Here is a 107,500-nt window from a genome sequence, read left to right on the forward strand (position 1 = left end):
TTTGTTTGTTTTTCAATTGAATTGTACAGGTTATAGGTCACATTAACGGTGGGAAAAGTTTTGAAATGATTTATTGTGGTCTAATTTTTTTATATCACAAAAACCTGACATTTTAACAGGGGTGTTTGCAATTTATATATCCACTGTATATCTGTCTATATATATATATATGTGTGTGTGTGTGTGTGTGTGTGTGTGTGTGTGTGTGTGTGTGTGTGTGTGTGTGTGTGTGTGTGTGTGAGTATATATATATATATATATATATATATAGGTATGCATGGATTTGGTCATAAGGCCAGTTGTCAACGCACCATCTCGAACTGCAGAATGCCAGTACGGCATAATTGTGAATGCAATTATGTCGAAATGCCAAACATTCCTCCCTTTTTGACCCATAGTAGTGCTTGTTTAGGTGGTAGAGCAGTCGGAAATGTCAAATGTGGAATTTTATATGACATTCCGACCGTTCGACATCTAAAGTTTCGACATTTAAGTTCAGAGAACACCCTGTTTGACAATTGGCAGTACGACCAAATCCATGTAAACTATATATATATATATATATATATATATATATATGTATAAAGAGAGAGAGAGATGTAGATATATAAATATATGTGTGTGAGTGTACATATTTGTATGTCTCCGAGTGTATATGAGTGTGTTTGTGTTCGATTACATAAATAATGACATGCTAGCTTTGAGGATTTTGGCCTTGATCAATAAAGGTTTCTGTTTTTCTAGCCTTGAAACTGTAGGTCACCTCTGCTTTGGCTTATTTTGCTGTGCATCTGAAATATTTGTAATTAAGTGCCCTGAGCTGAAGTATTCAAATAATAACCTGATTTCTATAGATCATTAAATGCAAAAGTCAAAGTCTTCAGTGTCAAACTAACACAGGTTATTGTCAGAATAGTTTAACTGACTGCAGTGTTTTTTCTGTTATATGAGTAAAAATAGAATAGTTTAACTGACTGCAGTGTTTTTTCTGTTATATGAGTACAAATCTAAAGCAATGAAAAGGCATTAGTCAGCAATACATGTTGAAATTATTAAGCAAAAAACATAACACTGAATAATGCTGTACTAATCCAAGAAAGAACATTTTAGAATAACAGTTAGAAAAGAATCTTTCACTAAACCTCACTTTTGCAGTTTAAGGGAAAAAATGAACGGAATTTTACAATCACATCTTAATAATGTGGTGGGATGTAATGTTTCACTGACCCTCATTTCACTGATTTTTAAGTGATTAAACTAGGATGATTCTGTCATCTGACTGTGACAGCAACCAACATTTGCATGAGTCTACTATCCCTACTTTCCTGGAATATACCCAGAAATAGACATCATTTTTTTTCATTTCCTAATGATAACTTTGCCGGAAAGAGGCAGCCTATGCCAAGTGATAAGATTCCCATTACCGTCACTTTGGGCTTTTTCTTTTTTTGCAATTACCATGTACTAGATTTTAACATCTGTCCAACAAGAAATAGCGTATATATATATATATATATATATATATGCAATCTCACTTGCTCCCATTTCAGAACTTAAATATCTCATATTTCATGGAGTAAAACTGTTAGAATGGTGGATGACTAGTAAAATGTAATGCACAATTAAAGCAATAAGCTGCAAATAACTGCATAGTGCAGACTTGCATATGAATCCCATATTCTTAGCATATATTTTATCACCTTAACATGACCATAGGAGACAGTAAACCTATATAGTCTGCCCTTTAAGCAGATTTAACATTCTTACCTCCCTTCCATCTCTATGTTTCTTCTCACACCTTTTCCACCTGTACCAAAACTTAACAAATACCTCTGTGGACTTTCTCTTCATGGCCCATTCCATGGATGCACATTCCTCATGAGGAAGAAGTATTTTCACAGATCCCAAAAGACTTTAGTCTCTACAGATTGCTTGCCTATACTGCTCCCTTTCCCCTCTGTCCTTTGAGGTCAGGACAACTCTTTCATATTTGCCTGACATGACTTTGCCCATGCATATCATGTTCCTCATTGTCTTCTGCTCTGTAATGAGAAAATAGCTTTTCTGGTGTTCGTTCGTAGCCTTTGCACTCCACCCCCATGCCAGGCATCATTCTGGTGGGTTTCCTCTGGAACCTAACTAGGAACGTGATGTCTTTCTGCATGTTTGACCAGCAGAACTGTCCAAAGTGTGACTTGAGCAGGATCTTGGTATAGAAAAACATTGCTCCTTATCCGTATAAGGCTGCATCCAGTAGTCTTTTCATTGCTGCTGCTGCCCTTTCATTCTATTCTTGGTGGTCCAATCTCAATGTAATCCACACCTCTACACACTTTTACTGTACTGTTGCCATTGTCTCAACTCATCCCACCTAATATCTCGTGCCAAACCTGATGCGGCCTAGACAAAGTACTTTACATTTATAAGCAATGTAAACTGACACATTTCTAAGTATTTGACCCATTTCCAAATCCTTTCTTAGACTCCTTTACTCCTCTACTGCTCCACCTTTCTGTTATCAACAAAGATTGTTCTTGTTATCTTTTCCATCAGAGAGGTTTGGTTGACAGTTTCTTCTGCTGTGAATCTATGCTGGTTGCTGTCTTGGAGACTGCAAACCTCTAAGAAAGCAGCTAATGTTTTCTTCAAAATTTTCTCTACAATTTTCACTGCTAGTGCTATTAAATGAACAACTCTGTTAGTTTCCGAGATTTCTGCTACCCACTCCCAAACCCCATGTATGGATGCATCATGTTTACGTTTTTCCCTGTCCACTGGTATTTCTGAAAAAGTGAGTGATATTTTGAAATTTTTCATCAGGGGTAATGATTACATACATGTCGGATTTCTGAGGATAGCAGGAGCCATTTCTCTCTCAGTATCTTCTTTCTCCATCTCGCTAGGTTCCCATTGCTCTCCCCATGCTGTCCTATCAGGATGGTACCATCTTCTTTCTTTCCTTGGTAAAACTGAAAGTATTCATTCAATGCCTTTTTTCCCCCAGTCTTCCATAATCCCCCGCCCCCCATCCTGTCCTTGCTCATCTTGGTCAGGTCTGCCTCTCTTTTCCTTCTTTTTCTGTTACATGACTTAAAAATTCTTTGTTCCTTTTCATTATTCCTTTTGCCAACTTCCTTTGAGCATACAGTTGTACTGCCCTCATCTTGTTTTTTTCCCTTCTGCTCATCTGCTTCCACTTCCTTACCCTCCCCGGCCCTTGCACCTCTTGCTTGCCTTGTTTATTCTGCCCTGTGTAACCACATTGACTTGCTCCTATTTTGACCTTTTGGCATCCTCATTGTCCGTAGCCCTAAATACTGAATGGCTGACTTGCCTCATAACTTGTTTACTTCTCAAGTGTACCTCTTGTCCCTCTGTCCACTAACTCCTCTTTGAACCTATCCCTCAACTTAACATAATCCACTCATATAAAATACCATGCAAGTTTATTTTTGTTTCTGTTCCTAACCTTCCTTCCCTCTCTAAACCACAAACTAGCATGGTCACTCTTCACTCAGTGCCTTCATTTAGGCAACCTAACCCTTTTTTACAAGATAGTGAAGACCACATCCAGAATTGACTCCTTTCTGGTCAGTCCTGTACCTAATTGGTGACCTTAGTTAACATCAGACCCCCCCCCCCCGTGGCTTCAGGCTTGGAATCTTCTGGTCTTCTATCGCTAGCAGATTCAGATCCCCTGTAACAATAACCCTCATACTTCTATCCCACTCATTTATTATCTCTTTTATTCTATTGTCCACAACCCTTATGTGCCTGAACCCCAAAACAGTGTACTGCTCCAGCAACAGTTCTCCTCTCCCTTTACCTCAATCTCCAGGGCATTCATTTTTATTTATTATTTTTTTATTATACATTTGTTAACCAGGTAAGCCCACTAGATACAAATGTCCATTTACGGAGGGGGGGGGGGAGCCTGGCATCACTATTTAGTTAAGTGGTCAGAATCACACCATAAGCAAATGGAGGTGGGAGGACTCAAACCATGTACCTTTTGCCTAGTAGCAGTGCATTAACAATTCATAGCCTTAATTCTGTGTGCTAACTACCAGACATACTCTCAGTTCTGATCATGTGCTCTTCCTTTTCCCTCTCATGGGATGGTGCTCTTCTGCCCCTTTGACATCACATAGGGTGCCCTCACTTTTAATATTCTGCTTCCATCCTCCTCTTTGATTTCTGAGCAGTCTATGCCCAGAAACCCCCCATATCCAACCCACTTATCAATATTGCCACTTGCCTACATACAATAAGAGGGAATTCTCAAAGATAAAACAAAATGCAGCACAGAGTTAATGCCACATAGCTGTACTGTAAAATAATTAATAGTTTAGAAGATTATGGCTTTATGATAAAGAGTTCACATCATTGCTCAGAATGTGATAGACTGGCCCCCACCCTGGACCCACAGGCATGCCTTTCGGGTACACTGGATCAATGACCTTGACTAGTCTAATGGATCTTACATAACAAGCAGGTGACATGCTTAGAGTTTTGCACATGTTGCTACATTCTTTGGAGATGTGTTTGTGCAGGTATAAATGGGTGTTCAGTATCACCAATGTGTTGCACCCCCAAACAGGCTTGGGGTGATGAGTCCAATACAAGCCTGAGGCTGAAGTGCATACTTTATGTACTAATAAAAGTAAAAAGAATCCAGGCCACCTTGTTGAGGTAAAACAGTCTTTATAACAAAATGACAATTCCAAACATGAGCGGTTTCGTCTACAAGCTAGACTTCATCAGATAAGAAATTATGAAGTCTAGCTTGTAGACGAAAGTGCTCATGTTTGGAATTGCTGTTTTGTTATAAAGACTGTTTTACCTCAACAAGATGGCCTGGATTTTTTTTACTTTTATTAGTATTTGGTTACTTTTTATTTTTTGAGTTTGTTGCATACTTTATGTACCTCAGGGTTAATGGAAGTGCATTACCAACACAGTCATGCTACAGACATACATATGGCAATATGGACTAAAGTTCAGTTTGAGTGAATGCCACAAACATGAGAGAGAGAGATGAAAATGCCACACAGCAGTCACAGAAAGGTATGTCTGTCACAGTAGCAAAATTCATGAAATAAAGAGAAGTAAAATGTCAGGTTACAAAACAACAGAGCCCTGAGGCAAATGCAAGCAATGAGCCAGACTGGCAATCTGGGCAGTATACTGGACAAAGAAATGCAACAGTTGATATATGCAAGTAATAGTCAAGCAAAATAATGAGATACATATAAAAGCGTATGTGCTGCACCGCATGTAAGCATGCAGAAAGTACCATGTTGCAAGATGGAAGACAGCAGCAGCATGTTTATGTAGTCAGTGAGTGGAAAGGCATATTAACACATGAGTCAGTATAAAGAAATTGTTTTGTTAGGGCAGACAAATAAGAGGCATCCCAGTTTGTGTTAGTGGAAATAGTAACAAACGTGCAACAGAGCAGTACTGCATGTGTCACAAGAGGTCACAGACCTTATTGTGGGAAAGTACCGGAAGTAATGTGGCATAGCAGTGGTTTGCCCTTATGATCAAACCATGCCATGTTTGGGTGAATCCACTGATACACACACCCAGTCATGGGTTATTGTTAAAATGCATCACACGATGTGGTCATAAAGATATGTGGAGACTTCACTTAGTGTTAAATGTATAGACAATAGTGGAAATAATATCTGGAAGCGATATGAGCATACCCAGTGGATCTAGTGGATCATCTCATCAGCAGCATGCTGGTTCAAAATCCTGAAAACACATGGCATACCTTCAGTACAGACTGTATGAATGATAGAGGCACTGTTCTCCATCATCTGGGGATACTGGAGCTGTATGTCATAAGCCAAGAGAATGAATTTTCTGTATCACAGCATGGGACAGTGAGAGGATAATATCCAAGAAGATGGTCTTGATGTCCTTCAAGGATGCATCTGCAGTCCTAACAAATGGGTTATCCTGGCCTCAGGCAGCCCTTCGGTCGGCCGGATTCCAAAGTCTGGGTCTGGCCTCGGCTGATGTCGCACTTCACCCAACGTCATAGCTGCAGTTCAGCGGGTATAAAGGCATCAGCCGACGCCATTTTCCTCAGTCTTTCTTGCCGCGTGGTGCCCGAAGCAGAAGCTGTTCACAAGTGCCGGTCGGTCAGAACCAGAAGATTGCTACTACCGAAGACTTCTAAAAAGCTAAGTACCCCATTGGGGACTCTTTCTTGCCTCAGCCGATGTCAGAAAAAGTGAATAACTGTTTAACTTGTGGGAAACAAATACCTCATAAAGATTTCCACTCTTACTGCCTACCTTGTTTAGGCCCAGACCACGACGTAGCAGCCTGTCTAGCCTGTGCTTCTTTCAACCGATGGACACTTAGACGTCGGTCGGAATTTGCTGAGGAGTTTTTCGGCTCCGCTTTTGCTTACAACATGCCGTCGGAAACTCCGACTTCTCAATTAGCTAAAAAGCGCAAGGAAAAGGACCGACACTCGCGGTCCGCGGTTTCGGCCGAAACCGCGGTTAAGTCAACCACGAGTGTCTCGGTTTCGGCTGAAACCGAGCCCTCGATTCTTCCTTCGGCCGAAAGCTTGCCTCCCACCGAGGCCTCATCCAGCATGGCTGAATCTGCTACTGAAATTCCACCTGCTCTTACAGGTTCACAGGATTTATCTGATACTATCCCTTTAGATATATCCACTCCTGCACGTGGAGTTGCTAGGCCCCCTGCATCCATGTCGATTAAGGCTTTTGCCAGGGCTAAAGCAGCAAAATCAACCAAGACTGTGCCTGCTAAGACCCCCTCTCACAGGCCTAGCTCTAGTACTCAAATGCTTAGTCTAGCAGAGGATCTCATTTCTTTGATCAGGGGATCCCAACCTCACCCTGACAGGGCCTCTCACCCACCTCCAGAGAAGAGGCCTAGAGCAGAGCCCCCTGAGCCAGTTTCTTCAGATTATTCTTCTGATGATTCAGAAAATACAAACCCTCCAGAAGGCCCTTATTCTCCTTATGAGGACTCTGATGCAGAAGACTCCATTCCTTCTGCCTCTCCGCCTGAGGAATTTTCTTTTGGGGAGACCTTGCATGCTATGAGGGAACAATTTCAATGGCAGGGCCAGGATTTTTCAGACTCTAGGAAAAGGCTTAGGACCTTTTTGCATTTGCCACAGCATAGGCCTTTAGCCATTCCTCCAGTACTTACTGTTGTGGATGATGCATTTAATGATGCTTGTACTGCCCCTGATACACTTCGTCCGGCCCCTGCTAAGCCCGACAGGTACTACAGGGTTCCGGACACACATTATCATTTGTATAAGGCTCCTTTTGCAGATCCTGAAACTATTTCACAGGGACCCAAGGCTGTAGCAGCTACCTCTGCCAAAAACCCCCTCCCCTCTGAAAGGGAATCTAGGGCCTTAGAGAGATGGGGCAAAAAAGTTTATACTTCTGCTACTCTTTCGGCTAGGGCCTTAAACTGTCAATTCCACATGATTCAGTATCAGGAATTTATGTTAGACCAGTTAACTAAAAAACTGTCCTCGCCTGAACCATTAGACAAAAAATCTCTTCAGGAAATGGTACATGACATTCAGCAGGTCAGTAATCATTCCTTAAAATGCGGCTATGATGCACTGGAGGCTTCCTTTAGATCAGCTATGACTGGTACAGTGATCAGAAGGCATGCATGGTTAAAAGAGAAGTCCTTACCAGACCATGTAAAATCAAAGCTCCTAGATGCTCCCATGGATAAGCATAATTTGTTTGACTCACCTGCACAGCAGGTGCTGAAGAAGGTGGAAGAGAAAGCAAAATCTGTCCAGACAGTCAAGGATTTCTTACAGGTCCAGCCTCCAAGGTTTAGTAGGAACTGGCCTTCCAAGAATTGGTCCTTTCCAGACACCACCAGAGCACAGAGAGGCAGGAATAGGCGCCCAAGAGGCAGGGGTCAATCCAGAGGTGCCTACAGGGGACGTCAGTGGCAGCCTAACAACCAGCGAAGTACTGCCACAGATCCAGCCACTACCACTTCCACAGGACAATCACAGTGACTTGGCTCTGAGACCGCCTACCAGGGAACAACTAGATGCACCCTTAGGCAGAAAGCTAGCCTTATTTTCAGTAAACTGGCATTACATCACAGGAGACAAATGGATTTTACAGACAATAGACAAAGGTTAGAGGTTTCACTTCCATACTCTACCAAGGAAGAGAGGAATGCCAAACCTACCTCCAAATCAAAAGACAAAAGCTCTAGAACAAATAGACAACTTAATAAGGATGAGAGCTATAGAAAAGGTACCGTCTATGGAACAAGGGCAAGGATTTTACTCCAGACTTTTCCTGGTGCCAAGAAAAGAAAACCAATGGAGACCTATTCTAGACCTGTCCGCTCTGAACACATATCTCATTGTTCCAAAATTCAAGATGCTGACCCTACAGCAGCTTCTTCCCATGCTGGGCAAGGAGTCTTGGCTGGTAACTCTAGATCTCAAGGAGGCACACCTGCACGTCCCCATACAACCAAATTGCAGAAGATACCTCAGATTTCTTGCAGGATCAGAGCATTATCAATTCTCAGCATTGCCCTTTGGCTTATCTACTGCGCCCAGAGTATTCACGAAATGCCTGGCATCAGTAATTGCTCATTGCAGGCTTCAGGGAATTCAAATTTACCCTTACCTGGACGACTGCCTGTTACAAGCGGACAACAAAAACAAATTAGCAAAAGATTTGAAAAAGGTCATTCATCTACTGCAAGCCCTGGGATACACAGTCAATATCAAAAAGTCAAGGCTGATACCATCCCAAAGGATAACTTTCTTGGGTGCAGAACTGGACACAACAAATCAAATGGCATCCCTCACAGCAGAAAAGCAGAAGCACCTTCCTCTCTATTTCATGGCATTAACAACGCAGAACCAGCTAACAGCAAGGAAAGTCCTGCAAGCCCTGGGTTACATGGCATCCTGCATAATATTGATTCCATATGCCAGACTACATATGAGGAAGTTGCAATGGTACCTAAGGAATTTATGGTCTCAGCACAAGCACAGCCTAGAAACCCAAATTCCAATAATTCCATGCCTGAAGCAAGAATTCCAATGGTGGGCTCAGGCCTGTCAATTGAACAAAGGACTGCCCTTCCACAGCCCTCAACCAAGCCAGACTATCACCACAGATGCCTCAGACCTCGGTTGGGGGGCACACATGCTGGACAAGTGCATACAAGGCTTATGGACTCAAGACCAGCTGAACATACACATAAATCAAAAGGAGATGCTGGCAGTAAAACTGGCAATTCAGACATTCAGACCGTTTCTTCAACAGGGTCAATTGCTGATAAGGACGGACAACACCACAGTTATGTGGTACATCAACAAACAAGGAGGCACACATTCATACCCTCTATGCTGGATGGCAATGGACCTTTGGAATGTGGCCCTGAGCTTCAACATTCAGCTCCAGGCAATATTTGTACCAGGAAAAGAAAATATACTAGCAGACATCCTAAGCAGAACTACCACGGATGCCCACGAATGGATGCTGCATCCAGACATCTTCAAATCCATTACAAGGAAATGGGGACTTCCAGAAATAGACCTATTTGCATCCCCACACAACCACCAATTGAAAAAATTCTGCACAAGGACATACCACCCTCTGGCTTGGAAGGTGGACTCCCTATCTTTCAGTTGGGAAAACCTGACAGCATATGCATTCCCACCTCTTCCTTTGATGCACAAGGTGCTATTGAAGATCAAAGAAGACCGTCCAAGGATCATCCTGATAGCTCCAGACTGGCCGAGGCAGCATTGGTACCCATTACTGAGGAGTATGTCTCGGGAACAAATATGGCCTCTGCCCCTAGTTCCCTTTCTGCTAACACAGAACAACTTCAAAACCCTGCATCCAAACTTGAAAACGTTGCAGCTAGCTGCCTGGAACATTGCATAAGACAAAATAACCCAGATTTATCTCAAAGGGTTAAAGACATTATCTTGGAGGCTCGCAGACCCTCAACAAGGAAAACTTATTCAGCAAAATGGAAAAGATATCTCATTTGGAGTGCAGCAAAAGGAGAAAATGTGTCACTGGTAAACATAGCTAACATCCTGGAATACTTGGCAGAACTTTTCCACAATGGCCTGTCCTATTCTTCCATTAAGATTCATGCATCAGCTATTTCAGCAGAATACAACATGGACCCTCCAGTCTTCTCTCATCCTCTACTCAGGCAGTTTCTGAGAGGAATTAAAAATGTAAAGCCACCAAGGAAGCCACCATTGCCCGCATGGGACTTGAACTTTGTGCTGGAAAAGTTGACACTCCCTCCTTTTGAACCAGCAGCAACAGCAGAATTACAGTACTTATCATGGAAAACTGCTTTCCTGCTTGCAATCACTTCAGCAAGAAGGGTTTCTGAATTACAGGCATTAATGGCAGTACAGCCCTTCCTTATCTTCCATCAAGATAGAGTGTCCATGAGAACTAATCCTACTTTTATGCCAAAGGTGGTCTCCAGGGTATCTCTAAACCAAGCTATCCACCTACCTACATTCTTCCCCAACCCACAGAACAGGGAGAAAGATTATTACATACCTTGGATGTACATAGGCAATTGCGCTACTACCTGGACAGAACCAAGAGCAATAGAAAAACTGACCAGCTACTGGTAGCATATGCAACAGGAATGGAAGGAAAAGCAATTTCAAAACAGACAATCTCAAAGTGGATAGGAAATTGCATTAGATTTTGTTACTCTTACCATGGAAAGACAACTCCAGAAAACATCAGACCTCACTCCACAAGGGCTACAGCCACTACTACAGCTTTTTACGAGGAGTGGCTACCAAAGACATTTTAGAGGCTGCTACTTGGAGCTCCGTGCATACATTTGCCAAGCATTATAATCTACCCTTATACTCCAGATCCCGAGCAGGTTTTGCCACTGCTGTTTTGCAAGGGATCTTAACTACACCATAATCTTATTATTACCTCCTTCCCCAGTTTGGCTATGGTATTCTACCCATTTGTTAGGACTGCAGATGCATCCTTGAAGGACATAGTACAGTTTTGTACCTACCATAAATGTAGATGTCCGAGAGGTATGCATCTGCAGTCAGGATTACCCACCCTCCTTCCCCTCTGTGGTACTCCTAGGGTATTTGCCCATCTTGTAGCTAACTGGGGGAATCTATTATGGTGTATTTGTTTGTATATATGTATATACATGTTTATTTCTATTTGCTCTCTATTGTTTGGAAACATTTGCATTTATCCAAATTTAGCCTTCCTAGAGGGCACCTGGCATCTGGGGCAAGAAACACTGAGGAAAATGGCGTAGGCTGATGCCTTTATACCCGCTGAACTGCAGCTATGACGTCGGGTGAAGTGTGACATCAGCTGAGGCCAGACCCAGACTTTGGAATCCGGCTGACCGAAGGGCTGCCTGAGGCCAGGACAACCCATTTGTTAGGACTGCAGATGCATACCTCTCGGACATCTACATTTATGGTAGTTACAAAACTGTACTTTTCCTTTCATACAGCTAAAACAAGTACAAGAACTGTTGCACTAGTGCTGTCTGTGGTGCTCAGCTGCTGTGATCTGCCATATTCCAAGGAAAGAATTTAAAATGAACATTGCATTTATGTATAGCATAGAGATCAGACTGCTATAAAATGGTAGTATTTACACGCTTGACATTTTTAGAGGAACTACACTATAACACAGATGGCATTTGAAATGTGCATATTTATGTGTACTTCCCACCATCCTCCAGCAGATGCTTCATTGACAGGACTGTAAGTACCACCCTTTATTCTGGACTGTCCAGTGTTTCACAAGTGTACAGTACTGAACCGTTACTCAGGCTCCTGTCTGCTGAAAAAGATCATTCAGTCATACATGACACTGCCTCCTACAGATTTCATATACTGCCAAACTATTTCAAACTCTGGTAATTGAAAATGGAGTGCTTTAAAGGGGTGTTATAAAAAGCAAAAATGTATTTATTTTAGTTTGTTAGTTATTTTATTCTCATTATCATTTTCAGAAATGATTTTGTTCTGACAGAGATGCTCATTGCTTCAGTTAGTTCTTTTTCATTTTTGTCATAGCTATTTATGGATATGTTTGTGGAAACTTGAACAAGTTGTTGTTGCAATCTGTGTCGATCCAAGGCAGTAAGGACTGACAGCCTTCAGCTATTCAGAATGGGGAAACCTGGGTTGTGTGTATACTGTGAAAGCAGATTACTACAGAGTTCAATGCTGTGGGGCTGATATAATTTCTGGGATGCCAAGCTCTGTTGAAACGTTGGTGTATAGTAGAATGAAATATTTGTGCCCAAGTTACATGTTACAGATAAGATGATTACTGTGTAATAAACATGGATCCCTTTATGATGACAGAGCTCTGGTTTGAAGAAATCTCCATCTGTCTTACACCTTTGTTTGGTGAGCAGCACAGAAACCCACCATCATCCATATGTCACTGCAGCAGACTGCTGAACTGTATACTAGGGCATCCATTATATTACTCTCCTGTATACTAGGGCATCCATTCTATTACTCTCCTCTTCTGCATAAGCTAGCATTCTGCCACATACACCATAATTTATCCATCATTGGTTACATTGGTGTCTGTGTACTGGGCACAGAATAATAAATGATGTTATCTGCACTACCATTCTGCATGCCCTAGTTCAGTCATGTTTATGTAAAGTAAACATGGCAAATATGCACTGCACTTTATTTTCCATTTGGTCATGAATCCCAAATAATCTGCACAATACTAATGCAATATTATGCAGATTTAGGATTTGAACAGTGTATTCGTTAATATCTTCTAGGACTCAATACATTACCTACCTAAAATGAAGCTTCTGTACTGTCTGTGCAAACAAGCACAAATGTGGTTTTATCTATTAAATAAATGCATTATCACATTGTTTATTTGAATATACTACTATATGAACCCCACAGGTATTTTAACTTTTCTCTTTCCTTTTACTTCCTGTTTGTTCATACAAATGAATATGTACACACTATACTTTTCTCATTTTGTTCATATAAAAGATACATATCTTTTATTTTATTTTACACATTTAGTGCTGCCCTGTCTGTCAGTTGTGGTTTACTATGTGTTCCTTTATTTATTTCTTGTTACAGCACTATGTTAAAATCACTTCCATGAACCTTAAATTATTTTGTGCTTTCTTATGTTTAGTAACTGTGCAAGCCAGCACCATTTTAACTGGAAGACGTTTTCCAAGTGTTTTGCACTGCTCTTTCTATGACTAAACAATATCTCTCATGCTTGAATATGTTTTTCTTTAGGAGAGGCTTCCCTACTCTAACTCATTTTGCTCCTTGATTTAACTCCATAATATTCATTTATAACCCCCCTCCTTCCTCATATCAGTAAGGTGCAAAGACAGATCCTTTTGTGTTTGTGTGGGGGTGTTCGTGTGCGCGCGCATGCTCATGCACACACACACACACACACACACACACACACACACACACATATATATATATATATATATATATATATATATATATATATATATATACATATATATTCTTATTTTGGGAAAGGCAGATTCAGTCTCTGCTCCCATATATCACCATTCAATCAGTGCACTATATATTGTACTTCATATTATGGAGCTTGTACTATGTATTATTGGAGCTTTTCTCCACGGGCCTCCACTGAAAACAGGCTCTTTGAGCCCAGTGGACCTCATCGGTCATCAAACTGGAAATAAATAAATAAATTATAGTCATTGTGACGTCTGCCACTATACTTTGCAAAGTAGCAGTGCTGTCTGCCGCAGTCAGCTGACCACATCTCACTATACAGTCCACTATTTATGTTTGCTTTCTGTTTCACACAGCACATTGTTTATTTTTGTTATGCTATAAACTCCATCACTCCTCCATCCTGATTTTTTTAGGTGACACAGGCTTCTTTTTCATTTTGATATCTCTACAATGATTATTGTCTATGTTTATATTTTTTTTACTGGTGATATTGAAGCATTACATGGTTAGATGGCTTCTCAACACATAAGCCGAGGTTATGGAAATCAATCACAATGCTACAGAATGTAGAATTACCTTACACTTTGTCATAATCTAAACATGATTCAGCTATTCTTTATACTAAATGCAACATTCATGACTTTTACTTTAAATTACACAAGATCCTCCTTACAGAATTCAATGCTGTAACATCTGCAGAAAGACAAAACTAATTAAGTATCTCTGCTGTAGTTTCTGTGCCGCTTTCAGCCTCTTTATGTCAGCTGCAACAAATATAATTATACATTAGGATCAAAATTCCACACTACACCCATGAAAAACTGTACAACAATATTTCAGTAAACTAAAACTGAACTGCAAGAATGCAATGGTGTGTACTTAGATAATTATGTATATATATGGTTCCCCTTTACAATCCCGAAATACTGAAATATCGAATTTCAGTATTTCGGGACCATAAAGGCGAAAACCAAAAATGTCGAAAGTGCATAAGCGCGAATTTGAATATCTCAAATCCGCGCTTATGCAGTGCAGCAACGGGATGGGAAGTGTTTGGCTGGAATGTGTTACGGAAGTGAAGGTAAGTGAATGTATGTGAATGTTTTTGTAAGTTGTGCATGTGGGTTAGGGTAGGGAGGTGAAAGTATGACTGTGAGTGTTGGATGTATTTGTGTTTGTGTATGTGTGTGTGTGTGTGTGTGTGTGTGTGTGTGTGTGTGTGTGTGTGTGCGAGGGAGTGTAGAATGTGTGCGTGTGAGTAATCCATTATTTTACTGTTAGTGCAATCTCAGAGATGGTATATATAAGTAGGGGGTGGGTGGGGGTGCAGGAGAGCTTGCCCCCCTGCGTAGATGTAGTGTAGGATTGTGTAGTTTGTGTGTTGTGATTTGAATGGTGTGAGTGTTGTGTGGTGTACGGTTTGTGTATGCTCGGGATTTTATTTTTCGTGATTGTGTGTTTCGGGATTGTGGGCTGTTCGACTTTATAGTTTCAAGATACCGAAATTCGAGATTTCAGTATTTCAAAATTATAAAGGGGAACATATATATATATATATATATATATATATATATATATATATATATATATATATAGGTCTATGTCAGAAGATCGAGTTTTCAGAAACTCGAAATTCATATGGTTGAGACCATTTGATTGAGTTTACTCGAACTTCAAAAAAACAAAAAATAAACAAAAAAAATCTACCTTTTTATGTTTTTGCAGGGGGGCAAGACCCCCTGCACCCCCCACATCCTCTGCAAATTATATACTGAATATGAACTCCGAGATCACATTACAGTGAGGAAAAGGGTAAATTTCCCAATCCTTGCTGTACCGCAATCTCCATTCAAAAGCTTTCAGTTTGCAAAAACTCAATCATGTGGTCCCGACCGTGTAAATTTCAAGTTTGTGAAAAGTGGATCATCTGATAGGGACCCATATATATATATATATATATATATATATATATATATATATATATACACACACACACACACACACACATATTTGTGTATTTATATTTGCATTTGTATGTATTTTGTAGATATGTATTTGAATGATTAATTTTCATGTAGAAGGTATTGTACACTTTAGAGCTGATTTCCTTTTTGTAGAGGTTGTGTGACCCTGAAGTTTTTAAGGGATGTAGAGGCACAGACCCCCACATTAGGGTTTGTGAAGTGTGAAGCCTACCACATAAAATAATTTCTTATACTTTGTAAGTAGGTTTTAGTGCATTTTTTGGTGTGGTTTAGTAACCATTTTTTTGTTGTTGCTGTTGTTTTGGGTGAGTGTTTTAAGCAGTGTTGGTTTTGTTTTACTTGGGGAATGTTGTTTGTATTATATTTCAAAGGATCACACATTAAAAACTTTCAACGATCGTGTAATTGATGTTTGATCATTCCAGACTTGTGTGTGTGTGTGTGTGTGTGTGTGTGTGTGTGTGTGTGTGTGTGTGTGTGTGTGTGTGTGTGTGTGTGTGTATGTGCGCGCCACACATATGTTTGTCTGTACTCATGCATGTAAATACATATTGATGTGTTTAAAATTATTATGGATGGCTAAGAACACAATTACAATTTGCTGTATCTATGGTAACATCATAGAAAAACAGATAGCATGTGAAGAATAACACAAAGCTTGCAATCAGAGCACCTCAGGTTAAGGTGCATAGGTTAAATTGGATCTGTGGGGAGAGTTGCTCTGAAAAGAACATAGCAGAAAATGATGTGGGACTTTGTAATTACCCCCCAGGTTGTAACATAAAAGATAATAAGAAACAGCAGTGGCAAAATCCAGCAGAAGTCTGCAGTGGGCAGTAAATACAATGGACTTAGAAGAAGCCAAGATCATCCTTCTATTGCACAGGGTACTAGTAAAGTTAAGTCTGGATTATTGTACCCATATCTGAAAGCAAACTGAGTGATGGAAGATTCTGCTGGTACTGAGCATTCATCAGAATCTTACTAAAATGATAAGGGCAGCAGAGGAAGTGAGATGTGATAAATGCATCAGAAGGCTCAGCACATATGCACTGAAGGTAAAAAATGGCAAAGGAGTACATGACACGTAAACAGCACTGCCAGGGCCCATTAGCACGGGGTGCAAAGTGTAATAAGGGAATGTTTAGAAGTGGTTACAGGTGGTAGCTAGAAGGCTTAATGACTTATCGTAATACTGTTTCACTCATGGACTGGAATGATTTGTCATATGGAAGATGCAATATAGCACAGTAGGTAAACAGAATGCCTGAAAGTACCTGGGGCAACTGGCAAAAGTGTGGGACAGAGAAAGAGTGGCACAACTGAACACACTCACCTAATGTGATAGTCTACCTTTTTTCACCATCTGTTTGTAAGTGATACCCGCTTGCTGATTCAAAATCTTAGAATTAATATAACCAAATACAAAAAGCAAGCTGTTCATTCAAGCTTTAAAAAGGTACTATAGATATTTATTACTTTTCCACAGTCATCTCAAAGACAGACTTAAAATCACTGCCACATTCCAATGATGCTTAAATCTCAAATAACTGCTAAACTTATACTTACATTCAGAACTATTTACTTACAGACTGAGTCATGTTAATGATAATAAATTGCTCACTTTTTTATAGTACAAATGAATAAACTGTTTATTAGTAAAACTTGAAAGGGTAATTTTCTGATCTAAAGATTCAAAAAGTTTCTTTAGATCAGTTCTTATACAGTTTAGAAGTTTCCTTGGACATGTTTGTGCTAAATCTGTGCAGATGTGTCTTTTTTTTTTCTGGAGATTTGAATGGGAGATAAGGGGACAGCCTACTGAGGCTACAGATGTGGTGAGGGGGCTGTATGCACTGGTTTTGTTTATTTGTTGACTGGGATACAGAGCACAAAGGGAGGGGGGATCTCTTTCATGTCTGAAGGAGTGTTGAATGACTTCATCATCTTAAGCAGACTTCCTGCTTGAGGGGAGGAACAATAATTTTGTGGCTTTAGTTTCTCCAGTATATAAGTAGGGATCAGTGAATTAAACAGCATAAGGGAAACAGTATCATATTGCACAGACAAAATCTGAGCAAGTGGAAAGCTGGGACCAGAGAAGCAACTTACACAAGGACAACAGTGTCTAAGGACCAGAGAAGCAACTTACGAGGGGAGCAGCATCTGCATTTTGAAACATTAAGAACAAGAAACGTTTCTGTGGTTCCAGGTAAGATTCTTTTAATTTCATTTTTGCAGGAGGGTTAATTTGACCAATGCAAGTAAAACTGCTTTATTGTTTGTTTGCAGTTAACTTCCATGAGTTTTACAGTTCTGCAGATATTCCATTTGTTTTGTAACTGCAGACAGCCTTCCTGTTTTAGGGACTAACATCGTACAAACTTTTAGACTACTTAGAAAAGATATGTAGTATAACTGCTAGTCATACCTCTCAATTGTATAGATTTTCGCAGAATTTCCAGATTTTGGCCTCATTTTGGTCCATTTTTCATAAAATTATGGTTTTCTGACAAATTAGTGGTTACGTCATTAAAGACTGAAGTTAGAAAATAATGACAGACATTTGAGTTTCAGACTTCATATCCTTCAGAAAATTCATGCTAATGCAAAATCTGTTATTTTATCACCTTTCTAAGTTTGTAAAAGCAATATTTAAAAATTGTTCCTATTTTTGGGCCTTTGTCCCACTTTTATTTTTGACTGTGTCCTGATTTCTTGCTATAAGAGGTTGAGCAGTATGCTGCCAATATCCATGTCACTTGTTCTTGCACGTATTATCATTGTTTTTTTAGGTCGGGGAAAATACATGTGTAGGAGTACTTTCTCTCCTATTTCTTTGAGAATGGTTGCTAGCAAAATGTTGATTTTGTAATGTCTGTATACACTTGTTAGTGCTTAATCACTTTCATTCATTCGCAAGTTCCCTTCAGTGCAGAATTAAAGGCGCATACTTTACTCTTACTCATTTTCAAGAAAATGTTGTAAGCTTGTATGCTGCACAAAAACTCTAGAAACTAGCCTTATATCAACTAAAACTTGCACAAGGAATATACTAGAATGGAGCTATTCCTTGTTATTCAACTGCAGCAAGTTTATGTAAGAAGTAAGGAGAGCAGTGCTATTTGACACTAATTTACAATTCTTAAAAAATCATTTTTTATGAGCTGAAAGGCTGGGAATTGTACCTTTGATCTTTACAAAATAATTTTGATCAGTCCCATGCATTCCATGACAATTTTTTAATGATTTATACATATGTAAAATTAAAAGAGATTATAAATGCAGAACATTCAATGAAGCAAACTGATGGCATTAAAAGTAATAAATAAGAACAACATGAAATATAAGTTATGGTGGCAGAGCATTCCAAGGTAAAATGCTAAATTCCTTCACAACATCTTGTTTTTCCTCATAAGCTGTCCAAAACTCTATAATATTCTGGTTGTTTTCCCAGAAACCTGGGAAATAATTGCCCTGACTAACCCTTTAAACCTTTGAAAGCTAACAAAGGAGATTCTTTGAAATAACTGTGTTCATACTCACAAGTCACTGAGATGTTGCTGAGATACTTTTTGTTATAATAGTGTCCATTAAAGAGTCTGTGTCTACAGTGGGTTATACCCAACCTGTCCAAAAACACAAAATTTGCTTTTACACGTGAAATGAGGCTTCTCCTTATTATGTATGACAATTGTGAGGTGTGTATAACTTGAGATGCCATGTTCATTCATTAGGAAGGCTCTTAAGGGGTAATTGCAGTGCCTCAAGCTGCAAAACACTAATTACAGAAGTTGTCCATGGAGAAGTGTAATTTTCATATCATGGAATGTGTGAGCGGGAGAGTCAGACACATGACGGCAACTTCAATAATATGGGACAGTGTAACAACTGGGATCACATAGGATGCTTTTTGTAGCCGAAAGTAGCGTCACCTGATTCCTTTGAACAATTTATTTATTTATTTATCGCACAATTCATTTATATAAAATAAATAAACAAATGAGGAGATGGGAGCAATCAAGAAAAGCCAGGTGTTATGGGACAGTCAGGTATGGTATCCTGATCACAGTATAACCTTCTTTTTCATCTGTTTCTTTATTGGGGGGGGGGGAGCTGTTGCATAACTCCATTGGTTGCAGTGCTTTTAATTCTGAGGTATACTAACTGGCAGAGGTTACACTCATGATTCATAAAAGGTAGTGTCTGTTTAGGTAGCCTGAAGGCATGAGAAGTGCTTATGATTAATCTGACATCTGAATTCCTTTCCATTACTTTTAACATACGTGCAGGGAAAACCATACATGCTGGAGTCTGTTGCTATAATACTGGAAACAACTTTTTAACAAATATTTTTTCAGGGTTCCTGTCTCTTTGCATCATCAGTCATTCATTCTAAAGAAGCTGAGCATATGCTGATGTGTACAGACATGTAGTGACCTCTCAGGGATAAATGCAGGAGTATGAGAAGGGCAATAAAAAGGATTCAGATCCACCAAGGGGTGTATCACCCCCCCCCCAGTCCTGACTTGGTTTTTACTGTTTTTAGTGAGCCATCATGTATGAATCAATTCCGTGAGAAGTGTAAGTGTGTGTGTGTGTGTGTGTGTGTGTGTGTGTGTGTGTGTGTGTGTGTGTGTGTGTGTGTGTGTGTGTGTGTGTGTGTTACAGCTCATGTCATAACCAGTATACATCTGTACCCATCCATAAGTGCCTGGGGTATAGGTAATCACATAGATGCTCTGCATCACCTAGATGTGAGTGTCATAATAGACAGAAGGTAGTGAGTGGATGCTTTCTTGTATTCTGTCTTACTTGGAAAGAAGTCTGCACATAAATAAACCAGTGCCTTAATTTCTAACCCAGCATGTTATAGGTTCATAGGTTCATAGTTTAGTACTAAGCTAACTGCCCTTGCAAGCAATTTTAAGCCTAGCCAGTTATCCCTTGTGAGACTCAAACCCTGCACTTTGTGTTTGTAAGGCAAACACCTTAACCATTTGGACAAAACATTCATGCCAACACAACAGCAACACCAAGAAGGATGACACATGGACTAGAGAAGTAGGGAACACTAACTGTTAATTGTACTTTGTACTCTCCCACCCAAACCACACATTTTATCCTGTAGTTCCCTACAAGCATGACATTTCTCCAACTTCATGTCTCTTATATTGTACAGCAGCACGTTTAAAGGAAGACAGATTATCTAGCTCAGTATGCCTGAGCTGCTAGATGCTTGTTAGCACCATATTGCTAAATCTTCTTCTTCTTTCAGCTTTTCCCAGTTAGGGGTCACCACAGCAGATCACCTGTCCACTCATGATTGGCAGTGGAGTTTTACAGTGTCAAGTTGCCAGTCCGGCACCCAACCTTCCACAGAAGGCACACACTCATGCCTTGGGCCAATTTAGAGTGTCCAATCCATCTACAACATGTCTTTAGGGATGTGGGAGGAAACCGGAGCACCCAGAGGAAACCCACATAACCACAGGGAGGACATGCAGACTCCGCACAGAAGGCACCCCAGCCGAGAATTGAACTGGAGAACCTCTTGCTGTGAGGTGGCAACGCTAACCGCTGCACCACCATGGCCACCCAGCAGCATATTGCTAAATACTAGTTGCTAATGTGTTTGAATATGCCCCAATATGTCATCAGTATGCCCTATGCCTGTTGTACAATCCCTGTACACTGGCCTAAATTCCTTGATTATGCAATTATACTGTCAGTGTCTAGACCATGATGCTTGACAATACCTTACTACACTGTCACTATGGCCTAACCAATGTTGTTTCATAATGCCACAATATGCACCTAGCATAGCCTATGATACTCTCACTATGTACTAACCAATGTTGTTTCATAATTCCACAATATGCACCCAGCATACCCTACTACACTTTCACTATGGCCTAACCAATGTTGTTTCACAGTGACACACTATGCACCCAGCATACCCTACTATACTCTCATTATGACCTAACCAATATTGTTTCATAATTACACACTATGCTCCCAGCATACCCTACTACACTCTCACTATGGCCTAACCAGTGTTGTTTCACAGTGACCAACTATGCACCCAGCATACCCTACTATACTCTAACTATGGCCTAACCGATGTTTCTTCACAATGACACACTATGTACCCCGCATACCCTACTACACTCTCACTGTGGCCTAACCAATGTTGCTTTACAATGCCACACTATGCACCAAGCATGCCCTGAGAAATGCTAATAGACCTTGCCACACTACTGAGAAGCAATCTTCAGCATACCCTGATCCTAGCTAATTCTACACCAATATTAACCCATGGCCATTAATGTATCTTGATCCATGATCTAACAAGCACAGAACAGTTACTGAATCTTTCTCATAAGACTGGTAGCATTTTAAAATTGATCTGAAGGAGCTAACATCAAACTCAAAATTAACTGCTGTCATGCAACAGCCTTGTTTAAACTCCAAGCCACAAGTGAATGCCCTAAATATGAAGCAGAGTCCACTTCTCCCTCTATATTACTAGTTGGCAGCAACTTTGGGCAATTTAATGCAGTAATCGTGCCTTTAGCTGTTTCATAATAATTAACAGAAGTTATTTTAGTAACACTCAAGTCTTTTAAAATGCATTTGGCATAGCAGGGTGTTATTAGAAAGTATTGTTGACAGACTAAAAAAACAAACTTTTGAGCCAAAACAGTGATGGTTAGCCTGATGCTGGAAGCTTCAGTCCACATCCGCTGCAGTGGGCAGAGATTAGCGGCTAAGTGGTTCTTGTATTGAACAAACAAACTACTGAGAAAGGCCGTCTGTCTAAGGCTGGCAGGATATACCAAGTAACTGCTGCTGTTGCAAGCACCATGTGGTCTGGCTAGGAAATACAAACAGAGCTTGTTCAGCGAGCACGTTAGACTAATCAGAGGAATGCTGGCACACATTTCTATATACTGTGGATATTTTGACAGCTGGAAAATCATGTGGCAGGTAGGCCATACTTATTTCTGACAATCCCAGCTGGTCAAGTTATGATTAAATGTCCTAAAACTGACTATGCAGGCTGTATTGACTGCAGATGGTCTGAAAGGCCTGCACTTGGATATGTACCCCACTGTGAATAGCATGTAGTTTTTCACTGTATAACTTGCTGGGGTCATTCCTTTGCTGGAAATCAAAAGAGATCCCTGTTCTTTAAATGGAACTATGAAATCCATATGCACAATAAAGAGTGCACAGAGCCCCCCTCTCCAACTCATTGTCTCTGCTTCTTAAAATAGGGACAAACTAGAAAAGGCAATTGAAGTATTTTATCATAAAACCCTTTTTGTGGTTGTTTCTTCTAGCAGCCATCTAGGATACTAAAATATCATATAAATCTGGTACATGTACACCTACTATATAGGGGGAAGCTTCTAGATGTGCCAAAATAGCTGGTTAACTTGCATTCTCTGCTCCAGAGTAGGCCAGTGGTAGGGTACAGCTAAAATATTAGTACAGCTACCAGACTTTTAAAGTTGCCTGCTCAGTAACCATGATTAGTGAAAGACAGAAGTTACATAAGAATGTCTGATCCGCAAAGCTACCTGCATTCAATATGCAGACGATTCCACTCTGATCTGCTCAGCCACCTCCCCATCTGACCTGCAAATCTTAACCCAAAACACATTTAATACTATTGTAAACTGGCTCTCCAACCAATGTCTACTGCTGAACCCCAATAAAACTAAACTTCTACTCTTCACCCCCACTAGTAGATCCACCCCATTTTATTTCTCTGTTATATCCAACAATGGTACCTCTCTTGCCCCAGATACTCATACTAAGCTTATAGGGGTCATTATAGATAATAATCTTAAATTTAACCTACAGGTCAACAAAACCATACAAACCATCAATAAGAAACTTGGATCTCTGTACAGAAACAAGTAATTTTTAACCCCATTGGCTAGAATTGCAATCGCCCGGTTGCACGTACTCTCTACTCTTATATATGCCTCTCTTGTGCTCTCTAACCTTAATAAATCTGAGCTGAGTAAGCTCTCCCACAGCTACAGCCATATTGCCAGATTCGCCACCGGCTCAACCTACAGAACCCATCACTGCCAGAACCTTAAACAACTAGAGTGGCTAGAACTGCCCAGCTTAATTCAATTCAATTCAATTCAATCAACTCTTAATAGCACACAAAATTCTATACCAACCTGAAGATGCCCCCTCACTTATAAATATTATAAAGCCATACAACAACTTGAGGTCACTACGATCATCCAACAAACTACTGGTCCAAACTTACAAAGCTAATAACTCAGCTGGTGAATCCCTATTTGCCAACTTAAAACCTGGAATTCACTGCCAAACTATATAACCCTTCAGTCCTCCCTAAGTCTCTTAAAAAAAAAGCATCAAAGTGAACTGGCTTTGTCCCTGTACCAACCCTGATTAAGTTGCAAAATTAAATCCTACCTAAATAATATCTTAAGCAGTTAGTACTCAACTATGATTTGTTCCATTCTGATGATTTTTGGTTTTTAATGTGTCAGACCATGTAACTTGTGAGTCCCTATTGGGAACATTGCTAAGCCATTGTATATATACATAACTCCTTGTCTTATAATTTCTTTGTATCTAATAGTTGTGTAATCTTTGTAATTTTTGTCTATTGGAGCTTTTCTCCCCGGGCCTCTGCTTAAAATGGACATATATCCAGCTGGATTATCCCGGTCAACAAATGTAAAATAAATAAAATAAATAAATACAATATTCCACATAGGGTCTCAGATTGTGCTTGTCTTAGGTCTCTTATATGAAGTTGCTAGAAAGGGGATCCCATTTGACCAGTATATTTTGTACTATGTGGACACAAAGAGGCTTGTGATTTACAAAGAACATCATCTTGCATAGCTATGCAGAAGAGAACCAGAAGAAATGTTTACAGTAGAAATGTAATAAATCAAACAACAAGTTAATGCTTCTTTATGGAAAATACTACACAACTGTGAAGTAGATTGCAGGTTTACATATGCAGCTGCAGCTGTTGCTTTTCACACGTTTGAACATGAACAGGGGATAGGTATGTCCAAAATGTACAATGAACACTGATCAGTGATGCTAAAATTAATGCATACTCAAATTGAAACTGATAGAGCTTCACAGTATTTACATCGGGAGGTGGGGGCAGCAATCAGCTCTGAGACAGCATTGAGATCAAATCTCTGAACCTAAGTGCAAGAAATCTGAACAAAGCTAAAAATGATGGGGGGACAGAGACTGAAACTCAGGGACAAATTTTAAATATTGCTCCTATAAACTTAAGAGAGTTGACAGAATAATATGTTTTGCATTAGCATGCATTTTTCTGAGGGATATGCGGCTGCTTTGGTGCAGTGGTTAGCATTGCCGCCTCACCGCAAGAGGTTCTCCGGTTTGATCCTTGAGTGGGGTGCCTTCTGTGTGGATTCTGCATGTCCTCCCTGTGGTTGCGTGGGTTTCCTCCTGGTTCTCCAGTTTCCCCCCACATCCCAAAGACATGCTGTAGGTGGATTAGGCACTCTACATTGGCCCTAGGTGTGAGTGCGTGCATGTGTGTGCCTTCTGTGGAAGGTTTGGCACTGGGCTGGAAACTTGACACTGTAAAACTCCACTGCCAATCATGAGTGGACAGGTGATCCACTGCAGTGACCCCTGACTGGGAAAAGAAGAAGATATGAAGTCTGAACCTCAAATGTATGTCACTATTTAGTGACTTCAGTCTTCGACAATTTTCGAGAAAACTACACATTTTATGAGGAACCAACCAAAAAAATCTGGACAGTTGAATGGTATCATTGGGATGCTAGTATGTGGTGGGGAATGGGAAGCGAGTAGCCATAAGCTTGCTCTTTTCATGGGGGTGGAGGAATAAGGATACACCATAGTCATATGGTTAGTCTTTTCCTGGCTGGTGTTGGAGAGGTAAGAAATGAGGTCCCAATGTTGTTAGTATTTCCTAATGGAATCTGGGAGAAAGAAGAATGTAGCAAAAAAAGACTTCCACCAGCAATCACGAGAAAGACCTATCAAGATGCACACACATTAAATTTGGGGAATATACCTACTCTGATATCACAATGACATCGCAATGCACATGGGTGGGGTGGAAGAGTAACTGTGAGGAAGGGATAATACAGAATGAAAGGTGCTGATCATGGGCCTTGAAATGGTGGTACTGGTACCATCGATCCTCAGGTATCAACCCATTTAACCGAGTAACTGAATAAACATGTTCAACAGTGTTGCTTCTGTCTTTAGTACAGCATATTATCAATAGAAAATTAATAGATATTCAGAAAAGGTGAAGATACCATCATTAATTAAGTTATAGCATGCTACAAACAGATGTCAGTACTGAAACCTCAGGTATTCCAAGAAGGCATTGTGCAATCCCTGTAAAATCAAACTGAGGAGGGAACCATTTTTTATGAAGAACACCATGTCAATGACAACGAGGGGAGATGGTGTTACCTTCATCACATGGGTAATATAGTTTAATGGCTATGGTGGCTCTGTGGGAGCAAGCACCTTTCCAATAAATTGAATGTTCCAGACTTCACACTGAAAATGTGTACAGTGGCATATTTCACTTGTTTAGCATGTTTTAAAACAGTGTGTCTTTGTTTTCTAACACAGGACATCAGAACTAGAAGACAATGGAAAGACCCATATGTGTTCTTGCTGCCCTCACTTTACTTGGGATCCTGAGGTTTGCAGCTGCATCTACTAATGTGGAAGAGCTCTCCACAGATTTTGGAATCCGTGTCTTTAATGAAATTGTCAAGTCCCACAGGGATCGAAATGTGGCCTTCTCCCCTTATGGAGTGGCATCTATTATGGCAAGGCTCCAATTAGGAGCGGCTGGAGACACATTGGCACAGATTAAAGAAGCTATGAATTATGATGTGGAAGGTAAGCAAGCACATGCAGTATGACTGTTTCTCAAATGTCTTGAATTTCAAAGAGGAATGTGAATGTCTGACTTTCATGAATTACAGTGGTAACAACTATTTGGAACTACAACTCCCAGGGTACTTTAAAAACAAGACTCACTTGCTGTAGCACACAGAGGTCCAGCCAACAAATTACATTTGGTACATATGATCTGTTCCACACATTTTTTAATACACACATATTTTTAAATGTTACCCCTTAACACTTAATAAAGAAATACATCATTTACAGCTGATACCCCCTACAACCATAAAAGTAATCTAATTTCTATGCAAATTATCTACAGATCCATGTTGAAAATGTTAATTTTGATAATTTCAGGCAGCTCTAATTCGCAAACTTTCTCAGATACCCAGAAAATGTTATGCAGTCGAATACACAGATTACCAAATATTGTACTTACCAGTAGGAGCATGATTTGTAGCACAAATGGATGAACAAAGCTATCTGGACCTTGTTTTATTTGTTAGACTTGTCTGAGAGTCTTGTTTACACCTCTCAGTTTCAAAGTGTTGTCTAATCATCCACAGACAACATTAAAATTGTTTGAGTCATGGCACTTTTGCTATATTACTCAGTAAAATATGTTTGCTTCAAAACAGGTACTCCTTTGAGTGAAGTTGAAACAGTATGGCATTTTTGTTGTGGAGGGGTAAAACCCATCCTGTACAGTCTATGCCTCTTGGCATCCAGAGTTACTTTTACAGTAAACAACTGTTGGATAGCCCACATTACCCCTTATAATAGGGCATGTGTCTAAGAAAATGTTTTACATCAAGGCTAAAAAAAGTTTTTTTGTGGTCTAATTCACTGGGCTGTAAACTGAAAATCAAATAAAATAAAATAAATCAAAGCTACATAGTCCAGTCCTCAAATGAACTGGTTGTCAACTTATGATTTAAGATTGGAATTTTGCATCTGCCAGAACCAAATCATCTGCCATCTGGAAAACATTCCTCGTTTTATTTCATTTTAAACCTATAATTTGCAAACCATTTTGGTTAGTTGAGATTACTATTTTAAAAATAAATTCACAATTTTCAAACATCTGAGAATTAACCTGTCATATAAAACTGCAACAAAAATAACAACATTTTGTTGTGAAAAGGAAATTCTGATAACTGCTTTAAAAGGCATTCCTCCAGAAATCCTCTGCGAGCCACTTTATAAATGTAATAAATTACCTGAATATGTTTAAGAATACAAATGTACCTCTGAGGGATGTACGAACATATGACTCTTGACTTTATCACTTGCCTTAAGATGTGCCTAACATTTGCATACAAAGTTTGTTATGGTACTTAATTAGAAACCATCAACGTATGATTTAAGATTGGAATTTTGCATCTGCCAGAACCAAATCATCTGCCATCTGGAAAACATTCCTCATTTTATTTCATTTTAAACCTATAATTTGCAAACCATTTTGGTTAGTTGAGATTACTATTTTAAAAATAAATTCACAATTTTCAAACATCTGAGAATTAACCTGTCATATAAAACTGCAACAAAAATAACATTTTGTTGTGAAAAGGAAATTCTGATAACTGCTTTAAAAGGCATTCCTCCAGAAATCCTCTGCGAGCCACTTTATAAATGTAATAAATTACCTGAATATGTTTAAGAATACAAATGTACCTCTGAGGGATGTAAGAACATATGACTCTTGACTTTATCACTTGCCTTAAGATGTGCCTAACATTTGCATACACAGTTTGTTATGGTACTTAATTAGAAACCATGAATTTTGTCTAGAAGTTTGAAGGCCTTCGATCATGAATGTACTTGCAGACTGCAGGAGAAGGAAAACCTCAGATCACATTAGGCTTGGTTTCCTATCATTAACTTTTGTTCATTGCCAAGGTTTTCCAAATGTAGCAGTTCTACAACTGGATGTTGTAAACCTTTGCCAGTAACCCCCTTCCACAGAATTACAGATATTCCAGCTATTTTTAAACTTCTCCCACAAGAGAACTGTATAAGTAAAATACAAATGATATTGATTCCCATACTAATATTTATTTTACAGGTAATTGTAATTTGGGGTTTGTTTGGGTTCTGTGCTTGGCCAACCCAGTCATTACCTGAGATTTGATGGCCCCATACAGAGCCATCCATAGCTCTGTCTCCCTGAACTGCCCGAACGTTTATCTCCAACTACCAATTATAATCATGCTAGTTATCAAATACTGAGATAGTGTAGTGGGGACTCTATAGAACATCACTGCCAGTTGAACTGCTAAGTCCATATTCAACAAAACATAACTCATCCAGCTGCCACGTCAAACTATAAAGTACAACAGCTTAATAAAGTGTTTTGTGTAGATTCAAACTAGACTGTGGCCCTTGTACCACTCTGACATATATATATATATATATATATATATATATATATATATATATATATATATATATATATATATATATATATATATATATATATACACACCAGCTTCAAGGTTTTCCCACATAAAAAAATATTTCCTTATATTGTTAACACCACATTTCAATGAACTTCCAATTTAATAGTATTGTTTCAATAAGTTTGGATTTAGTAGTGCATCTGTGATTTGTAGTGACTTTTTCTAAGAATGTACCGAAATAGGTATTTCAGAAAACTTCATTTTCAGATCTGCACTTTCTCAGACCTGCTGTAACAGTGATGCACTGGATCCAGCTGGACACATTTGATACTTTGACCTTCTTACTTTTGATACTGACATGTCTTTTCCTAACCCCACCAGACTGATATTTCTCTTTAACCAAGTACACTACCAGACCCAAGTAACCACTCCCTTCTTACTTGGCCTTGGTCTGTCTTCCTTTGACCATATAGTGTGTATATATATATATATATATATATATATATATATATATATATATATATATCTTTTGGATTAAATGATGCATAACTGCCTGCATGTTTCACTCACATCACATCCAGGTTACCAAATCAAATTTCAGTGTTAAGTCCATTTAAGTTAGGGGATCACTATAGCACTGCTGCGTCTGAAATGGGAGGGGGTTATTCTTTTCTTTATAAGCTCAGATCTAGAAAGAAGAATACCTATATGTTTTTTATGCAGCAATATTAGAGACAAGATTGGAAGTCGATGTATGCTTTCTAAGTAGGGTGAGGGGTACAAAAATATTCAAAATGCAATAATGAATGTGTGTCAGAAATGAAGCATTCTAAGTATAACCTTACAGGTAAAAAAATGTATTTTGGAATTATCGTGATCTGTGCAGGTTTTGAAGTTAATACAAACTAAAGACTTAGATTCAGCTGTCTGTAATGGTCCTTACATGATGCTGTGTTAAAAACAAGCCCTTTTACAAGATCTGTTGATAATGAAGAACTTCTTTGCCTCTAATTTCCTTATAGAGAGGGGAGTGGCTTCATCACTGCTCAACCTAAAGAAGAGCATCTTAGCGCACTGGAATAAGGATGTCGTCAAAACTGCTGACTCCATGTTTGTGCAACGGGACATGGAACTTGTGAGGGGATTTTACAAGCAGTACTACAAGACATTCCGTGACACCATAAAGCAAGTGAACTTCACCAATCTGCACCAGGCAACGTACATCATCAACCAGTGGGTGAAGAGCCACACTGAAGGTGAGACATCAAACACTATTTAATAAGCAATCTTTACTGCCTCCACACCAAATAGTCAGAGAATACAGTATAACAGCTCTTCAGTGAAACGCTGTAGGGGTGGGAGAACACATGACTGCAGAAATGGGAAACTGCATGACTGTAGAAAGGAACAGAAAGTCAGAATCTCCTAGTACAGTGGCAAGTCAGTTTCTGGAGCTCAGTATAATGTTTGGGATGACAAATGTTTCCTTCCATATATCTTCTTAAAAAGGAAAACTGGAAACAAAATCCCTGAAATTCATTTACTGTCCATAAGCATTACCTTAAATGTGTGTGTGTCCTTCTGCATAAGTTAAAAGATGTTAAAGCTAAATGCCCTGGTTTGTGTTTCTATTAAACCAGATATTCATGGCAGAAGAAAGAACCCTTGCAGCAGAGGATAAAGGAAGAGGCAGGGCAAGGGTTACAGTTTCATAAGTTAAGCAATGTAATCTGGAATGCATTTATTTTTTTCTTTTTATGTGAAATGTTTTCTGATCTATATTATCCAGTAAACACTACTGCAGAAAATTAGCCTGTTTAAAATATTTTTGCAGTCAGAATTCTACACATTGCTTTCATGACATAGATGAAACAGCTTCATCTGATTCTTCTGATTGTGTTGTGACTATGTTTGTGTTGTAGAACAACTCAATGTCATTTACCATGTCAGTTGTGGTGTATAATGTGTTATCACTATATGCATCACATTCTTAATAATGTGGTGCCCGGATAGCACAGGTAACACAGCTGAGTGACCCCCCCCATATTTCTCCCTACACACACACACACACACACACACACACACACACACACACACACACACACACACACACACACACACACACACTTCTATTTGCAGTGGAGCTGATATAATAGTTTGTGTTCTCTATATGCAATGGTGAGATTATAAACAGCATGAGAAAGTTACACTCACCCGATATCAGCCTCATGCTTTTGCTTATACAATAACTATTAAATACTGACTTCCGTGATACAGAGAAGTCTAAACTCAATAGCAGTTCTTAAAGACTATTTAAAAAGCATGAAAATAAAAGCAAGAAGTTTTAGTTTGTACTAATTTGTATCTCTGCACAAAAAAACACCATCCCATTACGGATGCAAAGTTCTTTAAAACTAGTAACGGTAACTCAGATATAAAAAACTGATGTGGACTCAGTAATGAGTGAAAAGGATGTAACCAGTGTGTTTCTTTTTGGCAGGTATGATCCCCAAATTTTTAAGTGATGATGCTTTGGGTCAACTAACTCGTATGGTTTTGGTAAATGCCATCTACTTCAAGGGACTCTGGAAGCTACCTTTCCCAGAACACAAGACCAGGGAGCGAATTTTCCACAAATCTGATGGCAGTACTATGTTTGTGCCTATGATGGAGCAGACGGCAAAGTTCAATTACAGTGAGTACTCAGATATGGGCCTTTTCCTCTTCTGCTTAAGCTGCAGATGTCAGCATAGCACACTCCTCCCTTTTAATCGACTATAAACCTTTCCACTGAAAAATGTTCCACACTAAAGCCGAATTAACTGTTCTGTTTTAATGGAAACATGCTTTATATATATCTGTCTGTATAATATAGTAAATCGTTAACCTAGCACATCTTAAAATATGATAGACAGCGATATATTTAAAATAACTTTTCGAACCACATTATGCAAAAATTAAACACCAAAATTTAGTATATGGTAACAAATGCCAGAACAGACATAACATTATATTTCTGTTTTGTATTCTCAGTGCATCAAATGCAGGTACATAAAAGTAAGTCAATGGATGCTTAGAAATTCTGATTGTGTTGGTTTATTTAAAAAAACTTTGGAAAGTAGGAGTGAAGATGGGGGTACTGGAATTTGTAGGATGCTGTGTGCCCTTTGGCCTAAATGTGTTTGGAAGTAGTAGGTTTGGCTTCAAAATGAATAGAGGTTGTGTCCAAATGGAGACAGGTTTAAAATATCTGTCTGGACTCACAACAGGTTTAAAAGAGTCAGGATAAGTTCAGAATTAAGAGATTTGGAGACCTTTGTAAGGTGTATGAGGACCAAAAGGGGTGGGGGACATCAGGGTGATTAGGAGAGCTGCTGGTGGGGAGCTAGCAGGATGAATATAGTCAGGGACCACCAGTTAGTTCAACAAACTGGAAAGTCTCAGCAAAAAAACAAAAAAAAAGAATAAAGGATTCAAAGGCTTCCATTGACAAAACAGACTTTAGCAGCAGGTTACTCTTATTTTTCCAGTCAAAAGACAGATTGCATGACCTAAAGTCAGAGGCTTCATCATTTTAATGAAGTCAGGAGACTAACAACAGAACAAAACTCACAGGGCTACAATTGGGATATAACGTTTGGGGTCCCTCAGCAGGATAAATGCATAGAATGGGCCAGTGATGGGATTAATGTAGCTAGTGAAACCTAAATAGGAAACATTGCTTCATATCTGACAGTACAGAACATTCTTGAGTTTGGTCTGTGTACTGATCTGACAACCGTTTCTTTCGTTTATAATCAAAGATGTACTTGGATCTTAGTATAGCAAAACTTAAAGAATTTGGGGTTCTTTTTTTCTATGACATCTGTTATTACCTATTTAGCTTAAGAAATGATTGTCGCACAGGCTAGGCTTTTATACGTTGTTGATAACTTGCTTCAGTCTGATTCTGGGGGCCTGTATCTACACACCTTGCTGTTACCTGATAACTGTTATAGGAAAAGGTAAGGTGGGACTGAGATATGTGCACTAAAATCATGAAAATGTTTAAGGATCAAATTAAAGCATGAGTCGTTGTCTCATATATAATATAAATGGGTGCCTGCAAATTTATCGTTCACTGCAGATTTGAGTTCTGTGATGCAACTGCTTGGGAGTCAGTTTTATCTACTATTATTACAGCAAGTACCTTTTGTAGTGTATCACTATGATGTTACATTTTTAGTTCTTTTTATATATTGTCAAAAATGGAATAGAACTCTTAAGCAGATTTTTAATATTTCAGGTGAGTTCTCCACACCTGACGGCACTGGTTATGATGTCATTGAGTTGCCATATCATGGAGAGACTATCAGCATGCTGATCGCTGCTCCCTTCCAAAAAGATGTTCCCTTGTCTGCACTAACTCAGTCAGTCAGTATGAAGCTTATCAATGAATGGAAGAACAGTCTGAAGGAAGTACCACAGCATTTCATCCTCCCCAAGTAAGTCTTTCATCTTTATAAACCATACAACATTTGAATAGTGGAGGAGAGGGCAATATTCTTTTTTAATGCAAGAATATACAGTTATTCTTATAGTGACTTCCTGTGAGATTCTGAAGTTTGGAAAGCACTCCTCCCTCCCTGCACTGGAACTGTTGGAAGTTTGTACATGGCTTCATCTTCAGCCTTTTGACAAGCTCAGGTTATACTTTCACAGGTATCTCTAGAGCCACTTGTGTTAGAAAAGAAGTGCAAATGGCAAACTAGTAGCACTCATGAGATTCTAGGTATTAAACTGGATATTATAAATAACACAAAAACAAAAAAAGATGTCATGCAGAACTGCCAAAGCCAGAAATAACTTTAATAAAACAAACACAAAAGTATTCCCCAGCACCTTATCCACGTATTCTTTGAAGCAAAATATTATCATGATGTGCAAAATCTTTATTCGAAATTAAGGCCTCATGAAAAAGCAATTCATTACAACATCACGTGAGATGACACAAACAAGTTCTTAACATTAACAGTGGCCATTCCTCGGCTGGGGTGCCTTCTGTGCGGAGTCTGCATGTCCTCCCTGTGGTCGCGTGGGTTTCCTCCGTGTGCTCCGGTTTCCTCCCACATCCCAAAGACATGCTGTAGGCGGACTGGAGACTCTAAATTGGCCCTAGGTGTGAGTGCATGCATGTGTGTGCCTTCTGTGGAAGGTTGGGCAACTCGACATCATAAAACTCTACTGCCAATCATGAGCGGACAGGTGATCCGCTGTGGCAACCCCTAACCGGGAAAAGCCTAAAGAAGAAGAAGAATTAAATAGTCCTTTGAAAAAGGATACTTGTCATTTAAAACAAAAAGCCCCATAAATCCGTAACTACATGGTCCATATTCTGAAAATACTCCATTAGTTTATAATCTACAAATTTAGTCAAAGGCTCATTTTTTGAGCCAACTTGATGCATAGGTGGATTATAGCTATTTTTATGGATCTTGAGATCTCAAATATTGAGGGAACAATTTGGGCATTAACACTTAAAAAACTACTCAGATTGGGTAGCAATTCATATTCCCGAATCATTTCATCCAGCCAGAAACTGATTTTACAATATACTATTGCCACCTCATTTTTAGATGCCATCTTTACTAAAGCTCCAGCATTTAAATACTGGAGCATTTTAGCTGAGTAGTCCAAACTATCCATTTTGACAATTCTCTGTTCTTTATCTGATTTTGTTATCCCAAGACTCTTGTCATGTGATAAAGCATTCAGCAGTCTATGCTTATCAGTGGAAAGGTTCTTTTTTTTTACTACTACCCTTCCCACAAATGTTGTGAATATCATATTCACACAGACACCTACAGAAGGCAACACAATAAACACAGTAGTTATTTTTGTGAGTTTTTAAACAACTTTCACTACTTCAGTAACCACTCATGCTAAGCACATACTGTCAGCAGCATTTGTTCATCGATCCATGAGCATTCACATGAGGCTAAGCAGAAGCAGGTCTGTCTGCGCTGATTGGCTGTTGAGATATTTATAGAAGTATGGACATTATGAGACGTATACAAACAACTTTAACATCCCTTTTATTGTACTTGACAGAAGTCAGGTATCATTACAGCTGTCTTTCCCATCATGTAAGCTTTAAGATGAAATCTTTCAATAGCTTGTGTGTAGCATGGTTTTGCAATTATCAATGTAAATATGAACAGACAACTGAACTCAAACTTTATTGACCAGCCAAGCACTAGCTAAACAAAACCACACACAACACAGTCCACACAACATCTCTTTTCCATAAGGCCCTTTTCACCTTAACACAACAACCAGATCTATTCAATATTCAATTCCACTACTCTGACTGGTACATTGACACACAAAATGCTCACTTAGCCACATTCAGATTACTATAAACTCTTCCTGATCTGGTCCTCTCACAACATCACTATGTGCGGGGTTTCGGGGAGGGCCAAAAAAATGGCAAGGGCCTCATCGGTCTTTTAGCACACTTTTCCGACACCCAGGGTTTGATTCACAGTCAGGCTCAGGTAAGGGAATCAAATGCACACGGTAATGTTTTGATCTACGTACCTGGGGTCTTCATATCTGTCACCCACACCTGGTCACCGGCTGAGGTCCATTATCAGACTTGCTATGTTTCACAAATGCGATCTCAAGAAACCTGGATAAGTAGTCGAAGGTAAGTATGTCCGTGTAGTTTCTTAAAACCATGTCATTTATCTGTTGGCTAAGCCCAGTCATGCATTTTCACAACAACCTCATACGCATGGCAGAGGGATAGTGGGTGGTTGGGAGGAAGGATGGCTTGTTTTCCACTTTTTCCACATACAGGTTATCCGATATGTCGTGTCCTCCATTTCTGTCCTCTGGGGGTTAGCCTGGTTTGGAGGGAGAACGAACGACAGGGCCCACCCACCACAGTGATTTCCTGCGTACTGCACATGTGTATGAGAACTGCATCAATCTCATCCTAAAGCAATGAAACCAGGGTTTGTGAGTCTCTAGAGACAGAACAATTTGCCTAATAGGTAATCTCAACCTGTGCATAAAGTCATTGAATGCCTTTTCCTGGTCCCCACCCCAGTACCAGCTGTTCTTTTGATAAAATGAGGGATGAACTTTCCCACCTGATTTACCATGCCCAGGAAACTCTGACAAGGAATTTGCCAAAAAAATCCATATATTGGCATTTGTTTGCTAAACACCGCTTCCCAGCAAGCATCCCAAGACTCTGCTCAACATTCATTTAGCTTTTAGTGTAGTCTACACATAGTCTCTCAGGTATGAGGTCTTCAAAGACTCCATGGTGATATGTCAAACACGTTTCAGGAGGCCCAGCCCCAAAATAGCAAGGATCCTGTAACCTCCAGTGGCATCCCTCCAGGACACAACAAGGGTTCTGGCTGCTGGAGCACAGGAGCAGCATTCTTCCACTGAACAAGTTGTGCAGGTCTGACTTGGAGATAACAGTAACATCCGCCCCGTCATAGGTGTGCCCTGTATTTCACCTCCACAATCCAGGAATGGTTCGTCCAGCTTTCTCCATCTGCATCCGCCGGACAGTCTGGTACACAGCACTTCTGACACCATGTTGTATTCTTTTACCTTAGAAAACCCAAACTTTATTGACCAGCCAACATACATTACAATACACCAACTTCCTGTAGACAACACAGTCCATTGAATACACCACAACAACATTAAATGCCTAGAGGCATTGTGAAGAAACTCCTAAGGCATAACTAAAGTTTAATAAGCCATGTTTATGAACATACAGAAAAGGATTTGTATCTGTTTGCTAGAAGACACAGCTACTGCAGTGTCACCATTTACATTAATCTTCTCCCTCTTTTGCCCCCTGCTGGAGCTATCTGTAACCTCCTATGATGTTTTTCCAGCCCTTGGCCTACATTTGGAAGCATGTCTAGTGCTCTACAAATAGTTCTTATGCTCTATATGGAGGGCAGATTCCGTTCTCTGGCCCTCCCCTGCCAGTAAGATCATTTTGTTAAAAGTACATTATGTAAATAAGACCCTTCCCCAGGAATACATCCCATCATGCTAGGCTTCCACAAAAAGGTCAGAAGAATTTAAGAAGCTAAATAGAGTCTGTGTGATTTCAACTGATTTCTATAGCAGGACTATCTGACACTCTTTCTGTTAAATTTAAAAAATCTAACATCTTCAAGAGATGTGAACCAGTGTATACAATACTCTATTTTTTTGGTGGGACCTAAACAGAGTTGTATTATCTCCTAAATTTTGGAGACACATCCGGTTCATTAAGCACACCAGCAGCCAATTGTCTCCTAAGCAATATTAGTACTACAAGAGATGCTCTCTAATTATACCTCTCCCATTTACTGTTTTCTCCAAATTCTTCACTTCAGAATGGTTACTTGGGAATGCTTAACATTAAACCCTGTCTTTCAGTATTCTGAGAAATGTCTGTAGTACGGCCCATCGCCTAACATCACTTTGGATGGTCCAGCCAATCACTGGTCCCTACTCAGGCAGACTAGGCTCTTTGAGTCTTGTTTATAACTGTAACAGTGTACCCCACTACTGATATGTGGTAGTTATGTAATGCTTCACTTTCATTAGTATAGGCAGGTTGACTTTCACTCTTCCTGTAATGGTGATGTATGGAAATGTGAAGTACTGCCTTTCGGCTCACTGTTCATCTCAAATTATATACTGAAAAATGGTGAGCTGAAAAAAATGTCAAAAGAACAAAAGTCTTTTTTTTTTGCAGGGGCCAAGCCCCTCACACACCCCAAAGTTATATATACCAACTCCACGGTCACACAACAGTGAAGAAAAAGAAAAAAAAAGTGCTGCCAGCTCGCACAATACATTGCATGCAATGAAACTCACAGAGCTGAAACACTGCTACAGTAAAGACACCCAATATCAGACTCAGTCAAGTCTCATTGGTTTGCCGATGTATTTGCTACATATCCTTGGACATTTTATATTCCTGTCTAAACTCTGCCACTATTTTTGCTGTCAGCAACTGGAGAAAAGTTCTCTCATTTCCAGTCCTGCAGCCTCTGTGTCACACACAAAGGCCTCTGTGAAGATTGAGTATAACTTACCCATTTGTTAGTTCTGCCTCATTTGGGTAGACAAGTGTACACTGGAGACTGAGGGGGATTCTGTAAAAAAATGTGTCCGTCTCTCCCACACTGTACTTTTCAGTAATATTTGCTAACCTCTTTATTCCACTTGCCTCAACATGTCCTTCAGCAGAGGTTTGCTGCATTGTAGATGTTCTGACTCATCCTGTAGACAAGCACTGCCTGATCCATTTTGCAGAAGCATTATTTTACCAAGGTGGTCAGTGATTACCTAGTGCCAGGATCTACACTTCTCATAGTTACTGGTGTTTCACTTTGGATGAAAACCCTGTTTTACTGGCCGGCTTCGGCGACTGAGGATTTTCACTGCATATTTTTGCACACACGGCGATCTTATAATTATGCACCCTCCAGGGGCTTATGAACTTATACAACTGAGTTTGCAACGCCCAGCAAACAAGGTAGAAGGATCGTCAGTCTAGGTTTAGCAAGTTGTGCAAACACCATATATATCCTTTGTCTACCCCAGGAACAAGTCAGGGAATTGCCTTGAGTATGAGCATATACTGACAGAACAGGGGGATACCATCCACCTGAAATCTACCACCTCTCAAGACATTTCATGTGGACGTGGGTGTTCCTCCTATGTGGCCTATAAATAACATTGGCATGCATTGGCTTCATAAATAAATACTGAGATTCATTCTGCATATGTATAAAGTGTGTGATGAAGCTTTACTACGGGTGGAGATGCTAGGAGTAAAATGTAACAAGTCAGATTTTACAGCTTATAATATGATACTGGGAGGGGAAGTATTTTCTTATTAAAACATCCTGGTTCACAGATTGTGTTTTGTATTTGTGTTACTGCGAACAGTTCAGGAGCATCAAAACATTTTCTTTTTTTATTTATTTATTTTTTATGTTGGAACATGATGCTTTTAATTTATGTTAAACAGCAAGGTAATGAATCATTGTAGTACTAATGACTTTTGTTCATTTAATAGTAAAAAGCATTTCTTGTTGCAGCTCAGCTCTGATTTTACTGGTATAGTGGCTCCCTCTACTGGTCAACACATAACAGTGTACAGAAATTGTAATTTTCCTAATCTTGCCAAGCACCTTGATTAGCATATCTGGAGTTACCAGTAAGCAGGGGATTGATTACTGCATTACTATATGGCTAGCATATCACTCTGAAATAAGATTAGCCTAATTTTTGTACACCCCTCCATCTAGAGAAAAATCGGTCACACAATATTATACAGAAGTGGAAACATTTACCAGTTGTCTATTACTGTTTTGCTGGGTGATAGAGTGGGGTTTATACTTCCAAAAACCTGTTTGGATTGGAGCAATTTCTGGTGATGTAGAAGGTTAAAACTGGGAATAGACAATAGTTGGCCTTGCTAACTGCTAAATTCTAGCTGAATTTGTGAGATGTGTTTTTGAATTGCTGTGGTATTTACTATGGTGAAAACTATCATGGATGTTCAGTCACCATTTGGTACCAACAGAGTGTGTGTGTGTGTGTGTGTGTGTGTGTGTGTGTGTGTGTGTGTGTGTGTGTGTGTGTGTGTGTGTGTGTGTGTGTGTGTGTGTGTGCGCATGTCTGAGTGTGTGCATGTGCGTGTGTGTGTGTGTGTGTGTGTGTGTGTGTGTGTGTGTGTGTGTGTGTGTGTGTGTGTGTGACTACTGCCTATTCAATTGCATCCCATGCGTCACTTTTCATAATTACTGCATCCCATGCGTCACTTTTCATAATTATGGAATACTGCACTTTTCTGTCTCCTGATCCAAAAGGCCAAAGTTTTGTGTTGCAGCATGACTGTCTGTTGGTGGATTCTCTTAGGATGATACTAGTACAATGCATTTTCCTTCTACGAACCTAGGCGTTAAAAATAACATTCAAAAGCAAAAGGTCAGGGTAGACAAGATGACCTGTAGCAGTGTTGTGTAATGTAGGCATGTGATTGATACAACATATATATTAAGATGCATGGGGTTACAAGAAATAGGAGCATATTTACTTTATAATTTACAGATCAGGCTACATTACCACTTTTGTATTGCTAGGCTGTCTCTAAAACTGTCCCATGCATTTAAATATATGTGTTAGGTTTATGTATTTTCATATTTGCTTATGTCACATTTACTGCAGTTCCTCAAATGCCTTTGTCTGTCACTATTACAGTTCTTTAGGAGATGATTTCATACATATCCATTGATTTTAGCTAATACAAATGCTAAATAGTTTATGAAATGATATATAAAGTTCTGCACACAAAACCAATCAAAAAAGTTCAAGTGGTTAAAAAAGACTCTGTTTGATTTACAGGTTTGCACTGGAAAGTGAAATTGACCTGGAAAAGTCTCTCACAGCTCTGGGAATAAGCGACATGTTCACTTTCAAAGCTAATTTCGCTAAAATCTCTAGTGAGTATTTCCCTGAAATGCTTTTCACTTTCCATTTCTCATAACTGAGTGTGTGTTCAGGTGCTACTCCAGAAAGCAAGTCATTTTTTAATGTTGTTTTTTCTTTTGAATGTGGGTAACTAAATTTGCTGTTGCACAAGGTTTAATGATTGCACATAGCTATCAGGCCTACCTTTGTTGACCCAACTAAAGTGAGACTACTCTCTAATACCTGACATAGGACACCCAGTTAATTTTCTGATAATAGGGTCTTTTGTTTAGGAGGAAAGCTATATATTTTTGTATCAGTTATTTTTTAATCACACGAGACAGGTAGCATACTCACCTTTGGTGTATAAGGTTGTGGGTTCTCTTCTCATGCCAGGCAGATCAGTTGCTGGCTCTGCAGTGCACCATGGGGAGATGCTGCACTCCTGTGTGTGCCTTCCTTCGGATGAGGTGTTAAACCAAAGCCCCATCTGCTTGAGTTGGTGGTAGCTGTAGATATGAAACAGCCCCTGGCACCTATCGAAAGGAGTATGGGAAGTTCACTGAAGCCCTGGTCAAATTTCCCCTTGTATTATAGATACCATCTTGGGTCTCCCCTAAAACAGGCCTCTACCCTAGTGGTACTAACCTGTTCAACAAAAGAATAAATAAATATATTGAAATATAGTGTACATATTCACTTGCTTTGAATATCTGTCAAAGCCAGAAACACGTTTGAAGGTACAGACTAGATCAGTCCATGTCAAAATGGGAAATTGTATAACATAGAGTAACATTATATTTCATAAGCAGAAACAAGGAATACAGCAGTACACTTCATAGGTGTACAAACACATTACAAAGAATGCAGAGGAATGTCTAGGAAAAGGCCAGGTAAAAAAACACTGAAACAAAATCATCTTCACAGAATGCCAAGACTCCAACGTTCTGGCTTCATCTGGTCAGCAGCAGATCACGAGCTGGTCAATGAGTTTGTTACTTTGGTGAATGGATGCTTATCAGAAAAAAAAAGCAAACTATACAAATGTTCCATCAGTTAACAGTGGATATACAACTATAATTTATATAAGGATCTTAAAGGGAAAAGTATTTTATGTAGACAGAAAACGTTAATTATAGAATTAGAATAATGTTACATAGTAAATAAATGCCGTGGAATATGACTTTCTGTTGAAAAACTGACACCTGAATGCTTATATGTAACTAGAGCTGCTTGCTTACTTACTAGGGGATGAACTTCTGTTTGTGTCAAAGGGTTTGCAGAAGGTGAAAATTGAAGTTAATGAAAGTGGAACCAAAGCATCTGCAGCAACAGGTGAGTAAGCTTTCCTTTCAGCAACTGTTAAGATTTATAACATATATGTTGGCATGCCAATATGATTATAGTATAGTGACTACAACCTTCTGAAAGACGTGACCATGATGAATTACCGGAGTAATCAACTATATCAGTACACTGAGCCTACTATGCACAATCGACAACATCTCTACATGCCGATCAGGCCTAATGTGACCTTAAGCAGGGAATTTCTGTGATATAATGTATACCATTCCACAAGCTATACTTCTTTTAGACTGAATGAGACCTCTGCCTAGCCTGACTCCAAGAAGCATACAAACATGCACATGTAGAAAAGTATGGTTTTATAGTTGTCAGTATGTGATACAAGTCTGAACAAAGCTTGCTAGCTGTAATCACTCCCTCCCATGCACAAACCTATTTACTGATTTTTGTCTGTAATCTAGACCTCTGATTATTAGGTGAGATGAGAGAGAGATTCATGGGACAAACATGTTTTTCATTAGCCTGTGATGGTGGATAACTACAGCTGGAAGACCACCTACTTTCACCACCATCTGGGTAGTTACCACCAGTAGGGTCCAGTCCTGTACAATTGTCTTGTCACCTGCATTCCAGTCATTGACTCTCTCCTACCAGAACCACTGTCAGCTGTTATCCTGTCACTGGCCCTCTCCTAGCAGGACTACTGTCACCTATGATCTTGTCACTGACGCTCTCCTAGCAGGTCTATTGTCACCTGTGATCCTATCACCAGTTCTGTCCTAGCAGGACTACTGTCACCTGTTATCTTGTCACTGGCCCTCCCCTAGCATGACTACTGTCACCTGTGATCTTGTCACTGGTCTTCTCCTTGCATGACTACTTTATCCTGTGATCCTGTCACTGGCCTTCTCCCAGCAGGACTATTGTCACCTGTGATCTTGTCACCGGCCCTCTCCTAGTAGGACTACTGTCACCTGTGACCCTGTCACTGGCCCTCTCCTAGCAGGTCTACTGTCACCTGTGATCCTGTCACTGGCCCTCCCCTAGCATGACTACTGTCACCTGTGATCTTGTCACTGGTCCTCTTCTAGCAGGACTACTTTATCCTGTGATCCTGTCACCGGTCCTCTCCTAGCAGGACTACTGTCATCTGTGACCCTGCCACTGGCCCTCTCCTAGCAGGACTACTATCACCTGTGATCCTCACCTGTGATCTTGTAGTCATCAAGGTCTTTCCTTGATAGACAAAGAGGCTGCATCCTACAAGACCCACTATCATACTCACCTGCTCCTGACATGAGCACATATGTAGGTCATACACACCTGCTCCTACCATGAGCACATATGTAGGTCATACTCACCTGTTCCTCTCATGAGTACATATGCTGGAAGTAATTATGCTTAAAGATGGTTATTTCTTAACTCTGGGCATTGACACCAACATACCATAAGGGTCAGACCATGATCTGGAATCACTTACACCAGGAGTATCAATATAGGTGTGCTTCAAAGCTCAATGAGTTTTAAATTACATGGGAATATTTCGGATACACTAGTTACAGTTTTCTCAGCATAAACATTATTTTTATTACATCTGAATCCTAGACATCAAAAGACAAATTTGGTACCTTATTCAGACAAATGTATAAAACTCAGATTGAGCACTGCCTGTAAGCTCCACATGAGAGTTAAAAGTATTAAGGATTGAATGAAATGTCTCATGCTCACCAGCTGTTCTTTTGTTTTTGTTTAGCTGCAATTCTTTATGCAAGAATGGCTCCAATTGAGATTGTTATGGACAGGCCGTTTCTGTTTGTGGTACGACACAACCCAACAGGTAAGGACTTGGCACATGCTGAATGCACTTTAAATGTTCAACAATGATGTGGCATGATATGTTTCGTAACCATTTTGCATTTACAGAAATCAGTCTTCAGAGCTAAAATTTGTAAACTTTATGCAGGCATTCTAAACAGATGCATACGCGTGCACGAACACACATAGGCACAGTTAAGTTTACTTGTTAGTAGAAAAGTATAACAGTGGCTGTAGGGAATGCAGCTTTAAATAAGGGAGACAGGCACAACAAAGGTCTGCAATGCCATATATTCTTTCTTCGAATGAGACATTAAACAGAGGTTTCATCTGCTTGATTTGGTGGTAGGTCAGGTGGATGTAAAAAGATCCCCAGCAGCTTTCAAAAAGAGTAGGGGAAGTTTCCCAATGCCCTGGCCAAATTTCCCTTAGCAGTGAAATATCACCTCAGGTCTCCCCTGAAAAGGGACAAACCAGATCAACAAAGGATAAATAAATAAAAGAAATAAACACAGAAGTAAACTACCCTTGTCATGCATTAATGTGATGCAGATGTAGGGGGGTGGGGAGAGGTATTTCTGGATGATAGCAAAGTGGCTTGTTGGACTGAAAAAGACTACAATGTCCCCTTCCTCCTAAAGTGTATCACCTGCATGTAGGACTTCAGCTCTTCCTTTTGTTCCTAATCCAGTGAATATAAGGTGTAAATATTTGTTGGAGGAGGGAGGAGCAAGCATATATTCAAATGCTTCTCTACGGCCTTTGCATGCACACACACACACACACACACACACACACACACACACACACACACACACACACACACACACACACACACACACACGCACACATGTATCATATTAATATTCACATCTTGTCTGATGTGAACTAAGCTAAGAACTGGTGCCCTTATGTGACAGTGCTTTGCTACAAACTTAGAGGTTACCTGGTACAACCACAAGCAAACTTTCTTTTTCAAATGATTAGTTACATACATCTCTGTCTGCATATGGTGTTAAATGTTTTAAGGGCACTGTGTTGGTACCTCTCTGTGAGTGTACTATTCACACCCTTGAACATGGGAACTCACTCTGTCATCTCTTCATGTGTGAACATGGGTATGAAACTGTTATGGAACAGTTGCCCAACATTCATGGTGAACATATACTCTTCAGTACATTGTTGAAATAAGATTTCTAAGTAATTCGATGGCAACATCTGTCCATTGTCTACTATAGTGTTTATAGTATCTTCTAACTGTTGTGGGGCATTAGCTTTATAAGACTGAGCAAGTCAGCATAGTAGTTGAACATGGACTATGGTCTGCACTTCTCTTTACAGATGGCACGGTATTTGTGCAAACCTGCTGTGACAGTGTCTTGTTAGACAGTGCTATATAGTGCAAGGATAGAACTTTAATTTATGCAAGGCCCAGTACAGCAGCACTTAGCACTGCTACCTCACACCATTTAGTTTGTTAGTTTAATTCTCTACTGGGGTGCCTCGTGTGTGGAACCTGTATATCCTCCCTGTATCCACATGGGTTTTTGTAGAATGCATCACTTTCAAAATCATGCTGAATTGCCAAAAAACATTTCAGAGAGTGACTTTATCATGAATATACATCACTGATAACCACTTTTAGCGATCAACATAAAAAATCCAATACTGCCAGATAAAGACTCCCAGCTTTTACATACTCACTCCACAGTCACACAACAGTGAGGAAATTGGTAAAATAAATGATCACAGAAAGTGGGTTTCCAGTGATATTGACTCACTCAAATAACATTTGAACAGTCACCTATAGTGTGGTGTCATTTTCCTAGCACATAGCAAAGACATGCCATATGAGTGAGTGAATGAATGATTGAGTGTGTCAGTGAGTGACTGAGTGAATTCTGTGACACACTGACATCTTACCCAGGATTAGTTTGCTTTGTGCCCACTAACAGCATCATAAGCTTTAGTTGTCTTGTGACCATAAACTGGATAAAGCCATGAATGAGTGTCATTTAGCAATTTCTACAATATACGAAAGATAGACTGCTTTTTAGATACCTTATGACTGTGAATGCAAATTAACCTTACTATCTGTAACTGTTACACTGCACTCTAAATGAAGATTTACATATCTGAAGTGCTATATCTCTTGTTAATAGCAACTGTTCTATCATTCCAGGTGTTATTCTGTTTATGGGCCAGGTCATGGAACCTTAGAGAAGAACATTCTTATTGTAATTAATATATATATAAACTCGGGTAAATGAAGAATTGACAAAGGATAATCTGCAAAAGACTGAAGTGGATCTATGAAAGAAAGCAGAAAACTGTTACATTCTGGATTTTCAACCATTGTTTCAGCCTCTACAATAACAGGCGTGAGCAGATCAACGCCCAGCCTGATTAGTACCCATTATGAGAGTACTGTGAGAAGAACTTTTGTTTAAAACTGACTATGGAGTATTCAAAAAAATGGCTACGGAGTTCATCTGTTTGAAACAGTAACTTATTTTTGCTATTTTGCAATAACTCATTACCTCCTCAGCATTTCAGAAGAGGCACATTTTATTGCCCTTGTTTCAAAGGGGCATGTGTAATTCTTCTTTAGAACTAGCAATCCCATCCTTTGTTTCCTGGTCCTGATTAGCAGGGTCTGTCCCATACCATCCTTATATTCACCTGTGTTACATTTGGGGGTTGGGGAAATGTGGTAGGGGTAGCACTTGCATATCCTCAGATTCTGAGGTTGCAATACTCTGAGTAAAGCCATATGTACAAAGGTCCTTGGCTAGTAAACCAGTAGACCTTCCTGTAAACTTAACCTGTCAATGTAGCCAACACTCTCTCTGTATAAATAATGAAGTGGGGGTATGTATAGCGTATTAAAATCTAGCACCATCTGACAGAGGAGAAATGGCGTCTTAGTCTGTGGATTTCAAAGAATTATATTGATTATGGATTCAGATGAGGCTGGGCATGTGCTCTAGGTGATCCAAAGCATTAGAAATAAGGTAGTCTGACTGTAATAAATACATACATGTTTTATGTAAGGGTTTGTATTTATAAGCCATAATAAATACCCCGTGAATGCCAAACCCTCTCATTATACATTTTTCTGTATGTAGGTATAGCCTGATGCCAAACAGGTCCATGACCCTTAATACAATGATGCGCCCTACTAGTGTTTATGCCATTGTTGTCTATGTTTCCATGAGAAGAAAACATTACACTCAGAACAACCAGCAAGACAATGTGCCCACTAAGCTAGATGACCTTAAGGTAGAAACATTCAAATAAATGCACCTTAATAAAGCAAGACCTCTAAGCATTGCAAAGACCCATATGACATTGCTATGATCTGTCTGGATGAGGGTACAAGAGTTTCAAAACATTTAAGAAAGAAAACCAAGGTTATTCTTTCTTTCTAGTAGTGTTTTCTTTTCTATGTGTACCAGATCATGAAGTGTGGGCAGGGGCACAAATATATGCAATACACAGGCAACTACAGTAAGAGATAGCCCAGAATGACATGGTTTGTAAAGTGTATGACACTGAAAAGCCAGCCATTAATGGTTCTGCAAAGCATGAATACTGGATATCAGTTTCTCTCTCATATAAGCACAATCCACTAAACAGGTTCTGAAATTTTTTCAACTAATTCCCCACTCCATCGGGTCAGGCTTGAAATGAAATAAGTGTGTTTGATTTCTGCTTATGAGTATTTGAATTTTTCTCTTTATGAAATTAATGCCAAACTAAGAATTTTGTACCAGTGCTTTTTAAATTAAATCACATCAGCATAAACTAATGGGCTTCTGCAGGGTGGGGTGTCTGCATATGGGTATGAATGACAGTAATGTACCCATAAAAGCTGTAATACATTATGACCAATGTGCAATCCTTTCCTCCCATGAATCCCAACCCTAATCACAGTTAAGGTCATGATAAAGTTATACTAGATATTGCGTGCTTTAATTTCTTTCTGTTTATGAAAAACTAATGGGTAAAATTTCCTTTAAAAATACCAGAAACAGTATTGCACTATCAAATCTAGAAATAATATATTTTATACAAATATGTGGTTATAAATAATGTGTATTTTTATGTATAAAACGTCATTAATGGTCTGACACTGGTATAAGTGAGTGTGTGTGTGAATGCTACATATGTCTGTGTTACTCTCTATAAGCTGCTGCATTTGTGTGTCCTTACCATGTTGTCCAGTACTATTTCTGTTTTGTTTTGATTATTATACTGGCTGGATGTCAAGGCTTGCAAATTAAAGTCTGTGTAAGAAGTCTCAGTGTAAAATATGTATTTTATAAAATGTATATTGTTTGTGAAATAATAAAAAGCATCTTTTTTATAATCTTGTCTGGCTGTGCAATTACTATATTTTGGAATTAGAATTTGTCATTGTTTTGAAGAGGAACTCTAAGTGAATTACACTGTTTTTCTGTGTCAAGCATTCATAGCACTCCAAACAATTCAAATTATCTTTTCCTTGATGTCTTTTCACTCCATACCTGCTGGCCATCAAGCCTTCCCTCACGAGACTCAGCTTATTCACCGCTGTACTAGGGATTTACCAAGTATAATACAAGGAGAGCTGTTTAGAAGAGCCTGTCATTCAGGCAGCCATGAGGGATGTTTGGGTCCTGCTCACACCCAGCCTTTCCACTCTATCCCTGTGGGGTGCATAACCTCATCCCCTATTCAGGTTTGGCTTGTCCCCAGGTTGTTGGTCCCATGGTGAGCTATCTTGCTTGTCCCTGGGCAGATGTCTAACCCTACCCCTGGTGCTGATATACACATTTGCACTACTAAAGGTGGAATTATTATCCAAATAACTGCACCTCAGCAAAGCAGGACCCCCTGGCATACCAAAGACTGAGGGACCACAGGGACTTCCAGTGTCTCCCCAACTATATTTGTGCACTGCCTTACATGCAAAGGCAAGGGCTACCATCACCAGCTTGGACAGCAATAGCACACAGCCTTCCCAAAACCTGCACCTATTTTCAGTGTGGACAGGTCTCCACCCTTAGCACAAGAATGGCAGAGGAACTAGTTGGGAACCACTGCACCCCCCCAAGGATGGAGGTGCCATAGCCGTTTATTTCCCATAACCATCCTTGCTCTTCCAACACCTCAGCTTCTTCTTCTTTCGGCTTTTCCTGGTTAGGGGTCGCCACAGCGGATCACCTGTCTGCTCATGATTGGCAGTGGAGTTTTACAGTGTCGAGTTGCCAGCTCGGCACCCAACCTTCCACAGAAGGCACACACACACACAAACTCACACCTAGGGCCAATTTAGAGTGTCCAATCCACCAGCAGCATGTCTTTGGAATGTGGGAGGAAACCGGAGCACCCAGAGGAAACCCACGCGATCACAGGGAGGACATGCAGACTCCGCACAGAAGGCACCCCAGCTGAGGATCGAACCAGAGAACCTCTTGCTGTGAGGTGACAATGCTAACCACTGTACCACCATGGCTGCCTTGAAAACTCAGGTTGGGTGGCTCACAATGAGGACTTTACACATCTTTGTCTTGGAGCCAGGATTAAACTATTCAACATTTTAAAATCCATGAATGACCCATCTAGTCAATGTCTAAAACAATTGCACAGTTTTAGTGCCAACTGTATGTTATGAGAGGTAATAGGAGTAAATGAATAACATCACAATTTGAAGTTGCTATTTGATAAACAGCAGAATTTGACAATGATGCATTTGTACTACAGTAAACAAGACACAGAAAACCCACCATGAAAGTACTTCATGAAAAAGACTGAGCTTGGTTACTATAGGGCTCACAAATGGTTGAGGCTATCAGTTGCCAGTGTCTAAAGTAACAAAATGATGGATGGAATGGAGTACAACAGTTCAAACATGGGACAGCAGCCTGCTGACCAAATAGAGATTTTGTCTGATAACTGTTGAGCAACAAAGCCTCCACCAATATGGAATAATGAGTTGGTGTTTCCTAGAAACTGTAAGAACTGCAGCCCCTTACAATATGAGATCCTCAAAGCTCCGATATCCTCTATGTCCTCCTCAGCCATTAAAGTACACATAGTAACTTAACTTTTTTTGGGCATGAGTGTTTATATTTTTGATTGATGTGCCTGATGTGCCTGATGGTCTTGCCATTCATTTGTCATTCTTTAAGGATCCTTCCTCATCACCATGTTGCCAACTATGCAGGCCTCTCACTCCTTGTGGTTAGGTTATTTTGACTGATATCAGTCTATTTTGGAGCATCTTTTCCTCCTTAAGCCATCCCACTCTGCATGTAATCGTACCACAACAAAGTGAGTATATTATCCTGCTCGATCTACATACTTACTCTACCTAATGTATCTGTACAAACAAAGCTTGAGCATTACTGAATTCCAACAGCACTGATTACTTTAAGACCCTGGCCCTCTCTCATAAAGCAGAAGCCCCCAAAAACCGTCCACAAGAGACAAAATTGTTGGCCATAGGCAACTTCATGTTTCCTTCCTTCTGAAATGGCTTTACCAGTGCTCTGTCTTTATTCCTAAACCCAGGTCACCACCAGTATGATCAGACACTGTACTTCTGTTCCACAGTTTATCCTTAGATTAAAAAAAACTCTGTTACTATATGTGGTGTAATGATACATCCCTGAACATTTGTGATGCAATATGTGTAATGTATTTATTGTATCTCGTTGGTCCTACATTGCAGCAAAATGAAGTAAATATTCTTATTTTTTGTGATCACAGGTGAATGAAAGGGATATCGGGCCACAGGTACTGGATATAGGTTCAAGAAAATAGATTGTCCTTACAATGCAAAATAGGATGTAAGCTGCAACACATAGTTTCTGAGAAAGACTCTTTGAATGGAAGGGAACTTGTCTTAAGTGTTTTGCGATGTATCCTTGATAATGAGGCCATTTTAAACCACGTTCCTTTTTATGTCACAGTGCCTTTCTTTGTTTCTTTACAATTTTACAAAGACCACTGGTCTGCAATCTTGGCAGTTATATTTAGCACAGGAGTGTTTGGGTACTTTCTAGAATGCTACAGTATAATGTTATTGTACTGCTCACAATATTGGGACAAAGAGAAAAGGTGAATGGGTATTGTGCTAAAGATGAGATGAGATGCAAAAGCCAATCCTCTGGTAAGAGAATTACTACAGAAACTATTCTTTCCTGATGGATAGTGTCCCTTCGCAGTGGTTTTATAAACCTGTATTAAAACTGGATTTTCCAGCCATAGGTCCCTTGTCAAATATACTGCTTTATGAACCCTAGCAAAAGCATCAGATCAACTGTTACATTTGAATTTCTGCTTTTCTCAATCCTTGTATCTCTTTCCTCACATATATTGTAGCTAAAACAGTTTTATGTTGCCACTGTGTTAGCATTTATCTCTGGTAAAAATTGAGAAAACAGATCACATGGCCCTGCCTTCTGTGGAACCGAGATCCAGCTGGCAAAGGTTCACCATCTGATATTGGTATGGACAATGGAGGTTTCCTTAGGCATTTTGGAAGTATGGTCTAGAAAAGGAAATATGTTTAATAATTCTAGAAAAGTATGTACATATTAATGTGGGGCCTGTCACCAATGTAAATATAAACAAATGTAAATATATAGCAAACTGTGGTGATCTGAGTCTTCCCACTATGAGGATTCCTATGAAGGCCAATGGACATTTTAACTGTTTTTCAGAAGGAGTAGTGTACCTTTCTTACTGCCACATTTGTTCTTATTTTTACATCGGTAAGATAGAAAGAACTTTAAAAAACTAGGATATATGAGCATTACTATGATATATCTAGATGTGTTAAATACAGTGCATTATATAGGCACCTTAAGGGTTGTGAAAAAGATATGTTTTTATTTTGGATATTAGAACAGGTGGAGCTCAATCCAAGGGGTGTACAATAAGAAATGGGGTTAGAATTAGTTTGGCAGATACGACTTAATGGTAGTACCCCCTCCCAGGTCTCAATGGACAAATATCCCTGGGTCCTGTTTTGAAAATGCGAGCAGCTAAATTGTAATTAAATTATTAAATTTATTTATTAATGTATTTACCATCATAAAGGGTTGTGTAAAACATATTCTTAAAAGTTGAAAATGTGTATAGTTTAATAATTAGGAACAAGAATTGTATTTAATATTACAACTGTATAAAATTTAGTTTTAATATATGATTTTATCACAATTAAGTTTGTTAGGGTTAGCTATCAAAGCAAGTGTTGTAATCTGTGTTAATTAGAAGGCTATATAAGGGCTGGGAATATTCTGTTTGTTATTTTCCTGATGTAGTCTATATATAAGATGAAAGCACTCAATAATAAACTTCTTGTAAATGATCAGCCTGGATTATTTGGGGTGTCAGCATCGAGGTGCTTTGTTGGTTTCTTGAAAAAGTCACTGAGTCATTGGGTGACACTTACATGGTCAAGGTTTTCAATAGCATTCTGCAAATGGTCATTATAGAAAACTGATTAACTAAATGTAAACCATTTATGTAACCTACTAGATAGGAGATAACACCCAGTCAATTAAGACTGAGGGCACACTCTCCGGTAAAAGGCTCTTTACTTGTAGATTCCTCAGGGTTCAGTACTAGAGACAATCCTGTTTGGTATTAACTTCTTGAATACTAAAGCTGATATCTATGGTCTTTGGTTGACCAAGTCTGTAGATTATTGTAGACTTGGAGTTATAATAAACTCTGTAGAGGAACCCCAGATCCAACAAAACTGTTTAATACATACAAACCAATGCTGACAATACCATGGTCTAAATGTAAATGTAAAAAGTGTGGTATGGTTCTCTCTGGAAAACATGAGTACTCATGCACATGCTGCATAAATAACCCCCCTTAAAATTGGCACAAATATTAGGGACCCAGACTCTTGTAAACAGTGAACTCTCCCTCAACTACCATATGTCTGCTGTCATTAGAAAATCCTTCTGACTAGCCCAGCTGATTATCAAAAATATATCTTTTAGGTTGAAGGATGTTATCATCCCTCTCCACTTCTCCATTATTAGGTCCTTAATACATAATGTAATAATAATAATAATAATAATAATAATAATAATAATAATAATAATGCTATGCTCATTTCAGCATGTGAACAGACTTGTCCTTCATATTAACCAAAGTAGTTCCCAACCATATTGAAAGACAAAAAAAGGAATGGATGGGTAACCATAAATTTATTCTATGTCTGGTCCAACAATCCCTTATGGAAATGGGTATCCAGTTTTTGGAATTGGAGTAGCTATATGTTGCCAATGATCTGCTCAATCACCCCCCTAGTAATAAGCTATGAACCTATAAAAACTGAGTAATGTCAGTACAAGTCTTATTACTCAAACTCCTGCATGACTTCTGATGCCACAAATGCATGTTTGAACCACACAAAAAGGAACAGACGGCCTGGAAGCTCCCAAAGGGAATACTAGAAACGAACCAAAATACAATGCAGCAAGACTGTCAGCCAGATAATAATCCAAATAGTCGAAGTCAAATGAAAGTCTCTGTAAAAAGCCACCAATTTATTTAAGCCTTAAAAATATAGCTTTTCGTCAGTCCCAAGACCAACTTCTTCAGAAATAGTTAAATGTATCTACACCAAGTTACAAAATGGCCACCTGGCCTTTAAACTCTTACATCCATGACATCACTTCCCTTAGTTCACCTTTAAAGGGATAAAACATCACTACATATAATGAACATTATCCTGTCTCTTTCCTTACTTTAATGATATCACACTAAGATATAAATAAACATTGCAATAAACCATGATTCCATTAATAAAAACATTTTCTAAAAAAAGGGAAAAAAAGTCACTACTGAAATAACATTTATAAAAAATTGATATAAAATTAATCATACTTTAACCTACAATTGACTACAATTTCTAAAATAAATATAGTGACATAAAATGCATGGATATACACAAAATTTCACAAAATTTCACATAAGCGACATTTTAGACTATAATAAGGGGTGTCGGACAATCAATGAGACTACCTCTCCAGGCTCTTTAACTTTAATATACATGCTATTGACAGCATGCCATTTAGACCCAGAGGTACAAATGCTCTGAGTCTCAGCTGCCAAAGCAATTCCTTCCTTTCTAACAAAAGTGAATCCATCCCCCTTCCATGCTTAAGGTTAATATGGTCAATTGCCATAAAATTAAAACCATGCTCAGGGTGCTCATGAATATGTTTAGCCAGGGCATTTTCTTCCTTATTCTTCTTTATAGCATAAGAATGTTCGTATATACGTTGGCATAATTTCCTGTCCATTTTCCCCACATAAAAACTCAGACAGGAATTACATACTGCTACATATATAACATGGGAACTTTTACAATTGTATCTTCCTTTTACTGTATAAATGCTATTACGTATAGGGAGTTTGAGCCCCGTTTTGACAAATCTGCAATATCTACATGAATTACATGTGAACATTCCAGATCTTGTGTTTGTTACTCCCGAATGACCTTCTAAGATATTCTTTAAACCTGGGCCTTTTCTATGGGTAAATTTTACCTGTTGACCTAACTGCTGTAACCCATCAAACTCACTGATTGCAACAGCCCAAAATCTTTTAATGATGGAACTTATTCCTGGAGCATCCAAACTATAGGTCATTACAAACCTCATGGACTGATTGATAAACTGAGAATTATTTTGTGACTCATTATGTACATTCAATACCCCCTGATGTGACTCCAAAAGCGGTTGGTAAACACCAGATCTTCTCTTATGTTTTACCTCCATTATCAGCTCTACCAACATGGGGGTCAGGTAGCCTCTATTGGAAAACAATTCTTTAATTCTATCCATTTCCAACAAAAAATCAGCATACAAGGTCACCATCCTAGCCGCTCGGACTAATTGTCCTTTCACGATCGCATGTTTTTGATGGTAAGGATGATTGCTGTCAAAATGTAGGTAGCTATTGGACCACGTAGGTTTACGATAAATCTTGGCCACCGTATATCCATTTTCCCAGGCCCATGTTTAAAGAATATCTTAGAAGGTTATTCGGGAGTAAAAAACACAAGATCTGGAATGTTCACATGTAATTCATGTAGATATTGCAGATTTGTCAAAACGGGGCTCAAACTCCCTATACATAATAGCATTTATACAGTAAAAGGAAGATACAATTGTAAAAGTTCCCATGTTATATATGTAGCAGTATGTAATTCCTGTCCGAGTTTTTATGTGGGGAAAATGGACAGGAAATTATGCCAACGTATATACGAACATTCTTATGCTATAAAGAAGAATAAGGAAGAAAATGCCCTGGCTAAACATATTCATGAGCACCCTGAGCATGGTTTTAGTTTCATGGCAATTGACCATATTAACCTTAAGCATGGAAGGGGGATGGATTCACTTTTGTTAGAAAGGAAGGAATTGCTTTGGCAGCTGAGACTCAGAGCATTTGTACCTCCGGGTCTAAATGGCATGCTGTCAATAGCATGTATATTAAAGTTAAAGAGCCTGGAGAGGTAGTCTCATTGACTGTCCGACACCCCTTATTATAGTCTAAAATGTCGCTTATGTGAAATTTTGTGAAATTTTGTATATATCCATGCATTTTATGTCACTATATTTATTTTACAAATTGTAGTCAATTGTAGGTTAAAGTATGATTGATTTTTTATTAATTTTTTAACAATGTTATTTCAGTAGTGACTTTTTTTCCCTTTTTTTTAGAAAATGTTTTTATTAATGGAATCATGGTTTATTGCAAGGTTTATTTATATCTTAGTGTGATATCATTAAAGTAAGGAAAGAGACAGGATAATGTTCATTATATGTAGTGATGTTGTATCTCTTTAAAGGTGAATTAAGGGAAGTGATGTCATGGATGTAAGAGTTTAAAGGCCAGGTGGCCATTTTGTAACTTGGTGTAGATACATTTAACTATTTCTGAAGAAGTTCATCTTGGGACTGACGAAAAGCTATATTTTTAAGGCTTAAATAAATTGGTGGCTTTTTACAGAGACTTTCATTTGACTTCGACTATTTGGATTATTATCTGGCTGACAGACTTGCTGCATTGTATTTTGGTTCGTTTCTAGGATTCCCTTTGGGAGCTTCCAGGCCGTCTGTTCCTTTTTGTGTGGTACAAATGCATATGTTGTTGGTCTGTCGCCAGCCTTTATGTCTCTTGGATTTGCATGCATAGCCCAAAAGTGTTTTGTAAGGTAGCTAAAGCCCAATGGCAGTCACGGAAGATATAAGTGATGCGCATATAAGTGTTTTCAGGAATAGCTGAGACAGCTTGTATATCAGGCTGTTTTCCCCCAAATAAGCACTATAAACCTGCATACTAATCATTGCCTCAGTGGTTCTGTGTATATGGGCGGCACAGTGGTGCAGTGGTTAACATTGTCACCTCACAGCAAGGTTCTCGATTCGATTTTTTTTTGGGTGCCTTCTGCCTTCTGTGTGGAGTTTCCATGTGTGTGGCGTGGGTTTTTTCCTTCGGTACTCGTTTCCTCCCACATTCCAAAGACATGCATCTGGAGCATTTCTCCCCGGCCTCCGCTGAAAACAGGCTCTATGGAACCTAGTCGGACATTCCCGGTCAACAAATGTTAAATAAAATAAATAAAATAAAATAAAATCTGTAGGCTGCTACTGTGCCCTTTCCCTTGTAAGGTCCCACTACAGTGCATTCTTGTATTCTGTACCGACAGTACTGATAGCAGCATTACAGGAATAGTATGACGGTCTCTATACCACACTTGTAGATATCAGTGGAATGGTATTGCCACTGCTTATAATCTACAGCTACAGAACCACACTATCATATCACTAATATTTGTGTACTATCGCTGCCATCTAGAGGCAGTGTGCAGTATGTGCAGTTCCCTTCTATTGTAGATGCAATGCAGTCTCAGTTAAAGTAATGCATGTTTCACATAACCCAGTGCTATATACCTAGCCTTGCATGTGCAGTGGGCAGACATGCTGGAGTAAATGAATGTACAGTGTAGCACAGAGATTTTTACTATGGGACTTACTCCAGACTTTCTCAGCACCCTATGCTTTGGTCACCTCTTGTCTTTGGTCACCTCTTGTTCTTTTCTATGCAGGCTATAACTGAATCCTACTCACACAGTGTTTTCCTTCTTCTGCAGACTAGTGCATTCATACTGTTAGTAAAAATGCTGCTTGCTTAAATCCTAAATATCTAGACTGGAACCTGATTTTGTAAGTAGTCCTGGTTATTATTTAATACAGTAAAACAGACTTGGTGTACAAAATGGTTAATCAGAATAATCAAAATGTTTTTGTTTGTCTTTCATTCTAGATATAATTACACTCATGTCAGCATGCACAGAGTCTAAAAGGAAGTGTCTTATACCAGCTTCTGCACAATATATATATATATATATATATATATATATATATATATATATATATATATATATATATGCATATGTATATACATGTATCTATAAGGACACACAGACATATACATAAACAGTCATTTTTGATGAACATTCTAAATGCAGCCAGAACAAATGCAGGTGACGTCATCACCTCATTGCTTCTACAGAGCGACTCAGCAGTGCCCACCACCTCACCCACTGGCACATTATACCTGTCTTCTGGGAAGAATAATCCCCCCACATGCTGTGCTATATCCTGTTTACTTAAATGCTAGCTAATTATCTGTCTGAAGTATGTAGGAATTGAATAGCTACGTTTTCTGGTAAACTCTGATGAGTCATTTATGGTCTGATGATCCCCAACTTCTAGACATTCAAACTGGATGAAAAAAAAAAGTTGTTCTTTGTATGAGACTGGCTGTTTATGCATGTAGCTTACTGCAGTGAGAGGTACCATTCCCTCAATACTAACTTGTCTCCTGAGCTTCCACTGCCTCAGCAAATACAAAGTTAAAGTGGTGGGAGCTTTATTTTGGTCCGTCTGTAGCCATGCTCCCTTCCTGTGAGAATTCAGTCCATATTTAGCCACCTTTCTCATTTGAGTTATCTTGTTGCAATGAGATTGTATATTAGGGCAGATTCAGATCCAGTGATACAGAGATATGTCCACTCTCATATTTACATTTAGACATTGCCGAGACTCATACAATTTATTTTATCATGTGTTCACAATATGGTATGTAAAGCAGGGGTATTCTCTTTCAAAGTGATGGTAGTCACTATGAACAAAGCAACTTATTTTAAACTACAGCTAGCTGTGGCTATATCTATGTGAACATATATAAATAACTGGAAGTGTAGGTCGTACCTTCTTTCATACTGACAGGCATTGCTATGTTTACATGTAGACTTATAGCAAGAGATGGGCATCTCTAATACATTTTATTTATTGTGTCATTTAGAGGAAAAACATATGAAAGCAAATATACAACTGCGTGTACAAGAAGGCAAGCATGCAATGGCATGTTTGTTTTTTTTGCAGCATTAAATTACTTTAAACAGTAATTAACAATGCAATTCTGGGCCTGCGAACACTGAAAGTTATCTTAACTCTGACTCTAGTTAAGTGTTCAGCTAGACAGAAATTTTGTAATATGCAAGGAAGCAAGTTATGCAACCGAACATAATATTTACTGAAACTGTTGCTTTGTTATGGGCTTGTGGCTAAAGCGTTATAAGACACTAAAGTAAGACTATGAACAAGCTCTGCAATGCTAGTAATGTTTATGAAAGCATTTGTAGAATGGCCTGTGGTATACAAAGCTATTTTGACAGTACTATTTGAGAATACAAAAAAACCAAGAACACTGAAGCACACCAGTAACCTATCAATGAGCTACGAGAGTTGTGGTATGCAACTAGTAAAATACATAATAATAGGAAAGCGTTATATTCTCTACAACAACCATTATCTTGGCTTCATTGCCAAGGAACGTTAATTACAAACTGCAGATACAGTAACAAACCTGTATTAGGGTGCCTTTTTTAATAAATTAGTAACATCACCTATTTGGGAAGGTGTCAGAAATCTGAAGATAACATCATTACTATAAGAAAATGATATTCACAAACACCATATTTAAGTCAACTCTCCAGATGCTAATTAATAAAAAATGTCAACACTTGACCTATTTCCTTTTATTTGATGAGATATGTACAGAGAATGAAGAGTTTCTATTGAGAAACTAAAATGCTAAATTCCATCGTAAGAGATTAGTGTCTTCATTACCAGCTGTTCTGATTGGTTTTGTTTTTATCACCAGGCTAGGTGTATGAATAATCTTTTTCCTTTTCAGTGTAAAGTTTTTGTAACTAAAGTTTTCAATGAATGTTTCAGATCTGGTATGTATTGCATTTTAGCTTGATAAACACAATTTGTTAAAAGTTTTAGATTAATGCTTCACCTGAGAGAAAATAAGCTTTCACAAGTAAACTGTTTTAAAATATGACACTGCTATGTGTGGAACCTGAAATGTTGAAACTGATTAATGAAAAATTGCAATGTGTGAATTGTCGGTTTAATGTTGAAAAATTGATGTCCAATGTATAAAACTTGAAATGAAAAACTGCAAGATGTGACATATGGAGGACCACTGGGCTGGGGAATGGTACAGTGAATCAGAATACAAATTAAACCTACATGTGGGAGGAATCTGCGATGGAAGTCTGTAATGGTGTATGAATTCATACCTATGCCTAGAGAAAGATAGTTGTTGTTGTTGTCTTTCAGCTTTTCCTGGTTAGAGGTCGCTACAGCAGAACTCCGGTCCACTAATGTTTGGCAGTAGATTTTCATGAATGCCGAGGTGCCAGCTCGACATTCAACGTAGGCACGCCCATTTACGCATGTCTTTCGAAAGCCCACCCAACCACGGGAAGGACATGCAGACTCCACACAGAAGGCACTCCCTGCACTCCAGCCAAGAATCGAACGGGAAAACCTCTTGCTGTGAGGCAAAAACGTTACCGCTGCACCACTGCGGAAGAGAAATGACAGACAATCACAGTTCTAAAGTGGATCTTGGGTCAGTTCAGCAGTAGAAAACACTGAAGACAATAAAATGAATTCCATGAATCGAATACATGATTTGGGAAAGCTCAGAAGTCGAAGACATTGAAAGGGGTGGCTCAGAATTTGCAAACTGTCCTTGAAATCCGCAAACTGTGAAGACTGACAAAAGTGACTTTGAAATTTTGGGGTCTGCTTCAGCAAGATCCAAAATACAAGGACTGAATTGCCAAAAAACAAAAAAAAATGGACTTGCCTATACCAAGTCTGAGAATGTTATTTCTGGGAATATCCCGTTTTCTCTGAGGTAGGGTGATCCTGGAGTTGACATATATTAGTTTAGGGGTGTGGGAACCTGGCCCTCCACATTGGGAGGGTGCAGTTTAGAGTTTGCCATAATACTTACTGTTGTCATATTACAGGATTAAAAGGTAAAGATCTGCTCCATAGTGCTGTCTCTACCAGACAGTCTGACATTCCTGGTAATAAGGGTGGCAGACAAATTAAGGCCAAACAACTGTTTGAAGTGATGTGAGAAGTGATCAGTGTGTAACTTTCAGCTGTGTTTAATTCTCCTGTGGCCAGTAGTTCATGCTTTACATCACTAGTTATCCCATATAGCGTGATAAAGTATCTTCTGCTGACAAGCGTTTTGGTGAATTAGGGCTGCGGTGGTGCAGCGGTTAGCATTGTCGCCTCACAGCATGAGGTTCTCCCGTTCAATTCTCGGCTGGAGCGCCCTCTGTGTGAAGTCTGCATGTCCTCCCCACAGTTGAGTATTGTTTAAAGACATGCAGGTGGGTGCGTGCATGAATGGGCATGCCTTCTTTGAAGGTTGGGCATCGGGCTGGCACCTCAGCACCATAAAAATCCACTGGCAATTATTAGTGGACCAAAGTTCCGCTGTGGCGACGCCTAACCAGGAAAAGCCAAAAGACATTACTAGTGAGGGGAGATATACACATGGGCAAGCAAGCCACTCAGATCTCCATGCCTTTCAGGGAAGTCTCTGATCTTGCCCACCCCTCGTAAAATGAGTGCAATATCACTTTCTTCCTCTTCTTCTACTATATCTCAGCTCTCCTATTTTTTACTACTACTATCACTCAGAAATCACCCTCCACACCTTTTTGCAATGCCTCTCAACTTTCTTTTTTACCATTCATTTCAATTATACCTCAAACCGCTAACCAGCTTTTCTAAATGACTTACCCCCGGATTCACGAATCCTCTGTGTAAGACTTAATAAGTCTTACTCGGAGGCTGCAGTTGAACGGTATGACGTCAGCGTGCCATGAATATGCATGAGGCACGCTGACTCAACTGTAAGTCTTACACGGACTGTGTAAGAAAGCTGAGCAGTCTAAATGTCCACGCCCCTGCAAGTGTTTTAAAAGTAGAAAAAGCAAATACACAAGAACGAGTCCGCTCAAATGTCCCTGCACCCAACACCACACTCCCTGATATTGTAAACCCCTATCACAGTTCTAAAATGCAAAACATTAAATTCATTTTTTTTAAATTCCCAAAATAGCTACCCGTATTTGCGCGTGTGTGCGCGGGTGTGCCCATTGCTTAGCTAGAGTTAGCAATTCTGACATGGAAGAGCATAAGAAAGAATGTTTATGCAAATCACACCAAATAGCAATAGTGTAATGGTAGAGTGTTCGCACAAAGAAGAGGTATTCACGGTTCGAGTCCCACCACTCCCCTTCGTATTTATTTTTTAAATCAGTATATGAAATAATACCTGACAATTATGTTTAAACATTACTAAAAAGCAGTGAAATGGCCAATGTATCAGTGAACAAAATAAATATTTTAAAGGATCCTGATATAAAATTGCCTGCAGTTAAGCAGAACTTCACCCAGCGCAATAGAGTTGCCCATAGTTTAATAGCACTTCACCCAGCGCAATACAGTTGCCCATAGTTTAATAGCGCTTTACCTAGTGCAATAGAGTTGCCCATAGTTCAATGGCACTTTACCTAGCACAATGTGTTTGCGCGGATGTGTGAGCCGTGCCAACCAGGGCACCATAGGGCACCGAGGAGCAGCGTAGAGCAAAGTTGCTTAAATGCAGCCACACCCCCTAGCCTGTCTGGATAGTATGAAAATAAAATAAATGACAAGGTTCAAACCCAGGACTCTGTGCATCAGAAGCAAAGTACAGAACCACTAAGCCATGACAACATAGGGGAAACAGCCACTATTAACATTCATATACTTACGAATGGTAGTATAACCATTACTAAGCAGGTCTGCAGTCAGCCGAGAATTTTACAAAATGGCCAATCACAAAAAAGTGCGGGAAATGTGGCATATTTAAGCCCCACAGGTGGGAATACACGCCATAACTGATTGTAGCTCACATCTGCAGTTAGAATGTCTGGTGTCGGAGAGGGAAAATGCTTCCGAGCGCAACGTTGGGGCATCGAGGATTCCAAATACATGGTTTGGCTCCTTGTCCACCATCACACGTCAAGACTCCTGCAGGGCCAGTTCCAAGGGACAGAGTACAAGACAGAGGCTTGGAACCGGTTAGCTCATGACCTCACCAGTGCCACAGGCATTCCTCGGACTGGTGAGCAGGTCCGTCACCACCATGCAGACCTGAAGAGACGAAAGCAGGACCGCCTGAACCAATGGATACAGGAGGCCGGTGGGATGTGGGATGCCCCACAACTGAGTATGTAGCCATGGAATGCAGTATGTAAGAATTGATAATGGAGTATGTATAACGGATAGGTATGTCTCAATATCCCTTCATTTACTTTACAGCTGCAGGTGACCGTGCTACGAATCAGCAAGCCTATGCTGATAGGCTGCTAAGGCTGCGCCACCAGGCAGGTTAGTGATTATTCTGCATGTATTGTTATATAAAATATGGGAGAGAGCATGAAAGAAAGTGTTGTAGTCCAATAATACAGCCATAAAATTGCCTGAATAAGTCCTCTGCATGTACTGTCAGATAAAAACGTCAGAGAGGCAGAAAAAGAGTGTAGTAACCCATTAAGAAAGGTAACATATGTCTGGAATAATATCTCTGCAGGCACTGTCATATAAAATAAGTGAGTGAGCCTGAAAAAAGAGTGTTCTAACCTATTAATAAAGGTATAATATGTCTTGAACATGTCTGCCATATACACTGCTAAAACAAATAAAGGAGTGAGCCTGTAGAAAAGTGTGTAATGTCATTAACAAAGATCTAAAACCCAGAGTGTGTCTGTGTCACAGAGTCTGAAATGTTGTTGTAACCTTGCATTATACAAACAGTACTGTTTGAAAAGGTGCTGGCAACCCAGAGTTGTACAGTCCCATATAAAGTGGGTGATGAAAGTGCTAGTAGCTGTGAAACATATATACAGTCCACAACAGTCAGTTACTGGCTAATATGAATAAGTAAACCTGGCACACATGTAGCATGTTATTTTTTCCCCAGAAATGTGAGTGTGTGTCAAGAAATGCAGGGGTCTGTACAAATTGAAGTGAAAATGTGATGTGAAAACATCTCAGATATGTAGATAAAGAAATATAAATGCAATCAAGAAATATGTAGCAGTAACATCTGCATCCTGGACACTTAGTATGTCAGATATAGGTCAGGCATATATTGAGCTAGCCAAACCCATTACACAACCTAATGTATGGTTGTCATTGGATTTATTGAAGCAGTGACACCATCATTGGTTTTATATGGCAAGTGTAATAATACAGGTAGGGGATATACACTTGCAGTCACTAGGAATGTAGTGTAGACTAAAAGGTCATTATAAGATGTTAACCGAGGTTTTGTCTACACCCTACTGTATGTGCATAAACCATGCAATTCCACACCTCAATGGGTATGTGTAATTTTAAATATTTGTTGGGACATATGTCCTATTGTTCTATAAATATTTGCATTCACATTGATGCATGTGCCCTGTTTAAACACCACAATCATGGTGGCCTGTTGCTACCAAACATCCCTGCATGCTGTTGGAATAACCACTGTGGTTCAATATATGCATGTGTTATGCTTGCTGTTCAACTGTTGTACCCTTTGTGTGTTGGGTTAATGGGAATATTATTGCATGCTGTTGCAACTAATCTGGAATGCTGTTTTGCTTATGTTGTAATTAAACACACCTAATCACAGAACGTATGAGAAGGCTGGTCCCAGCGGACCCACCTGTCCCTCCTCAGCCGGCGAGTGCACCTGGCACCAGCAGGTCCGGTGCCCAGCCTGGGCTCCCCTCTTCCATTGGTCCTGTGCCACCTTTGGGTGGAAGCACTGCAGGGATGGGGCTCGTCCCCCCTGTGCAAGCGTGGGTGGAGAAGGGCCACCTGTCACCCTTCAAAGGGTCCGGGCTGTGGTGCGTAGGGAGATCCAGTGTTCAGTCACAGATCCCCTATGCCAGCTTGAGGCGAGAGTGGCTTGTCTCATTGGTGAGCCTGCCCATCCTACATGGCCCCCAGCACAGCCACCCTCGGGGCTGTGAAGGTTCAGTGGTGACTGCCCATGGGTGGGGATCTCAGTTCCACTGTTACCATCTGTGGGCTCATGGGCTTGCGATTTCCAAACATCCAACCCCGTCAATTGTGTTCACCCACCCCATGTGTCATACACCGCCCCTGTATGTGTCTTGTCTGTTTACCTTCCCAACCTACCTCCCCGGACATACCTACTTCCTCTACCTCACTTCCCACTCTCACCTGAAAAAAAAAAAGGGCAATCTGTACCCACAAAAAAATTACGCCCCATACATAGCTGCCCATTTCGCACACATGTCCATTGGACAAACATGTAAGCTGATAATTAGAAATGGCAGTACAACATACTTTGATGTCCTCACTCCTCTCCCAGGGGTGGAAGGTTTCAAATTTCACTCCAAATTCATTGCATATGCACAGCTGTTGCTGTTAAAGAAATGGGCAGCTATGGACCTTCCCTATACCCATCCTGCACATCCCGAGCTTGTTTACCTACTGTGTGTCCCTCTTTGTGCCCCCTTTTTCACCACTTTCTTATCTCCCCATTTTCTTTTCTTTGAAAGAAATTAGCGTGGGGGTTAGCGGGAGTAAGCACTTTTAAGCAGTAGTAAGTGGGATTAAGTGAGTGTGCACATGTGTGCGCTTAGCTAAGCATAGCTAAGCATCGCACAAACCAGCGCAAACCTACTTACAACTGCTTAAAAGTGCCTTAGTCACTCTATGGCAGGGCCCTTGTTCTGCTGAGTAGCAAAAGAAAAAACCTCTGCCAATCTCAAACCCCAGACCATTGGCATAATAGACTGCATGAATTACCACTAAGCCACAACAGATATACAAATAACTTGGTTCTGAAATAAATATATCATGCATTACAATGAGGGAATGTAAATGGAAATTAGGAATGGTATAACACAAATCCTTTTCTGTGGGTCTTTACCAGCAGTGGTTGTGGAATTGCATGACATGACTGTGAAAGGCGAACCAGCCATCCTAGCAGGTAATAATGTTACAGTAGCACCTTACAAACACCACACAGTATCAGACCAGGATTAATACTGGCCACAGGAATACAGTGCAATAACCACATTTGTATGGCAGTTAATTGTGTAAGTGAGAAAAAAGTACATACTCCCATGTATCCTGTGTTAGCATTTGGAGGGGTGCGTACATGTCTACACTGAGATGTGTGTACTGGAAGCAGCAACATTCAGGTTTGAGTACAACATGCATATAACTGGCTACAACCCTAGCATCAGATAAGAGACATATACCAATCTTCAGACTGACACAACGGTGTCCAGAGCAAACAAGCATGGGCCCCACCTTGAAAATCTGAAAGGGCTACGCCTACCTAACCTAGCATTTTATAGCAGTGGGCTGCAATCAAAGTGAGTAATGCAATCACCAAACAGCAGGCTGCATGCAATTACTGAATGGTGGGCAGCAATTGGTGCAGAGGCTGTCACATGCACAAGTGCAGATAGCTAGAAAAGCAGGCTGTACCTGCAGTCCACACATGCAATTATATCATTGCAGGTGCTGTGAGATAGAGAGTGAGAGAGAGAGAGACACGGACACAGACACAGACACAGACTGAGACAGAGACAGAGACAGAACAGAACAGAGTGAGAAACAGAGACAGAAAGTTGAATAGAGGGAGAAAACCAAAAAAAAAACACCAATAAAAAAAAAAAACTACAAAACCGTAACACACGGAGCAGGAAAATACTAAAGTAAGGTATGTAACTCACATGTATGTGTTGGCATGTTGTAGATGTTCCTGAAGAGTACTGTACACACTGCAAATCATTCATGTGTGGCAGCAGTATGTATCTATCTGTATCTGCACATGTGCATAGGGCAAGGGACATACTTCAACTGTTAGTGAAGGGTGGACAGATATCTGTCAGTGAAGGATGATATGTGCATATATCCATGTAGGTCATAGTGTGTGACTTAGAAAACAGCATGCAGTGTGCAGGAGCGGGCGTAGGTCAACTGGTGCCCTAGGCAAAAGGGCTCCACGGCACCCCCTACCACACTTCCTGGTGCCCCCATCCTTGTCTTACTACACCACATAAATAGTGGAAAAGCACTCCTGCTAGAGCGGTGCCCTAGGCAGCGGCCCAGTTGGCCTATGCCTAAGGCCAGCTATGGTAGTGTTGATATATGTCATGTGGTGGTTAAATGCTGTGGGACAGATTTGTCAGATCTGCTGTGTTACAGCCAGTGAGGCCTGCTAATGCTATAAGGGCTGAGGACACCCACATGCATTCTGCACAACACTGTGCTATTTAATCACATACCTGTACATCCCACAACTGTTGCATAAGTGATATCCCCACCATGAAAGGTGGACTGTACATGTGCCTATATGTACATCCATGTGTACAGCAATGGATGTGTACATGTATGTGTATAGATATGCATGTATATAATATATATATATATATACATATATATATATATATATATATATATATATCTATATATATATATATATATATATATATATATATATATATATATATATATATATATATATATATACATATAGAGTGAGAGAGAGAGAGACACTGGTTCATATGTACCTCAACAGGTGTGTGGTGACGAAGGCATGGACTGTAGACAAGTGTTGATACTGCAGTGCCATTCCACCTTCCCAAAACAGTGTACCCATTAACTACCACATAGGTAGAGATCTACCTAACAGTGAAGGTGTGATAAGGGAACATGGGACACAGGTGGACAGTAGCCTCCACTTTGATGAAGACAGTGCCACACTACACCTGTAATCTGTCTGTGTGGTATGTGTCATGACAACAGGTGTGTCAGCTATGGAAGTATAGGGTAGAGTTCCCCTCTACTCATCACAATGCCCTGTGTGGTATGTACTTCACATGACAACTACACCAGGTGAACAGGCCACAGACAGACCCCCCCAGAGGGTAATACTGGCTGCAAACAGATGCCCTATGCAGACTGACTCACAAAACCACAAGTACACTGTATTGCATACTGGCCACACAGAGGTGACCTCTGCCAGACATACAGAGGTATGTCACACCCATAGCTGGGTGACAACCACCATGGCAACATATCACAATCCCTCCAGGATACACGCTCTAGGGCCCTAAACCTTGTCAGCTCACTAAACGGCACATGCTGGAGGGATAGGTTCCCATCTCAGAGATATGCCATACACTGGAATAGACCACATAGCAATAGCAAACAAGGCTCCTCCTTAGCAGTTGTTATAAATACCCCTGATGATTGTGTGGGAGATTGGTAATACACCCCAGGAAACACCTCTGTGGTTCAGGTTGGCAGGGGCAAGTGAAATCAAAGTACATGTGTGTCAAAGGCCAGGGTAGCATATGGCTAGGCTGCCATAGGCCCTAGGGCCAATAGCATATTACCTACCTATGACACTATGCACTCACACATGTACTTAATGCAATAGCTGCTATGTGAGGTTGCATAAGTGTAACGCTGAATGTGTGCAAGGTCTGTAAAGGTGTGATAGCTTAGTGTGATGTTGTATCTGACATGGTAGTGCCTATCCTAGCTGTGAGGACAGCAACTGATGTGTAATGTAGTGTTAGGCAGACATAGTAGTACGGCAGATGATGTAACGTAGTTCTCCGTTGATGAATGTGGTGTCTGATTGTAAACTAAAGCAATACATGTATGCTTAATGAGTGGTACTGCTGGTGAATCCATCACCAATATGAAATGTAGTACTACCTGAAGCTGTAGGCCTAAACAGCACAGTATGGTGTGTGTTCACATTGCTTGGAAACACTGTCATGTGTGTTTCCTGTAGTCTCCACAGAGGACAGAATGCAGACATAAGGGTGTGTAAGTAGTGGCACACAGTACCGTATGGTACACAGGTAATGCTCATCTGTGTTGGCATACAGTGGTGCGTTGTATGTTTGCCTGATGTGTGTGTGATTATGCCTGTACAATGGCTGCAATCATATGTGTGTTACAGGGTAAATGTGTGTATCCAGCAACATATATAGTCTGTTACAGCAGTATGCCACCTATAGTAACAACTGGACACATCTGTTAGGCAGGGCTATGGCATCAATGACTAGGGTGGTTGATTGGTACTACTGTACCTGTACTATACATCCATTGCAATGGATGACATCTCTGTTCATGCATCGGTGTGATATACACCCCTGTCTTGAGGTTGTGCAATGTGTCACAAACAGTGTGTCAGGTACTGTTGTATAGTGGTGTGATATATAGAGTCTGCCAGGCAGTGTTAGTTAGTTGTGGCCTGAGAACCAATAAGTGGTATTGAACATGTGCAACCTCTGACAGAGAATAGGATGGTATATATGGCAGTAAAGTGATATCTGTGGGTAAAGGTGTAAAGTGTGACACAGGACACTCTCACACATATTGTTCATATCTTTTTCATCCAGATGGCCCACCACCACAACCCAGCATATACAGCAGATGAGGAAGAGGTGATACTCGACAGCCTATTGCAGTGGTACACAATGCTCTTCTCCAGAAGCAGCCAGCACCAGCAGGAGCGGACTGCACTGTGGCAGGAACTTGTTAGTCGGGTAAATGACATAGGCATGCATAACCGGACATATGAGCAGGTACGCCATCACTGCAGTGATTTAATTAGACAAGTCCAGCGGTGTGTGTCTGATACCCAAAGACAGCAGCTTGCCACAGGTGGAGGGGTGGCCATTCACCCCCCCTCACCAGAGCGGAGGAGCTGCTCCTAAGTGTGGTGGCTCCTGGACAACAGCTACATCAACCACTGACATGTGTTGTAATGGAGGCTGGAGCCACCCAGCACATCCACCTGGAGCAAGCAGGTAACATGCCCAATCTGTAGACTACAGTTAACTGTATTGTTAGATTATGTGTACGTGAGATGTGTACTGTGTGTTTAGCAGTTCAGCTGCCTAGTGTTGTGCAATATGGATAGTTTGAATAATATCCCTACACCTGTGACTGTTGACTGTTGTTGTACTGCAGTTTAGCATACCCACTGTAGCAATGCCACAGTTGTGGCCACTGATGAACCCTCTCATATTCTCGTAGGTCCCTCTGGTGTGATGGCAGGGCAGCCGATCCATGCTGGTGAGTGTGTTATACCTGCAATGTTGGTAATGAAATATGCATGTCATAGGTGAGGTGTAGGCCATGTACACGTAACACACCTACGCATAATGCATGCCATGCATGTTTGCTGTGAGACATTGCACAGCTCAGTAATGTCAGTAGCTGCCTCAATGACATGCAATACACAGAGCATGACACACAGTTGTGGCAACCCCATACTGCACATTGGATAGGCATAGTTGCAACACCTGTACACAACATAACACATTTATCACATGCAGTACACAAAGTCATGCTACATATGGCGTAACCACACACCTGCTATAAGGTCACACTTCAGTATCCCACATGTCTTCCACACACACATGATGTACCTCGGGGTAGAGGCCTATCATGGGGCTGTGCAACACTCTTCAACACATAACACAGTCATGTGAGGCAATGCTCCCTACTGGGCACCTCATACACCCATGTACAAAGTGGCTGTGTAATAGTGAACGTATCCACAGCACTGCATTTCAGGTACAGCATGCTAGGCGGTGGTCTGTCACACAGTAGTAGCCATGAGTGACCACAAGATGCATGATGATGATGATGGCACATGGTACTACACCCCATCCGGTTACAGTGACCACAGTACTACACATAGCAGTCTTTGCTGTGCACCTCATTGTTCTGTGTGTGCAAACATATGCACCTATACACACCATGCATAGCATGTTGTGTGTGTGCTTACATATGCTAGTATACACATTCTGCACATCAGTCGCCATCTGTACAAAGAGTCACATATATGTCCTGGAATGCTATTGGGTGTATAGGTCACATGACACACATTGGGTATGTGTGGTGTTTAATGTTGCAGTCGTGTAGCATGCCATGTCATGGCTGGCACTGACATATCTGCAATATGTCCCACACTCACCATAACCACTGTACAATGTCCATGTCGAGCATTGGGATTCCTTCACATCTACATGCACCACTCATCCCATGTCTGTACATTGCATGCATTTGCTACACCTGTGCCCACTATTATGTGCTATGGACACAGACACTGTCATCAGACATGGCAATCTATGTGTCACACAGATAACACATGCAGCCATGGTATGTATACCATTGAGTGATGGTGCACATGACATTGCAGAGCAGATAATACTTGCACAGCAATGTTGTGTCCATGTACACACTCTGTTCCAGGGTGTACCCAATCACTGAACAACTACACACATGCATCAAAGCCATGTATAATGTCATTAGATAGGGCTGTCTACACTTGCACTGCATGGTCTTGAGCAACACATATTCTGCATGCTGACACATGTGTGGTGACTGTTTGCCTTGTGATACTGTCACCCACCATCACCCACTATTGTGTATGTGTTGGATTGCTGGTGTGTGTGTGTGTGTGTGTGTGTGTGTGTGTGTGTGTGTGTGTGTGTGCTGTGGTGAGCAGTGTATTTATGTGCATGCATGTATGTGCGCATGTGTGCATGTGTTTATGTGTTCATGTGTGCATGTGTGCATGTGTGCATGTGTTCATGTGTTCATGTGCATGTGTTCATGTGTGCATGTGTGCATGTGTGCATGTGTGCATGTGTTCATGTGTGCATGTGTGCATGTGTGCATGTGTTCATGTGTGCATGTGTGCTAACATAAAGTACAAATTGTAAAGTGTGTTTCCTGTCTTCCTTCCACAGGTGCTGAGTTAGGGGTGGCTGAATGCAGCAGGGAACCTGATGTCACCGCCACTAATAGTGGAGATGATGAGACATGTATTGTGGCACAGGAAGGTCTGACAGGGTCTGTCGTTGGTCCACCAATCGACACTACACAGCGGTCAACCCCATCTATGCGCACACTCATACTGCCAATACATCCCTCGTCACCAATGGCCTTAGCTGAGGGACAGCATACAGTTGGCATTGACCAGGAGAGTGTGGTACCTATGGCACGTGCATCCCCTCACAGCAGCCATAGCCAGATTACTGGAATGGTACCACATAGGCGGATGTCCAGGGCTTCTCAGGGGAGCACCACTGGTCGTATTGCCCCTGGCAGATGTGTCCCCAGAGGTATTACAACCTCCAGTATGTTCCGGGCTGTAATGCAGGCACAGGCACGTATGGAATGGTACACCTGACAGGGACTAAGGGCGCAGAGGGCCCATTACACTGCTATCAATGACAGCATCCGTGACCTTGCTGGTGCCATCCGGAATTACACCGAGGTCATTGATAGCCATTGGAGGGAGACATTAGATGTCCTCCACGATGTGTTAGCCATGAGCCAGGACCATGCGGGATGGATGAGAAGCCGATGCGGATGCATGCCAGCAACAGCATCAGCTGGCAGTCATCGCGGATGGACCACGGATCACAGCCGCTCCCGTAGTGGCAGTACCAGCCCTAGCAATGCTGGGGCTGGCCTGTCCATTGACCATCCTACTAGACCACGTGCACATGGCACTGGCCAGTCCCAGCAGGGACATGGGTCCAGTCATCATACCTCTGCCTCTGATGACAGCACCCAGTCAGGGTTGGTACCCGATACTGCCCGTAGCACCCCTGCTAGGCACAGGTACCATGTCCATGGCCAGAGACAGTGATCTGTATGGCCTAGCAGGTACAGTCTGTGGCTGTCCCACAACCGCCCGTATATGGCAGCCACATGGTGGAGTTGTGTGCATGCAGACACACACACATTTACCATACAACTAGGGCTCACACATACACACACACATTACATCAACATTGGCCCATGCAGTACTGTTGTCCCTCACACACACACACACACACACACACACACACACACACACACACACACACAAACATGCCGATTGGATGGGTCAATGTTGGGCTCTGGCAAACCTACAACACACCCTGTGCATATGATGACACCTGTGCCACCTCCTGTCATCTGTAACATTGATGCAGGAACAGGCTAACATGGTTCTGATGCACAGGGTGACATTATAGCAGTGTAGCAATAGTAGCAAGTTGACAACAGGAAAGTGTAATGATATCCTTGTAGGTATACCTGAGCAGGCATTATGCATCACAGCTGTGATAGTCATTGTAGCATTGTTTACACCAGTGTTAGTCCTGAGTATGTAATGTCCACCCATGTGCCACTTGGCTGAAGTGTACAGTGTTGCCAGCATGTGTTAGTGAGTGGACAGTGCATGTGTGATGTGTGCATTACAAATTAGCGGGTGTACATCTGTGAACATGGTGTGTGTGCACTGTCTGCATGTACGTGCATAGTGGACACGTGGGATGTGCGACATACCCTGTTCTACACATTGTTAACATCTCATGGTATCTTTCGATGGCCAGTATGCATTCTACTACAGATATGTACTAACATGGGTACACATGTGTGTATGACATGGGTTGGCACTATGCTGTGGGTGATACTGTTGATATCTGTCAATGATCTGCAGTCTGGTAGTATACACCATCTCAACAGCATGACTATAACCAATCATTAGATGATGTCCTGACAAATGACTCACAGTTGTAGGGAACTCAGTAACAGTTGGATCCTTCCAGTACTATACAATAACAGTAACCAGTGGTATTGACTGCCACACGTTCCTGGGACCACACCTGTGTGGCATATAGCCCTCTTAGGTACATGCAAATACACTAGGGATATGTCCATCAACATCTGGAAATGCATGCATTGGCCTACACTGCATTCCCTGGATGGGACGCATATCCTACACAAGGGTATCATACAGACAGATACCTGTTGTCCAATACATGCTGTATAGCAGTAAGCCATCTATGGCATATTCATCCACATTTACTATACATACTATCCCGACAGTACCACATAGGTGGTAGCCCTCAACATGTATGTTGGGTACCAATGTGTACAGACAGACACGTGTTATGTCATCTGTCCCTTGGTATCCACATATCCATAGGTATTGTGGGGTCCCTCGGTGTTTCACATAACACATTAGGGGCCTGCATGCATATCCACAGGGCTGGTGTACACCTATAATGACTGTCCATTATTGCCAGTCGTTGTTGTGTATGAACATGTCTGACATATACCCCAGCAATTACCCTCACTCACAGTACTCTATAGTACGTGTCATGGGTGTGTGTGGCAGAGATGTCCTTGGCCACGGATCACTACATTGGCCGGGCTTGACACAGACATACATATGTGACCTATGATTTGTGAAGCAGCGGCACAATCTGTCGAAGGTTACAAATGTATTCATGTCGTATGCAGGCTTCACACCTATGTACTGATTGAGGTCACATGTACACATATTTATTTGACACACAGATACCCAATGTGTGCAATGCACATACTGTTTGAAACATATGTCATACCGTAGTAAAAGCAAAACCCACACTGCATTGACCACCTGTGGCACACACACACACACACACACACACACTTGGTGTTTGCAGGACTCAAACCCCTACCTAACTATGTTATGATACTAGAGAGATACACATTAACATGGTGCGCTATATGCATTACTGGGTGGTTTATGTTCTCCTTGAATATTTGTAGGATGCTGACATCATCAGACTTTCCAAAGAGGGATGTACCTCTTTTAATGTGTTTTCCCAGTCTCCAAAAAGGCTACTTCTCTCAAAGGAAACCACACACACACACACACACACACACACACACACACACACACACTTGGCATTTGCAGGACTCAAACCCCTACCTAACTATGTTATGATACTAGAGAGATACGCATTAACACGGTGCGCTATATGCTTTACTGGGTGATTTCTGTTCTCCTGGTATATTTGTAGGATGATGACATCATCAGACTGGACATGGTAATGTGTGTACACATTGTTTTGCAATCCCAGGAATGATCCATGTAGGTTGGCAGGTATCAACAGCTTGTACAGGACCCCGTGAGTCTCACCTTGTGTGATCTATCTGTGGACACATTGACATCCCTTCATATGTCAACACATATCTATGCACAGATTGTTGATTTTGTGGATACGACATGTGTCTGTGATGTTGATGAAGAGCTGTTCAAAGTCTATGTGGGACATGTGTAGCTCTGTTCCATGATGTATGTCCTGGGTGGCTGCCTTGCAGATGGTGTAGCATGCTTGGGAACCATGATCTGCACATGAACATACCACAGTTGGTAGGGTTGTGTGTTTGTCGGTTTCCAATAGCTCTGTTTATCACGTCTGCCATGATGCACTCCATGGCCTTGCAGATCAGACTTTATAGGCTTACTGGACTATACTTCCCATGGTGTGTTGTGCACCCACACATGTGGGGAGTGCCTTATGTTGCTGTAACACATTTGACGGTTCCAGGTCCTGTGGAGTGGGTGAGGCTCAACAGACTGTTCAGGTGCAGGGTCTGTTTGTTCTGTAGTGCATGCATGACACATATTGGGAAACAATGTAATCCAATTGCTGCCATGCTTTTGGCTTTGGGGGGAGCTGTTCAGCCATTCTACATGTGATATCTCCTGGTATGATGTCAGGGACTATCGTCTGTGGGAGGTGGGTATGTATACATGGGCCTGTCTGATAGGATGTTGGCAATGTCAGTAAGGTACAGTTGTCCCTGACTCAGCACATATATGCGTGTACATTACTATTTATTACATAGCTGAAGGACATGTCATGATTCTCAGTCTGGACTCCTTCTCAGCTACTCTTTACAAAACACCAACAAACCTGAGCACTAATCCGGTTATACTCTTTTACACACTTAACACCCTACTGATCCTTTGTGCTCAGGCTACAGAGTATGTCATCATAATACACTGGCATGTCCAGGGGTCGGTTTAATGTGTACTCTCCAGTCCAGCTAGTGAATATTGTGGTTATGACACAATGTCACATCTGCCTCATGTACACAGACAACCCTCTCCTCCTCACATCACACTCACATATATGTGGGAGATGTAACAATATTGACATACAGGACGCTGAGCTCTCTCGACCCATGACTGGCATAGTCTATCAGGTGGTGAGGGTGACCACACACACCACATATCAGTCTCACATACACCGATAGTGACAGCACACAAACCACATTATCACACATACACATATTCAGAGGCTCTACATACACTCTGCCTAAGCAGCAGAGACCTCCACAGCAGACACACATACAACTGCTACCCCACTACAATGCCCACATGTCACACAGTTCACAATGTCAGTGTGCCACACAGTCACTGCCCTTTGGGCTAAACAACACACCTGATACACTTGTTATAGGTGACACTTAATGTCAAACACACTGTCGTCCCACTCACCAGGCCAAACAAGGGAATAGTCACTTTGAGCTGTCTCTCAGGTGCCAGGATCCGCCACATAACACATGCACTCAGGTCACTCCAAAGCAAGTCCAGGACTGGCTCCATCATTGTCCATGCTGGTGCATACAACCTCAGATGTTCCTCCCTGGACCACATGACATGAAACATAGAGGAACTCTGTGATCATGTAGCCCAGCCCAGTATTACCCTGACCTTGTCTAGCATCTTACACTCACCAAGTATGATGTCACAGTATACCAACACACTGATCACGTTTAACAGTTGGCTAACATATTGGTGTTATTCAAAGGGGATACAGTGTCTGTCACCCTGGGGTGACATGCTCGACATGCCACGTAGCTTCCCTATGGACAGCTTGCACCTGTCACCCTTGGACTTTTGAATACTGGCTAGGGCACTTGCTGCCACCATAGTGCCTTATTTAAGCGGGGCTCAAAGGACAGAACCACCTCCATAGACATTACAGAGTACACGACACTGAGGGTAATGCTGCTCAACACCAGATGTATTACCCTCAAATTGTGCCCACTCAGGAATCTCCTCAGTATGGAGGATAGCAATATCTGTGCACTAACAGACACATGGTTCAGGCTCCCACATGCACACCAGCACTACCAGGTTGTATTTTGTACCATGCTTTCTGACCACATAACTCGGAATGGCCAACACAAATAGGGGGTGTATCCATATACATCACAGATACACATACCTCTGGGTTGGTAGCACTGCACAAAGCATCACAGACCATACATATGCACCTAACATTGTGCAAATCGGCCTTTTGGTTTGTTGCCTGCTACAGACCACACTCCCCAACTCAGCAACCCCACTCAGCTTTCCTGGGAACATTGGACAATATGAAGGTCTCCCCAAACACCATTATATTGGGTGACGTCAAATACCCACACATTGACTGTGGATAGTACTCAGGCCACAACACCCTCGACCAACAGTTGCTACTATTTCTACACTCATATGCTATGGCACAACAGGTCACCACACCCACATGAGGGGACAACATATCGGACATGATCATCACCGACATGGGGACTCTATGTTCCACACCTGCGATATACCCCTCATTGCTAAGGGCAGAACATACTTTATCTCACTGGACATCCATATCCCATCCCCACACCCTTCCTGGGTAATGTTGGTGAACTTCCCTTAGGAAAATGTCACACTCCTCCAAACCATGGTGGTATCCTTCAGAGACCCTGGGTCAGTGGTAAGTATGGCTCAGACTGCTGTATCCTTTACATACACATTCTATGGACACCTAGTGGACCGCATGGATCGTTACATCCAAAATAACAACTGGACTCATTCCTGCAATGGCAGGGGACCTGTGTGGTAGACCCCAGCCATTCATACGCTTTACAACAAATGGAGGAAGCTACTACATGACAGAGCACAATCCCAGACAGGGAAGGCATCTGTGATCTGTACTAGCAGACAGTTACAATCACTTGGGTAATTATGTCAGGCACATTTCTAACGGACAATTGCACCAGACAAGTCGGACACTCATAAGGCATTCTTCAGTCGATTCAGGTACCTGGCTGGACACTCACTGATATGCTGTGTGTTACTGCATACTGACTAAACATACCCTGAACCCACTGACATTGCTGTCATCCTGGCAAACAGGTTCAGTGCAGATTTGTCCCCCACATCCCCCCTAAGGTGGTACTGTCCATACCAACAGAGTGTAACCTCCCAGACATCATGAGTAAACAGGTGAGTGCTGCCCTCCCCACAGCAGACAACACAGCATCAATGGGACCAGACTGTGTCCCAGCCTGTGTCATACACAGCCTTCATGACAGACATAACACTCACATTACGTCACTGTTCGACATAAGAGTTACTGCAGCATATGTACCCATGGAATGGTGTACAGCGATAGTGGTCCCACTCCACTGAATACTGCCACAACAGACCACAGGCAATATCGGCCTAAAAGGCTAATTAGCCTGTTCTGCAAAGCTATGGGGTGTATTGTAATGGGACTCATGCACATAGACATGGGAAACCTACAGACACTGGGTCCTACACATTACAGCATTGTTGTGGGCAGATCTTGCCTGTTGGACCTGTTCATATTCTTTCAACAGTTACCAGGTCCATCAGTGTTGGGACGGTTGTCCACACAGCCTGCCTGGACCTTGCACAACCCTTCAACACAATACCCCACTCGGCCATTATGCATAGGCTCCCCAGCATCAATATCGACACATATCTGACACGATGGATTGCTACCTGGATCAGGGATAGCACCCACATGCTCAGTGTTGCAGGTGCCATGTCTGACTATACACCAATTACACATGGCATCCCACAAGGCTCAGTCCTGGGACCTCTCTTGTTCAGTATATATTTGTGTGATGTACAGGCTATCACAGGAGGGTTATGGCTGCCCATGTTCGCAGATGACTGCAAACTGGGTGCCATAATCAGCTCTCCTGCTGGCACATGCATACTCATACAGGGTCTCACAGAGATAGGTTGAATGGTGCCTGAGCCATGGCCCACGGCTACATGCCATTAGTTGCATAGTCATCCCCTTTGAGGATGACAAAATGCCCACACATTACCACATAAGTTGCAATCCATTACATACAGTAGTGGTTATTACGGTTTTGGGGACACAACCTGTTCGTACTCTCGCCTTTGACAATCCTATTGCCATAGTGGTTAGACAGTATGTCTACATAGCCCACCATATCCCACATGGTTTCACATGTTGATCACGTGTGGTCATTGTGCCCCTATACTCTTCACGACCATGCTTGGTTACTATGCCACATTTGGGATGTACCTTACCTGACACCTGCAGCAACTGTAATGGCCACAAATGTTACTCATCGAGCAGATGTAGGGACTCACACAGATGCCCTGCACAGTTCCGATACAGTAACTCCAGCTATACTCAGTCACTTACCACCTACATGGATGTGTTGTGTGCCTGTAGTTGCAGGCAATATCTGACCCAGACTTACTGGACATGCTCCACCTCAGGATATCTGACTCCCTTGGAGCTACACACTCCAGGGACATATACCTCAGCACTGATGTTAAAAGGACATGCTGGGGGGACAGATTATTATCAGAAAGCCTCCACTCACTCCGGAGTGTAGTCCCGGTTTTGCATAGGCAGAGCCACCCACTGACCACCTACAGGTGACATCTTGACATGTGGATGGGTGATCACATGTTTACCCATGGGATATCTTCTGGGTCCCTGCTAGACAGAGGCACAATACACTCAACATGAATGGGCTATCTTGTGTGACCTACTATTCAGAGGCACAGTGTTCTGATTAGACTGGGTTGCAGAAGCCAAACACACTCTGGCTATGCTTGTACATGCCCTAGGGCAGATAGCCTAGTATCAACCTCTGAACCTATGATAATTTTCATGATGCACAATGTTTATTGCTGATACTGTTTGCAGGTTTTTATCATCTTTGCTTTCACACTTTCTATGAACCGCTTAGGTATCTGCAGAACATATTTGCTTATGGCAGGGTTCCACTATATTATTTACATGTCTGTTGTCATATCAGTGTATGCACAGGGCAGATTGCTGGGTAGTGAGAGGTTCCTGGGTTAACACATGCAACTGCCTGCTATGTGTGGCCCAATGCTGTACTCCAACATGGCCTAAGTGTGTGAGCATGCCCAGTTCAGACTGTCAGTGTTCTGTTGCCTGACATTTGTCTCATGTATTCAAGTGTGTGAGCATGCCCAGTGTGACCTTTCAGTATGTTGCTGTCTGAGGTCCACTACATTTGTTGATGTATGTCTACATGTCCAATATTAACATTTGTACTGTGTGTGTTGAAAGTCAGGTTCTATTCTTACTGCAGGACTCACCTTTGTGTCATAACTCGACAGGGATTATGCTGTGCCTGCAGGGTTTCCATGAAATACTTTGCATAGACTTATCGACATTTCTTCATACAGGCTAACCACTGCAATACTGTCATGGTTTAGTGGTTCAGTACTATGACTATAGTGCACAGTATCCTGGGTTCGAGGCCCATCGCCGCTTATATTTTCATACTGAGCAGACCAGACTGCTTAGGGGCCAGTAGAGCAAATATGAGCATGTTGGCTTTTGTTCAGCTATGCCCTACCTAGACCCAGCTTGTCCAACATTGCTCAATATTAACCATCATTGCTGGACATTGGCCAATATTACTCTACATTGACCACATTTGTAGTAGTTGGTGTGTGCAATTTTGTTTACATATACTTCATGATGGTAAATGCTGTTTAGCACTGCTTTATATTGCTTAACACATGGCAATCATGCCTCAGGTGTTGATGCAGGGCTGCCTATGTTGGATGCACATACTACACTCCCTATACATGTTTGAAAGCAGGTAGTGTCAACGTAGGCATCCCTTTTACTATATGTGCAGGTCAGAGAGGTATCATTTCCAGAGTTCCTACTGAGCCAGTGTATGTGCTATGCGTTGCCTCTTTGCCAAGGCCAAAGCATACTGGGCACGCCTCCTTCTGCCTACTGGGGCAGGCTCAGGTTGTTCCTCCTCTGAGTCACGCTCTGCCTGTGATGGCCTTGGCAATGGTGGGGGGCTGTTTGGCCCAGGCCTATGCTGGTCCTGCTGCAGCTGTTTTCGCAGGATCATATTATGTAGCATAGCACATACCATGACAATTTGGGTACATGTAGTTGGTGAGTACTGCAAGGCTCCACCAGATGTGTCCAGGCACCAGAACAGTGACTTGAGCAGCCCAAACACATGCTCAATTACATTTCATGTTTGTGCGTGTGCCTCATTATGGCGTTCCTGTTCAGGTGTGTGTGCGTTTCTGATGGGTGTCATCAGCCACGGCTCCAGTGCATAGCCAGCATCCCCCACTAGGTGACCATGTGGGATGTCCCCATTGGCAAATGTCTGGTACAGCTGCATCAGATGCCAGATATGGGAATCATGGTAGCTTCCAGGGCAGCCAGCACACACATTCAGTATTATGCCCTGGGCATCACACACAACCTGGCAGTTGATGGAGGGGAAGCCCTTGCGGTTGAAGTAGACCCTACCCCACTCACCGGCTGGTGCTTTGATGCATATGTGCATGCAGTCTATTGCACCCACTACCTCAGGGTATTCCACTATTTGCTGGAAGAGACGCATATTGCTAGCCAATACCTCATGGGAATTGGGGAAATATACATGATCACCGACATGTGCTGACATGGCATCCAGGAACTGGTGCAGTACCCTGGATGCTGATGCCTGTGATATCCCCATCATATCACCAGTTGGTCTCTGGAAGGTACCTGTTGCTAATATTCTTAGGCCAACACATACCTTAGTTTCCACTGGGATGGGTTCCCCTCTGTTGGTTCTGTGTGTGAGGCGTGGCCTGCACAGCTCAACAATTTGCTGCAAGAGGTCTCTGTCCACTCTATAGCGCTCCACTATCTCCAGTTCATGTAGTCCCTGGTAGGTAACCCTGGGCCTGTACACTCTTCTCCGTCTCCTCACTGTGGGTTGTCCAGCAGCATTTGCATTATCACCACCTCAGCATGTTGCATATGTCGCCTTATAACAGCAATGGCAGCCCCTAACATTTTTTGTCTCAGTGAAGATTTTTCAGTTTTCACTTCCATTAGCTTACTGCAGTGTTGCAGTGTCTCTTAAGAGAAACATAATGGACTGTTGTTTGCAGAGTTTTAAGTGCTGGGCTGGGCTGGGCTAGTGTTCTGCCTGGGTAATTGCCTGTTCTGATTGTTTTCACCTGCTAGCTCTGCTAGTACTCCCTGGTAACTTCCACTATTTGGTGTGCTTCCTTTTTCCTTTCTGTTTCCTCAGGGGGGGAGCACCACGCACACAAGTGCAAACACACGCACAGCAGCTAACACATGCGCACACATGCTTACATGGACTAAAACTTGCTTATTCTTGTTAAAACGCGTGCACACCAGCGCAAACATGCTTACAACTGTTTACACAGCCTTACATATGCTTACTCAAGCCTACACACGCGCACACATGGTTATATGCACGCACACTGTCTTACTCGGGTTTACTGGCACACGCGTGCATGCATGCTCAGCAAGAAACTTTGGTGTTATCCTGGCCTACCTGTTGACACACCTCTTTCACTATTATGTGAATGTAAGCTGACACATGACACTCTGCTCCAATGAGCTTCACTCCTTTCATACATACCCCCCTTGTGATGTCACCTATCTTCTACTCTGTTACTCTGCTTATCCTACTCCTACACTCCATTGACTGTGCTCATTTGCTATGTAAACTTGCGATTCACTATCCTAGCTCTCATTTGCATAGGATTGCCTACTAATGCTTAATTACATCTCTTAGACTGAGCTTCCCCCTTAGCAACCTCTACTCGGTGGCCATGTTGTCTTCAGCCTGCCATTCCCTTGCATTGTAAATTCTTTTAGCTAGAAAATCCACATTTGTGGATCTTAATTATTGATTTTCTGCTTTTTAGGGCGCAGCACGTTTGCAAGGCGCTGCGCTACGGTTAAACCCCGGAGATCAGGATAAAAAAAAAAGTTATTTTATTTTTAATTTGCATCCCTTCCCATTGCCAATGGCCGTATTTTTGGCCATTGGCATGCTTCCTCCTGTACATGCATGCTTTATTTCCAGCTGACACGGCTCCATTTTGCTATTTGCAGAACCGTACTCAGTTATCAACTGAGTACGTTTCTGCAAGTAACACTACTCCTACTCGGACAGGTTCAGGTTTCCTGGATCGCAAATTTACCTCATTTGCATAGCTTTCGCCTGCAATTGAGGTAATTTGCATATCCCAGCCCTGTCCGTGTAGGACTAGTTTAGAGATCTCAGTTGCACGCCCCTACCGGCTGTTCCTGGATCGCTCGGCGGACATGTTGGCTGCATGGAGTCTTACTCTACTCTAAGATTCCGTGCAAGCCTTCGTGAATCCGGCCCTTAGTATTCTGTATTAGGAAATCTTTATTACTGTCTAGTTAATTTGTTCAACTATATCTGCATAGAGTATAACAGTCCAGAAGTCTTACTATTGCATATATAGCTTACTTTCTTCTTATCTATTTTTCCATTGTGAAATTGTGGTTAACTGTGTTCCATCTGTCAATTTTGCTATTTTAAACTTATAGATTGCATTTATTGGAGTTTTTCTCCCCAGGCCTCTGCTGAAAAGGGGCCTCTATGCCCAAACAGAATTTCCCAGTCAACAAATGTAAAATAAAATAAATAAATTACATAATGCCATACATTGCATTAACAAACCCTTGAAGAAATACATATTAACTATTGCTACTTTGTTAACGGGATTTCTTATGGTGAATAAACTTTCATCGGCAAAGACGAACGTTGGCCAGTTGGATTATTCCAGTATTTATATTTCTGGTGGAAGTGTTTGAACATTTATTTATAACAACCTTTTAGGTAATTTCAGGTACTCATTAAGTTATTCACTTTGGCAAACAGTAACAACAAGGGCAAATACCTTTTGCATCGACTTTTTGCTTTTTCCTATAGGATATACAGGCAGTGAAGAACGCCAACTATTTGGGTATTTCATTTACATTCATGTGTTTAGTGGAACAGTGACAGTAAGGGTGAATACCTTTTGCATAGACTTTTCACTTTTTCCTATAGGATATATGGGTGGTGAAGAATGCCAACTATTTGGATACTTCATTTACATTCATGAGTGTGGCAGAACCGTTGTAATGCAATTTAAGAGCTGCTTCACCATGATTTAAGACATTTACCAGCCTATTAATTCTAGCGAATTGGGACATTTCATCAGTGTGCTTTTTGGTGTTGCATAATTAGGACTCTTTACTATTTTTGGACTTTTGGAAATTTGCATACTGTCCATATAAGTACTCAGTTTGTTTTGTGGGGCTGTGTTATTCTCTTGGACATTATGGTCTACATGTTCTTCACTCCGTATTTTTCTTGAATAGGTTAACTAGGCTGATTGTTGTTTTTTATCCCAAGGGATGTCTAGCTCAGTCTACTGTTAATTATATATTGACTTTAGGTTTATTTATAACTATATCAGGTCCAAGGAGATATAGTAGTGGTTCACATATATATATATATTTTGTTGGCTAACTGTTTCGGACTGGTTTATATGTTACAGTATTTAGCACCCTATTCATTATTGGTGCAGGTCAGTATATAGTATACAAGTTTAGTTTTTAAACCGTCAAAATTGTTAGCCTACATCGACAATAGTTTAGGGTCTTATTTTTTCAGAAAAATTACCACACTATGGATCTTCATGTCCTTTTACAGATGTATCTGCAGATAAACATGATTTACAAACCTTCAGGCTGGGATCATCACAACCTACTGGTAATAATACTAATAACAATGATCCCTCATGTATCTGAAATACCCTGTTTAATCAGTTAACCAAAAGCATGAAGTCATTAAGAACGAATGTGTGGCATTTAAAATTATTTACTGCTTATAAAACCTAAGGCATTACCCCAAGTGGAGTAAGAATACGTATACAACTTTTAGTCAGTTTTATTGATGAATCTTTATCTGAAGCTTGGTTTCAAGCTCACTAAAAGGCCTCCATGTCTCTTGTGGAGGTTCTTATCTCTTGTTATGAACGTATGATTGACAAATATATTATGGAAGTCAGTAAGATTTGTGAACAGGTTAAGGTTTATGAAGGGAGTCCTTTTATGCACCATGTTTTCAAAAACTGGTTCTGGATTTGTTTTCCCTTGAGAAACAACTTAAGGAGAAACAAGTACACAAATTCAATAGGGATGTAAATGATTACCAGAAAGGTAAACCATTTGGACCAGGCAAAAATGTCAAGTTTGTAACACAGGACAACATTAAACCCACTTTCAAGAGGAAAAGACCACATTCTAGTCTCAAGAAGACCACAAGTAGTGTGAGTGGTACTTCTGGAGATGAGTCATCCTCAGCCACTGAGGTTGAGACTGTTCACAGTTCTGATTCACCTGTGGCCAAGAAATTTGTGAGTTTTGACCCTTTAGGAGGAACAAACACAGGGGAGGCCGCAAACATAATGCATCCAGGAAACATAGAAAAGCTTTTGGAAGTATTGATACCTCATTAGGCTCTATTCATAATGTGCACAACATTTCATCTGTGCAGTTGTCAGACAGTGAAATTAATCTTCTTAATAAAGGCTTGAATTTCATACCTGGTTCTCTGGTTTATGAGGACACATTTTCTAATGACATCATGGTTTTTTGCCATTTGATAAATTTAAATTTGTTTTTTCAGTCTAAATCTCATACTCAAAGATCTACTCACTTACGTTTCTCAAATCCCTATTTATGCCTCTGATGGATAGACATGTGGTCACATTCCAACAATGTGTATTGAAGGATTTGCATTTTTTTGGTTCTGATTTTCAGCTTCAGAGATCTAACATCACTAATTTGGAACAACAAGCACTTTCAAATCTTAAACAGAGGAAAGATTTGGTTATCCTCCCTGCAGATAAGGGCAGGGCTGTGGTGGTTCTGGACTGGGCCATGTATTTAGCAGAAGCTAACAGACAACTATCAGATGGCCAATTCTATATGTATATGCCTTTGGATCCATGGATAGATTTAAAAAGGAAATTGATGATTTTCTCAAGAATGCATTGGAGGAAGGGATTATCAGCAAGACTATGTTTTCATCTTACTGTTGCTCATCCTCAGTCGGGTCCCCTTTGAATGGTCAACATTTCACAATGTCGACATTCATATGGCTTGAAATGTCGACCATGGAGAACTGGCATCTCCCTACAGTGCGGAATGGAAAGATTTCCAATTTTGCACTGTAGTGCAATTTTGGAGTTGGTATATTTAAGTTCCAGGGGGTGGAGGGGAGCCCCCCCTGCTAGCAGCATTAAGGTAAGTTTTTTTGTTTTTTATGTTGTACTTGTTATGGTCGACATTTCAAAGGTCGCTCATATGGTCTCGGCGATATGAATTTCAACATTGTAAAATGTCGAACATATCAAGTAGACCCTCCTCAGTCACAATACTTGTATTTGTTACCTAAAATTCACAAAAAAACGTACACCCCCCTAACCCCCCACAGGAAGATCTATTGTCTCGAGTAGAGGCTCTTTAACTGAGCCTCTATCGGCATTCTTGATTAAATATCTCAAACCTTTATTACCATTAATAAGGTACAGATTCCAGGACACCACACAATTTCTGCATATCATTTCGGACACACAGTTGGAACCTCATTGGCTTATGTGCACTTTAGATGTTACTGCACTGTATACCAGTATTCCCCATTGGGCTGGTCTTGAAGCCATTGAATACTGGTTAAAAAGGGCAAATATATATCCATCGGGCCTTAATACACTTTTGATTTGCATGACTGAACACGTTCTTAGTAAGAATGTATTTTACTGTCACAGAAAATGCTATTGGCAAGTCAAGAGCACTGCTATGGGAGCGTCTTTTGTTCCCATATATTTAGATTTGTTTATGGGATTCCTAGAGAGTCAACTGATCTATAATGCTAGTCATAACTTATATATATCAGAAATTGACATTTGGAGACGCTATCTGGATGACTGCAGGATGGTATGGAGAGCAGATGAGATTTATTTACATGAATTCATGCAATACCTGAATGAGAATAAATGGGGAATTGAACTTATGGTGTATTACCATCTAATGAAAATTAATTTTTTGGATGTTATCATAAGTAGGGAGAGGAACCAAACACTTAGTACTAAGGTGTTTCGGAAACATCCCTAATATAATACACTACTCCATGCCTCCAGCTTTCATCCCAGAGATATAATTAATAATATTCCCAAATCTCAATTTGTCCACATTAGATGTATATGTTCCTCTGAAAAATCCTACCAGGAATTCCAACATGATCTCATTAATAGATTTGATCACAGAGGTTATGATCATAACACTGTTTTGACTGCTAGCAATTGGGTTTCCCCACAAACCAGATCTGATTTATTAACATATAAATCCAGAGATTCGGGTGACAATGCTAATCTGAGGCTTGTCACCACTTATGGGTGTAACGCCAATGTCCTTAGGAACATTGTTGATCATTATTGGGGTATCTTAAGGTCAGGTGATAGAATCTCTGAAATGTTGGGGCCTAGGTGCTTGTTTTCTTTTCGACAGGGCCCAACTTTGGGGTCACACCTTAGCCATTACATAGTAGGGAGATTACTCAGTCGCAGACTACCCTATTCAGAGATCTACCCAAGGGCTGTTTCCCCTGTGGTCATTGTTTTGCCTGTCAATATGTTCTTAAATCCAAAAGTTTCACCAGTACAAATACATCAAAAGTTTATGATATCCTATTTTTTGGTAACTGTAGCAAGGACTGGCTTATTTACTTAGCCAGTTGTTCCTGCTCAGCATTTTATGTGGGCCAAACATCAAGGCACTTGCGGGTTTGGATTTCTGAACATTTAAGTGATATTCAAAATAAACGAGCTTCTAGCTCATTATACAAGCATACACTGCAACATACTACAGCACAGTTTACTTTTACCATTATTGACATAATAAAAGGAAACAGACAGGGCAAAATGGGTTGGCAGTCTGTTTTAAATATTAAAGAACATAAGTGGATTATCAGACTTGGGGGATTGTTCAGGCCTGGCCTTAATGAGCAATTGTAATTAATTATTCAATAGGAGTGTGATTTGTATTTAAATCAGTAAAAATTTTCTGCTTGTTATGTTCACTGAGGAAGGCATATTGATGCCGAAACCGGTTTGACTGTCTTGCTATAGCCTGATATAGCTTTTTGGAGTTGCAACAATAAATAGTTTTGGGGTTTCACTACTTGGTGCTGGCCGTTTTGTGATTGCTTCAGGTCTTGTGGGCCTTTGCACCAGCCATACTTGCGGTTCCTGTGTGGGTATCTGAAATACAGAACACATATTCCAGAATAGTATTAATTTCTAAGTGACTATCATTTTTTGTAGTAAGAGGCTGAGAACTGTGCAGAAAAGGGTAATATTTTTATTTACTTGCGTATTTATTATCTGGCCAGGTCCTAGGAACCTTTTGAACCACAGCCTGGGCACAGGGTCACTTATAACAACACAAAGCATGACAGAGTTAGTTACATTGCAAATCAAAGGGAAGCAGAATTCTACCAAAATTGTTACACAGGTTGCACAAATGCAGTTACATCCAGTTGTAGTAAAGTAAGTTACATACGCTAGAATCTTAGAACACAGAAGAGTTAATCACTTCAGTGTTAGACCATCAGAACAATATACTGAATTTTATAAAGCGACATAAGATAAATTACATTTCAGATAAAAAAAGAAAGATGAAAAATCATTTGCATACCCCAAGCTTGGGTATTTACATTTGCTTTTTTGTCTGTGCTATAGTGGGGTAGGATTTATGTTTATGGGTTTCACTCACAATATCAACTGTAGGATGCTTGTCTTATGCCTTTAAAACATGAACAGCTACAGAGTTCCTCTTTGCTGAATGTGGCAACTACGCAGAGATGAGTTTTAACTGCTGATGAATCCCCACCTGCCCCTTTGTGAATCCTATCTTGTAAAATGGTGCTATGCTCCATTGATAAAACTCCAACTGTATGGGTAGAGCCAGGTCTTATTTACAGTAAGCAGATTATGACTATATATGGAGATCTATCTGTGGAGAAACTGAAGCTAATTTCAGACATTGCATATACTGACATGGCCACCTTAGGAAGTTTGCACTGTAACGTCTAATGGGCAGTGCCTAAGCCTTTTGACAAAGACAAATTATGTCATCACATTTCAAACAAATGTTCATATCTCTGGTACCATAGGGGTTATGAAAGAAGTATACATGGTAAACTCTTCAGTGCAAACTATTTTTATACTGTTAATATTCTTTAGGTTCTAGGTCGTAAACCACATTTTATAAATCACAGTAAACATAGTAACTATTGCATTTGCAATATTTTATAAACAGCTTACAATATCTTGGCAACATCACAAGTTACACACATACAGTTAGCAGCATTTTATTCATCTAAATGAGAGCTTTCTGTATGAGGCTAAGGGTTTTTTTCTGTGTCACTTGGTTGGAGATATTTAGAAAAATGAGAAAATTATATCTATATAAATTAATATCAAAAACAACAGTTAATATCTATTTACCTGCACTAGACAAAGGTCAAATATCAATGGAGATGAGTTTGTCATTGTGTAAGCTTTAAGATGAAATATTTTAAAACCTTGTACATAGTATGATTTTGGAATTATTGATGCAAATATGAACAAGCAATATTTGACTCCTAGAGGCATCAGTAGGAGTTAACTACAGATGCACCTAGAGGTGTCACTCGGATGTAATGAGTTAATGGAATAATGACTGGTCCGTGTAATAACTGTACAGTCTGACTAGAAAATATTATGGAGTATGGGGCTAAGACAGGTATGGATGCCACAGCATGCAGTCAGTGGGTGACTGCAATGCATATAAGCAGCTTTATGCCTGAAGAGGGTGTGCTTACATTTCTATATTACATGAAGAGATAAAATGCATCAACACAACTGGTGCTCCTGTAATAGTGGGTTCTTTTTTATGCAACACCCTCAGCTGTAAATGTCATTTATTTCTTTACTTTCTGAGGGTTGTGATGAACAGATAAACTCTTAAACCACAACAGTCCTGAAGACACCTTCTTAGATGTTTCAACAATTGGAAAAAAACTTACATTCCATGTTGAACTGTCAGCCTGTAGACATTAATGGGAGATAAAGACTTGTAATTTTTTAGAGAAGAAGAACCAGTAGATTCTGTTTCTACAGGAGATTCCCTATTCCCATGCTGAGCCTTTGAAGTCAGAGATGGGACTTTCTTCATTTTGCTTCTCTGTCTCTTTCTATTGGGTAAAGACTAGATTAACGATTACATCCTTAGACTTTCATCTTTGACAAACTCTGCTAAATAAGACTCACTGCCTAGTAGCCCTCAAATGACATCTGGTAGGGTCTATGAGGACTATGGTCACTTTAGTCTAATGGTTAACTGAGTAGGAAAGTTCCTGTCATCAGCAGCAACAGTAGCAACCCAAATTAATTTAGCAAGTTGGCTGCCAAGGGGTTATGAAACTGTGAATAAAATAGCTCTTGCCAGCTCTACTTCTGTAGGTGAGACTATATCTGTTTATGTCTGCCTTGTTAACAGCTGCTAATGGAAGACAAGCTGTAACTCAAGCAAAGTACTGAAGTACTGAGGGCTTTGCTTCATCACTTGCAACTGAAGGTGAGGTCATAGAAGCACAGGTTGTCTGGCTCTTAGCACTGAATAGCTGTTAAACAGTTGCCTCCTATAGTCAGAACACTGGGTTGGATTCCTTCTATCTCCACTTGTCTACTGTGTAACTATGAGCAAGTGACTTAACCAGTCAGTGCTCCTGGGTCATCCCCCAAAGAGGGACGCTTGTGTCCAGTGAGCCTACCCAGTTAACAAATGTATTGAAAAAAACAAACAATGATGCAATAATATGCTGTTGCAAAAGCAATTAAGGATTAGCCTAGCCCCTCTTCTTTCCAAAACAATTTCATAAATTGAGGAGAGTTACAGCTGATGGTAGTCTTTAATGGGGCTGGGAAAATAACTGACAATAACTATTATCGCAGCAATCTTCATATGTCTCACTTTGTGTTTAGCACTAGTTAAAATAAAACTCTTAAGAGAGGATTAAATGTATTTGGTTAAAGAATAGATTAACATGGTATTAACTGTTTTATATTTGCTGGTGACAGTCATGCTAAACGCACCATTATTTCTATGCAATCTTTTATCTGCACACTGGGTTCAGGAGATAGCAGAAAAGAATGTGACTTTCAATGCCCTTTATGCACTACCCACTATTTACATATTTCAAAATTATATTACAAGGCACAAATATATATTGGCCTAACTTCCTAAGAGATCATGTTTCTGCTTCAACCTACAAATTAAAGTTTTATTTCAGCACTAGTAGCATTATTGAGTCTGGCTATCTCTGGTCCTATGTTAACCATATTTTAAAATAAATTGACCTCTCACAGGGTACCTCAGTCTTCTTCTTTTGTAAGTTTTAGTGGGTCTAGATACCAAAATAGTTAGAAATGTCGCTTCCCTCTTCTTTGGAAATGAGAAAAACATCATAAACCTGCAGGACTGCCTTTTGTTCTTCACTTTTCAGTCACTCGTGTGATGCACATTGAAAATAACTTAGGAATGTTAGCATTGTCTTTGTTTTAAGGCAACAAGCTGTAGGGTGTACTACAAAAGAAACCTCACTTATACTGGAAAAGCTGAAAATGGACTCCACAGTTCTATCACCTCAAGCCATGGAGTGCTTTGTGTGTGGACGGAGTCAGTGACACATCATTTAAGCAAATTATGTCAACTGGTGGTGCTGCGGTAGCGTTGTCGCCTCACAGTAAGACGTTGTCCCGTTCGATTCTCAGCTAGAGCATCTTCTGTGTGGAGACATGCGTGAATGGGCATACCTTCTTTGAAGGTTGTGCGTCAGGGCCGGCAACTCGGCATGTAAAAATCTACTGCCAATCATTAGTGGACCGCAGTTCCGCTGTGGCGACCCCTAACCGGGAAAAGCCGAAAGACACAACAACAACAACAACAACATGTCAACTACTAAACACCTCTTTCTCTGGAAATACATGCCATAGTGGGGCTAGCATTCTGATGTGTACCATACCTTGCTGTATAAGCACTAAGATAAAGAATGCAGCACTTGATTTTTTTGTATCCACTCTTGAGTTTTGATACCATAATTCCTATAAGCCAAGGACACAACTAATAGCTAAAGTTCATTAAAGGGGAACATTTGGCCTTAATAGCCTACATTCAGAGGTACATCACTTCCAGTGAGAAACCTTTCTGTAACACCTGGTACAAGACTTTCCACAATGGGTTTATCCCTTAATTCTGGAAAAAAATACCCCTTCCCTTCTACAGAGAGGGGAAAAAAAGTTTCCAGGTCTATATTCTTCTTAAAGCCCTGTATCTCCATTTAATTCTCACTCTAACAGTTTCTATAAACAGTTGGGCATTCAGACTGAAAACTATACTCTAAAACTTCATAAACCTGAAGAAAGCATGTTTTATTACACGTGTGAATAATACGATTAGGGGGTCATTTTTCACTATTCATCAGGACAATACAAAAAAAAGTCATTCACTTTTCCTTAGCCCATATTGTTTCATATGAAGGAGAATGATTCTATTCAAAAGGACTACCTATTTTTGACTTTACAACAGTTTTGCTTTCCTCCGTAGTTTACATAAATGCTTACTATCTGTACAAAGTCTCCAAAGCTTCCATAAAGAATGGATTAAACACCTCTACCAGCATTTCTTTAAATCCAGGACTCCAGCAGAGATGCCCTTTATACCGTATCATTTATCCTGGGTACTGGATCACTTATACAAGCCATTATAGAATCTCTTTCAGTTTAGTTTGTTTTTATAGGTTTGGATACTCAGAAGAAACTTTTTTTTCTTGATGGCATCCAAGTTTTTGTCTTTCATTTTACTAGAAACTCCTCAAAATGCTTTCATTGCACCAAGAGTCACATCATGGATGCCCTTTATCTATTAATATTTGTTGGGACCACTGAACCACTAGCACAGACCACTACAGAATCTGTTTATGTTTAGTATGTTTCTGTAAGATCAGGTAAAACAAAATAATATACTTCCTTTCATATATGATATCCTATTACTTTAAGGGATCTAAATCATAATCTGTCATCTTGTTGCAAACTACTCAGATGTTTCTTATCTTTTTTTCAGGCTGATTTACACTGAGAAAACATCTGTTCTTCGGGTTCAAAGTACCCCACTAGCATATTATTAGAATAACAAGATCATAGGTGCTAGAAGGTAAGAAATCTGGAAGGCCATTTCCTCCTTGCCAATTCCTGCCCTTGGGTCTTGCCTCTTTTTTCAAGGAGGGCCACACTGGTCATATAGTGATACACTTGTAAATACATATTCAGCTGCCCAGCTCCTTTTCAAAGGCAGACAATGTATCACACTGCTTAATCTGGAGAAGGAGTTTGCTCCAGAGAAGCAGTAGCTGTTGTGTGACAAATCTATCCCTCTTCCTAGTCTTAGTTATTTATTAGAGCAGATTTAGGTCTCTGTCCCTAGTGTTAGCTGGGTTGTTTGATTTATTGATGTATAAGAGTTCTTAGACTACTGAATCCCTTATAGCCTATAAGCAAGGCATAAGGCATTGCTAAGGAGCTATAAGAAACAGAGTGCAGCGACAAAGATTCCAGTTATTCCTAGTAGTTAAAGTATTTTAAGCCCCTATTATCTTTCATCTCGCACAAGAAGGCCATTAAATATTTAAACAATCTTCTCATGTTTCCTTCTGAGCAAATGAAATTGCAGAATTTTACTGTAGTCCACTAATCAATAAAGCACAATGAGAGAAAAGTATTTATTTTCTTTCCTTCCTGTAGATGATTAAATCCAAGCCATCACAATAATATTTTATTTCCAGAAGTGCTCTCTTTATTTTTGTCAGTTCTTCTGATAATCATTGGAATTTTTCCACATAAATTCCTATTGTCACCCAGTCAAACCAAGAACACAACATCTATAAACCATATAGACGTAGAGGGTGGCTGGTGTCTGCTAGACTTGGAATTCTCAATAGAGGTTTCTCTGTTTGGCATTGTCTTACTAGAATAAATCAAATTCAGAGACCACATTAGCATAGAAGGCACAATCCTCTCTCCTACAGCTTTAAATTCATCTGCAAGGCTAGAGTAGAGAGCAAATTTTAAATTTGTAATCACAGACATCCCTCAAGATTTATCAATATATCACTACTGCAACAACACTGTCCCTCTTCTCTTACAACAAGATGTTGGGAAAGTTGTATAATAAAACATTGATATCAGCAATGATCCCAAACAGCACCTGCATTTGACAGAAGTTTTTGTGTGAATTTGGGTGCACAATCAGTTAATGATCTCCATTGCAGCTGTTTTTTTTTCAAATCTCTTATCCTTAGATATAACGTTGATCAACATGACCAGTTTAAATATTTTCAAAATGGAAACTTTCTCTCTCTAAGAAATAGTACTCCTCATTTCACTGCTAACTATTAAACATAATGGTCCCAAAACAGTCAAAGAATGTCTGTACTATATCAAAAGCCACATGACCTTCACATGCAAAAAAATATATATACTGGAAGAAATTAATTAATGACTGGGATGAACAGATACACCCTACAATAAGAGAAGTAATGTTCACCTTCTCAAATAAGTCTTTTCCTGAATTAATATTTGCACAGAATGTGTTATACTGTATTTCCTTTGCTACAGAGAGGTTACTCACACTTAACAAGCTCTTCTACATTTTGCTGGGCATGTAAACAATTCCCTGTTGTGTATGGCTACATATTTCTGAGCCTGCCCACCTATCCAGCATTTAATATTACCAATCAAGCATTTTTACAGGCGGCAAACCTCCCTGCATCTACCACTTCCCTTTTAATTATATATGCTGCCTGTAAGTGCAATTAAAAGTGTATTTTTCCATTCTTTTTGTCAGTGCGGTCACACGTCTTAGTAAATATAATCCAAGTAAATGATGCATAAATAACAAATTTGGAGGATTTGCCTTAAAACAGCTGAGATTTATGGCTCTCACATTGCATATGTGGAAGGTCTACTGTCATACTTTTAATTTATTGGAAATGTTTTTTTAATTAGTAATGGTACGCTATTAAGGAAAAAATAGGCTTTTTAACAGATGCCTCATCAGGGTACGTCAAAATTCAGGGAAACTTTACTGTGACTTAAAATGTGACTCCTATTTTATTAGATGCTACAAATTATTTTATAAGTGGCATATCATCCCTATATTTTATTGGCTTTCCTATGTAAGTGTACCTATCAATGTTATGATGATTTCTCTACATTTATTCATTCCTGCCTAATTAACATTAATACCTACCTTCTGGCAACTTCTCTTTTTCCATTTCTATTTGCTAGTCTATTTGCCAAGTTAACTTTATAGGTTCATAGGTAGTTACTAGACATCAATCTAGTCCAGGAGACCATTAAGGAGTGAAGTCCAAATTCCCAACTGCTCTAAAGCACTGTATGGTTAACTGACTTGAGCATGTCACACAGCAAGCAAATGAACGTGCAAAATATTCACCCCTGTACCCCGGGAAAAGAAAGCCTCATTACCAAGTCAGAGCTTTAGTCTCTGCACTAACAACCCCACTTCATTATATATTTAGGTTATTTGATCTATTTTCACCTACTGCAATCCTAATAACTTAAGCTTTGCTGTATATTTTATATATTATATTTATTTTAATCTCTGATTATTTGCTCTTATCACTGTGCTGTTTTACTATTACAGAGTTTGCAGTCTGTCTCATTATTTATTTCACATTTCCAGAGGGTTATTGTATGGTGCTTAGGGAAACAAGCACTTAAATAAACTACAATTTGTATATTTGGGGGATGCATTAACTATATTTAATTGACCTTGCTTAGATGCTGTTTCCTAGTAGCATGTTTTCCAACTAGGTCATGGTTGGGAAAGGCTCACTGTGGTCCAGTCTGCATACCTGCAGAAAAATAAATAAATAAAGTAATAACCTTATTTATTTTAATAGCCAAATTTACAACTAGACCCTTGCCAGGAAAAAAGCTTCACACACAACGTGATTATGATGACATGTATTTAAAATGTATAACAATTTGTTTACTTATTCATATATATATTTTTGTTAACTGGGGTAGAGCACTGATTTCTACAGATCATTTTCAATTCTGCCTGAGCACATGCACACAAAGTGCAATTACTATTTTTCAGAAATAGTGCAGAAGATTACAAAAAAAGGTAGAAAGGAGAAAGAGTTAGGAAGAAGAGGACAGAGACAGGTATGAAGGCACTAAGAGAAGTAAGGGTAGATGGTCGCCATGCAAAGGAAGATGGGAGAAGAGTAATAATAAGTTAATGGGGTTCCCTGTTTATAATATTTACAGAATGACCAGTGCAGACAGTGGCTACAAAGGAGGAATTCTACATTTTACAGAAAATTGTGATAATGTAAGAGGAAGAGATGGTAGAATCAAAGTTGTGACACTAACAAGAATGAGTTCATGTAATATTCCCTGAACGCTGACAGTTAGATTTGACTTCTTTATAAATGAGAAACTTTTAGTCTGGATCAGAAGGTAGGATGACTTCATAATAACAGAAGAAATCTGGCTTCCCTTCCATGCTTTAAGTATGCTGTCCCTTCCTATATGCCACAGGTACAGTGACGGAGTTGGGACTAGGGCAGTCCTAGTGACACCTGAGCCAAACCTTAATTATATCCAGAGGAGATGAGAATTTTCTAATGTTCTGCCATTTTCAGGGAAGGAATTTCAAATAATAGAGACACTTGAGTCAGATAGCCCATCATTTTTCTTAATGTCATTTCTAATGGCATTTAACAGTTAACTCTTGTTACTTTAAGTTTCAGATACCAGCTGAGTATAAGGGAGGTGAAATCATGCAGAGGTACAGAGGAACCTACAGCCATTGTGAGCTATGAGATTTTTACCTTGTTTTTAATGTCTAACAGCCTAATTTTCAGAGAAAGGTACAATAGTGCTCCTTCCAGAAAATATTAGTAATGATTTTGGCAGCTGTGCAATATGTTGTCTCCAGTCTGACCATTAAATATGGCTGAGGGGTTAATGAAGAGTACATAAACAAACAGGCTTCAGAACTAACAGGCCAATTACCAAAATAAGCCAGGATTCAATGATTAGAAAATGTTTAGCTCTATATAAGCAGCCAAGAAGCTGATTTGAATTTTTAATGATTCATAGAGCATACTAGACACATTTCAATTCATTGTAGTAGCAAACCACAAAATCCAACTCGCAAACCCAAAGCCACGTAGCTCGAATAGAGAACGGGAGACAGATGTCGAACTGACAATAAATTTATTCCAACAATAAAAAAAAGACCAGTTTGTCACAAATTAATAACAAAGCATAAAGTCTAGGTTAAGCGCTTTCATCTGACTGTTTCAGACTTCCTCAGAACCAATGAAAACCTAAAGATAGGTTCATTTATACCAAAACTTTGGCGCCAAAACTGTCAATTACGATATGTTGAAATATATACCATAATTAAATAAATATATCATAGAATTAACTAAACCTCTAAGAGCTGCTTAGTATAGATAGAATAAATATAATGATATATATAAAAAATGTGACAAATATTATAGAATAATATCTTAACATGAAACAACACACATTTTAAAAACACTTTAAAATTCACTTACACATGTCATAATATTCAAATACTTTGTATATGTTATGAGAATTATAATGTGTAAAATATATATTAAATATTAATTATTAATTATTATTCTATATTGTTAGACATTTGTCATTAACTATAGGAGCACTACCTGCTCTTATCCCATAAATAAAAAGGGTTTTAAACTGATATATTCATTGATGCCTGGGGGACTAGTAGCATCAAGAATAATCTGCCACTTACTTTCTAATAAACTTAGATATACTTTCCAATTGCCAATATCTAGTATTGATTCTACCCTGTCTAAAATTGTGAACTTAAAAGTATGTTCTTTACCCTTGTCAATTACATGCTTGCTTAGTGCATTTTTGGTATCACCTTTGCCCACTTTATACATATGTTCGTAAATGCGGGTTTTTAATTTTCTCTCAGTCTTCCCTACGTAATAAGCTGAGCAGCTGGTGCATGTAGCAAGATATACCACCCTCTGTGTATTACAATTGCCTGCTACACATCTACACTTACTTTTCATGCCATTATTGAGATGAATCATTTTACTCTCATTTATATATTTACATTGTCGGCAGGAACCACATTTACTCATACCATATTTTACATTATCCTTATTCTTTATATATGATCCTCTTTCCAATAACTTTTTGATATTTTTTGATGTTTTTAGTACTACAACTGGGTGGTTTCCCACCATTGAACCAATCGTCTCTGTGTTGGTTAAAATGTCCCAATGTTTACATAAAATCTCTTTTACTATATTAGTGTATGCGTTAAACATGATGATGCATACCTTCCTATTCTCTTGTTTGTTAATTTCCTTGTTTGGTCTGGCCTGCCCTAAAAGTGGGGGATACTTATTACCCCATTGATTTTTGACATACTCAATTACATCCTCCAGCATTCTTTTAGGGTAATCACGATCAATGAACATCTTATATATAAAATCCAATTCTTTAACCATATCTTTTCTTTTTGATGACATCCGGGCTGCACGTATACATTGTCCCTTTACAACATTCTTAAAAATGTGTGGGGGATGGTTGCTTCCAAAATGAATGTAATCATTAGAAAATGTAGGTTTTCTATATAATCTGGAAGAAAATCCACATACTTCATTAGTAATATAGGTGTCTAAATATGGTATCCCTTCTTTACTAGTTTGAAAAGTAAATTGCAAAAACTCTGTCGTGTTGTTTATATATGTAATAAATTCGGGTATAATATCACTCGGTCCATTCCAAACAATGAATAAATCGTCCAGAAATCTGGAGTAGAGAGATATGTATTTATAATATTCACTAGTGAATACAAAGTTGTGTTCCCACTCTAGCATGACCATATTAGCAAATATGGGTGCACAAGATGCACCCATAGCTACCCCTCTGGTTTGTCTGAAATATTCACCTAGATATTGGATATAATTGTGATCCAGGACTAAACTCATCATATCAACTATGAGGTTAATCTTTTCCCAAGTTAATCCAGAGAATTTTCGCATGCTATTGCTGAAATATTCTAGTCCAATGGTGTTCGGTATACATGAAAACAAATCCTTAACATCAATAGTAATCAGTATTATATCCTCTCTCCAAATGTCCGGTGTCAATTTACTTAAGAAGTCCCAAGAGTCTTTAATCATATGTGGGACATTAGTATATATATGCTTGGTCCAATGGTCGATTACCACCCCAATATTAAAAGTTTTTGATTGGGATCCAGAAATAATGGGTCTAAATGGGGGTTTGTTCATACTTTTCTGCACTTTGGGTATACTGACAATGTTGGCCATCTTGGGGTATTCAGTTCTGATGAAGTTGTACGTAATAATAAGTTAATGGGGTTCCCTGTTTATAATATTTACAGAATGACCAGTGCAGACAGTGGCTACAAAGGAGGAATTCTACATTTTACAGAAAATTGTGATAATGTAAGAGGAAGAGATGGTAGAATCAAAGTTGTGGCACTAACAAGAATGAGTACATGTAATATTCCCTGAACGCTGACAGTTAGATTTGACTTCTTTATAAATGAGAGCTTTTAGTCTGGATCAGAAGGTAGGATGACTTCATAATAACAGAAGAAATCTGGCTTCCCTTCCATGCTTTAAGTATGCTGTCCCTTCCTATATGCCACAGGTACAGTGACGGAGTTGGGACTAGGGCAGTCCTAGTGACACCTGAGCCAAACCTTAATTATATCCAGAGGAGAGGAGAATTTTCTAATGTTCTGCCATTTTCAGGGAAGGAATTTCAAATAATAGAGACACTTGAGTCAGATAGCTCATCATTTTTCTTAATGTCATTTCTAATGGCATTTAACAGTTAACTCTTGTTACTTTAAGTTTCAGATACCAGCTGAGTATAAGGGAGGTGAAATCGTGCAGAGGTACAGAGGAACCTACAGCCATTGTGAGCTATGAGATCTTTACCTTGTTTTTAATGTCTGACAGCCTAATTTTCAGAGAAAGGTACAATAGTGCTCCTTCCAGAAAATATTAGTAATGATTTTGGCAGCTGTGCTATATGTTGTCTCCAGTCTGACCATTAAATATGGCTGAGGGGTTAATGAAGAGTACATAAACAAACAGGCTTCAGAACTAACAGGCCAATTACCAAAATAAGCCAGGATTCAATGATTAGAAAATGTTTAGCTCTATATAAGCAGCCAAGAAGCTGATTTGAGTTTTTAATGATTCATAGAGCATACTAGACACATTTCAATTCATTGTTATAAAATACTCCAAGATATCTAGTGGACAAAATTAATTGATTCAGCTCACCTTTGCTAGATCTGATAGCATCCTTGACTGCAGTTCAAGTTTTGCTCTTTATCAGGCAAATGGCTTGCATTTTCTTTTAGTGGAATTTAGAATTAATTTTCTCTCTTAAGCTGTTTATCCTGTTGTAAAGCTATGTGCGCAGCTGTAATGTCATGGGTATTGCAGAGGAACATAAAGTCATCTGCATTTTGTGTGCATTGTTATAGATATAGATAGGAAATAGTGAAGGGTTTAATACTCACTTCTGACCCCTGAGTAACATCACTGCAAATGCAGAATGGGGTAGGTAGAGTATCTGCCCTTTTGATATACTGTTTTCTGGAACAGAGGTAATTACTGACCCAGGTCAAAGAGGCTGAGGTAAGACCCATGTGAGACATTTGTTTAGAAGACACTTGAATGGTTTAATCAAAAGCTTCTGGAAAATCTAAAAACATCTCTACAACTACTCTACCTTTCCAGGAACAAGTATACTCATACAAGAGTAAAGTGTAGTACTGACATCATGCCTCGAGTGACATCCATGTTGGCAGTATGCCAAAAGAAGACTGGCAATAAGAGAGAGTGGTAAATCTTCATGTACTAATCTTTCAGTCACTTCAGCTTGTGGACATAACAGGGCAATTGACCTAGAGCTGCATCGTAAACTAGTATGGCCAACCTTATGTAGGGTTACATTTAATTTAGAAAGTATTATGCCTTCTACAAAATGTCTGCTAAAGGACAATGTAAAGGATGGTCTCAGTACATCAGTTATTATTTTGGGAATTTGGGGGACATGCTGGCAGATTAACTGAGGATATTATGTTAATACTGTAACCATAAATGTCTTAACTTATTCCCTTACCAGCTTCTAGAAAGTAATGCTTTCACATATGGGTGAATGTTGAGTTTCATATTGTCTGAAAAGGCACTCAGGTACAGCATGTTGAAAGTGGATGGAAGTTTATCCATTGGGAAGATACAGTTTCCATGGTGACTCGCACTGAACTGTGAGTTGTTTCAGCTCATAAGTCATCCAAGGAATGGATGGTTTACACTGTAGCACCTGATAGGTACAATTAAGTCTACGATACCCAGAAGGTACAGTTAAGGAAATGTAGCTTATCAGTGGTAGCATGATCACTGTTAGTACCAGCACCTGACTGGAGCAGAATGAGCAGATCAAGTCTGAAACTAAGCACAGATCCAGTTTTCAAAACTTGTATGATCAGAAGACTTTATATTCTGTAATGAGGAGCAGAAATCTCAGTCAGTCTTGACCTATTTAGCAGAAGTCAAATTAATTCAAGTGACCTGAGCTAATTCATAAAAGTTTATAAGATCATGGAAAAGTGAGTCACAGGAGTCTAGCCCTAATTACATTAGCCATTATAAATAAATCAGCCCCACAGAAGAAGGTAAGTCAGCAAACATTGTCAAAAATTTTGTCTGCAAATTCAAGAGGGATGTATCCACAGACAACTTTCACTCTTTGCTGGTTAACAAAATCTTAACCGAGGTTCCCATATAGGCAGTACAAAGAGCTGGAAGTGGGTCAAGGCAAAAGCTGATAATGTTATACATGGTAATATTACCAGCCCCACTTACAGAAGTGGTCACCTCTGAAGATTTTATTGCCGGGGGTGGTGATCTCAATCTCTGAGATATGTCTTTCACCATGACTGAAATGTTCTTAATTTAGGCCAAAGTAAGAGATTGAACATGGTCAGTTCAGTTGCATGGACTGATGGCATGAAGTTGTCTAAGACCGCTTTGAAGGCTCACTGGGGCTGTGATACACACAAGTGGAGAATGTGAACCTGGGTTAAAATAGATATCCCCACAGTATAGAACTAGACAGGAGTTTTTTGTAGACTATATATAAATATTATACACACACGCACACACACAAACACACACACACACACACACACACACACACACACACATATATATATATATATATATATATATATATATATATATATATATATATATATATATATATATATATATATATATATATATATATATATAGGGTCTACTTCAGATGATCGAACTTTCAAAATTTCGACTTTCATATGGCTGAGACCATATGATCAAACATTTGAAAGTTCGAACAACTAATAAAAAAGTTAAAAAAAGAAAGAAAAATTACCTGAATAGTTTTAGCAGGGGGACAAGCACACCCTGCACCACCACCCACGTGGGGGGCTGCACCCCCCACATCCCCTGCTATTTATATATACCAACTCTGAGATCGCACTACAGTGCGTAAAAGGGAAATTTTCCCATTCTGCACTGTATGGAGATCTCCGTTAAGATTAGAATGTTCAAACTTTCAAAAGTTAGATCATATGAAGGGGATCCATACATATATATATATATATATATATATATATATATATATATATATATATACACACACACACACACACACACACACACACACACACACACACACACACACACACACACACACACACGTACACACACACACACACACACACACACACACACACACACACACACACACACAAGGTCTTTGTCTAACAAAGTTCGCAGATGACTGCAAACTAAGAGCCATAATCAAATCTCCGAACGATGTGGACATCCTACAAAAGGGCCTCACTGAGACAGATGCCTGGTGTCAAAGCCATGGCCTCAAGCTCAATGCCAAAAAGTGCATTGTCATCCCTTTTGGTAAAAACTCTGTACCCATGAACTACCACATAGTCTACTTAACACCGAAAGTGTGATAAGAGGCCTTGGGACACAGGTGGACAGTAGTCTCTACTTTAATAATCACATTGCCACAGTTGTCAGGAAATCCTTCTACGTGGCACACCTCATCACAAAAGGTTTCTCATCCAGGAAAAAAAGAGGTCATTGTTCCCCTCTACTCATTACTCATTAGACCCATTATAGAGTACAACGCCCTTTTTGGTATGTACCTCACAAGACATCTACAACAGCTGGAAAGGCCACAGAAATACCTCACAAAGAGGATTACTGGCCTCAAACAGATACCCTACGTAGACTGTCTCAAAAAACTCCAGCTTTACTCTGTCGCATTTCGCCTACTCAGAGGCGATTGCCTAACATACAAAGCTATGTCAAACCCAGAGCTGTTGGACATGCTACACGTAAAGAAATCCCAATCACTCCAAGCTGCATGCTCTAGGGACCTAAACCTTGTCACCACAATAAACAGAACATGTTGGAGGGATAGAGTCCTGTCTCAGAGACTTCCCATACTCTGGAACAAACTACATATCTATAACAAACAAAACTCCTCATTAGCACTCTTAAAGAAAAATCTTGATGATTGGATGGGAGATAGGAAATTCACCCCGGGGATCACTTCTGTGGCTCTGCTTGACAGGGGCACAGGAAAATAATTTTCTTGGGTGGCAAAAGCCAGGGTGCCGTTTGGCTAGGCTTATATAGGCCTTAGGGCCAATAGCTTAGTACCTACCTATGAACATATCAACCTATGTGTGTGTGTCTGTGTAGGCATGAGTGTGTTTATATGTATATTTGTTTCTCCGTTTTTTTTTTTTGTTTTGTTTTTTTCAGGTTTTGAAGTTTAGGTCACTCCAGTGGTATAGAAGGCTAAAGACCTGACTACAACCCAGTCAGCCTGGGTTTGATAAGTAGCTCTGGTGTCTAATGGAAAGGCAAGGAGGGATGGGGGGTATGCCCATTCCAGTGTATGAGGTTGGTTATAGGGGGATTCCCCATGACATTGCTGGAAATGGCTGGTGTTGTGCTGGGGGGGTGGCATTGCCTATGAATAAATGGGAGGCAGCATGGCTGAGCTTCTGTGGAGGCAGGATAAGACACTGTATGCTGCCATTACATTCTTGCCTCCATGGTGTCACCACTTATCCAGAGAAAGGACAGGGAAACCAAGAGTAGGCCAAAAAGGTAGAATCCCCTCCCCCTGGCAGAAGTAGAATAGCACTGCCCCCTTCAAGATACCCTTAAGATATGTATAGACCCCAGTTGTAAATTGATGTTAGTTAGTCTGTGGGTAGATTGGAGTGACTAGTAGACCCAGTGTTGGCCATCAGGTATTGGGGACAGCTGCCAGAATGAAGCAGGTGTGCATAGCACCAGCCCCTCTCCCCCCAAAAAAGTTGTGGATTGTAGGACAGTGAAGTGAGAGCTTTGGTAGTCCACATCTCTTAAAAAAGAAATGAGGAGTCTGAAAATCTATACTCAGGTCTAAGTATAATTTTAAAAGCAGGGTAGGGATTGCTTTGCTGGCTTTAAGTTAAGCTAGTGAGGGTGACATAACTAGAGAAAGGTCGACTGGGTAACTAGTACCACAGTGAAGACCAAAAGGATGTTAAGAACCATGCTGCAAGTGACTGCACATTCTTAGATCCAGGCATGGAGGAAGGGAACACAGTGAGGAGAGAGTATGAATAGAATGGGGGGGGGGGGCTCAAATTCTTCCATTTGATTGTTGTCTTCAGAAAAGATGTATGTGACAAACCAGCTGGCAGTCTGTGAGAGTTAAAACAAAGTGGTAGTGTTTAAACAGTATGGCCAAAATCAACAGAAAACTAGAAGATTGTACCCAGTCACAGTGTAAGGCTTACTTTTCTCCTCGGATCTCTCTTAACCACCACCTGTATCACCCCTCTACTTTCTAACCCCCCCCCATCTCAATGTAGTTACACATACTGTGTTTACCCTTGCATTGTCCCTGAAAGTAGTCCAACAACAAATGCTGTATTCAATATGTCATCTTTGATAAGTGTTAATACAAATTAATATGCAATTTCATAAGAAACAACATTAGCAATTTCAAGAACTGCAACACAGAGTGTATTCAATAAATAAAAAATCAGTTCTAATAAGCAGTTCAGGGAGAGATACATAAATTGTGCTCAGCTGATATCTGTAATTAAGGAAGTGACAATGACAGTGGAAATATGGCCAGGAAAAGAAAGATACATTGGTAGATTATTACTATAGTATGTATTATTACAGTACCTTAACAGTTTTAAAAATAAAACCGAATGGGACAAAATTCAAATCCTTCATAAGGCACAAGTCATGACACAGAGAGAAGAAACCACTGCAGTGCCCATTGCTACCTATAATTCACCTACGTCTGTCTGCTTAAAGATTTCAAAAATGATGTGCCAAACAGGAGATGAAGCTGACTAGTTGAATTTGAAGAATGCACTCATGTCTGACTGGGTTGGAAGTGTTGCAGAAGTGAGCACTTTTAGTCAGTTACATGAATGGCAGCAAAATGTCAAGTTTGCTGTTGTTACCACACAAGATACCAAATTAAATAATGTTCAGACACAAAGCCTCTTAGGAGACTAACACTAGCTGAAGATATGGTGATCCAATAACAGCTAAGCTGACAAACTGGGGAGGTGCTATCAGATTTTAAATTAAGTTATTAATAACACTCACACACTCAAAGCAGGAAACTGAGAAACCAGCTTCTGTAAATCATTTAAGCCTTTTCAGACTGGAAAACTAACCCAGATCTTTAAGAAATGAAAGGGTCCTAGACCCTGCCTTCTAGAGAGTCAGTGTTTGCTGCACCATTTGGTCAGCCTACGTAGGTACAGTGAATACGTTTACAGAACAAGGAGGATATCTGGGTAATATTTAGAAATCTGTGCATGCTTAGTCTAGAAGGTAACTTTAAAATTCCTTGACGAGTATAAATCACTTAAAGGAACAGATGTTTGGAAATAATACAATACAGGGATGTATTTTAGCAAAATTATTTTATGTAGTAGGACAGGAGTAATAAAAATACTTTATTATCATAACCTTTAAGAAAATATATAGCATTTATAGGGTGCTTGTAACTGGTTGAAACTAGATTTGTGGTGCAGGTGCTTTGAAAATCCTCATTGTATTATTGAACTTAACTAGAATTATTGTTAACTATTTTTGCACTGAAATGAAAGTTCAAGCTGCTCTCTTCTAAAATATAAACTTGTATCCTCCTCACCTGCTACGTCTTCAACTTGCATTGAAAGTAAAACAGAATTATGAGTTCCTGATACATTGCATCATCAGAAATATTAACAGTGCATCATGTTGCTTTCAAAATTAATTTTTATTTATTTTAGCTTATTTGACATTTGTTTACCGGGATAGTCCAAATGGGTCAAGAGAACCCATTTTCAGCAGAGGCCGGAGAGAAAAGCTCCACATACATACATTTAAGACAATGCAAAAACATAATCCACATAGTGTTCATTAATATTTTTACAGCGTGCATTTGGGATTTATATTAAGTGCTATTAAGCATCTCCTGAAAATGTTTTAAAGCTGCTATCTTAGAGACAGTCCAATAAGTTTGGTAATGTTGACTTCAATTTAATAAATTATATTCTTACAAAAGTTAAACCTTCATTAGATTTTATAATTCTGCACATCTCCAGAACTCTCACACTATACTCAGCTATGAGAAGAAAAATGATTTTATTGTATTTTTCTTCTTTCCTATCTTTATATTACAGAGGTCATGGTTGAGAGAAGACATTTAGATTAGTCATGAATGGAAAATTTTAAATTGCAGTGGATGCAAATATCAGTATGTCTATACTGTTGGAAAATGTAACGCAAGTGAAAGAACTGAACTTCCCATTAAACTGCATGACTCAGTATAATTTTGCTTCAAGCAGGGCACAATAAAGTACATTTAAATTAGGGCATTAAATAGAAACTGTTAAAAAGAAAAAGTGAAAAACTATTAAATTCGATCGTACATCTACAGCTATACAATAACAAGGGCTATAAGTTAAACTAAAATAAGCATGTTCAGCAAATGACCTGAAACAGTATCTATAATGATTTGCACTGAACAAATGTTGTTTTACATTAAGCTAACTGAAGTAACAGTTTATGCAGTGGAAAAAATGTAGATCACAGATCTGAAGATTTCACACCAGGTATGACAAAGCAGTTTACAATTAATGTTGCATATTGAGTATGACAAGGCAGTTTGCATTTGTAAAATGATAATCACTGCATATCTTTCACTAATTAAGTTAACAGAAAATATTTTGTAAATTACAGTTGTACAGTTCGTTAGGGTCCAACAATGACATTCCTTTGTTTTCATAGCAGATTGTGAGCTACACTTACTTAAAAGTTGTAATATTCCATTTCTTTTCTCATGGTTAATGACAATTATGGTGGATGTAAGAGGTTTCATTCTGCATGGGAATGGTGTGGGCTCAGCTCCTCCAAAAACTTAATAATTTTGAATGCAAGCTTGTAGAATTCCCTTTTAGACAAGAGGGCTTAGAAATATGGATATTGTATCTTTTATTTGCAACTGATCACCTGATCAAATTAAAGCCATATACATTACATAGGTTCTACTGTGAAATGCCGCATGTGTGTGCATAAATATCTCTCTCCCTCTCTCTCTGTCTCTCTCTCGCACACGCGCGCGCGCGCGCGTGTGTGTGTGTGTGTGTGTGTGTGTGTGTGTGTGTGTGTGTGTGTGTGTGTGTGTGTGTGTATGTGTGTGTGCAGTGTGGTTTTTAACAAGATTGTTTAACGAAATCTTGGAAAGTGACAGGATGCCTGAGGAGTGGAGAAGTGTATTGGTACTGATTTTTAAGACTAAGGATGATGTGCAGAGTAATTGTAGTAACTACAGAGGGATAGAATTGATCTGCACAGCATGAAGTTATGGGAAAGAGCAGTGGAAGCTAGGTTAAGAAAGGAGGTCATGATTAGTGAACAGCAGTATGTTTTAATGCCAGGAAAAGTGCACTACAGATGCAATGTTTGCTCTGAAGGCATTGATGGAGAAGTATAGAGAAGGTCAGAAGGAGTTGCATTGTGTGTGTCTTTGTGGACTTAGAGAAAGCATATGACAGGGTGCCTAGAGAGGAGTTGCAGTATTGTATGAGGAAGTCAGGAGTGGAAGAGAAGTATGTAGGAGTGATACAGGATATGTACGAGGGCAGTGTGACAGTGGTGAGGTCTGCGGTAGAAGTGACGGAT

At 40.0% G+C, this 107,500-nt stretch overlaps 1 protein-coding gene across 1 annotated transcript; it reads left to right on the forward strand.

Moving 5' to 3' along the window:
• Nucleotides 1-17,554: 17,554 nt before the first annotated feature.
• On the forward strand, nt 17,555-47,868 carry SERPINE1 (serpin family E member 1). The gene is made up of 9 exons (XM_044077164.1): nt 17,555-17,746; nt 26,203-26,478; nt 29,906-30,139; nt 31,384-31,578; nt 33,169-33,367; nt 40,311-40,408; nt 41,625-41,711; nt 43,435-43,518; nt 45,679-47,868. Exons 2-9 carry the CDS (start codon nt 26,223-26,225, stop codon nt 45,714-45,716), a joined length of 1,191 nt encoding a protein of 396 aa, XP_043933099.1. The 5' UTR covers nt 17,555-17,746; nt 26,203-26,222; the 3' UTR covers nt 45,717-47,868.
• The last annotated feature ends 59,632 nt before the right edge of the window (nt 47,869-107,500 follow it).

The sequence above is a fragment of the Protopterus annectens genome, chromosome 7.part0, assembly GCF_019279795.1.
Source record: "Protopterus annectens isolate FY-2018-M chromosome 7.part0, PAN1.0, whole genome shotgun sequence".
Lineage (NCBI taxonomy): Eukaryota > Metazoa > Chordata > Ceratodontiformes > Protopteridae > Protopterus > Protopterus annectens.

Excerpts from the sequence above, each read along its gene's own strand:
- SERPINE1 (XM_044077164.1), top strand. The coding sequence starts at position 26,223 with ATGGAAAGACCCATATGTGTTCTTGCTGCCCTCACTTTACTTGGGATC. Across the intron at positions 40,409-41,624 it reads TAATTTCGCTAAAATCTCTA|GGGATGAACTTCTGTTTGTG; the intron begins GTGAGTATTTCC and ends CTTACTTACTAG. Across the intron at positions 43,519-45,678 it reads GGTACGACACAACCCAACAG|GTGTTATTCTGTTTATGGGC; the intron begins GTAAGGACTTGG and ends CTATCATTCCAG.